General features: G+C 37.7%; 5 protein-coding genes across 29 annotated transcripts; 1 reads left to right on the plus strand and 4 right to left on the minus strand.

Annotated features, from left to right (window-relative positions):
* Positions 1–875: 875 nt before the first annotated feature.
* FGL1 (fibrinogen like 1) lies at positions 876–32,518 on the minus strand. The gene is made up of 10 exons (XM_027635676.1): positions 32,293–32,518; positions 31,311–31,362; positions 23,070–23,209; positions 18,962–19,035; positions 13,422–13,602; positions 10,823–10,982; positions 9,291–9,388; positions 8,309–8,397; positions 7,574–7,761; positions 876–3,748 (listed from the first exon to the last, which is right to left on the minus strand). Exons 4-10 carry the CDS (start codon positions 19,025–19,027, stop codon positions 3,589–3,591), a joined length of 942 nt encoding a protein of 313 aa, XP_027491477.1. The 5' UTR covers positions 19,028–19,035; positions 23,070–23,209; positions 31,311–31,362; positions 32,293–32,518; the 3' UTR covers positions 876–3,588.
* Positions 32,519–32,671: 153 nt separating this feature from the next.
* Positions 32,672–73,739, plus strand: PCM1 (pericentriolar material 1). Of its 25 annotated transcripts, none has more exons than XM_027635644.1 (42): positions 32,672–32,778; positions 35,594–35,701; positions 36,585–36,717; positions 37,305–37,550; positions 38,683–38,955; positions 39,501–39,671; positions 39,847–39,963; positions 41,211–41,399; positions 43,351–43,528; positions 45,569–45,678; positions 46,107–46,323; positions 47,546–47,744; positions 48,023–48,202; positions 48,912–49,069; positions 49,283–49,497; positions 51,061–51,212; positions 51,294–51,423; positions 52,106–52,234; positions 52,671–52,861; positions 53,399–53,596; positions 54,523–54,745; positions 54,871–55,016; positions 55,983–56,173; positions 57,280–57,463; positions 58,110–58,465; positions 59,011–59,169; positions 59,974–60,030; positions 61,209–61,381; positions 61,466–61,594; positions 62,176–62,296; positions 62,609–62,746; positions 62,997–63,130; positions 64,171–64,305; positions 64,835–65,032; positions 67,312–67,371; positions 68,551–68,689; positions 69,357–69,505; positions 70,421–70,496; positions 71,488–71,738; positions 71,917–72,009; positions 72,124–72,247; positions 73,411–73,739. In XM_027635644.1, exons 3-42 carry the CDS (start codon positions 36,622–36,624, stop codon positions 73,434–73,436), a joined length of 6,411 nt encoding a protein of 2,136 aa, XP_027491445.1. In that variant the 5' UTR covers positions 32,672–32,778; positions 35,594–35,701; positions 36,585–36,621; the 3' UTR covers positions 73,437–73,739. The 25 variants fall into 25 exon arrangements, with proteins under 25 accessions (XP_027491445.1, XP_027491439.1, XP_027491446.1 ...); XM_027635638.1 differs by having other exon boundaries at positions 32,673–32,778; positions 58,107–58,465; XM_027635645.1 differs by having other exon boundaries at positions 32,673–32,778; positions 58,107–58,465; positions 63,003–63,130.
* A 2,948-nt stretch (positions 73,740–76,687) lies between these two features.
* Positions 76,688–80,310, minus strand: LOC113943755 (general transcription factor IIE subunit 1-like). Its single transcript, XM_027635967.1, has 4 exons — positions 79,794–80,310; positions 78,280–78,481; positions 77,461–77,681; positions 76,688–77,067 (listed from the first exon to the last, which is right to left on the minus strand). Exons 1-4 carry the CDS (start codon positions 80,257–80,259, stop codon positions 76,688–76,690), a joined length of 1,269 nt encoding a protein of 422 aa, XP_027491768.1. The 5' UTR covers positions 80,260–80,310.
* A 9,052-nt stretch (positions 80,311–89,362) lies between these two features.
* Positions 89,363–107,882, minus strand: ASAH1 (N-acylsphingosine amidohydrolase 1). The gene is made up of 14 exons (XM_027635704.1): positions 107,745–107,882; positions 101,847–101,893; positions 101,564–101,654; positions 100,245–100,331; positions 99,280–99,358; positions 98,312–98,386; positions 97,426–97,471; positions 95,922–96,066; positions 94,719–94,773; positions 94,418–94,499; positions 93,647–93,778; positions 93,295–93,418; positions 92,667–92,723; positions 89,363–92,000 (listed from the first exon to the last, which is right to left on the minus strand). The coding sequence occupies exons 1-14, from the start codon at positions 107,820–107,822 to the stop codon at positions 91,911–91,913; spliced, it is 1,188 nt and encodes a 395-aa protein (XP_027491505.1). The 5' UTR covers positions 107,823–107,882; the 3' UTR covers positions 89,363–91,910.
* A 2,460-nt stretch (positions 107,883–110,342) lies between these two features.
* FRG1 (FSHD region gene 1) lies at positions 110,343–118,071 on the minus strand. The gene is made up of 9 exons (XM_027635705.1): positions 117,946–118,071; positions 117,705–117,772; positions 115,981–116,103; positions 114,954–115,011; positions 114,655–114,769; positions 114,167–114,271; positions 113,330–113,421; positions 112,159–112,269; positions 110,343–111,509 (listed from the first exon to the last, which is right to left on the minus strand). The coding sequence occupies exons 1-9, from the start codon at positions 118,005–118,007 to the stop codon at positions 111,473–111,475; spliced, it is 771 nt and encodes a 256-aa protein (XP_027491506.1). The 5' UTR covers positions 118,008–118,071; the 3' UTR covers positions 110,343–111,472.
* Between the last annotated feature and the right edge of the window lie 26,108 nt (positions 118,072–144,179).

Raw genomic sequence — 144,179 nt, forward strand, 5'->3', positions numbered from 1 at the left:
TTTCATTCTCTTGAGCTAATGAGGAGTGTACTAAAGGAACATGACAGTAATGTTCACAGACCTGGCAAGCTGTGGTTCAAATCCCCTTTCTGGGTAACCATTTCACTAATAGCAAGGAGAAGTAGCTTTGACAGAACAAAATGTTATAGCTACAAAAGGAGTTCAAGAATTGGTGTCATGAAAACAGTTTTGGGAATGGTAGGGAGGGGTAGACTCTAGCTAAACAGTGGAGCTGATGGGAAAACAGTAGGAAAACAGTAGGCCAAACTGCAGTATCTCAGCTCTGCCAATGTGTTCTAGATATTCTAGGGAAAAAAATGCTGTAGTTTATAAGGCTCTTTTATTACTTATTTAATTCACCTAGGATTGTGGTTTCCCTTCTTTTAATCTCCAATATGTTTAGCAAATGCAAGAAAACAGAAATAGAAATACAATACAAGAATATTTCCTTTGAGCAAATATTACAAAAAAATATGTTTCTGATTACATGGTGCTGGTAGCTATCATTATGTTCTTTATTAAATCATGACTGATAAAACATTTTCCTTGTTATCTTATTCTTCTGTTGGGTTATATGATTTGTATCAAATAGTATGTATAAATTTTCAGCTATTTGGGAGTTATGTTGTTCTGTCCAACACCTGAACAAATAAACTGGCCTTTATTATGCTGTCTTGTAAGAATAAAGACTAATTTAGAACATGTTTGTACCTGTTGAGGAAATAATATGAACAGGCAAGCCTGGCAGAGAAAGGAATTCTCTTCCAAGCTTGTGTCTTGTCTGGTAGCTATTAAAACTTCCCTTTTGAAAATCAATGGTTTGTTTATTTAAGAGCAATTATATGACCATTTTGAATTACAACACTTTCACATGCTTTTCATGTGGCCAGAAAGATTTATTGCACAAAGAAAGGCCATAGAAAGATGGTGGAAATTAGCTACAATATTTGTATGTTGCTAACAGTATGCTAGATGCTTCCTTGTTCTGAAGAACATTCAGTCCAAATAAACATATAAATGCATTATAAGATGTTCAGAGAAAGATTTGATTCTTTCATTTTGCGATTTCTAGTATAGAAAGGTAGTGAAATTTTACATCATCAGAATATGTTAAAAGCACCCTAACTCAGCTGAAAGATTTCATTAGTGTTCTAATAAATGAAGAGGATGGATTTATTCTGGAGTACATAAAAAAATTACTGTAGATTTTATGAGAACAATCTGTACATGTTGAGGGTCTTCTTTGTGTGTGCTAGAGATCCAAGTTTGCTGTACGTAAATCCTCCATGTCATTTATTTAGGTGGAATATGATCTGGCTTGATGCTCTCCAGATTCATGAGTTAATATTTCCATTTTGTTGTGAAAAACTAAACGGATTTTTATACATTTTCTATATAATGGCATTCCATTTTTTTCCAAATAATTAAATGTTTCTCCTCTTAGAGTAGCAAAAGAATGTGAAAATCACTACGGGATATTCTATACTTAAAACCTCTTTTTTAGCTACTCCAAAACTTCCATTACCTTATTAATAACACATACCTACAGACATACTCATAGTTACATAGGAATCAATTTTAAGTGCTATAATAAAATTGGATAAAAATACTTTACCAGATTTTCTGTTTTAATGTTGAATCTCTCTCTCCCTCTCTCTCACCATGCACACACCCACATAGGGAGGCATGCCTTCCTGTCAGATACAGGATTTAATTTGGTGTAACTAACGAAACAAAGTTCAAAATGAGCAGTTGTAGAGCTGTTCACTGGTCCTCTCATGCAGGGATAGAGGCTAGAAATCTCTAGCACATTATCTGTTGATACATAAAGAAAAAGACTGGATTATCTAGAATACCTGCTACTAACACAGAAAGCAGAGACCTCAAAAACTCTATACTGCCAAATTTTATCAGCACAATTTTTACATTATAGCGTGCTATTTAGCTGCCTGAATGCTCTTTTTTTGCTACTTAATTCCTTTTTTTTTTTGTTTAGATGTAATCTGATTTATCTTAAGTGAGATTTTTTCATACGAACCTCTCTTTTTTCTCTCCAGTTGTTCAGAACATCCTCCTTCCCTTATTCCATGCAAATCTTTCAAGGGTTCTTTACAAACTTTTGTTTTGGGAGGATGCATATGGAAGGAAAAATGGCTATGCAGAGAGTTACCATTCAGCTGACCTGTATTCTGATCAGTGTAGTTATAAACTGACTGACATATTGCCAAAAGTTAGTTTCAATTATGTTAAGCGTGACTGAAAGTGGCTGCCACATTCAAAAACTGTATTTGGACAGAGGGGGAGAGAGTGGCAGTACAACCACAAAAGCAAGATTATTTTAAGAAAGCAAGCTTAGATCCTTTTTGTTTTTTGGAAATCGTCACTTGCATCTGCCCAGCAGAATTGGATTACATTTCATCAGAGAGCTTTCCTATTTTCCTGTCTTCTCCATGGCAGCAAGCACTAATCAGCAACTCTTGTTATTGCTGGCTGTTGGAGTCTATTGTAGTACTAGGCACAAAAGCCAGGGTTAGGCAGAGTCTCTCATTATTTTTCTTGTGAAAGAAAAATGTAGATCTGCAGCTTTGAGAAGGAGAAAAGCCCAGAGAGCCTAGACAAGTACACAGGAAAAGGAGAAGCAGAACCACTTTGAGGTGACTGAACAGGACATTCAAATTTAGAGAGTTGTGGAGTCTAACAGATAAAAAAAGAAAGTAGATATTTATAGTGTCAAGCACTAAGAACCTCTAAAATGACACTTCCCTCTACATGTGCATTGTGTTCAAAGCTTAGCTCACATTAACTTTAGTTGCAGCTTTTGTTAAACTCCACATGTCAATATATTAAAGTCCTTTATTTTTTTTATTAGAAAAAAAGGCATAGGGTTACCAAGAAGACGAAAAGCATAATTACTGACCATCTAGAAATGTTAGATTGAAATAATGTGACCAGCCCTAGGAATGCTTCAGCAACAACAGACAATCCACTTCTCTATGCTGGATTCAATTGATTCTAGCCTGGTAGCATCCCTTCTCTTTCTTCAGTTTCCTGCCTCATTCCTTATACCTTTTTGTGTATGCTATGTACACAACACATGCAACAAATACACTAGAGGAATTTACAGGAAATTCACTTCTAAAGTCTTGAACCATTCCAAAGCAAGTATGTTTCATCCGCTGAGCAAACCTTTTGCTTCTAATTGAATAGGTTTATTACTGCAATAAGTACAATTAATTTTCATTTTTGGGCCAACACCGTAACAATAATGTTGGTTTTTAAAGGTGAAAGGATTTATAGTTACTGTAAAGCAAAAAATTCTCCATCTTGATGAAGATGTCCTTATTCCTTGATGAATGCTTGCCATTTTTAAAAAAAACCCTGTACACATATTAGCATCAGTATAATGTTTATATTGTATCTAAAGATTCATAGGCCAGACTGTCTTCTCACATCTCATAAAACTACTAGTTGCAGAGGAATTATTGCAAATTTATATATGCATAGATGAGAAGCAAAAATCGGCCTATCTGTTTTAATTTGGAATAATTCCCTAAAAGATTAACTAGGTGAATCGTCTTAATAAAATACTTAAACAGTATTTAGTTCAAAATCTGCTGGTCTGACCTTCATGACAACGGATTTTAGGGAGTACCACCACCCATGCCAGGAGTACCAAACAATCCCGTTGTCTGTCTTGGCAGTGTAGGGACCTCTGTAGTACAAACCGTTCAGGTTGGCAGAGTGACACCTGGTGGGAAAGTAAGGGGAAAAAGCAATGAGGCTTCTGCCAAAAAGTTTCAGGAATGTGTAATTTCTGTGCGAGTCAAAAATTTTGCCATGTTTGTCAAACAGCCTAGTTTGACAGTTGCACGAATTTGCGTTTGTGGACTTCTGTGAGTCTAAACAACAGTGGTTTAATTAAGGCACAACTGCAAGTGTTCTTTGATTCCTTAAAACAAAAGTTCTGCTTGTTCCTTTCACACGTTTTCTGACATTACTAGCTCTTGGAGTTTTTCCTGTGAATCTGCTTCAGTGGAGAATTATTCCAGAGTTGTTCAGGCCATGGATGACAGCAGAGCATACACCAAGAAAAACTCTAGGAAATAAATCCTATTCTGGTTTTTGTTGTTCCAGGTTAGCTCCCCTCAAGTTTTCCAGTTACACCACATGGTGTTTTGTATGACAAAACCTGAATACCACTATGAGTTTGTCTATTCACCTGTGGACTTCTATTTACAAATAGATGAAATCTGAACGCTAATTAAAAATATGTGTACCAACTCACTGGATCATTGGAATTGGCATTTTATTTGACTATACAAAGTACATTTTTTTCATTCTTTAACAGGCTGAGGCAGCAATGCTGTTACAGTTTATGAAATACAGTGGTTGAAACAAACAAAGAAAAAATCCTAGCAAACCCCCAAAGGCTTGAATAAGAACCGGCACAAACTTGATACTGATTTGTTTTCAACAAGAAAGAAATCTAGATCTCTATAGAGAGCAAACTGACTGTTCCTTCTGCAGCATGTTGTAATGGATGAGCTTAGTTTATCTACCAATTCAGTATTTCATTATTAGTGCTGTTAATATTTAGCTGTCAAACACCATGATGGATTCCAAAAGCAGACTTCAGATAATACACAAACAGAAAACATTCCAAATTTGCCTTATGAATATTATTACTGGCAAATCTTAGTCTTTTTGGCAATGCTTACACTTCATTAACAAAGTTTTTGAGAAATAAAAACTGTCATAAAAGCCCTATGGGAAAATTCTCATCTATATATGCTTTTTTATTGCTTAAAATTTTGAACCTCAATTTTGATAATGTGTTAGTTGAAAGCTTATAATTTTTGGACATCAAAAGTGGCTTTGTTTTTGAGAATGACAATCTTGTATCAGAGGTGACATAATCTTTCTAACCATACAGATTCTGCAATGAGCAGGCATTCTGTCTACTTTGAATCAAAACACAGAATTCATTAGAAGAATCATAAGAAAGCAAACCATAATTTGTCAACAGCAACATGAGCCAGTGAAAAGCCTTAATTAGTGCTAGGAAGCACTAATGGCCAAAATATACAGTATTCACTAACCAACTGGATGCTGCCTGAAGTAACTGGACATACTAAATTAACAATTGCCATGTGATTATTGATATGACATTGTGAAGTAACATTCATTATTCACAAGTCAATAAATACCTGAAAGTTAGCCTATGTTTCTCCTTTCTTTCCCATAGGTTAATTTTAAAGTAAGAAACTACCATAGTTTCAAAAGTACAGTCAATTCTGAACTACCCATGGACATTTTATCTGAATTATATATTAATGATATGACAGATGCAGAGAAATGGAGTTTGTTCCCTGAAGAACTTTTTGAATTCTGTCTGGGTTTACTGACTCCTCTAAGGCCCCACATGAATGTAGCTACGCTGTCTCTGGGATGATTGGTGAGCCAGGGAGCTTGAGTTAGTGAGATCTATGGCCCCAAGTTATTGCCTGACAGATCCACTATTATCATCCATGCATGGTGTAACTAAAACTGTGAGTGCTAGGGGGAGAATAAGATCATACCCAACTAGAACTGTTAGCTCTCCTTTCACTAGTTATGAACCTACTGACCTTTGCAACACCCTGGATGCAGGAAATCTTATGACCTGGGTGTAGTACCGGCTCTGTGGATTTGCATTCAAGATGAAAATCTCTCCTAGAGGTTTGCTTACAAAAGGATGCAGAGGGGCCATTTTTCTGCAGAAGTTCAGGATAACAAATTCTGAGCTGGAGCAAAACTGGTAACTTTAGATCTGAGCTATTTTCGTGAAGCCTCACTTGTGTCCTGTCCCTTGGTTTTCATATTATCTGGGCTTTTCTGTATTTCATTAGTCCAGATAGCATAGACTTGGCTATAAACAATTCCTTCATAGCTGGGAGCTCCTATATAAACCAGCCAAGAGCACTAATTCCTTCTATGTTTGCTAATCTGTGCATGACAAATACATGTTTCTGAATGCTTTCCTTTCTCTGCCAGTACGGTTCTTTTGAATAGGATTTCATGATACTTCTTCTAGTATTTTGCAGTTTTCAGTTTTATGTTAGGCTTAACATAAAAAAGTTAATAGCAAGACAGTGAAATAAAACTATTAGTAACTCATATTCATTTATCCAGATAGACTGTCACTTTAAGAGCATTAACTACACAGCCATAATAGGAACTAGCCTAGTAGGAGTCAGCTATCTTTAGTAGCTGTGTAGTACCAGCTACAAGGTATAAATAACTGTCAAGTTCTGCTGTACAGCTTCTTTTGCAAAGGGGTCATTCTTTTGTCCAAATCAATCCAATATTAAAAAAAAAAGTTTTTTAAAAATAAAAAATTGTACGCAGTGGTCTAAAAGTGGTCAGTGATTCACTCTTAATGAATTCCATGGCATGATATCAGTTTAATGCTACTTGAGGTCTAAATATTCCTTTAAATCGTCAAAAGTTCTAATTTCATGTGAAAAGAATCTCCAGCATAGTTGCCTTTCCCTTTTATATCTTAGCTTTCCTGAGAAATCGAAAAAAACCCTTGTCTACATGTGACTTTTTGCCATAGGTCTCAAACACTGCTGACACACTATCCATGCAAATATATTAAAATAAGTAGTCAGTTTTGAAACATTTAGTTAACAGCTACATCATATCAGCTAAGGTGGTCACAGAGACTACTTATGGAATCAGAATTTGGAAAATGAGGAGTTAAAAACAGAAACAAATGATGACACGACAGAAACAATGGAGCTGATCCAGCTTGGCAGTTCTTGCCAAGTGAACTGAGATCACAGAGAGAGAGTAGTATGCTTCCCTGAGCTGTATTTTAAACCTATTACACAGTGAGATTGAATAGTTTCTCTTCATGGCTATATTTATCCAATTAATTATGGGACAGAACACAGCTGATATGTACAGACTATGCTAAGGCTACCCATTTTTAATTTTTGAATTGGTATTCTGCATGTAAGTAGAGTTTTAAAATTCTTTCACTGAACCCTATTTAAAAAAATCTTTGTCTCAGTCCATCCATACTCACTGACAGAAATTGAGTGGACACATTACCATCTTCATATGGAAGGAATAACAAGAGTGAGATGCTGTGAACTGAGGTGAAAAAAATGAGTCTTGATAACCTGGCACTAGTTTAGCTCATCTGATATTTTTCAGCACTGCCACATCTGGTCTAGTGCAATGCAGGAAAAATGCAAGAATGAAGCACAACAGGGATACATCTGCAAACTCTACATGACCTACTTGTGTAAAAACTAGTTACCTTAAAGAGGCGGAATTATCTCCCCTTTACTGCCTGATAACAAAGATGACCTACTGCAAATAGCATTATCACAGAGACTTGTGCAGTAGGTGCTGTCCCTTCTACAGTGAGTCTCAGTCTTACCAGCACTGAGATCTCTGGTAGGAGACTGGGGCACATTGCAAGTAAATAAACAATGTCAATCCTATCTTCTACCATATGTTATTATTGTCTGAGTATGCATGAAGCAGAATAGTTGACAGTAACTATATAAAATCAAAGTACCTGTTAAACCACCAGCCAGCCTTTTCCTCTTCAGCACAGTTACCTTCGTAGTTGTCATTATCCCTGTCTCTAGTACTGAATTTCATTCCTCGATGATCAGCCCACCATTTTACTTCAGGATGAAATCCACCAGTAAGGGAATCACCAGCTGTACCAGAGTATTCACCACAGCTCATCTCATAAGAATGCTAATGAAAAATGTGAAGAGAGGAAAAAAATTAAATTCCAATATGTTTTTGGCCCTTTGCGTATCAGAGAGTGAAACCACAAAGAGGAAAATAATCTGATCAATTTACTACTATTTTTATGCTAAGAAATGTCATGTCACTTAAATACTGTGTACTAGATAATGAAGTGCTGTAAAGATGCTTACCAGGGGTAAAATTTGTCATTAACTTTATGTATAAATGACATAATAAAAAACAATATTAAGGTGAGTTTGCAGTATACATTACAAATCAAAACGTTATGTACCATTACTGTTGGTAGTGTCAACAAAAGTAGAAAAAGTGCTTTGATCCATGGCTGCTAAATCAAATGATACAAGTATTTTACAGAAAGTATCAGGGTAAACTACTATTATTGCATCCTTGAAAATTATAAGCATATGTAAGAAAGAAAATATAATAAGGTTCTACACAAACCTTCATGAAAATTAGGGAACGTGTATGTTTATTGTTGGTCTACAGAATCCGCATTTTTATTAAAATCTCCAGTAATTTAATATTTTATTACCTCCTCTCCTGCAACTCTGAATCTTGCATATTGTGCAAAACGCCGTTCTCCTTCAAAATCAGTTAGATCAATTCTTAAAGTATAATTCCCTTGAAAAATAACAACAAAAATTATTTTAGTTAAACTAGCTTCTCTCACTATTTTCAGAACTATTATAGTAGAAAATTAAAATATGTTTTTATCATGAACCTCTATCACCACAGTATATTTCATGGGGTTTTGTCTTCTTTCTTTATTCATTGTCTTTATTCACCTGAGTCAGCTTAGAAAAATTTTAGAATTATTCCAATACAGATTTTCAAATGTAAAAAATTAAAAATCTAATGAAAAAGGCCTTACGGACTTTATATTTCAGTAAGGTATTTGAGGTGGAAATAAAGGGATAGTGAGAAACCATCAATAAACATTCTTCTAAGAAAATTAGATTTTTATGCTCTGAAAATAAGAGTTATACTACGATCACATCATGGTGGCACTGATTTCCATATGATTTAGCTGACTAAGCCAACGGGTAAGTTTTGTATATGCATCATTCTACAACAAAGCCAAAGTTAGCTTAGACTGAGTGACTTTTAGAAAGATGGGAATAGCTTTCTACACCTGATCTGATCAACAGGACTGGCCTAGAATTACCTTCATGTAATAGCCCACACAGCCACATAAAGCCCTGACTAAATGAACAGGTACAGCATACTACCTGACTGGACTGGTAGTGATGCCAACTGCAAAACAGACAGAGAGAATTCTTTCCTGTCTAGTGTGTCCTGTTTCACGGAGGCTCTCTGCTGGCCCAATGACAGTTTTGAACCTTTTGTTAGAAAACATATATTCAGGTGTGTTTTGTTCTGAAACTTGGAGAAGTCCATGCAGACTAACAAGAGAACTCAGGATTTATGCTAACAAAACGGGTAACAAAAAATGGCTCAGAAAGAGCAAAGAAACAGAAACTATAAGAAGACTATTGTTATAATACAAATCTTACCTTGATTAGTCAAATAATGAAGATTTTTATTTCCAAGCCAATATTCACCATTTTTCAAAACAAAATTTCCAAAGCCTTCTTCATAGTCAGCCCAGACTCTGAAAAGAGTATAAATCATTAATTTATCAAAAAAGCAAGTTTGTTTGGATGTTTATTATACAGTTATAGATCACGGAATAATGCAAACTGGAAGGAACCTTTAGAGGCAATCTAGTCCAATGTCATGCTCCAGGCAGAGTCAGCCATGAGATCAGACCGGTTTGCTCAGAGTTTGTTCATTCAGATCTTGGAAACTTCCAGAGATGGAGACTGCACATTCTCTTTGGATAACCTGCTGACTGTTCTCACAGTGAAATAGTTTCTCCTTACATCCAATCTGAACCTCTCTTGTTTCAATTTAACAGCTCAGTCCAATCTCTGGTATAGCACAATTTATCTGATGTGAAGACATTTTTCCTGGTTAAATCTAAGGAATCTAAGTGAATGTGTAGGTGTCTCACAGGCATTGTTTTTTTATTATCTGTGATTTGATTAAGGTGTGAAACTCCTGCAGCTGGATATATAAATTTGTAACTTGAGGTACTAGCTAGCCATTTCTAGCTTTGAGTTATTAACAGATTCTCAACATTTTTGAACTCAATACTGGTACATAGTTTCAAGAATTAATTTCCCTGCCTACAATGGTTCTGAAACTCTTATTGGTTTTGGTTTCATGACATGTTCTAATGGGAACAGAAATATCATATATCTCCTGTATCAGAAGCAACCTACTTCAGCAATGGATGAAAGGCTGTGGACAGGCAGCCATAATGGAGAGAAGCCCCTGTGACTTTAGCAGCTGGTAGTCTCTGGCAAGGGAAAAGAATAGGTGGTGCGTGGTGGTAATAATTGCAAAATGCTACAGATTGCTTCTGTAGCTCGTCTGACCATATTTTATAAAATAGAAGTTTTCTTGGCTCACAAATGGCTTGTTTTTGTGGTTCACGGGGCCAAAGTTTTCACTTCTGGACATTTCCCAAAAAATGTGTGAGTCTTGGCAAAGGCAAGGAGGTTAGTTGTCCACAAATCAAGTTCTCAACTATTTTATTTTTCCTGGAGGCATTTTGTCATGAGCTACAAATTACTTTTGTGGTGTGTTTCTCTCATACTTGCTTGCTGATGGCATTTTGGTTCAAGTAGATTGCTTGCATTTTTACATTTTTAGATGTTTACTGTTTGCAAAAGACAAGGTAGTCCTTTACTCATCATTAAGAGTCCTTGCTCCAACAATTGTTAATGCATTTGACATTGAAGTGTCCTCATGTAAAATGCACAAGTTGTCAGAAAAAGGCTAGCAGAGATGTCTCATAGAAAACAGCCAGAGCCAGAAGTGGTATGTCATCTGGAGGCTGTCCCACAGAATAACCATTCCTCCCTTTTATCTGGGATAACAACCTATTAATATACTTCTAGAGGTCAGATTTAACTTTCCATTTTAACTTTAATGATTCTCCACTTAGTTTCCAATTTTAATGACCAAGTCTAGTACCTACCTATCAAAATTCTGGCTGCCATCAGATCGTCTCTGAAAAACAGTCCAACCACCTCCTTCAGACATGTCACAGAAGGCAAGGAACTCAGTAGGACTCTGGATAGGTTTCATCTTATAAAATCCACTTTGCTTATGGCCATCATTGTAGATTTCTGCACAATCTGTTCACAAAACATTGATTGGACACAACTTTTTTAGTTTTGTACTTAATGGCAAAATCAGAAGTCAATAGAGATAATCAAGTCATGTCATGTAGAAGTCACATATGAAGAAGACTAATAAAAAAATATATTTGCAAACACATTTCATTGACTTTTGGGCATTTTCTTGCATTTGTGTTGCTTTATGAGCATAGAGCAATATTTATTGAGTTGTAATTATTTTGACCTTTCATTAAAGGAATATTTTTTCCACCATAAAATGTTATAATTTTTGTTTTCATTTGCCTAGCAAAATAATTCCTCCATTTTAAGTGGTGTCACTTCTAATTTACAGTGTATGATCCACATTAGAGTCCTGCTACCAGCATAAAATTACGTATAAGACACATGGTAACCTTCGAAAATAAACATGTACATCTATGTCCAGAAAGTTCACAGCAGAACTGCCAAAAACAAGAGTATGAGTCTTCAGTGTTATAAAACAGAAACAATTGCTGGGCCTGATTCTCTTTTCCTTTCAACCAAATAGATGCAAAAATATATAGAATACTACTCCCAAAAAGTGCAGTGTATGGTTAAAATGATAGCACTGCAACTTGATACCAGTTACAGTCTGGCCTGCATTGCTGTTGATGAATATAATTTACAGCAATCACAAAATCCAGAGCTCATGGAAATATTGCAGCAATGTAATTGTATAATTTTATATTTTTTCCTCTAGGAATTAAGAAATGAAAGGAGTTCTTTGTTTATATGTAATCTACCGTTAAACAGTCATACAGGAAAGACGTATGATTTTCAGCATTTCTGCTTTTCCTGGCTAAGGTAGAGCTGATTAACTTTATGGCATTCTCTGAAACATTTATGAATATGTTGGCTGAACTTCCAGGCCTTGTTGGAATTTTCTGAACTATTATATTTCTTGTCAGTGAAAGTGTCAGCGAAGATTAGACATAAAAAATAAACACTTTATACTGAAAACAAATAGCTATGCCAGGATTTGAATAAATTCTAATAGAAAACATGATTTAAATAACAGTTAAGTTGTCTTTCTAGCAAATGTTTGATTGGCTTACATGAAAATAGCTTTTCTTATCCATTAGTTTCTTGTGCAAAACACAAGCATATTTTAATGTTTAGCAGTTGTATATAGTGTGGAATTTCTCCCTCACTATCTAACTCAAAATATCCAGCTCTCTTGATATTAAAATTCTACAGCAGTTTAAGTGAAATAATGCAGTATGAACAGGAAAAAGCATTTCCCAAGCTATAAGGAAAGTGAAGAACTAATGGGGAAAAAAATCATCACAAATGGGAACATGTTACATCTGTTATTGGAGTAACGTTTTCAGAAAATAAACTGAGGCATGTGCTAAGAAAATGCAAATGCCTTTCAGAGAAATGTAGGTTTAATAATCTATTCCAGTAATAAATGAGTCAGCCATAATAATATTTTTAAAAAAGTATTCCAGGATGCTGAGTACATAAATAAATACATAGCTAAAATTTAAAATCAGACTTACAACTGCTTTTAATTTAATTTTAATGGTGCTTTGTTATGTTTGATGCCTTGTTATATGTTGTGATTTCTTCCAGCAGCACAAACACTAGAAGTATATTCAAACAAGGCTTTTAAAAATAATAGCAGTTTAGGCTTTCTAGAACTGGAAAATAAGAAATGAACACCATCCAGGAATCAAATTGTAATTTCAATCCAACTGTTGTTTTGGATAGTGTTTTATTATTTTAAGAATTTGGCCTCACTGCAACTGTTACAAGCCAACACTTAGCTTTGTAGAGGGAGCAGATCACCACCACAGTGCTGGTGAGAATATAAAAACAACTTTAAACCAGTATTTTAGAAGCCGTGATGTCATGAGCTGAATCTAACTCAGTCAAAATGGGGCCACATACAGAATATTATTAAAGTGAGATTCAGGTGTCATTATGCCAGGCTTATGTGTGTAAATATGTATCTCTCAGGGACTTTACAGATTGGAAGAGCCGGTGTATGCTCGTAACCCAGGACACCATTTGAATGCGTGAATGTGAACTGACCCTGTGGGTTAGAACTTTTTGAGATTAGTCAAAGAACAGTGTTTAGCAATCTGTAACTGCTGATTAACATTTTGTAAATGTCTATTATTGACTTTTTTCCCGTTTTAAGGCTGATATTTATGCTTAATTTATTGTTCACTGATTGTTTTTTAATTATGCACTATTAATAAATCAATAAACTACTTCAATCCTGATTTGATTTATACCATCTGGCATTAACAATCTTTCCCTGCCTAGAAAGTCTAGGTAAAAGCTGAACACTGTGTTTTAAACAATTATTCTATGATTAGCTTTTAAAACAATAAGTCAATGGGCCCAATTGTGCTAAAGCTTCTGTGTATCAGTACTCATGGAAATGAAAAGAATAGTTTCATTTCTAACCTGAATACTGCCTTTTTCCTCCCAAGTCAATGACACTGTTTTCATCTCCTCTGTCACTGTACTGAATCTCTTTCTTCTCTAAAAGCTGCATAATTTTTAACTGCTGCTCTTTCACACGATGCTCCAGAAGCCTCACCTGGCCCTGAAGTTGTATCTGCTCTTGAAAACATTTCTGTAAATCCTAGAGAGGAAAACATATCTTATTGTAAAATCAACAAAATTTTGTGAAATTTAACATGTGACACAAAAAGCCAACCAAAAAACCCCCACACATAAAATTTAACTTGAATAAAACATTTTGGTCACAATTTCCTACAGACACTATGTTGACTTCCACCTCATGTGTTACCTCTGTTTAAAATTATTTCATGTATTACAGAGTGTAATATATGAAATATATATTAAGAACACATAGCTGTTTTGCAAAGAGACCTTCTCTTTAGTGCTTATAACTACCAGCTCTCACTGCAAACATGCAGAGGGGACTTTAGGGAAAAACACTATATTACAGACTCTATCATAAGGATGGCTTATTCTCTATCACCTGCCATCCACAGAGATTTGCTATCCAGTGAAGCCTGCTACTGACATTGTGATGGTTCTAGAATCTTAAAGAAATGCAACCCATACTGCTTGTGATAAAAACCTTAACATTGCAAACATAAATATTGTAAAGTTTTAAGATAATTTTTGGCATGCTAAAATAAATAGTCTCTAAGAAGCTGTGAATATGCATGAAAAAATAAAGTTAAAACTTAAAGTCAATATTGCGAGAAATGTGGCAATTCTGATAAGGTGATACCTTGCACTCATTTCACCCTGGTGCAAATGCAGATAAATGACAAGAGAGCTGGAATAGCTGTTCCAAATTCTGACATGCTGACTCTATGTAGAGCAATAAATAATTGGTTTTAGATTAAAGACTATGGCAAAATTGCCAAAGTGAGCTGAACCTGATCTGGGGAGCTTAAATTAAAACAATCGTTAGACTTTTAAACAGATATTAAATGAATTTTATTTCAAGTGCGGGGGGAAAAGTCTTTGGAAATGTGACCTAAGTAACACTGTCTGCAATTTTATATGAGCAGAATTTAGTAGCTATGGTGCTTGCACAGGAGCACAACTAGCCCTGTAAAAGCAAAATCAAAGGACAAACTTTTGGAAATCGTGGAATCACAGAATCGACTAGGTTGGAAAAGACCTCCAAGATCATCAAGTCCAATTCTTGATCCAACACCGCTGTGGTTACTAGACCATGGCACTAAGTGCCACATCCAGTCTCATCTTAAAAACCTCCAGGGACAGTGAATCCACCACCTCCCTGGGCAGCCCATCCCAATGCCTGATTGCTTTCTCTGTAAAATTTTTTTCCTAATATCCAACCTAAACTTCCCCTGGCAGAGCTTAAGATCGTGCCCTCTTGTCCTACTGCTGGTTGCCTGGGAGAAGAGACTGACACCCACCTGGCTACAACCTCCTCTCAGGTAGTTGTAGAATGTGATGAAGTCTCCCCTGAGCCTCCTCTTCTCCAGGCTAAACAACCCCACCTCCCTCAGCCTCTCCTCACAGGAGGACATGGAAGATCAAATCTGACATATAAGATCAAATCTGACATATAAGATCAAATCTGCAGTAGTTCTAAATTGGTATAACCTCATTCATAGGGAACACTATTTACATGTAGACCTGTAACATTTGGCATGCATGTGGAAGAACTGGTATCTTAGAACATTGTCCTATCACACTGAACTATAGAGAGGTCTGAACTAGCACACTGATGTGCACCTCCAGTGACATCTGCATACTTTCACTTGCATCAGGCTTCACCTATTTTTCCATAAACACTCCCAACAAAATGTTCTGTTTGTTTGAAATATCTAGTTATGCTGAAAAATTTGATCATCAGACTTTGCAGAAAAATCATAAATTTGGCCTCAAATTTAACTATTATTGAAGTGTATCAGATACTTGCTTTGATTAATTCTTAACTGCAATCTAATACACATGGGGAATGGGGAATACATATATATGTGTGGCATAACTAGGCAGTTTGTCAAAGGTTCAGCTGCCTCTCTGTGTTTGGGCTGCCCACGTCGGGCTTCCTGGACAGCAGGTGTGTCTGCAGAGCTGAGCCCTTCTGGTTGGGGTAGGCTGAGGAATCGCAACAGTGCTTGACCGCAAGGGGACACTGTAAGGCCAGTGGCATGTTTACCGAACACCTTTTAGAGGAATAAACAAAGCAGCCAATGACCTGATATCCTGAGAGTCCTATCTGGTTTAAGAATACTCCCTTGAAAATCTTTCTCAGTGGTTAATAGCTATACGAGATGCCTAGCATATCCTCCTTTTCTGCTAGCAGGAAATGAGAGAAGGAAATAAAATATAGGGACATACAAACTTGCCACAGTGGCTTGGAGGGATATTATTTGACCATATGCACTGGTTAATGTGGGACATGTAGGATATTACAAAGAAAAGATGCACTATTTATTATGCAGTCTTTTCAGGGTATCTGCAGCTACATCCAAACCTTTCACAAAAGCTGAATTTTCAATGGAAATTAATTCAATGGGAGATTTGGAAGAGGCTTCCTTGACAGGTCTCTGCAAAAATCTAGTCCTGTGTGCATACATAAAATTATAGAGAACTGGAGAGCTTTAGATGAAAGAGATGCATAGGTGAGTTGAGAGAGAGTGAATAAATAAAAAAATATATTGAAAAAATATATTCACCCTGATGAGCTAATGCTAACAATAGAAGTAAAGCTATAAAAAAATTCCCATTGTTCTCAGTCAGACCAAATATTAATTCTAATAATATTAAGAGTGATAAAGAGGCCATCATGCCACACTTACCAGCTTTAGTGCAGTGTTTGTTTATTGAGGTTAGCCTGTATCAGTCTTAACTCAGTACACACAACCTTGGAGAACACGGTAAAGTACAATAGGAAAGACCTGGAAATGGTGGCCCCAGTTTCCAAGCCCTTGCAATTTCACAGCGAGGCTTCAGGCAGGTTGCCTCTTTGACATACAGCAAGATCTGAGTCACCAAGAGCTACCTTCCCTTCTGGAGAGAGCAAGAGACTGTGAATTTAAGAGGCAGCTACAGGTAACTAAATGTGTTTCTTTTGGGTATAGTAGAAATGCATCTATCAGTTCTCCTATTCATACTGCTAAAAGCTATTCTCCAAATGTGATTAAATTATGTAGTACAAGTATAGAACTTCTCAAAAAATATTATCATACCTTAAGAAGACGTGATATCTAAATTTTGTATGACACTACTTTATATATCACTATAAAAGGCCCTTTCCTTTGAACCAAATTATACACAAGTCTGCAACAGGCTTCATCTAAATATTATTCTTAAATGTGCATTTAAAATGAATCTTTTTTATTGTTTACCTAAGAAATTGTGAATTAATATATCTACATTACACATAGCAATTTCCCGATTAAAAAGGATTTAAGCTCACAGTGCCTAGGAAGTGGCAACCCAGAAATGACTAGCCATACTGAATAACTACACCATAAGAACAAAATGATTAAGCAGAAATCAAATTTTGAAAGTAACCTTCATGTGAAAAGTACTGGTATCTGACACTTTGATTTCTCTCCCTGACTTCAGCCTCCTCATTGATGTCTGTCAACTCCAGACAAATCCCATTACACTTTGCTGCTGGACAGCAAAACCACAGGTCTCGTACTAATTTTTCCTGTGGGACGATCACAGGGTAGCTGTGTAACCTCAAGGTGGATCAATGTGGCTTTTAGATCTGCAGGTTATCAAACTGTTCTTTTAATGTTCTATTATACTTTTTTTCACAGGATAACTCTTTTAAAATCACTGGAGTTAAACCAGTGCACAGCTAGAGTTACACAAAAGCACAATGTAACTTAGGGTTATAAGTCAGCAGCTATAACACGTTGCTATTCCTTTTGTTAGATATGGACCAAACTATTACAATATTGAAATACTCAACAAAATGTGAATTTCTTTGTGACTGTCTCCAGTGGACAATGTTGCCCACAGATAGAAACGAGACTGAACACAATCTGTTCTGCCTGTTTCAGTGAAGCAACTGTTTGCACTACACATTGAGAAGCAATTATCTAACAACTGCTGACAGCTTTTGGGCACATGGTCCCATGTTTAACCAGCTGCTGTAATTAATGTGCCTTCATTTCCATTATTGTGTGGATTATTTAGCAGCTAGTGACCTTCCATTAAAATTAATGCTATAAATTAGACTCAGAATACTTTATGAAAGCTATAAAAATACAAAGGTTTTACTTGGGGTGTTATTTCCTATATTTTTAGAATATAAACTAGCTCTAAAATATCTCTCTATTGAGATTAGTGTTTTAATGAGATTAAAATGTGAAAACAGAGATAAATTTCAGAATGTTCCCAGTTTTTACTCACAAGATCAGCTAAAGCCCACAACATTCCAAATGAAAAATAATTTAAAAAAAAAGTAAATGCATTTAACAGGGAAACCTTTTTTTCTCAGTAGAGTTCTGTAAAAATTATATTTTTCTCCACTGAGCAGAAGTGATTAAAGAGGAGTTGCTTTTTATTCTGTCTCTATAAAGCTGCTTATCTGAACAAAAGTTTTCCATAAGGCAATGTAAGCTACAAACAACGATGCTTATCTAGTTGTACATTCAGCAACCACTTCCACCTAGGCAATTATGAATCAACAGTATAATCTCTTTAGGTCTCTTTAGGACCTGAATATCAGACTAGGAAGGACAGCCAAGACAGGCAGTGTAGGGTTGGTGAGGTTGGAGGAATTTTAAACAGCAGAGTAAGTGTGATTTTGTTAGGCTTTTTGTTGGAGAGGCAGAATACATAGCAGAAGGGTTTGGGAACTAGAAGTGAGTTTTGATCATTGAATCTGAGTGTGAATTATAATCTAATTACATGGGAACAAGTAAGAAAGAGTACGAAGCTATGGATCTTGTTTGAGAAAAAATTGTGTGGCAAGTGGACAAGGCAGAAAAGGACAGAAACATTTTTCCTCCCAAGTGTCAATGACCAGAAACACTACTGCTGCAGCCACTGCTTTAGGAGTTCCTGGTTTTTGCCTTTCTGTAAGTATGCTGCTCAAAACTAAAGGTGTTATTCTGAGTTAGCATTACCCCTGAATGGTAGAGTAACCACTTTGTGTGCCTTCTGTACAATGTACCTCAATGCACCATATGATACCTTTTTTAGCAAAGGTACATCACCTTCTGTTTCACATCAGATCCAGTCACAAACTGATTTGATTTCTTTCTTCACTGGCCATTGCCCAGTGATTTATCTTCCGCTGTATATTTACGCGTTTGTTTCCTCTTTCCTTATTGGAAACTTGTCCCCACTGAACATCATTTGAGGTTATTTCCCCATTCTTTCATTTTTGCAATGAATTGTAATACTTTCCATCAAAGGTTCTGCCATCCCATGTAGATGAGATGCATTGTGAGTGCTGTGGAGGACAAGGTATGCAATATTTAGAAGAAACTCTGTAGACAAATTTAGTTACTGGAACTTACAGAGCTGCCAATGGCATCCATCAAGCTAGCTGCAAGGACAAAATCAATCATTATCAAAATCTTCATTTTGGAAGCTGTGAAGTAGAGGAACAAATGAAATAGTAGTTAACTTAAACATTGAAATTAATATTTACACTTGACATTTTAAACTTTATTCAGCAGAGTCTATTTAACCTATAATTCCTTTCTTTCAAATTGTAAATACAATGTATATGTAGGCTTCATTACAAATGTCTAAAATAGTCTGATGAAATATGACTCCAAAATCCAGTAAAACTAGAATTTATCCTTTTAGGCCACTTTGTATCAGAGCTCTCCATGTATTTTAGAACAGCTATTCAAGATTCATACTCACATACTTTATTTTCCAAACAAAAGCAAAAAATGTTTTAAAATGAGCTGAAAAGCAGGTCAATATTCTTTGTTGGTCCTTTAAATTTGTGAGAAAGCTCTCTGTTATAAACTATTAATTAAAATCTGAATTCAGCTAGTTGTCCTTGAACTAACGATTTGTGCAACTTTTGTGTGCCAGAGAAGATCAAGATAATTCTACTGTTATAGAGTAATTTGGGGGGAAAATGCATAATAGTTATCAACTTTTATTCTAATCGTTGCAAGGATGATATCTGTCAACTGATAGGTATGGATATTTTGTACTATATGACTCACAGCATTTTAAACCCCCTTGTTTCATACGAAAATTATTTTAAATGCTAAAACAATCACCATTGTATCTCACTGCCTTGCAAACATTAGCTGATAGAACTTCACAATTTTTTTGTAAGGTAGATGTGTGCTTTTCTGCTCGCAGATGAGAAACCAAGGCCTCCAATTACTATAATATTTACATGGATATTCTGAATTAATTACTTATACTGATGGAAGCTATCAGCCGAGGAATGTTTCTTTTTAACTACAAATATTTTATTTTAGTATAGGTTAACACCTATTTAAATCAGAATATGTGCCCGCTCTGCTTTTTCTACTTATAAAACTGAATCAGCTAATTACATAGAATCATAGAGTCTTTAAGGAAAAGACCTCCAAGATCATTGAGTTCAAGCATTAACTTAACACTGACAGGTCCCCCTCTAAGTCATGTCCCTAAGCACCACATTTACATGTTTTTTGAATGCTTCCAGGGACAGTAACACATTAAAACATTTGTGGTTAGACAAAGTGTAAGTCCTATAACAGAGAATAATGATTCAATGTCAGCACGTGCTTATTGAAACACCAACTTTACGAAAATTTTCACTCATGTTTCTACAGGAATTAATATAAACATGGGTGGAACTTTGGCAGACTGTGCTTTTTAATGTACAAAGATAAGCAGAAGTATGGTTCTAAGTCTGTGTAAAATTGGACAAGTCCAACTTTTATTTTCACCAATCTCTGAAAACCTCATGCAAGACTACAAATTACAGCCAAATTTCAGATTTCAACATCTACCTATAAAATACTTAGGATACTTTTTAAAATTACAGTTATTTAGTAAGCAGCATTGTTTTGTTTTGTTTTAGTTTTTTTACGTATGAGATTTGCTGGTTTGAAAGCATCATATTTGAAAACATAGAGTTGTGAGGCCCAAGTGTATCTGTTTGAAACTCTTTATACCATGTCTTGCACAGAACTGGTGAAGACACAAAGTGTTTAGGGTACTGTGTAACCATTGACCCATGTTGCAAACAGCTCAGAAGTCCTTTTAAGTATTTTGGACATATAAAACATCGACCATTAAGTTGCAAAGCTCTACACTAAGCTGAATTTTTTAGGTTTCAAAGTAACCCATTAAAAATTACCTATAAAGTGTTTCTTGAGTAAAAAGTGTGAACTGAAAATCTTAGGCTGTTATTTCTAGTCCATAAAATTTCTGAATTTAAAGCTGTAAATTGTTCTTCATGCTAACCAAATAAATGTTATGCCATTTGAATTAGAAACTTTACCAGAATTCAATGCAACAAATTCTGATACTTTTTGAAGTGGTAAATCCTATGAATCACAGGATTAAAAATGGGGCCCAGTGTCTGTCTGTGTGAGGAATCTGCAAGAATTGCCTGTCAATGAATTCTGTTATTTAAATTAGAGATGTTTCTGCCATGAGTATTGATCCTGTAGCCATTCACAATATGAGCTCACTATGATGGTAAAACAATTAAGAGTCTTTTAAAGGGGGAACAGCTGAGAGCTCCATTTGGCAGATGTTTCAGTCAGAAACAGGGAAGATTGAAAGAGAAAGGACACAGGGTGAAAACATCAGAGTGGGTCTATAATAGGGTTGGGGAGACCAAAAATCTGTGTGCTGTTCTCCTCCAAAAATGGGAGAAGGTCAAAAAGACTAGGAAGAGACCTGAAATCTCAGGCTCTGAGAGGAAAAGGGTAACCTAACAGTGTTTCTCTGCTTCTGTCACTGACCATCAGGGAGACCCAGACAAGGCAGAGGACAGTCAGCAGTGCTGATCCTGGACCTTGCACCTTTGAACCAGTTTTTCAGCAGGTATAAACTCTTACAGTTTGTCTGATCTCCCAGTTGCAGTGACATGAGATTTGCTGAGTGGTCAATCCTACAGTGACAAGAAGGTGGTAAGCAGAGTCAAGCACCATACATTTTCAAAGCACTTTGCATACACTACCCAAATCAAGAGGTTCAGTCATGGAATTAATGTGGGTAACAGTTTACTTAGTTTTCCACATTTCTAAAAAAATGTTTCAGTAAATGTCGTATTAGTAACAAATCTCTGAAAGTGCATGTCCATGCTCTTTGGTAATATATAAAGCTACAGTTCTGTTCAATGGAAGCTTAACATCTTCCTCTAGGAAGAGTCCTTTGAAAGTCAGTTTCTTAAACTAATTTCTTCATTTATTTAAATATTTACCCTGGTTTACAGCTATTTGCTGACAAACATTAACACATAATGCAATAGAAAGCATTCACTGAAAAAACTTTCAAAAAAATTACAGATCTTAATCCAAGTCACAGATGAACTGAAAGAGTTAATAAGTGTTGAGAGACCTTCAAGACTTTTGTTATAACACCTGTGTTGATTTAACAAAAAGAAAAAAAAAATTTGTGCAGGGGATATCCCTTTCCACGAAAATCTTAATCTCAGACAGCAGACGTGGATTATTTATCACACATCATGATAGAATGAGAAAAATCTGGTGTAATATTTTCAAGTTGAAAACATAAGCACTTAGTGGTTAGCTGAAAAAAAAAAAATCACCTTCTGTTTTAATAAAATTAAGTTTAAGGGCAACTGTTCTGAAACTTTGAAATATTTTCCATGAGGTTACTCATTTACTATTCAGAGATTACACCTGGAATGTGCATTTGCACAGCTGTGCAGAAATTTTTATTCAAAGCTATAGAATAAAAATTCTAGAAAGATATCTTTTTACTTGTCCATGCCTGGGCTTTCTTTACAGGCTACACAGATAATCAATCCTATGTTCAAATTTCCCCTAAATTTGATGGTTTTTTCCAAGTCTTTCAATAACAATCTATTAAATAGATTTGATGATGATAAAAAAGTTCTGTGCTATAAAAATTCTGAACCGTCAGCATGTTGTTTTGTTTTTGAACTGTGGAGACGTCAAACTATATGGAATACAGATGCCTGTTTCTGTTAGCAGAGTCTCAATAAGAATCATATTACTAATAAATACAATAAGAGACAATCTGCCAAAAGGGTAGATAATGACTGGAAAGATTTTTGTTTTGCTTTCTTAAAATTCAAACTGGTTTTAATGATTAAACTCATGCACAAATTTGGGTTTTTTAAATTAAGTGGTGTTACAAAAGTTACCATGTTTTCCTCATCTGAAAAATGGACAATAATTCATGATTTGATTTACTTTTAGGTTTTAAAAGCAGCCTTGTCCATACAGCCATATACTAATATAAATTTAGAAACTACAGATTTGAATATTGGTTTTATTAACTATCTAGAAATGCAGAAAAATAGCTAGATCCCGGTAAAATATTCATATATCATTAACGACATTGCACCAGTTATATAGCCTTCAAAAACATATTATTCTTAAAGTATAACTATAGAAATAAGCCAAAATTCCTCCTTCTTCCCTCACAGGTACCTTATATGTTTACCTTTAACTTCTGGACAGAACTCAAAGTTGTTAAATCTTCTTCGGCTGATGCAAAGAATTCCAGAGCCCTTCCCAAGCTGCGATTGTTTTTGCTATTAAATTCTGTAGAGTTGAGGCTTACATCTGCTATGAGTCACTGGGCTGGAATGTTACAGAGAAGCTGCAGTTATCAAGACTAAATTGCAACATAAGAAGGAGATGATGGTAATTCTGAGCCTAACACAACACTTCCAAAATAAAACTAGACCAAAAATAACAAAGGATCATTCATTCCCTTTCACTGCTCTGATCCAGGAAATTGCTCTCTGCATCATATTCAGCCATATACTCCAGTACTTTCCACAATCAGAGCCTAAATCTCTTGGGCTTCAGATGTACATGGAAAGCATAACTGACTCAACTGATTTAGAAAAAACCCATAATCACTCAGACTAGAAATTACACATAAAAACATAAAAAGAAATCTGCTAAAAAAAAATCCAACCCAAAGTAACAAGCATAATACAGACAAAGCCAAGGGCAACAAGAAGGACAAAGAATCTTGTTTATTGTCAGTATTTTTTAGCTAAGAGACTCAGAAGCACATGATCTCAGTGACTTTGTTAAACAAAATCACTTTCTATATAAGCATTTTAGAGTCAGACAAATACATCCAAGAATGTTTTAAAATGCAGTTTGAGTTTTTGCCCTTCTTCTGTGTTGGCTCTTCCCAAAAAGTTCAATAAATGAGTATGCTTAAAGGAATGCTCTGAAAGAAAAAAAACTCTTAAGGAAATACTGAACAAAAGCAATAAAAGGAGCTTTACATTCCACAATACAAATATCATAGAATCATAGAATAGGTTGGGTTGGAAGGGATCTTAAAGATCATCTAGTTTTAACCCCTTTGCCATGGGCAGGGACACCTTCCACTAGACCAGGCTGCTCAAAGCCCTATCCAACCTGGCCTCAAACACATCCAAGGATGGGGCATCCACAACTTCCCTAGGCAACCTATTCCAGTGTCTCATCACCCTCACAGTAATCACTAATCTAAAAACCTAAGTAACCCTCTTCCTAATACCTAATCTAAACCTCCTCTCTTCCAGTTTGAAGCCATTCCCCCTTGTCCTGTCACTACATGCCGTTGTAATTAGTCTCTATCCATTTTCTTGTAGGCTCCCTTCAGATACTTCCTTTTGAAGACTAATATTTGTTGCAAACTTCCTCAGAATAATTTCTGGTGCATTATTTGTAATCTGGTTACCTAGCAGTATTTATCTTTCCTCATTACTTTATATCAATTAATTAAATTCATATTCTGAATTTCAAATATTTATTAATTGCAATAAATTACTCCTGAGTAGCCTACACTAAGAATCATTCAAAAATTCAAAATCATTCAGCAAGTCATTTTTGCTGAGAATCTTACCATCACTAATGACTTCTTCAAGGAGGAAGATACCTGTTCATAGCATGACTCTTAACCTATGGTTGCTCAGTGGGTGGGCTCTGAATTTAGAAAGTAGTAAAAAGGCATGGCATTTTAAACTTAGATTTATTAACCAATAAATAAATAAAATAAATAAAATAAGTTAAACAATTTATTGAGGGTTACGAATAGATTGTCCATCACTTGAAGTCTTTAAACAAAGACTAGATGGCTAAAACATATGGCTGTGGTTCAATTAAACAAGAACTATATAGAGTGTCAAGTCAGAGATTATTCACAAGGTCTATAGGCTACCCATTATCAAAATGATTTTGTAAGAATAAACCTACTTAGTAGAAGACTTTCAAAGAATACACAAATGGAAGTCATATAAGCACAAAAGGAAGCAAGAAAGGCCTTTCTGAGACCTGTTGGATACATCCAACACTGAACACTGGCAAATGTCATAGACCTTATTATGGCCAGTTGAGACCTGGATGTTCACACAGATCTTATTCAGATTTGCTCCTCCTGGGAGAGTTTGCACAGAAGTGAAGGAAAATATGGCAAGGGTCGTTAACTACTCTTCTATAATTTTTTTCACAGAATTATGTATAAAGGATAAAATGCTGTTTCTCACTTCTAAACTAAATCAAGACATTTAGGACTTCCAATAAGCAAGGTAAAAATATTCAGTTGTATTAGATCCTTTTGTGGATATTTAAAAGAAATATCTAGCACAAGAAATCAGTGGTTTTTCTTCCCATTATATTAGCACTTTCAGGTGAGTATCTCCCCGTGTATTTTATTCTGACAGAAGTTTAACACTTTTGGATAATCCCAGACATGGCTATTGGCTGATGATGAGTGGGTTGAGCAGAGACCTGAAGATATTGACTTAGTGGATGAAAAACTAAATATGAACCAGCAATGTGTCCTTGCAGCCCAGGAAACTAATTGTATCCTCTGCTGCTTCAAGAGACACATGGCCAGAACGCCAAGAGAGGTGATTCTGCCCCTCTACTCCACTCTCATAGTACCCCATCTGGAGTGCTGCATCCAACTCAGGGGCCCCCAGCACATGGATATGTTGAAGCAAGCCCAGAGGAGGCCACCAAGATGATCAGAGAGCTGAAGCACCTCTCCTACAAAGTCAGGATGAGAGAGCTGGGGTTGTGCAGCCTGGAGAAGAGAAGGCTCCAGGGAGATTTCATGGCAGCCTTCCAGTACCTAAAAAGAGCTTATGAGAAGGCTGGAGAGGGACTTTTCCCAAGGGCATGTACTAATAGGACAAGAGGCAATGGCTTTAAACTGCATAGTGGTCATGTTTAGATTAGCTATTAGGAAGAAATTCTTTACTGTCAGGGTGTCACTGTAACAGGTTCCCCAGAAAAGTTGGGGATGCCCTGTCCCTGGAAGTTCAAGGCCAGGTTTCATGGGGCTCTAAGCAACCTGGTCTAGTGTAAGGTGTCCCTGCCTATGGCAGGGAGGCTGGAACTGGATGATCTTTAAGGTCCTTCCCTTCCAATCCAAACCATTCTATGATTGTAAAATTGGCAAACACAAGATAATGCATTCATAATATTATTCTTTTACCATTCAGGCTCAAAAGAAGTTGTAAGCACATAAGAAGCTTTCATAGTACAAAGAACCACCAATGTTTCTCTGCTAAGTTGTAAGACAGGTTTTAAATATAAATTATAAAGCTTTACTTTTTTGTCAGGTGTATGATTTTTATTCAGGAAAGTTTTACATCACCTTCAGCTGTCATGTGGAAATATGGAAGTGTCAAAGATTGTACAACCACAACATGGTAACTGTGTGTTTGTCAAAATGTACTTTCATTCCATTTGCTACAAATTAATTTGTTTGTGCTTTTCTCTTCATTGTTTTCATTTGTTTAATACTAAGAATAAGAGAGAAAACATGTAATAGACTTCACTGTAGGACTGGTTGAAATGACATATTTGAAAATGTGCATTCAGCACTGTACATCCAACATGATAACTGAATGGTCTTTCACATATGCTAAAGTGTAACAATAATAAATTGAAAATACTTTTAAATAGAATATGATGTTTGGTCTTCTAACTTAGATGCTAGGCTTTTTTTTTTTCCTGAGGGAAAAAAGCAAGCAAGCAAACAAACCCCCAAACCCATCCTGACCAACTCCATCAAAATCATGATGTCTGAGTAAATTTAACTTTGAGGTTTTTTAACTTTTTAACATATGAAGTAGTAATAATGTGTCACTTCCATAATATTTTGTTACTGAAACAGAACAAAGCTGAAATCAAAGATAACCCAAAATCAGATTTATGATAAAAAAATTCTGCATGTCAATTGTTTAAAGGCAGCCTCCTTTCCAAAATAAGTGTATATTTTTTATAGACTGACTTAAGAATTGTTTGGTGTGTTTACAAGAAAATCTGGTTAAGTAGTTATCATCATTTACTATGTGCCATTTAGCAGAATACTATTATATCTTCCCCTTTTAATTGTATTCCACAAATAAAAACATAGCATATGAGCTTCACACACATAATGCTGTGGGTGTTTGCAGAGCTGACTGACATGTTAAATGCATTCCAACAGCAGACTACTGAGGAAAGTGTGTACAACTCTATCTGCTTAAATCGAGTTACTTTAGACTGTTCAACAGTTCAACAGTTCACTTTAACTATTTTTACGGAAGAGGTGATCCATATATTCAAGTGAAGAAAATTATCAAAAAGCTATGCTGGATTTAATCAACAGTTTGAAATGTTGTAAAAAAATGTTATCCACTAACCTTTTAAAATTTAAATATAGTTATCAGCTGTTAATATTTTATGTTTTTTTGGAGGCGGCTAACAAAATGTAGTCTGTTGTACTTCTTGGTTAGAAGATTCTCAAGGCTTCTTCTTGAATCTTCTTCTGGCATTTCAGTATTCCTTTGGAATAATCTATATCAGTTTAACATGAGTCCTACTTAGTCAAATGACAGCAACTCTTTTGCACACTGTCTCATTTATACAAGAATCTTGCACCAGAGTATTAAAGTAGCTACAAAACAAGTTCAAATTTAAAGTTACATGCTCTTGACAGTACAACTTCCTAAAGTTCATAAGATGTCGATGATGGACCTCCTTGATGCAATTCTGCTTATTCACAGGGAAGCATATTAAAAAGTTCTGCTGTATTGAACACGAGGAATCAACAAAAGGAAGTAGGATCATTGTTCACGATTCCAATTCTCCACTTACTCAGAACTACCATCTTCTGAGGGTTATTGATTTTTTTTGTCTCTAGGACATTGTTGCCTCCTTCCCGTGTCTCAGCTTTCTTCTTCTTTCATTCTACTGACATGCATAGTTCCATGAGGCTATATCCAGTGTCACTGCCATAGTCTTCTGGCTTCGGGCAAGCTACCTCAGTGTATGTGATTTACCACAGGCTCCAGTGTTTGAAGCAGACAGTGGCCATTAATGTTTCACTTCACTTAAAGTGCACTTTATTGTGCACTTGCTTATGTGTGACAGCCAGCCATCTCTCCCATATAATTTGTTAGTAATATTTTATTTTTTCAGTGTTGGATGAGTTAGAGGACTACAATCCGATACTTTGCTTAATTTTGGACAAATAAGAAGATTCAGAATATTTTAAATCTCTTGATTCTTTTAACGTGCTCTTTTCAAAATGCTTGCCATAATCCTAATGAAAGCAGTGGTAGAAATAAATTAGACCAAAAATACAGCAGTCCATCTATAACCTTATGAAGATTTAACCATATTCATATATTCACCAAACATACTGCACATAGTGACCAGGGCCTATTTCTGTAACCTTGTCCCATGCGAATAACAGATCTTTACAACTTGCATAACTGCACAATCAACTTGAAATGTTATGGCAATAAGTGTAACTCCCTGATGAGACCAAGAGATAAGCAAAAAAGAACTTCTTACATATTCTGAAATTACAGAATGAAGGCACTTTATTTTTTGGTGCATGGATAAAATATTAAAAAATAAATCCCAGTTTTTAAATAATTTACCTCATTTTTATGTAGTGTTGCAAGAAACAGGTGCATAATTTAGTAATTTCACTCATTTCATAATCAGTCATTTCAGACATACAATAAAGAAGTCAGCAACACACCTTCATTATCATAGATAATAAGATCAGTAAATTCAACATATTTAGACATTATTTTATCCCACAACAAATACGGAAGAAAAACCCAACAACTCTTATTAGAAATATAAAAGAAGCAGTCCTTCATGTAATTTTCAATAAGCAGAAGCAAGGACAGTATTACTAAATAGATGAAACACATCACAGAAGTAAAGAACTAATAAACATTCAGATCTGTACACATGTGCTTTGAAGAATATAGAAAGTGGATTTGGAGAAGGCCCAGAGTAATTTTTTTGAAAAAATCATAATAAACACCATTGCTTGTGTTTGTCCTCTATTCATTAACCCCAAGATCATAACAAACATAGATTTTAAGCTATGTTGTGAGGAAATGTACATGGCAAATTGACCTGCTCACGATCTCAGTGTGAGCACCAAGAAAAGGACACGGTTCATAATCTCCTGCCTTACTCAGAGGAGCAGCTCACATATCCTGCCTTCTCCTTCCTGCTTTCCTTACACATGAAGCTTCCTGCTGGCCCCAGTTTTCCTTTTGTTCTCTTCAAAGACATCCTTCTCCTATATTCTACTTTGTGAAAAGTATGGACTGCCTTTGGAAAGGTGCATCAACTAATCTGTCTTCCTTGGTATTTATCAATTTAGTGTTGTTATCCATCTGTACCAACCCTAATCAATATTCTACTAGAATGTAATACCTTAAGTGTATAATACAGCAAATATTATGGATTGGTGAGGTAATAGCAACATCAAGATGATTACTTTCTCCACCCCTATGTGTGTGGGGAAGGTTTACAACAGGGATCCTGTCCATTCTTCAGCTGAGACTTAGGTGCTCTTCTGGGGTCTGACCAGGTTAGATAATACCTATCTTCCAATTATTTTTCTTTTCTTTATTGCTTCTGATGACTGTTATGCTTGGGTGGATCATCAAAAATGGTTTCCTTCTTGTCCTGGTTTCTTCACTGGTACTGAATTGGTGAATCCTTCACCAACATAAAGCTTGGCTTTGGGGTCTTAAATGCCTGTGCCTCTGCCTCTACACCTACTTAACTCATTGTAAGACCCTAGAGGGTAAGTGGACACTTCATCTTCCTGTATAAATCAACTCACAACTCTTTGTTAATCTAATGTTACACAAAGAAAGGAAAAATACCTTTAGTATAGTAGCCTGATAGTCACTGTGTAGCCATATTATGATAGACTAATAATTTTTGGCCAGTTTCACTTTTGCAACCAAAACCTCTTTGTCATAAAATCAGGAAAAAATTGGACAATTATTTGAAACAAATGCTATATTAATTACTGTCTTTGTTTCAGGGCCTTTAAAAATCGCTCTTTCCAGATACTTCTTACATCTCCTCTGTCTCGGTAAAAGGTTAATCTTTCACTTCTTCTTGTCTCCAGTCCTTACATGCCTGCATTTTGTTTGCTTTCTTTCCTTTCACTTTGGAATGATAAAGTAAAATTAACAAGATAAACCAACAGATGTGCAAGGAAAAAATCATCACATCTCTGACATGGCTTTCAATCCTAATTAAATTGGGCTATCTCAATCCATTCAGTTTCTGTGAGGATGCATTCATTAGCATGTCTGCTGATGGAAGCACTTATAACAGAGATCTTTGTAGGAAGATTTAGTTACTGTCAGTCTAGAGGCTTATTAGTGCTGATATAGGACTTCCCCCAAAAGATTTTTCTTTATTTAATTAACAAGACATTCTTTAAGCCATATGAGTTTTGGCTCACAGTCATTCTCAAATCCCACATTATTTTACAACAGTAGTGGAGAACCACCTACTGGAAATAATGCTTCCTGCAGTGCAATCCATGATTCTTTCATGCCTTTTGTTTCTTTTCGAAGTCTCTGTCTCCACTGAAAAATGGCTCTGAGGAGCTGATACTGTTTCATTTCTTTGGAGCACCTTTTCTTTTTCCTAAGAAAACTAAAAAACTAAAAACTAAGAAACCCAACCAACCAAACAAGTTTGCAGGCAGTTCCAGAACAGGGACAGAAAATAAGAAGAGGAAAATCATTCTGTAAATGTCAAGCAGGAATTGGTGTCATGATGCTGTAAGCTCCTATGAGAGACAAATTACTGATATATGACATGCTGTGATAAGATACAGTTATGAGATATAAGGAACTATAGTAAAAGGCATTGATACTGAAACATACTAGTCACTGAATTTCATTTTATTCCTTAGTAGAGTATTATATTTTTTATGTAAGATATTTTTTTGCATGCAGGAAACAGTATGAATGAGGGATCTATACCTTAAGAATAAGCAACAGCAACAAAAATAATGAGTCTTTGTATCGAGGTAGTATCTTCTCTTAAATTCTGCCTCCACCTGCTGGGCCGTGGGAGGAATGCCACTGTAATAAGACAAAGCATCTTCCAAAAGCAACATTGACAACATTGTGCTGGATATCCAGACACAGTACCTGAGGTCAGGATAATAGGACATTAGTTAGAAGAATTTAAAAAATGCTGATAAATTAAATTCTTTATTAGCTTCAGAATTGCAATTTGCAATTATTATTAAATGAATAATATATATTCATCACACAGAGAGCTTCCATCAAGTTGTAGATTGTTTCCAAAGTGATTTCAGTTGTGGATATACAGTCATGTGGGTCATGGGAGAAATGGGAGAAAGATGCTGCTATGAAGGCAGTCTTATGCTCACCTTTTTCACATACTCTGTGTTGTTCAGAACTATTCCTTTGATATGGGGGCATCTGGTGGAGAGAACAATAGTACTTTTATTGAAACATCTTTATTTCACAGGTTTTCCTATCATTTAGTTCCTTTTCTAAACTATAGATAGATTAATGTGCCATTGGAAAGGAATCATCTTTTTTTTGAGCAAAATACATTAGTCTAGATCCTAATATGGGAGAGATGGGGGTCTAACTACATTTCCATGTGGTACCATTAGAATGTTTGTCTAGCAGGATGAATTGTGAGGCCAATGTAAACATTTCATGTTTCTGCTTTAGAAACTCAGTGTAACGGAAATGCTGAAAATTATGTTTTTTTCCATTCTGACCAGTGACAATCCCCTAAAATGAAAGAAATACAGATGATACCAGCTTTACTGAGACAGAAGTCCTGAGTGTGTTATGCAAGTTGCAGACCCCTGAGGGACCAGCAGCTTCCTCCTGAGGTGAAGTGCAAGATCAGGCACTGATCTCTGGGGACCAGTGACAGGACCTGAGGGAATTGCCTGAAGTTGAGTCAGGGGAGATTTAGGTTGGATATTAGAAAAAGATTCTTCACCCAGTGGGTGGCTGGGCACTGGAACAGGCTCCCCAGGGAAGTGGTCACAGCACCAAACCTGCCAGAGCTCAAGAAGGCACACAGTGTGACTCTTGGGGACGGTCCTGTGCAGGGCTAGGAGTTGGACTTGATGATCCTTGTGGGTCCCTTTAAACTCAGGATATCCCACGGTTCCATGATTCTCACCACTTCTTCCGAACACCATGCACAGCACAGCTTCTACACACAACCGGTTTTTTTGTGCTGAACTCTCTATTTTTTTCCCCAAAAGAAAGTTTAAAGAACCTAGATCTGTGAACTCAGTGCCCTAAAACAAGGCACAAAACACGCAAAATGGAACTACAGAAAAAGAAGGAAAAAAATTAGAACAAGACTACCACGACTTCCACCTCCTCACTGCCGTGTTTCTTGAAGGAGGCCAAAGACGGACAGGAACAGATTAGTCGATACTCATCCGAACGAGGGCAGGGTCTGATCCTCGGCCACGCTCAGGGTTCGATGTGATCTCACTAGTCTTCCAGTCAGGCAAAGGCACTTATAGAGTTCATTGTCATTCTCTTATTTTATTTTATGAGCAAAACGCGCCCAGCCCTCCCCATCCGACTGCAAGACAGCGGCTGCCATCCCTCATCCCTGCCGAGGGCGGGCCGATGCCCTGACGGGAAAACTACCACTCCCAGGAGGCACCGCCGTCGGCCGGGCGGCCGCGCGTTCGAGCAGTGCCCGCTGGGAGTTGAAGTTTCGGCCGCCCCTTCCCGGCCGCCCCGGCGGTTGCGCGGGGGACCCTCGGTCGGCGCGCGGGAAGGGCCGTCTCGCCGTCCGGGCCGGGCGGCGCCTGCGCAGCGTGGACGGGCCTCGGCGGGGGAGGTTACCAGGTAACAGTGCGTGTGTGTCTGTGTGTGTGTGTGTGTCTGCCTGTCTGTCTGTCTGTCTGTGTATCCCTGTATCCCTGCGCCAGGCACCACCCCCCGCGTCCTGGCGGAGCGGCGGCCAAGATGGCGGTGGTAGCTGAGGCAGGGGCGCCGTGAGCTGCTCCGCCAGCGGTGTCCTGCCGCGCCGGGCGAGGCGAGGCCGCGCCGCTCCTCCGCTGCCCGCAGGCGGAACGCCCCTCCGGGCAGCCCAGACCACGCGAGTGGCGACCGGCGGTGGAGCAGAAGCCAGGCCGGGTGACCCGCTCGGCGCGGGGTGAGCCACCCTCTCCTGCCCCCCGAGCTGCCCCTTCCCCGTCCCTTCCCCGTGTGGCAGCGGGGGCCGCGCCGGGGCGGCGGGGCAGAGCGGCCCGGCCCGGCCCGCGGGTGTGGGCGGTGGGGAGCGGGCATTGGGCCCGGGGACAGGTCCAGGGTAAGGGGAAGCCGTGCGGTGCCGGCGCGTTGTGCGGGCCGCGCCCCCCGCCAGGGCAGGGCGCGTTACCCGCTCTCCAAGGAGACGCCGCCGCGTCCGGGCCAGCGGAGGCGCCTTGGGCAGAGCCCGCCCACACACCCGCCCCGCGGCGCCGGCTTTGGCGCCGCGAGGGAGCGGGGTCTGCTCTGGCCGCCCCCGGGCCGGGAGCGCCTCGCCCGCCTCAGGCAGCGGCTCGGCCGGCACAGCCGCAGGGGCAGCGCTCGCTCCGCCGGCCCCGCTGGCGGCGACAGGACCCGTCGGGCGTGGGCTCGGGGCCCGCCGGGAGATCGGAGCAGGTCGGGACGACAGAGCCTGCTGGAAGGCTCCGGCACTGGAAATCCCGGGCACGCCGCCCCCGGTCCGGGTGTGTGAGTGTGCGGCTTGTGAGAGGTGCGACAGGGGGGGACTTGCTCTGTTGACTGCACTTGTGCGATGGTACTCTGTGGTTGGCATTTAATGAGTTAATGCCCAATGAGGAACGCACGTCTTAAAAAACTAAAATTAAAAAGAAATGTTTAGTTCCCACTTTTAGCCTTTATGGTGGTGTCATGACTTTTTGTGACTTTTTGTTTTCCGGTTAATTTCTTTATTTTCAGAAGTTTTCTCTGTGCAGGATTTGGTGCTTTAAAGAGCTCTTGCAGTTCACATAAGTGCTGTAGGAAAAAAAAATCTCAAGAACAACTCTGCTGTAGAATAAAAAGCATTTTAAAAAACCTTTGTTTTGCTAGCACATTTAGTAGTAGTTCTTCTGAGCAATATGCGCATGTACAAAATATGTTTTGCCTATAATCCTAAATGTTATCTTAAGTTATTTTTTCTGTAGAAAATCTACTTTAAAGTCCTTTTTATTTTTCCACAAGTCTGTGTAAATGTTGTAAGGCAGTATTGACATGCTCAAATAGAGCTTTTATACAGATTCTGTGATGTGCAAGAAGCTGAAATTGGCAATGGTTGCTGGATGCAGAAATAGATAATGGTAAGGTACTAAAGCTTTTAGAAGAGGATTTCTTGTGGAAATAGCTGGTAAAATGAAAACTAAACAAAAATGCAAATCGATGAAATGTATGTGTGGAGGAAGAAAATGCAGCTTCAGATGAGAGAGTTTCATTTCTAAGAAAAAAGCTGGCTGAACCTCTTTGTGTTTTTTAACTGTGTTAAAGGGATAAAATACCAGCAGAGCTCTCGGATCTTAAATTCACTTTATCTGGAAATATCAAAGCCCATAATATGAAAGTTTAAAATTTGCTCTTTGTAAGGGCCACAGTTCTGGTAGAGCACTTTAAAATCTACTGTCTGGAAATAATCAGGTTATTGTTATTTTTGACCTGTATTTATCAAGGTGTATTGATATATGCCTGGACTCCTTGTGTGAGAGTATTATTCAGAATATTCCATGTGGGGCAGTGAACTTACTTCAGAGGTAATGAGAGACTTCTACAGCAAAAATAGGTGAGGACAGCTTTTGTAAAAGTTCTAAAAGAAATAAATGTGAGTAGTTACTTGTGTTATGTAAACATGAGTACTGCCACTTCTTTTTACAGTGGAAGGTAGGGAAAAACTACTTTTGTGATGGTTTTAGTAGAATTATATAACATGATGATGAGGAACCAGCTTACTGAATTGGACTGTAAACCCAGATGGCCTCTAATCTTCCTCATTATGCTTAGTGACATAGGTCAGGATACAGTGTCTGTTGAGATGTTGGGTCTCGCAGATTTGCAAAGCTGAACAGTTTATCTGTAGCTGAGGAAAGTTCTTTAAAACATAAAAGTTTTAACCTGGTAACTATGCATTTGTTTACGGGACGAAGAAGGGAGTATGAATTAATGTGCAGGGACAGTAGGGTAAAGTTCCCAAAGTAGCAGGCACTGGGTTGTACTTGTGTTATGATTCTGCTTGTGAGATACAGAAGCTGAGTTACTCCTAACTGTTAATGTGAGTGGAGATGTGGTTATGATGTAATGAGCACACCTGGTAGATCCCATTTCCTTTATGGTTTAGTAACAGGCTGTGTTTGTGCAGAAATACTGCCTTGTGCAGGTGTGCCTGCTGAGAGGGCTGTGTTGTGTGATTTTGATTAAATCCTATGTCTAAGCAAGATAGGTGTATTAGTACAGCTTTTAGACTTAGTTCAGGATTAATCTGTTTTCCTTTCTAGAACTGATATTAAAAAACCCAACGAACTTCTTAGATACTTCTTAATCTTGAGTTACAGATGATTTCATCACCTGCACTCTGTGAAAATTAAGAGTAGATAGGCTGCAGCAAAATTTTGAGAAGTAAGTTGTCCTTTTTGATTTTTTTTTTCAGTTAAAAATAAAGCTTGGCTCATGCCCTAACACAGCAGTGAAAACTAGCTGGAAAAATTAAATCTCTGCAAGACTGTTTTTCTTCTGCATCTGTAACAGTACTTCATAGGTAAAGTTTGTAGCTTTGTGCAGTGGAATTGTACTAGCAGCACTTAGTGTATACAGTTTTGTATTCTTCACCTTTTTGAACAGGCTAATCTAATTTTATTACCATAAAGGAATACTTTTTCCTGATCTTTCAACTTTAACGACTTTTTTTATTTCTAATGTCAAAACTAGAAGCGAAAATGAAAACTTTACATTTAGGTTGCTTCATACTGCACAGAATGACACTGTTAAAGAGCAGCAAAGCTCTAGGAAATCCACATTATTTTGTTTGATTTTGGTAGAAAGCATAATGTGTCACAGCATTGACTGCTTAAAGAGCTTAGTGTGTGGTAAAGAAAGTAAAAATCCTTTTACTGATGTCTGTTTTCCTCGTATTTTATCGAATGTGCCATTCAGTACTCTGTTGTCACAGAGTACTGTCACACACTGTTAAAATGTCACACATTTTAACACATCAGTGTCAAAAGGAATGTGAAAGTTTGACGTACTAGGTCTCCAGAGTCACTCATTGTATCAAATAGACATCACCCTGGACTTGAAAGTGTAGGCCTTATGAATTACAAAGCAATCTTTCTGAGCACTGTGTTGTTTGTTTTAAGGTGAGGACAGTTGAGAGCCTCCCAAAAAAAAAAGTTTCTTTTGTAGAACAGAGATTAAAAAAACAAAGGTAAAAAAACCTCCAAACCCACAACTATTTCTTGTCTATTTTTTAATGCCAGTTTCTGTGTTCTTCTCATTGATACATTTCTAGTAACACAGTTTAGTAAACGGGGAGTTTAGTTTCCTAAAACAACCTTGTGTTTGCATTTTATAATTAATATGTAGTTATGAATCTTTAAAATATTGTATGTAAACTGATTTTAATACAGCACATTTTTTTTTAGATTGTTTCTTTTAGATTGCTTTTATTGATCACTTGCCATGGCAACAGGAGGGGGTCCCTTTGAAGAAGGCATGAATGATCAGGGCTTGCCCAGCTGGAGCAGTGAGAGCCTCGATGACCGGCTGAACAACACGGTATCATTATTCTTGTCTTGCTCTTGCCGTTTGATGCTGTACATTAGAATTACCAGGTAGATTCTGTTACTGGCAGGTAACAATGCAAACCCCTGAGCCTTGTCAGTACAGCTCTCAGGTAAATATCTGCAAAAACAGAGGTAGATGTAAGCAAACGATGAGTGTAATTCAGAGGTTGTGAAGTCTGTAGAGTATTTATGGCAAGTGTTTTGGGTAAATAACGTAGCTAGACACAAAAGTGTTGTAGGTGTCATGAAAGTGAAAACTGTAACTTAGAAAGTTCTAAGCTCCTGAAGTGAAAGTCCTCAGCAAAGAAGAAAAAAACGATTTTAGCTTCATTTGAAATTAATTTCATGCATTTTAGGATAAAATTGGTTTCAGATTTCCCGACAAGCTATTTTTAATTATGCAGTGGAGAAAATTTTATTTATAAAGTGACATTTGCTCTAGAAAACGTATTTTGATATTGGTTACTATTTTTACTTCTAAAATGGAAGTAAACTCTACGTCACTGAATGAAATAATTTACTTTTTGTCTGTGTGTATAACAAATACGACGTTTTTTCTTCTCTGTCCTTCCCCTTAAGGACTGGGGAAGTCAACAGAAGAAAGCAAACAGATCTTCAGAAAAAAACAAGAAAAAGCTTAGTGGGGAAGCTGAAACAAGGCTTACTAATGATATATCTCCAGAATCCTCACCTGGAATGGGACGACGGAAGACCAGAACTCCTCATAGTTTTCCTCATGCTCGGTACATGACCCAGATGTCTGTTCCAGAGCAGGCTGAACTAGAAAGGCTTAAACAAAGAATAAACTTCAGTGATCTGGATCAGGTTTGTGTGAATACTAGCTCTCACTCAAAATGTGACTACAGAATTTATTCAGTTATCTCTTAATAATGTGACATTTGAGGAAAACCTTTCATAAGTGATTAAGGTAAAAAAAAGGTCTTATAGGCACCGTGAGAGCCAAATCAAAATTCTGGTTTTGAACTCGAAAAAATTAGGGAAAGTCTGGGACCATGGCTTTCCTGTGCTTAAGAGCATGCTAGCTGTCTTCACTCTCTTAGTCTCAGCCATTAACAAATTCCTGTGTGCTCAGATTAGTAGTTCTTACTCATGGTACTTGTCTGCCACTTGAAAATATCTGTTACCTTATTTTGAAAGTCTGTTCTTGAAAGTGCCGGTTTGTGATTCTGAACATTGTTAGCCTTGTGGATTAAACAGAGAAGTATCATTAAAAACTGCTCCTCAGTAGAGCGTTGAGAATTTTGTGGCACAAATTCTTGAGCCATAACTTCTTTTTTGGGAATATGGCACATTCATCCTTCTCTTGTCCAAAACAATTAAAAGTACGAGGGATTAATTCTTTAGTAACAAGGCATAAATTTGTGCAAACAGTTTCAGAACAGAGGCTGGTTCATCTTTCCCAAAGGTTGTTGCTAACTTCTTTGGGTAGCGAAGATTCTTTCAAGTGTGATTCATTGTGTTGACTTAGAATATAAAAGTTGGGTATGACTTCCTCCTCAGCTGTATGTTATGGCAGCATGTTGCTATTCAGAAGGTTCTAAAGAAAGCTGAACTTATGAGGTATATCCTGCAGGGGAATATGTTGATTTTTTATTATTGTTACTTTCTCAAGTGTATCTGGAGAAGTAGGATGCCTTTCACTATGGTAAAGGTGGAGGCCACAACAAGAATGAGGAACTAAATTCTGAGGAACTGCAGAACCTTTTTGCTTTTCATCTGTTCTGGGAGGATGGGCTTGCTTTCTGAAAACTATATGGCAAAAATCACCAGCACTGCCTTTCTCTAACTTTTGGCTGGTCGGTGACTAATTAGGTAACTTTAAAATGATTCTAATAATACTGCAGAAATATTAATTTAACCAGTGAAATTAATCAGTGTTGAGAACATATTGGATGAAAATAATAAAGCAATTGTTCTTTCTTTTATTTTTATATAGAGAAGCATTGGAAGTGACTCTCAAGGCAGGGCAACGGCTGCTAACAACAAACGTCAACTTAATGAAAGCAAAAAACCATTCAACTTCCTGTCAATGCAGATTAACACTAACAAAAGCAAAGATCCTGCCTCAGGTTCCCAGAAAAAGGAAAGTGGGGTTTCAGCACAGTGTAAAGAGTTGTTTGGAGCTGCTCTGAGCAAGGATTTCTTGCAAAATTGTCAAGTCTCTACTCAAGAAGATGGAAGGGGAGAACAAATGATGGATAGTAGCCAGGTATTTACATGGCCTATAGAGTCTACAGAATATTGGTATATGTATGTCTCTCTTAATTTTCAGTGCATCTTTCTAAATTTCTTAAAACTATAAATCTTTATTGGAAATACTTCACTTCCTACTGTTCTGAAAGGCAGCTTGAAGAGAATGTGAAAGCGAACTTAATCATCTACTGTTCTTTAGAAGTCCACTTATTAGTAACAGTAGCGGTATTAATTTTCATCTTAGAGGTTGGCTCCCTTTAATAAGGTTCCAGAAAATACTCTCACAGTTCAATATTTTCCTATGCTGATGAGCTCATTTCTGTTTTGCCCTGTGTTGACTAGAAGCCCTGTGCTTCAGCCTTGCAACTTCTCGCGTGCGTAAATCTGTCCTTATAAAAGCTGTTGACTTTTAACTGCTTTCGGAAGTGTGCTTGTAGGATTGAAAGTATTAGTGTGTCTCCCCCTTTAATTACTCCTTTGCTATTGCTATCACCATGTCTTGTGTATTAAATACGTTGAAGCTGTAGCTGAATGCACTCAGTAACTTCAGTGTCTTTACAGATTGTGAGCAGACTAGTTCAAATTCGCGACTATATTGCTAAGGCCAGCTCCATGCGGGATGATCTTGTAGAGAAAAATGAAAGATCGGCCAATGTTGAGCGTTTATCACACCTTATAGATGACCTTAAAGAGCAGGAGAAATCCTATCTGAAATTTTTGCAAAAGATACTTGTAAGTTTGAGAACATAATGTATCTGTTTCTGCATTGTAAGCTTTTTTTCGGAGTTGACCATTGATGTTTTGATGGTGGCCCTGGGGGTGTTGGTTTTGGTATGCAGTACCTTCCATAACTCATTTTTACTGCCCCCTTATATAGCTTTTGATTTATGCCAATGAAATGTTTCAGGCTAGAGAAAATGAGGAGGATGATGTTCGGACTGTAGATTCAGCTGTGGGATCTGGTTCTGTAGGTGAGAGCACATCGCTAAACATTGATGTGCAGTCTGAGGCTTCAGATACCACGGTAAGCTGCCTTTTAGTAATTAAGGTGCTAGAAATGAAGGCTTTATTTTGGTTTTGTCACGGTTATGATAGTGTCATAATCTGCAGTTCAGTTAAAAAATGGTAAATCCCAAGCACTCTGTTCAGGAGGTGTTTGTGCATGTGTTGATTTAATTTTTTTTTAATATGGGAAAAAAAAGTAACGATTCTGTCACAGCAAAATTATAAGGATTTTTTTTCTTTTTAATCAAGAAATGAAGTTTTTTTAAAAATCTTTATTCTTCAAAGTACAACGAAGGGTTAAACGTGTACTTTGGCAGAGCATTCACTGGCTTGATGTAGGAAAGAATATTTTTCTGTGCAATTTTTCATCTGTAAGTTTGTTTCTGTTTCTAGGGAAAATTATCTGGGTTTGGATCAGGAGAGGGTTAGAAATGAGTCGTTAGTGGGCCATTGTCCAAGTATCTTTCTAGTGATATGACAGAAGTATTGACAGAAGTTTCTCTCATTTTTTGGCTAGATGGGCACTTTTTAAAAAATCTGTTATGAATTTAGTGCTGAGATAAACAGTCTTCCTTTCTATTTTTAAAAGCTTTTTTTTTAACGGGGTAAACATTTCTTGTAGTAGCTACAAAAGCATTTTAATAACTTAAGTTTTACTTCTTCCTTTACTATTATACTGAGAAAAAGTACTATAGAGCAGGTGCTCTCTTTGGCCAGTTAGTACAGAGAATGTTCTGTGGATGAGGAGAATTTATGTGCTTGGAATTAAAACTGTTAAAACATTAAGAAACTTTTGTAATTATTTTTGGCTTTATAAGAACTCTTTCTATCCCTTTAAAGAAATAAAATTATACACGTGGAAGATGCACTTTTAACTTAAAAAAAAAAAAAAAATAAAATTGGAAAATGCAGAAAAAGACCAGTACATTTTCTGAGAAGAAATCACGTAAACTTGTGTTTTTCTTCATATTTGCAAAATGCAGTTTGGTTTTTGTTTGGCTCTTCGTTTTGCATCTAAATTCTCTTTACATGCAGCTTGAGTATGTTACGTGCAGAGTGCATACTTCTGGTCATAGAACATTGATTGCTATATGGAGCCTTATGCAGATTCTAAGAATGACTAAAAATGTTTTCACCCTTTAGTAGATCTTATTTGATATTAGTTTTCATTATTTGACAAGATAAAGCAGTAGGTTTGTAACTAAAAAATGCATGCTAAGTTGGAGCATATTTTCAAAATCTAACATACTAAACGATTTAATAAAGGAGGTATCTTTTAGCTTGAGCATTCGGCCCCGCATTGAGGACAAACTAGGGAATTCAGCTTCACAGGAACAGGTTACAGACATTGATGTTACAACAAGCCCTAAAGGGAAAAGTGACAGAGCTGCTCTGAATGACAGGGAAATCTGGCCCTGTGGGATTAATAGCCAGGAACATGGATTGCTTTCAAAGGTATACTTCACAATGTTATTTTAACCTCAAATAGGGTTTATACAGGCTAGTCTTCCCTCTCCCCTTATCTCCTTTGTTAATTGCTTTAAATGTATTTGTTACTTACAGTAAATGTTCCCACTGGACTGCTTATGTGTATCTAGCTGTCTTTTCATTGCCTAGAGTTTTTTTATTCTAAACAGAGGTGTTTGACAACTTTTTCTTCCTAATTGTTAGCATTGACAGAAAATTGTTAACAGTGACAGTTAACATGGATGTAACTCTGTACAGCAGGTGCTGTGATTTTTATGTAGATGATCTGGTTTTGTTGTTCCTTTTTTTGGGAAAACATGTTATAAATGTGACTTTCAGACACTTTTCGTGGTTATGCGAATAGTCTGCTGATGTAAATTTAAGCTAATACCATGTAGAGAAAATAAATTAGAGAGTAGTAGCCTTAACTTGTTCCACAAATGTTTTTGTATAGCTGTTTATATAAATATTTGGTTGGAAGGGGGAAGAATTAAGGAGCATGGAGTCTAAAACGTGTTTTGTTACTTGTTACCAACATTTCTATGGCTTTTCCTTTGCTCTTATTTCATTAAAAAAAGTCTTAAGTTTATTTTTTTCCCCTAAAATAAAAGGCTTAAAAGTTTTATCAAGCTTACTAGTCCAAGGTTAGAACTAAGTCTGAAAAATTTGTTACACGATTTTAATGAACTTAAGCAAATCTGATACTTTAGATAAAACTTGGATTATTTAATAGGGGAGTGAGGCTGAGACACATACCCTTTTTCCCTTTCTTTGTCTTGTTCCTTCCTGCTGATTTCATTGTGTGATCTATTTTGTCTCTGCTTTCTGTATAAAAGATAGAAGTTTAACAGAAATGATCAGTACCAGTTGCAGTGCATCTTTTAGTGATACTTGCAGAAGTTTAGAGTTCTGGTATTTTTCTGTTTTCTCTGATGGAAAATTCAGCATTCCTTGATACCCAAAACTAGTTAATAAAATGCCTGCTCTTATTCTGCAGGAATATTCTATTTGATGCAGAATATTTGAACTGAATTTTCTACTTCAGGAATTAGCACTATGTGGGTAGAAGATTATGCTTTTAAGTTAGTAGTGTTCTTAGATACTTGTTGGCTGCTAATAAAAAGGAGGCAATTTTTTCCATGATTTCATCTGCATAGTGCAATAATCCAGCTTCAGACAGGATCAGGATCTGAACTGGATGCCTCATTATTAAAATAGTTAATTAAAATACTTCATTGGCTGGCAATCCTTGAGTAACAGTTCTGATGCAAATCTTCAGCTCTTAATTAGGATAGAATGAGGAAAATAACTTGAGTTCTAGTATATTTTAACTGCTCAGCGTGCTTCCGTTGTTTCAGATCTGTTTTCTGTGTGTTTGAAAACGTAACACAGAGGGGATTCTGGGCAAGTTTTTGTTTTGCAATTGGTTTACATAAATCTGGTCTGTTCTAGCATCAATGCTATAAATACAGCATACAAAGCTAAACACACAGGTTAGAGAAGAGTAACTGCCTAAAACATTCTGCTGAAAATTTAGAGATTTTAGGCCAGTGAATCAATTGAGATCTTTTATGTAGTTCCATGGTACAATGTCTTATCTTGCTTACCTTTACCAGTCTTAGAGGTTAACACCCTCTTATATGATTTAAAAGTCAGAGGGATGTCTTTGGGACATTAGGTCAGCTGACTGGATTTCTAAAGAAAACTTAAACCCCCAGGAGTGATAAGCATGTCTTGGTGGTACAGGCTTCTCCCTATTGGATGTCTAAAATTTTTTAAAGATAAAGGACTACTGGAAAGGTGAAGCTGTTTAATTTTCACCTTTTTACACAAACTGGCTGTTTATTCCTATGCAAGTCGTGCTTGTTTTGACACTTCTATTACTCTTACTCAACAAGTAAATTGTCATGGTTATGGTAATGTTCCTCTCTATTTGCAGGCCAGAGATCCTCAACAGGAAGCGAAAGAGGAGTTGGAGAACTTGAAAAAGCAGCATGATTTATTGAAAAGGATGCTACAACAGCAGGAGCAGTTGAAGGCTCTTCAAGGGAGACAGGCAGCTCTTCTTGCTTTGCAGCATAAAGCAGAGCAAGCCATTGCTGTCCTGGATGATTCTGGTATGTGGAATTGTGGTGTCTTTAATATCATGTTATCATGACTAAATGATTAAAGCTGGAGTTGTGGAATAAACACTAAAAAAGTCTTTTTATAATACACTTCTTAAAAATTTTACTGGGAGGCTTCTATTTCTGAAAAGAATTGACAATGTAACATTGTAAAATGATGTGTCATTTAAAAGCACACACAGCTGATTACTTTGGTTTACTGTAAAATCCTAAAATTGTGAGATTCTTCTCCCAAGAATTGACTGCTGCAATAGCAGTCAGATTAGAATCCTGCCACTTGTCTCCGTTGTTGTGCGAGGGCTTTGAAGAAAAGAATTGGAGTGGGGGGTAAAATGTGTCTCTCTACATCCTTCTGTCTATAGGCAGTTAGTAGTTTGAGGTTTAATTTGCTTTTTGTAGAATTTTAGGGGTTTTTTTGCTGACTGGTTGCTTGACAGTTTAATAGCCATTAGTAGAATAATGGTTTATTTGATAAAAGAAAGGAGAGAGTTGCTAAAGTAGTCACATAAGTAGACGTGAAAGTAGAACTCTGAAATTCTACGGCATGTAAATTGAGAGCACGATTCTGATAATAAAGCACCATCATTGTTATAACCTTTAGTTTAAAAGCATTCTGCTCATTTGTTTTCATATATTCCCAGTTTTGCAAAGTTATCTTTGGGACAGAGGTGACTTCTTGATATCTGTTTAAAGGTTGTCAACAGAGTTGTTTTTTAAAAGGCTCAGTCTTAAAAGGAAGACAGTTGTTCTTGTTTTGTGCACTGTTGATATGTGAATTTTCATTTGTTGGAAACTTGTCCTGGCCCCCCCCAACCCCTCCCAAAATCCTGTTTGTTTTTCTTTTGAAATGGGCTACAGTTATGTGTGCAGTTATAGGGAATGACAATTTTACACTGAGCAAGTTCAGATTCAGTCTGTGTTAGTGTTCTGATTCTGATTCTTCCCTGTAAGATTAGGCTTGATTAGAGGGTATATGGGATAGTAGTTCTTGCTGCAGTTAATTTTTGTATTTAAAATATCTTCATTTGTACAAATAAGGCATTGGTTTCTACACTTTTTTTGTAAAAGTCTCCTTTTAAGGTTCCTTGTTCTGATGAGCTCCTCTTCCTGTTTTGCTCTTCTTGATTTGATAGATTATAGGAAATAAGGTGTAACTAGGGTGGAGAGATTTTAGAAAGCTGCCACAAGAGCAAGAGAAGCGTCTTTGAAAGACGTTTCCTTGTTTCCTAAATGGTTTTGGGAAGTTATTGTTCTCCTGTCTGCAGTAGTAGACCTATAATGGAATCTACTTTCTGTGCTTTCCTGCAATATACAAAGCTCTATCTTGAGGAGTGGGTAGAAAAAAGGATTGCTTGTGATAAATTAGAACTTTTTTTTTTTTTTAAATTCTGTGGTGAAGGGTTTTTTTTGGTTAGTTTGTTTCACATTTCTATTACATCACTCTTAATAACAGTTTCTTACTGCTGTTTGTGTTAACTGACTTAAAAATGCATTATGTGCCAGAACTATAGGGTCAGAAATGTTAAGATTCAAAATCAACTTAGGGCAAAGTAAACGTTTTAACTTTGAAAACAGTGAAACTTTATTATGCATGTAATGAAGTCATGATCTGGGGGAAAAATAAATAATATTTGTGCTTTATTTTTCTTACAAACTGTTGGTTCATATACTGTTCTTAGTTTAGCTATGCTAAATAACTTCTAAATGTTATTACTAACAAAATGTTTCTATCAGCCCTAGAAGCTTGGTTGATTTCATTTTGCTCTGACCTTTTTTGCAAAACATGGAACAAGCTTAACAAGTCCTTTTGTACGGTCTTTCAGAAAGCAGCTCTGAGTTGTCGTGTTAGTATTTCTGTAACGGAGGTAATCTTTCAACAGTAAAGCTACTGGAAAGGACACAGCATTAAAAATACGTGCTGTATTTTTAGACTACAGTATATTAATGTTAAACCACAGATTTTAATCAAAAAGCCTTTATTTCATTGCTGTGGAAAAGTATTTACATTTCCCCCTCTTTCTGTATGCCCAGTTGTAACAGAGACTACAGGTAGTGTTTCAGGAGTAAGCCTTACATCAGAACTGAATGAAGAACTGAATGACTTAATTCAGCGCTTTCACAACCAACTTCATGATTCTCAGGTCAGTCCTTAGACTGCACTGTATCAGTTTTGCCATTATCAGTTTTTCTTAACCTTCGTAATAGTGCAGTTAAATGTGTCTTGCTCGTTTCTCTGCATTTGCTAGTGAAGAAATCAGAGTTCCCCCAAACTTGAAAAATCAGCATCTTTGTATTCTTAAGGGTTATTAGCTGACTGAGCTATGCTTTGTCTTGCAGGTTTCTGTGAAAGTCCAGAGAAGTATTTTCTATACTGCAGTAAAATTATTAACTCAGTATATAACTGATATATCATTAAAGTGTTTTCAATATATTTCCCTTTATGATGGTCTTTGTTTTGGTGTTGATTCTGGTGTTGAGTCCAGCAAGCCCATAAGAGGGCTTTTTGTTTCTTAGAGTTTATTTACCTTTTTTCATAGTACTCTGAATAAAATGAAGTTACTCTTTTTAGACACAATCTGTGCCAGATAATAGAAGGCAAGCAGAAAGTCTTTCACTTACCAGAGAGATTTCACAAAGCAGAAACTCTTCGGTGTCTGAACAGCAGTCAGATGAGAAGGCACAGCTTTTTAACAAGATGCGAATGTTGCAGGGTAAAAAGCAAAAAATGGACAAACTATTGGGAGAACTTCATACTCTGCGTGACCAACATCTAAATAACTCCTCCTGTAAGTAAATATAGGCAGAATTGTATTTTTTCAAGAATACAACCTTTTTAATGTGCGTATTTGTAACATGGTCTTTCAACTTGCAATTGGTTAATGAAGTGCAGGTGATAAAGTTGTGCTGGGGCAATATTAATGTAAATGTTTTTTAATGCTATATAAGTTTCTGTCTTAATGAAGAACTCTACAACTGATGATGAGTGTCTTCTCTACTGGCACTTTGGTTTATAACATCAAAGTTGACTAATGTGAGGATGTGATGATAGGGTTTTTTTTCTTCAAGGCTTGTCTGTAACACATCTGGCTTGTGGAGACTACCATATGAACTTGAACTTTCTGTATTTTTGTCACAGTACATCTGCATTTATTTACTCAGCATTTCATTTGTTAGTACTTCTACAGCATTATGGGGTTTGCTTATCCACTGTCAAAAGGCTTTCTCCTGTGCTAGTCACAAGGACTTCAATCATAGGCCATTCCAGAAGACCTTAACTGTCTGAATGGACAAGGGTTTGGACCTGTTCTTTAGATGGCTTTGTCCTCTCCTTAGTGTCTTGATGTGGGGCTACTTGCTGCTCTCACTTTCTGTTTCTGGAAATGCATCTGTACTGGTGAGGTTTGTCCTGTAGCTGGAAACTTCTGAGTGATGACCACAGTGTGTTGTGGTTAACATGAAGAAATGAAGCACTGGAAGCCTGCACCTGGAGGACTATGTGCTGATTTAATAGTTACACTACTATACCCCCATTTTTCTGCACGTCATTAATGCATATAATGTACTTGGGTATGATTGCATATGGCTGGGAGAAGCAAACATCATGTTTATGTTCCACAGCATATGGACAAAAGAGCTTAGTAGAGGTGAAAAAATTGCTAGGGTTTTTGTTTTTATCAACTTTGAAATGTTAATTTAAAAAAAAAAAAGAGCAATTCAGCTTTAAATAAACCCTTAAAAGAATGCCTTGGGCAGATTCACAGCATGAGAGCTTTCACTTACGACATTTGATAAAGCTAAAAGGGACTAACTGAAATCTTGTTTGCAACAGATACCTTATTACTCCCTGCCTATTGACATTGCATGCCATGAAACTTAAGAAAAAAAGCTTTAATCTTTCTAATAAAAGTTATTAACTGCTGTTTTGTATGTTGGTAATATTTTCTGTAGTTATTTTAATATAATTCAGTTAAGCAAATCGTTCATGTGAACTGTATTTCTTTCCTGTAGTTTTTCCTGCTTCAGGTTCTCCTCAAAGGAGTATTGATCAAAGAAGTACAACTTCAGCTGCTTCTGGTCCTGTAGGCATAGTAACTGTTGTCAATGGAGAACCAAATAGCCTGGCATCTGCTCCCTATCCTCCTGATTCCCTGGTTTCTCAAAATGAGAGTGAAGAGGATGACAATCTAAATCCAACAGAAAAGCTTCAGTAAAAGTTCTTTAATTTCTTTTCATAATGTGCATTAGTGATTTTGAGTAATTTGTTACTTTACCATTTCCATATTTTAATCTACTTAATTTAGTACTACAAACTCTTTACTAAGTGGTCTAAGACAAATGAGTTCAGAGCTTCAAACAGAAGGGTATTACAGCTAGGAAACTGGCAGCAAACTTTAAGAACTTTAAGTTGTATGTGCACTTTTTAACTCTACATAGATTCAGTTAATACGACAAAGCATATAAAATATTCTCTTTTTTTCCCCTCAGGAAGCTAAATGAGGTTCGTAAGAGGCTGAACGAGTTACGTGAGTTAGTTCACTACTATGAGCAAACATCTGATATGATGACAGATGCTGTAAATGAAAACACTAAGGAGGAGGAAGAAACAGAAGAATCAGAAAGTGATTCAGAACATGAGGATCCACAGCCTGTTACAAATATTAGGTCGTTGTATTTTTTGTCATCCTAAATCTTTGTAGCTGAGTTGTTGCTTCAGGAAACTTGCAGTACATTATTTCAGTCAACAAGAAATAACTTAAATCTGTGCTTACATTAAATTGCCAATTTTTAAAATGAAGTAGCTGTGTTACACAGGTGTTTAATAATCATCTTGTCCTGGGTAGCTTATTTTTGTAGATTAGAGTTAACATTTAGAAAATCACTTCAATAAGAGACTTCAAAAATCTGTAATTCCTTTGGGTTTAAGCATGGAATTATTTGTATGGATTTCCACTAGAAGGTTACAGTCCTAGACTAGGGAATTGGAGTAAAAACAAACTTCAGTTTAGAGAGCTATGGTCTAACAAGGCAACTGTGTGCATCAAGGATCTTCACTGTGCAGAAAGGAATACTCATTTAGCTATGAATCATATAAAGCTTTTATAATACAGACATGAACCTGAAGCTCTCTTGTGTTGTTGTAGTTCTATCAGGGAATAATTTTTAGCTGCTTCTAATTATTTTTGAAAAAATAATCTGTTGGAGAGATGAATATTGAAAAATTCCAAATGTCTCAACTGATTTTATATGGGGTTGTGTTTTTTTATTTTAATGGTCAGGACACATTCCTATAAAAGCTAGGTAAAAAAAGGCTGAAGTAAAATTGTATCCATATCAGTTATTAAAAAGTTAACATGAGTAATTTATTTTACCCTAGAAACCCTCAAGGAATCAGTAGTTGGAGTGAAATAAATAGCAACTCAAATGTACAGTGTGGAACTAATAACAGAGATGGAAGACATCTTAATACAGACTGTGAAATAAACAACCGATCTGCTGCTAATATAAGGACTCTAAAGATGTCTTCTGCTCTAGGTATGTTCTAAAATCTTCTGGTAATTTTACATCTTAGTGCAAATAAAGTCGATGGCTGCACAGAATCTGGGAGAACCTTGTTTGATGAGCAAAATGTTCAAGAGTCTAATCATTAAGCTGATAGTTTTCTAACATCCAGTAGTTTCAGTGGGCTTCAGAGGTTCAGTAATGTGTCTTTGGTACTGTTTTGTTTCCTCCTCTCCCTGCTTCTAGACTGTCATAATAGGGAGAATGACAAAGACCTTGATCTACCTCAAGGTGAAGATGATGAAGTGGAAGAAGACAGAGTTAGTGAAGATTCCGTGTCTAGTCACAGAAGCAGCCTGGGTGATGCTGCTGGAGATGCTGAGTTTGAGCAGAAGATCAATAGGCTTATAGCTGCAAAACAGAAACTTAGGCGGTTACAAAACCTTGCTGCTATGGTGCAGGTATTTTATAAATATAAACTTATACACAAAAATGTAGCATTCATTGTTTCATGTAATGTATAACTTCTAACAGGGAAAAATACTCTGCTTAATGCAACATTTAACATGCTTATTTTTAGGATGGGGAAAAGAGGTACTGTTTAATTCTTCTGAACTTAAGCATGGTACTTCTGAAGTTCAAATTTGGAATTTTCTTGAGGGATGCTAACCTAAGGATGGCCTTAATTTTTAACCTTAGCACTGGATTACAGAATATGAAACAAGAAATCTAAGATTTTAAAAAATAATTTTGGTCTACATTTTTAAGATGATAGTGAGTATTCAGCAGGTTTAGGTTTTTGAACTGTAGGTTTTATGGCATTGTTCAACCAGTGAAGAGAAATGTTTTTCATTAAAATCTTTGGATGTTGCAACATGTTTGAGTTGGGGTGTTTTGGCTGGGGGCAGTGTTTTTTGTTTATTTTAGAGTTTTGAGGGCCAATTATGAATTGGAAGTGTTTTTAATTCAGAATATCTCATGCTAATTTATAAGAAATAAAAGTACAGTTTCACAGATATAATATCTCTACAGAATGCTCATGTTTGAGCATCATCTAGTGTAACGTCTGCATACTGAGTACACGTAGGTGTATGAGAAATGTAAAAGCTTTATGTGAGAATTTTAAAATCAATCTCAATTAGAATGCACGTTTTACAATAGCAACAGTATAAACACCATTTTGTTATTTCAAGATTTTACTCCTATAAAAAATTTCTCAGTATCTGAGAAATTATATCATCACCATAGAGATGTTAACTGTACAGTGGTATAAACTGGAATTAGAGGTGATACAACAGGTTCCTTAATAACCTAATTAATGGCACGTGTTCAGTCTTTCCTTCATATTTATAAGATTTTTTATCTGTATGTGCTCAGCAAAGGTACTGTAGGTCTGTGAGCTGTGACATACTTGGTCACTGATGGTGATCTCTCCTGTTCAGCAGAGTCTGTATTAAGAATTATCATGTTGGAAAACAAAAGCAGCAGTGGCTACAGCTTTCATATTTTCAATTTGAGGACTAAAAGTAGAGAAATTAAAAAAAAAAAACAGAGTAGAGAACCATCTAGAAGACTTTCCCTAAAATATTTTGGATTTAATTTTCAGGAGTAGTTTTGTTATTTTAAGTTGTTAATAGTAATATTTAATTTATGACTGCAGTAATTAAGTAGATTTGTTCACCTTAGTCTCCTGCTCCTCTTTGCCTCCCTCTCTCTTTCTTGATATGCTTGTATGTTTCTGTCCACTGAGTCGCAAGCAAATGGTTTATGCATCCAGAAGGAGACAAATTATCTTGTGTTTATAGTGGAAGTTTCAGTAGTGTGAGCTTTATAGCTTTAAATTTTCTCATTAATTTAGCATAAAGTCATGATGCCATGGTGATAACTTCTCAGTTCATGATTTGTACTAAAAGTAAAGCTATTCAGACTACTTGGTTTTGAAAAAAATCAGTTTGACAAATTAAACTAGTTACATTTTGTGTCAACTTGAAAATAGTCCAGCTGCCTTTCTGACATTATTTCAGGATGATGATTCAGAAGCTCAAGGAACAATTGCAAATGCATCTAATATTGGTGACTTGTTGGGTGAGATGGAAGAGACAAAGCAACAACCAAACAATGTCCGACCTAGTACCAACAAGTTAAAAAAAGATGTACGACTAAATGAAAAAGCAAGGTAAACCTTTTTGTCAAAGGATGGTAGTCATGCTTTAGGCAATTTTTCGCTGAGTAACATGTGGATAACTTATTTATACAGAGAGAAGTTTTATGAAGCTAAACTTCAGCAGCAGCAACGGGAGCTTAAGCAGTTGCAAGAAGAAAGAAGAAAACTAATTGAAATTCAAGAAAAAATTCAAGTGTTACAGAAAGCTTGTCCTGACCTTCAAGTAAGTAAAATGTATTTCTTTGCTTTCTTAAGGTGTTGAGCAACGAAAAATAAAACATCTTACAGGTCATTTTTCTCTATAAAAATTTGAAAAAACTTAAAATTGGTAATATTTGTATACTGTAAGCAGGTGGACTTTTAAACCCAGAGAAGAGTTCTGCTTAAGTCATTCCCTGTTCTTGCTCAGTGATTGCTATATCAAGCTCTTAACTTCACTGTGGTTTGTCCTCAAAAGCCTTGGTGTAGTCTTCAACGATAGAGAACCTGTTTTATTTTTAACCTGAAATTTGTCTGTCCATACCTGCCAGTCACTGCTGCTTCACTTCTCTTAGTAATCATTTGCTGTGATTTCAGAACAGTAAGCATGATCAACACTTTCTTGCATTTAAATTTAACTGCACAGTGCTGTACTGTTTTTCATGCTCCTTGAAGATTAATTTCTGTCTCTGAAGTGAGCAGTAAATTATCAATACCTGTGCAACTAGAGCATTATATAATATTATGTAAATTAAGTTGTTTTGATTCCTAGCTAAGTTCTGAAATAAGTATTTAGACTTGATTCAAAAATCCCTCCCTTTTCCCGGAATACTGATTTTTCTTACCTCAACTGTGTTTTGTTTTATCCACAGGTAAGTTTTAGAAAGCTATTATGCTCTATTTTGCCATTTTGCTTTCTCTTCTAGTTGTCAGCTGGCCTGGGTAAGTGCCCAGCAACTAGACAGACTTCCCAAGCAACACTGACTCCAGCCATGAATGAGTTTAACACAGCTGGCAAGCCTTTATGTGATCAGTCTGTAACAGTAGGCAATGAGGTATTTCATACTTGATATTCTGTGACTTAAAAAAGTTCCAGGTGACTTGGACATGTTTTTAAGTACTTGGTGTGGGGAGTGGAGTAGTAGCCATTTTAGCAAAACTTTTATAACTTCTTTGTTTTGTTTGTGGAAAGAGGGAAATCCTGACCTGAACTGGCAAGACATTTTTCCCTAAATAGAGTGGTTATTGCCAGCTATTAATGTGTCAGCCGAATGAATTTTGAATTTTTACTGTGAACTTTTGATAGTGTATACCACAGACAAGTCATCCATAAAGAAAATGATGGAAGTATTTGAAACCTAGTTTATCTTCAATGCATCTTGCTTCCCTTTTTCCTCCAAAATTGCCTTAAATAATGATCTGGATATTACATACTCTTTCTGAAAATTATGGTACCATTATACTCTAATTCTTCCATTTTACTTCAAAAAGTTATGGTCTGAGATGAGAAGACATGAGATTTTAAGAGAAGAACTGCGACAGAGAAGAAAGCAACTTGAAGCTTTAATGGCTGAAGATCAGAGGAGGAGGGAGCTCGCAGAAACAATATCTACTGTAGCTGCGTCTGTTAAAAGTGAAGGATCAGAAGCTCAGTGTACTCCACAGCAGAATAAGACAGAAAAGTAAGAGCAAAAGTCACTCTGTGTTAAGCAGTGAGTGCTTCTGTTTAGTGAGATGTCAATGTTGGGGCTCTTTCCTGTGTTCGTCTGAGCACTGAATATGATGATATAGCAAAGCAGTAAATTAATTTCTTGACTTCTGAAAGTGACTGTTAGTTGGCAACTTGCCAGTTTTGCGGGGTTTTCTAGCATATTTAATCTCTCCTGTTCTGTAAGTGAGTAAAAGTTACCTAAGAAGAAAATGAATGGAAAATGCCAAATGATCAGAATAATTGTTCTTCATCTCTGTTCCATTTATAATAAAGTAGTATTTTTCCAAGACAGTAAGTAATTTCATTTAACTGTCCCAGTATTAGAAGAATACAAGTTTAATTTTGCATTGGTGAGATGTTTTAATGCATTTTGGTGCAGCTTGATTAATTACAGATAGACAGACTTGTAATTGTCAACAGATTGTTTTAATAATGTGTCGTAAACTTAAAAAAAAATACTCCTTTCCAAACATCCCTGTTCTCCCCTCGCCCTTGCAATGTTCACTAGGACAATGGCTACCTGGGGAGGTTCTACCCAGTGTGCACTGGAGGAAGAGAATGGAGATGAAGATGGTTATGTCTCTGATGGAGTTGGTCAGGCAGAAGAAGAGGAAGAAGATGCATCAAGTTTGAATGACAGCTTCTCTATTTATCCCAATAACAACATACCAGAAAATGCCTATTTTGTTAAAGAAAACAAGGATAGGTTTGTAGCAATACTTGTTGATCTTATGTTTGTCAGAGTATATTGGGAAGGGGGTAGAAGAAGCATTAACTACAAAGCATCCTTACACAGGAAGGGGAAACTTCTTTCTGCATGCTAGGGAGGTGTGAGTAGTGGCATTTTCTTGTCTGAGTCTTTGTAGCTGCAATGCATATGACTAATTTGGTTATTTCTTCTCTTTTCAGTCTTATTAAACGTCTGCCATTGAACTCTCCAGTTGTGTGGCAGAGGAACATCTCCTGATGTTCCTGTGTATTTTTAATCAGCTTAAAAGATAATTGATCTGAAATTTTTACTGTCATAGAGATCAGTCTCTTTGTAAATAGTAGTTCAGAGAATTAAACTAACTCTGAAATTTTTCCTTTTAAATTGTTGGCTTTTGTAGCTTTGGAAACTGTTTTTCAAGTCTTGTGAATATTTTTAACTCTTGCTTACCTGATTGACTTCCTTAATAAGTTTTGTGTGGCTAAATGAAAATGCCATGTTAAAAGTAATCTAAATATCTTCAGATATTCTTTCTGGTTTTGATACCAAAATAATTTCAGTAGGTAGTGACCTTCTAGTCAGGGGCTGGACTTGTTAATGTGCTGTGTTAGTGTCTTCTGTTCTTACCTGAATTCATATTATATAGCAGTAAGGGACAATACTAAAAAAAAATCCAGAAACATCATAAGCGCTTTTTGTTTTTGACAGCGATAGTCAGTTGGGGAGCTCTTGTTTTCTGTTTGTTTAGGGTCATGTGGGATTGACAAAATGGCAGGGGTGATTAGCTGTCACACTCAAATGGCTTGTGCCAAGTGACTTGTTGACCTACAACTGAAACATAATTTGAATAATGGACGTATCATTAGAAGTTGTTTGAAATGTTGGATTTTTTTTCCTCATTCTTCATTTTATTCCCAACCCAGGTGGAAAAACTGCCGTCCTCTTTCAGCAGATGGGAATTACCGTCCAGTGTCTAAGACCAGGCAACACCAAAACATAAGTATGCGGCGTCAGGAGAACCTTCGTTGGATATCTGAACTTTCTTATGTGGAAGAAAAGGAACAATGGCAAGAGCAGATCAATCAGTTGAAGAAACAGCATGAATTTAGTGTCAGCATTTGTCAAACTTTGATGCAGGATCAGCAGGTAGATAGGAAGAGCAGTTGATTTGCTGTTCTTACTTTGTCTTTTTTTTTTTTTCCCCTAAATCTTTCCTAGCAGTGACTTCTAGTTTGGTACTGTGGTCACTGTTATGTATTTTCTTTCCACAGACCCTCTCTTGCCTCCTACAGACATTGCTTACAGGCCCGTACAGTATGATGCCAAATAATGTTGCATCTTCACAAGTACATCTTATTATGCATCAATTAAACCAGTGTTACACTCAACTGACTTGGCAGCAGAATAATGTCCAAAGGTTTGTTGACTGTATTAGTGCTTAACTATGGATTTTGAAATGCTTCAGTAACAGGGAACATGGTTATGTGAATAAAAGATTACAAATAATGGTTAAATATGAGACTTTTGAACTTCTAAGTTGATTTCAAACTTTTGAAATTCCATGCAACATATCTGGTGTTTTTGGGGTTTTTTTTTCAAAACTGCTTTAACACATTTGAGCAGGTTCTTTTTGAGTAATCCTCCTTCAAGAGAACCAAAAGTTGGCAGCTCTTCCAAAAATCTTTTATGATAGCTTTATTTGGCTTTTTTGATTTAGGCTTGCTTTCCTTGAATACACTTAGTGTCTGTAGTTTTTGCTGGACTACCTGGCAAGATTCTGGATTCTAATGGTAATAAACAGCAAAAAAGCTTTTTGTCCTTTCTTGGTGTTGTCAGTTAGAATTTATGCTTCTTATGTTTCATTTGGATGTCCTGTTTTTGCCTTCTGAACAAATGATCTTTTTTGAAAAAAGTTGTAATAGTCATTTTAATTGTTGCATGGAAGTTCAAGCTCTATATCTCTGCTTTGTATTTGGTAAGTGGTATAAAACTGTCCTCTCATACAGTTTTTTAAAGTAATATTAACTTCAGTTCTGCAAATATTTTGTGTATTTGGTTGTTTCTATTGAAATTTCCTTTTCAGCATGCTTATTTCTTTAGAATGTAGTCAGTTTTTTGTTGTTCTTGCAACGATGTTTAACCTGTAAACATGACCACTCCTACAGAGCAGTTGGTTTTAATCCTGTGCCTCTGTCACTTGGGCTTAAAGATAAGTTATTTTTTTCTTGAAGTTTTTTTAATTAGCTGAATGGAGCAGTTCTGTACATACATTACATAGTGCAGGTGAAATAATAGGAAGCTCAAATTACTTTACTGTAAATTGGCAGTGTTTCCTTAGCATTCTTATTTTTTTCCCAAGTCGTCGTTTTTTCTTGTTTTCAAGGCTGAAACAAATGTTAAATGATCTTATGCGCCAACAAGAACAACAGTGTCAAGAGAAGCCATCAAGAAAGGAGAGAGGCAGTAGTGCACCACCACCTCCATCTCCTGTTTTCTGTCCATTCAGCTTTCCTCCCCAACCTGTGAACCTCATCAATGTTCCAGGATTTACTAATTTTTCTTCCTTTGCTCCAGGTGGGTATTACTATAGGGTTGAAAGGTAATATGCATTTCAAAAACTTCTATTCCCTCATTTAATTGAAATCTTAGTGTGAACTTGCTGAAACTCAGTAAATTTTACTTTATATTGAGATGATCTTAAGCTGAAATTTAACATTTATTTCTGAAGAATTGTATGTTTTTAATTCAGTATGAAAAGCAAGACCTTCTCAATATGAATTTGGTTACAATTGAAAATACCAGCTCCATAAAGTTAAGGTTTCAAATGTTTGAAGCATTTACATACCTTCAGCAGTCATTTAAAAGTGTTCTGACTAAGTGAACCCTCTAATTTCAAAGTGGCACCTGGTAATTATTTCTGTTTTTCTTAGAACTTCCAACACTCATTTTTGTTCTATATACCTGTAAATGGAATATGTGAACTAATTTTTGTTCCTATCAGAGCTGCAAAGTAACTGTTGATTTGGATACAGTATTCCTAATCTCATTATCAAATCTACTTTTGCTGTTGAATTTGAAATGGAAAAAAAAAAAGTAGGTATTTTACTGTATAATCCAAAGTTACCAAAACTGTCTTAATATATTTCAGTCTTTTCAAGAAGCCGGGAAATAGGCATAGACCTAGACTGTAGATTGCAGATTCTAAAGTCTGTTTTCTACTTTGAGAACAAATGTTAAATTATATGGGACTTGCACAGAAGAATAGGATTTCGAGATTAAAATTTAAGTATTTTGAATCTGTAACTTTTTTGGCCCTATAAATACTTGAACCATTGGAGTTTTCTTGTAAATTTGACAGTGTTTGAAGTATTCAGGCAGACAGAACTTTGACTTTTTTTGGAACTCTTATTTTTACTTTCACTTATAGGAGCTCATTACTGGGGTTTCTTGAAGGTTTCTGTATCTCCACTGGTGGGATTGTAGTATTCAGTAGTGTTTGAAACCTGCATTTAAGATAACTTCTGATTCTTATGGAGCTTTCAGGATGAAAACAGTTCTTGCTTATTTCCCCACTGTGTTTTTGCTTCATAATTTTATGTTTCCACACAGTATGTCTTGAATTGGACTTTTATAACAAATAAATGAGGTAGGATCTTCTGACTCTCTTGTTTACTTTGTAGGTATTAACTATAATCCAGTGTTCCCTTCTGGTTTTGGAGATTTTGCACACAATATTTCCCCACACAGCAGTGATCAGCAGGAGCAACAACATCCTCTAGATAATAATGCTTCTGGTAAAACTGAGTATATGGCATTCCCCAAACCTTTTGAAAGCAGTTCTTCTAATGGAGCAGAAAACCAAAGGTATTTAATGTCAAAGTGCAGTTCTCCTTTAATAATTTCTCCTCCCTTTCTTCTCCCTCTTCTGGGGCTTGTGGGAATTCATCATTTGTTGAGGGAATTTATTGTAATAGAATTAAAATACGAACTTTACTTTTGCAGCTCCCAGTTTAATTTTTCTCTTTTTTTAAGTAGTGTTCTGCTTTTCTATATATTAGTGTATCACTTCATGAATGTTTTAAAATCAAATATTATGTTGGAGTGGTTTTGTGATGTTTTATGTAAGTACAGAAAGATTTTGTTTCCATGGGTTTTTTTGAAATTGAGCACTTTGAATAGCTAGAGAATATAATGTCAGTGAATGCCTGTTTTTTCCTGCTACTGTTGTTTTAAGAAATATTTTGTCCTGTAGTACTATTTGAGCACAGCAATAGCTGCATAAGTATATTCAGGTTGAAATAAGTGATAGTTGTGAATTTCTATAATTTTCCACTTCAAAGGGTTCTCTAGTTTTTTTTTTCCCAATGTTCAGTCGGTACCTAATTAACAAGGGCAGATAACTTGCATTATGGATAAACTATTTGCCTGGTAATACATGCTGTTTCTATCTGAGAGACTAGGTTATGATATATTGAGCTCTGTCTGTCCTTCTTTTTCTTTCTGACAGAAGGAGTCATAGACAACCTGAAGAGGAAATGGAAAAAAGATCAACTTGGTTTAATGATAGCCAGGAAATGAAAAAAGATGATCAGTTTCAGCTGAGAGCAGGTTTTGCAGTTTCAGTACAAAATGTTGCTTCTGGTCACAAAAATCAGTCTGATATGAGCCAGAGAAGAGAGTTTGATGAAGAGTCTTTGGAGAGTTTTAGTAGCATGCCTGATCCAGTAGACCCAACGACTGTGACAAAAACGTTTAGGTCTAGAAAAGCATCAGCACAAGCAAGCTTGGCATCAAAAGATAAAACACCCAAATCAAAGAATAAGAGGAAGAGTTCTTCTCAACTAAAAGGCAGAATTAAAAATACTGGTAGGTTGTAAAGTAATCTTAAATACTGTTGCAAACTCAGCTTGGATTGTAATCATTACATCCCAGAAAGTTTGCTCTCCATAAATAGTACCTATAATGATGAAAATAAGTTACTGAAATATGAGTTCATTTTACATAATGTAACTACACAAGGTTTTTTAGTATTTCAGTAAATAGAAAGCATACCTGATTAGAATATCATGATCGTGAAAGGATCATGGATGCAGGTACATGAAGATCTGGAGTAACCAGGAACTGGTTACATCTTCATTGTCTTCATGTTCAAACTGAATGATTTGGTGAAAGATATGCTTCAGTAAAACACTGAATGAGAACAGGAGGACAGTACAAGATGTATAGCAGTATTGTTGCAATCACTAAGCATTTAGTACTACTGTATGGCTTCAGTGTACAGAGGAAAATTTTTGGCTAGGAAACATCATTGGTATTTTGCATTTTTAAGAATGCCCACGAACAAATTTTTAAGAGTAACAAAACATTTGTAAGCCTTTTTTTTTATTATTTTTTCCTTTTCCTCCCATTAGGTTATGAAAGTGCAAGTGCTTCTAGTGTGTGTGAACCCTGCAAGAGCACTAAAAGCAGGCAATCTGATGAGGTGGTTCATGCAAAGGTGTTCAGCAAAAGGAATCGGGAGCAGCTGGAAAAAATAATTAAATACAGTAGATCTACAGAAATGTCTTCAGGTACTCTTTTCTAAATGTCTAATTGTTTTCTGAACTCTGAGTAAAGGACTTCCATAGTGTTATTTAATACCTCCATACTTAGTTGCTAGTGTTATTTAATAAGTGGTGTATTTTGACAAGAAAACAGTACTGTATATTTAGCATGTGGATTTTCCATTTCAATTTCTAAGGATGCTTCAAACACAGAAGTGAGTAAAAAGTTTGATACTGATTGCTTTTGTGTGTTTTATGTAGATTAAGTACTTGATAAAAGTAATTTAGAAACAAACCTGATACTGTAAGACAAGCAAAAATGTAGCCAATCTTGCCCAGTTGTTGGTGATTTTATGGAAGGTAACTGCACAACTGATGAAACTTTGTTGAGTGTTTAAACTACATCCTGTACTGCATACATGTCTTTTTTCTACTCATGCTTAAATGAGCTCCATCAAATATAATTCAAATTCAACCATGTAACATCACATAAACCCTTACATTTTTGCCATCTGCTTTTCTTATATCTAGATCATAAAAATGCTCTCCTGTGTCTTTTTAGGTTCTGCCAGTGTGTTTGTTTCGTTTGAAAGATGTAGAAATTTTAGTCGTCACAGAACAATATCCAGCTTTGCCAGTGTACCTGTGTCCACACTAAGAGCTGTTTATTAGTATGTGTGATAGCTTTTACTGGTCAAGTTCTCACAATAAGCAGCTCTGATGTGGTTTGGATAACTAAGCAGTCTTCCTTCTGCTGTTTTGTATAGACCCTGTCTTTATTTCTGGTGCGCATTTTTGTGTTTATCACTGTCTATCCCCACTTTCCTACAGCGCATGCTAGGAGAATTCTGCAGCAGTCTAACAGAAATGCATGCATTGAAGTGCCAGGTAATGCATTCACTGCTTAGCTTCAACAATATCCTATTACTTTTTTTTTCTTCTCTTTGCTTTGGTCCTTTAACTCACTGTGTAGCAGATGTTCAAGATTAGTGCTATTGCGGCACCTTCCCTATAAACGAGACGAGAAGTTTCTTGTAATTTGCATGAAATGCACTGTTACAAACTACTTCGAATTACATTGTGGACAATGTGTTTACCACTTTGTTGATAGTAACAATTACAAATAGAAAATATGCAGGTAGATACTACAACAAAAAACTAATTTTAGTAGGCATTTTTAGTATGTTTAAAAGCTGCTATTATGTTTTATTAGTGGGGGAGGGAAGCAATTTATGGTGACTTCTATCAAAGGTGGAAAATCTTGCCTTTGCTTAAAAATACTGGTAAAGTATTTGCAGATAATCATATTGCACAGTAATGTTTGCTGTGTTGCTAATAACTTCATTAACTTGAATACTAACAAATACACATCTGTTAAACTAAGCTGAGTTTTCCAAATTTAACTTTGCGTCCATTCAGCACTTTCCAAATTATGTATGTAATAACTGTTGTGATGCAAGGATAATCCTTAATTTTCAAAGGAATGGGAATACTTCGGAATACATTGTCTTCTGATACCTATGTAATAGGGTTTAAGGGTAGGAGGTTTTATGTGAACTCAGGAGTGATACTAGATACATATGAGAATGTAGCATTTATGCTTGTGTGGGAAGGAGTGGCTTTCTTGAATTCAGTCTTAAACTTTCTCAGTGCTGTGTCGCAAAAGCGTGGACTACTTGTATAAACTTGAGACCTTTGGTTATCTTGTGTGAAATATCTTAAAACTCGATTTTCAGTGTTGAATACCTATTCTGAAAGCAACATTGTGGTGTGTGCAGTATTCTCTTTTATAAAGAGTACTTTCTAAAGGTATTGTTGAGAAGTATAAAGAAAATTTTTCCTATGAATGCCTTATATTATATTTTGTACGTAAAAGATTGCATAATTTCAGAGTGTTTAAATATTTGCTCTTCAGGACATGAGTAAGCTTTACGAAAGCAGCTATATAATGGAATCTACAATGATTAGATATAATTTGTGTACCTGTAACTTGCATACCTGATAGGCAGTTGTCTTTCAAATGGATGCCTGTCACAGACTTAACAAGTTCCTTTCTTTTTCTGCAGAAACTGGCAGTGATCTTTCTATGTTTGAAGCTTTGCGAGACACAATTTATTCTGAAGTGGCAACTCTTATTTCACAAAATGAGTCTCGTCCCCACTTTCTTATTGAACTTTTCCATGAGCTTCAGCTGCTAAACACAGATTATCTGAGGCAAAGGGCTCTGTATGCTTTACAGGTATGCACAAAATTGTTGATCTTGTGTATGAATCAAACAAACCTTAGATCCCTTTTTACAGCATAGATTTATTACCTTTTCCAGGATATAGTAACCAGACATTTATCGGAGAACAATGAAAAAGGGAAGTGTGCAAAATCACTGAATTCTGCAACGTGGATGGCATCAAATTCTGAACTCACTCCCAGTGAAAGCCTTGCCTCTACAGATGATGTAAGTTTTCAAATTCAGAAGCTGGGTTACTGGCAGCTTTTTCTGTATTTCAGTTTTCATGCATGCTTGTCTACTGAAATATTCATACTAGTAATTAAATTTTGCTGAAATTAGTATGGACTTTTCTAAACAAATAGTTGCAAGAGAATCTTTATGCAAAAGTGATAAAATATGGTAGGATTCTTGATGCTGCAAATGAATGATGTGTCAGGAATGAATGGAACGTGGAGAGGGATGTGAATCGTGAACTGATATTTGGAAAGAGCCCAAATCCTTTTCTGAGTAGGATCAGGGCAAGTACTTATCACAAGATTTTCCAAAAATTTGTGCTTTTTTTAATTTAAGAAATCACTGATGCCTTCTTATAGTTTCTTAAGAGTTTTACAGTTAAGTCTTTGAAAGAGATATGGTAGAATCACCTGATAGATATATATCCTGAAAGCAAGGTTCTTCTCTAGTCAGACCACCTGGTGACGTCTTGATACCACAGCATGTGACTGAAAAGAATTGCTGGCTTGTTGACAAATCTGTGAGAGTATGGTGCATTCTTTCTTTGTATTCAGTTGTTTGGTGTTTTTTAGGAAACTTTCGGCAAGAACTTTCCTACAGAAGCATGTCAAGATTGTGAACAAAATGATGCAGACAATGGGAGTACTATGTCTACATCTTCAAATTTTGAACCCTTTGCCACTGATGACCTTGGTAAGAATGATGTGATTTAGTGTTGTGTTACTCCTTCCCTCCCAGAATGCCTGCAATTCTCCATGCTTTAGTAGTACACTGTTATTTGATTTTTAGTGTGTAAACGTATTTTCTAAAACAAAATATAGATAAATTAGCCTCTTGAGAAACACTTTGAGTTGATCACAGTGTGTAATAAGATGTTATAACTCAACTACAGTTATATGTAGGTTTCAAAACTTATGGCCTTGAATTAATTTTTATAATTGTTTACTTGTCTATCAATTGAAAACTTTTTATATAGATTAAAAAATGTTTTTATTCTAAATATAGGGAACACAGTGATTCACTTAGATAAAGCTTTGTCTTGGATGAGGGAATATGAGCGTATGAAAATTGAAGCTGAAAGTACCCTTGACTCTGAGGGCTGCTCTAGTAATTTTCAGGGTGCTTCTACTGCTAAATTAGAAGGTATGCACATATACACATATTTTGCTTAAGTTTTAGAAAATAATTATTCTGACTATGAAGAATCATTTAATTGGCTGAATTGCTTTCCTCTGTAGTTATATTGAAAACCTCGCTAAGTTTCAAAGGATATTTGCCTACTTAAGGAAATACAATTTATTTTTTATAAAGGGAAATATGTTTTTGAAATTAATATTTCTTTAATAGTAATATTGAATGTCTTAACTGTGCCTATTTTTTAAATTAAAACGAGGTCCAGGTACCAGTGAATGTCAGCCTGTGCCACAGTCAAGTGAAGTTTCTGCTATTCCATGTCCTCGTATAGATACTCAACAGCTTGACCGGCAGATTAAAGCAATTATGAAAGAGGTTATTCCTTTTCTGAAGGTAAGAACTCTTTGTAATATAGTGTGAATTAGAAGAATAGGAAAAGGATCTGCATAACTACACAGAAGAATGTAATTTAAAATTGATCACTTGCATCTTAGAAACAACTATCAATAAGTATGTGTTAAGTTGCAGACCTTGCTGATGATGAAGTAAATCTTCCGGAGAAAGGTTTTGTGGAGCTTCTAGTAGGAGAAAGAAATGGTGAGGTTTCTAGATTTCACAGGGCTGGTGGACTTGGCATCAAAAAGAATAGAGTTTGCTTGCTTTGGAGCTGACCAAATCAAATAGAAATGTTTTAGAATGTAGTTCTGAAATATTTGCTACCTTTCAGCAAAGAGAACTGAGATAACTGATTAAAACTGTTACATATAAGGTAACAAGATATTTTTAAAGAATAGCTCTGAGTTGTTGATTTTTAGCATTATTTTCTTAAGTTTACAAATGTCTTTAAAGTTGTTGAGAGCTTGTCAACTTTTGCAAATACAGAGCAGAAATGTACTGCTTTAAAGAGGGAGAAATAGTCACAGTTCCTTCTTTGGGAGGTGAAGAGCAGAGAAGATTGAGTTGTAAGATGCTTAAGTCGCCTCCCTGTTCCCTTTTATAGTAGGCACAGTGTATAAGCTTAGGTTTGTGTAATAAGGTTCTCGGTTGATACTAGGTTTAAAAACTGAATACTGTTGCCATGCCAGAGTTGCACTGCCTGAAGACTTCTGTTTTGCTTGCAATTTTAAAGCTGCATGTAACAGTAGATATCTTAGCATACACTTGAATACACGGCCACAGTATATGAAGATTCTTAGTTTGTCTAAACATTATAAGATGGCATGTACTTATGTATTGGAAAAGTGAGATAAAGCTTTGTGTCATGACCAGTCAGTCATTAGAGAAGTATGGTGTTTGTGAGATGGATTAGGACCTGTTTGTGAAGTGCTGTTCCTTCACTGGACAGGTGATTTTTTTTTTTTTATAAATTAGTGTCAGTATTTGAGTTGATGGCTAACTTTTCTTTTGAAGCTCATTCTGTGATACTTGTTTAGGAACACATGGATGAAGTATGTTCTTCTCAATTACTGACATCAGTAAGACGTATGGTCTTGACTCTTACACAACAAAACGATGAAAGTAAAGAATTTGTGAAGTTCTTTCATAAGCAGCTTGGCAGTATACTTCAGGTTAGTAGTTTTTCAGTGCTGTTTTGCAAGTTGGCTAATGAGCAACAGATGAACCAGCTTCCCTAAAGTTGTATTTTACAGCTTCAATAGCATAGCTGCAGTTCTCCTTCACCTTTGATACAGTGATGAGGTGTTATCTTCTTTCCCAAAATTTAAGATTTGCTATGCACAGAGCTTCTTTTTCATCATTACCATATGATGAGAGGTGTATCCCTGGCCTGTGGCTGTCTTCAAGGAGAGCTCTGGTGATACTTTTCATGGATATTTTATGTAAATTCCTGAAAATCAGTAGTTTGCTCCTTTTTTTTTTTTTTTCTACAAGCATGCAGTTTAAAACATGAGCTTACTAAACCCAGTGTTATATGACTAGAGATTCCACTTAAAATCTGTTTAAGACACTAAAACATTTGAAAAAAATACAAGCTATTATATACATAACCAATTTTGAGTTACTGGGAATATGAACAATACTTAGTCTTTGAAGTTTGAAAGCCTGTTTCAAAAACTGAAGAATTATTTCTTTTCACAGGATTCACTGGCGAAATTTGCTGGTAGAAAATTAAAAGACTGTGGCGAGGATCTTCTTGTGGAGATCTCTGAAGTGTTATTTAATGAATTAGCCTTTTTTAAACTTATGCAAGACTTGGACAACAACAGTATTTCTGTAAAGCAGAGGTGTAAACGAAAAATAGAAAGTACTGAAGCGATACAGTCTTATGCTAAAGAGGTTTGTTTTATTATATTTTTGAAAAATGTAGCTTTTCTGAGATTGTTATATATGTGTATTTCCTAAACTAGTTTGATTACCTTATTTCATATGTTGTATTTATTTATTTACTTACTTATTTTACTAATTAGTACTGTGTAATCACAGTATTGCATGAACTGGTTTTCATCAGTAAGGACAAGTCCTGCATTATAGATTACATCTGTTACAGATAACTAATTGTGTAGACTTGGTACATAAATCAGAGGAAATATTTTAATGGTTAAATGTGCAGATAGGAAGGAGTAGACAAGTGTTGAAATAGTATTAACATCTGGGGCCATTGAGTAATTGGTTTAACCCCAATAAGCAGCTCAGCCCCACACAGCCTCTTAATCACTGCCCCCTGGTGGGATGAGGAGAGAATGAGAGTGGTAAATGGAGAAAGCTTATGGGTTGAGATAAAGACAGTTTATTAAGCAAAGCAAAAGCCATGACCACAAGCAGAGCAAAACAAGGAATTCATTCACCACTTCCCATGGGCAGGCAGGTGTTCAGCCACTTCTGGGAGAGCAGGGCTCCATCATGTGTAATGGTGACTTGGGAAGGGAAATGCCATCACTTTTAACGTCCTCCCCTTTGGCTCGCTCCTTCCCCAGCTTTACATGCTAAGCATGATGCCATATGGTGTGGAATATCCCTTGGCTCAGTTGTGATCAGCTGTCCTGGCTGTGTCCGCTTCCAGCTTCCTGTTCACCTTCAGCCCCCTTGCTGGTGGGGTGGAGTGAGGAGCAGAAAAGGCCTTGACTCTGTGCAAGTGCTGTTTGGCAGTAAGAAAACATATCAACTGTTTTCAGCACAAATTCCAAATGTAGCCTTGTACTACCTACTCTGAAGAAGTTTGACTGTCCCAGCTAAATATTTTGACACATTGGGGGTTCTAGTTCATCATCTCTTCAGTTATGCCTGCAGGTTTCCTTGCAGTAGCTTAGTTTGACACCATCTTTACCAAATTCGAGTAAGTTCTATGAAGTCATCATGTAGTTAGTTTGTTGGCATATGCAGAAAGAATCACTTTCTAGACTTGCAGTGTAAAATATACATAAACTTTTCAGAAATATTCAGGACTTTATACATATTCTTGCTCTAAAAAAGCAAGTTTGGATTGGTTTTCACACCATTTACATTTTTAATTTTGGTATTGCTTTTATTAGGAGCATAGCTGCTTTTTTTTAAAGTTATATAAACTGTTTTCAGAACAAACAATAAACTAGTTTATGGTCATGTATTTATGATTTCAGTGTTCTTTCAGGTTTCTTCTAGAAACACTAATACCAAAGCAAACCCTTAACTCATTCTTATTTTAAAATGTCAACAGAAGATACTTTTTGAACCTGTCATAAAGTCCTACAAGTATTTTTAGGAGTGCCATCAGCTATATTTCAAGATAATTCAACTTAGATGTACCAACAGCATGGCTAGTAGGAGGGAGACTGTGGAATGCCCTGGAGAGAGGCCAGACGAACACTCTGAATCAAAAAAGATTTGGACATGACTTCTTGTTTTATCTGAAGTTACTCATTGGGCCTGTGTTACGTAAAGATTTGGTTTATACACTGCTTTGAGAAAACATGGAACTAGCTTAGGCTCAAGGTTTCCTCTCCTCTCCTGGAAGACAGGGAATTGGGTTTAAGGTCAGTGTTTACTTTGTTGCTGCGGCAGCACTTCAGGCAGAGCCAGAGATGAGCCAGAAGTGGTAGGTTCTGGTTACTTTGCACAGACCTGCACAATTATCTCTGTATGGTCTTCTCACTGCCCTCAACTCTGGAATCCCGATGCAGGCACATTTTATCTTGCGCGATTTTTGTGGCTCTCTTGATTCCAGTAAAGTAACCAGTATTAGATTGCTTGCTGAAAAGCACAGCGCTTTGTCTTGATCAGAATTAGAATCGTAGAATGGTTTGGTTGGAAAGGACCTTAAAGATCATCTAGTTCCAACCCCCTGCCATGATGTATCTAATTGTATATGTTAAATATGATTCAACCACAGACTGTAGAATTAGCCCAATATAAACATAATTGTTTAAATAAAAAGGGCTAGCATAGTTTTTTAATGCTTTGCAACTGTGAAATTTTGAAGACATCTGTGTATACAGAACTCCCCGTGGCTTACTGCCATTTTAAGATAGCAGTTTTTGGTAAGATTGGCATTTCAGCCTGGCTTTCATGAAGCCCTGGTTTGGTTCACTATTTCCAAGTTATTTCAGTTTGGAATTGAAGATAATTTGTGTTTCTTCTAGGCAAAAAAAGGTCTCCAGGTGGATGTTTGTTCATCTGCTGAAGATGTCGATGAGGACAAAGTATGTGTATGCTCTCAACTGTCTTTATTCTTCAGATAGTTTCACAGATCACTAAGTCTTACTGTTCTGTTATAGGAATCAAGTATTTGTAAGGGTCCCATTTCCCAGTATTCAGAAATTTATTAATCTCTTTCCTGTTATTTTCGGTGGTTTACTTCATCAAACAAACAGAGAAACTTGCAGATTCCCTTCTTAAGGAGAGCTTAAATATTTTAACAATTAACATTTTCTTTTTTAATGGTATGGAATAAGTTTTTTTTACTTTCCACGTTAGGGAGAAGGTAGATGTTCTGAGTTGTGACATATGGTATTTGAGGTTTCAGAGCCCAAGTCTGCCTGTGCTCTGAGTATTAAATATCAGTGCTCAGAATTTCTCCTTTTTAAGTTTGCTTTGAAAACCAATAATAAAATTGTTTGGGGAGATGGGTTGTGTATGAAGTTTTGTATTTTCTGCTGGAATGTTCAGCTTTCTCCAGTCAAGGGAATGATATAGGTAAAGCACTAAATAGAATGTTGATTGCATTCCTAAATGGGCATAGGTGTGTGAATAGGCATATATGTTCATGGAGTCAGTGCTTTCTCTTAGGGCTTAGAGCTTCTGTCACACTGGAAGTAGAAGGGGGAAGCTGTATATCACTTGTCATGGTTGCTATAGAAGAGTCCTTTCAAGATTTGGAGCCAAACTCAGGGCTTCGTTCATATAGGAGGAGCAGAATTTTCTCACTCAGTGTATTTAGCAAATCATTCAGCAGGGAGACTGCTGAGTAGCTATTGCTGAAGAAATGAGAAGCTGCCATTAGGAATATTTTTACTTCTCATTTAGAAGGAGCAGGAAAGTTGCTAGAAGGTAATAATGCAGGTGTGTCTTTCTTCTTGCTAACAGCAAATCTAAAGAGCCTTTTTTCAACCTTTTCAGATAATGAAATACCCAGTAGTTACGAAGTCCTTGACAGCTATGTCTGAACAGTGCATGATCTCTCATAGGAAGTTCTGATGGTCCGTTTTAAGGAGTAGCTCTGCAGTATTCATTTCGAGGCCTTAAGGACTACTTAAACAGATTTTTAGTCTGTAGATACTTCTTTATTTTTGAGAATTAAAGGTGACTCCTTGATGCAGAAACCATAATTTAGTCTTCAGATAAACAAACATGAAATTGCATAGTATTCCTTGTTTCCCTAGGACAAGGATGAGACCGAAATGGTTAAACAAGTACAGGACTCAGAAATATGTGCTGGTAATGGAGTTCCCGAAAGCAATAGGTCTGATGTGTCTGATCAAGAGGAAGATGAGGAAAGTGATAGTGGTCCAGTGGCAATAAGTAAGTCATGTTTCTACAGCTCATTATTCTGTGCTTTCACTGTAGTTTTGAGCAACTTAATTTTACAACAACATTTGCATGAAGTACTGCTGTGTAACATCTTCTCTCACAAATTTTCTAGTCAGTCTTTTTTCAGTGAAAGCTTTGCAGTACTGTATTTACTAATGTCATGTGAAGGGTTAACCATTCCAATTAGAGGAGCTTTTGTTCTTCGTAATCAGATCTGTAAAAATACATTAGAATCAAATTCATTGTTATGTATCTTGTCTCAGCTAAACCTTTAACCTGAATGATGTGAAAGCTGCTGAAATTTTATGCAGTTTTTAATTTAAATAATGCAGGTTTTTAAATATGCTTCTTCTTAAGCTTGCCTGGTTTTATTAATTTTTTATCCTGTTTGTCATCTAATACCAACTACTCCTGGCTTGGATTCCTTTACCATTTATATTCTTTACACCAACTTGTTTAATAACTTAGATCACACCAACACAGTGGTGTTTGTTCATAATATAGCTGGTGTAAAGCATATGGATATTTGAAAGTTAAGTCATTACTGTATCTTAATTTTAAAGAATGTTTTGGAACAAGAGTTATAACTGATCATTGCAGTAAATTCCCCAGTGGGATTTGGCAATATGAAGGTGGTTTTACATTGATTTGCCTTTAGGTTTATCAAAAGCAGAAACCCAAGCTCTGACTAACTATGGCAGTGGAGAAGATGAGAATGAAGATGAAGAAATTGAATTTGAGGAAGGACCTGTTGATGTGCAGACATCACTACAAGCCAGCAGTGAAACTACAACTGAAAATGAACAGGTATCACCAAAACTGTAAATGCAGAACAAAGCTATGCTAGTGCACAGCTTTTCAGTACATAGTTGTATGTAACTCAGTTTTTCTTGTTGCACTGTTTTCTTACTATAGAAAGTAGAAGAATGATACAAGAAATTGCATTATACCAATAGCTGCTACATAAAAAATGTAGCATTCCTCACCTGAATTTATTATTGGTATAGCTGATGCCAAAATGGATGCATGGACACAGACAAAATTAATGTTTACATCTGCTGTCAGAGAGAAAAAAGGTTAAACAGCAAATGAAAAGTTAAACTTTCAAAAAAGGATCATGTTTTAAACCTTTAAATGGTTCTTTCTCTGCTTACAGACATCAAGTTATAGTTGTGAGCCACTGGCTGCTGTATTCTAGCATGTCTTTGATTTGTCTTTCCTCTTTATCATGTGATGATTTTTTCTAAAACAATGGTGAAATGTTATCGTCATTTCACTGTTAGTTGTCTTTAAAACATTTGGATGTGTGTGACCTGGTTTTGGAGACTTGTCATGTCTTTATATTTCAGTAAATAAGATTGACTTCTGAATCTCTTGAAACTTTGGTTTCCTCAACATTAGAAAAGGACATAACTGGAACATTTTACTTTAAAGGCTAAAACAGTAGATCTTTTCTGTGGAACCAAAGAGTTTACCTGGCAACTACTATAGTGAAAAGAAAATGTTCAAATAATACATGTGTGTCAGTGTTAATGGTTTTGTAAACTATTGTTGACCAGCTGATGAATAGGGAGAGTGAGACTTGCTGTCTTTATTTCAAACTAGTGAAAAGAAAAAATCGTGGAGCAGGTATGCAGTGTGTTTCTAGTTAGTAAATTAGCCAATAAGATACGAAGCTGATCAGTAGAATTTGTTGTAACTTGTTTTTACCTTCCCCAATAGAATTCAAACCAAGAATTGAGTAAGGCAAAAAGCAGTGAGATTTTGTCATCAGAACAAGAATCTGTTAATATTAAAGGTAAGCCCTGTATACAGTAACTGAGGGACTAACACTTCTGTAAAAATTTGCATACTGTGAGAATTATCTTGGACATTGCCTGTGATATGTGTAATTAAGAGAAAGATGATCAAATTTGCAAGAGCTTACTGGACTTTTTCATGGAACTGTATCAGTTGCCTAGATATGTCTGTGTTGATATTGACACAGCAAATCTTTTAAAGAGGAAATCTGGAATAATCTGAGGTAGGTAGGTGTGGTTTTGATGCTTGATGTGAGCATGAATTTTAGTTGATTGTTGCAGCCCTTGACATAAAAGTGTAGCAGAGTATATTTGTTACAGTATTTTGGTGTTTAGATTTGTCTAGTATTTGCTTTTTCTGCTACTACCCTTTTACTAGCAATTGAAATCACTTTGTATTTTAAAGATTTAAATTTCTGTGAGTAATGCTGTGTTGTGACTGATTAAGAACTGAGAAATCATTTTCTGTCAAAAGATGGAAGCTGACTGGGTGGTATGCACGTTGCTTCTGATGTAACTGTTTTTACCATCACCCTTCCTGTGTTTTTCTGTTGCAAATACTTGGTTTGTTCTTGGCCTATTTTTGTAGACTAAAAGCAATATTTGAGTAGATCCTGTGTGGCAGAGTGTTAAGGAATTTATTGTTCTGTATTACATCTCCTGATACTTAGAATGGATATTTTATAGTAGGTCATTTAGTTCTGGGAATTGTTTTTTCTGGAGTTTGTTTTTGGTTTTTTTAACTGTTTTTAGTCAGAAATCAGGTCATGTACTCTCATGTGATAATTGCTTATACTTAATTGTATGAGAATACAAATAACTCATGTTTTATTTCAGTCCGCTTTGTGTTGATCTGAGAGACTAATTCACTTTCATTGCTCATTTATGACTTTGGATCATAATTTGTAAAAAAATAATAATTTAGCATTTTTGTACACTCAAAATCTTTTACTATCTTTGCCAAGATAAAATGTAATTTTGTGTTTTTAGGTGAACAAGATGTGGCTACAATTGTGCCTCATTACCTCTATGTCAAGGAGAATACACCACCTTTAACAATCAATACCCCAGAATCCTTTATAGCAGCCACTGTGAAAACAGAAGAATCAAGCTCATCTTTACCAGTAAATGAAACACAAACATTAGATACCACATGTGCAGGAAACAAATCCGGTGCAAGTTCTGAAAGCTCCATGGCTGGCAGCCCTGATACGGAGTCCCCTGTGCTAGTGAATGAATATGTGCGTATATTTCGATTAAGATACATCCAAGAGACATGAGAAACTTTTTTCTATTTCAGTGTTATTTCTAGTTTGCAGTCTTGTTGGGCATTGTTTTTTTGATATACTTTAATTGTCAAAAAGTGAAAATAAAACAAAATAGCACTATTCTCTTAAATATCACTATTTTTATTAACAGGAAGCTGGTTCTGGAAATGTAAGTCAAAAATCTGATGAAGATGACTTTGTGAAGGTTGAAGACTTGCCCCTCAAACTTGCTGTATATTCAGAGGTATTTGGCTACTATTTGTGGGGTGTTTAGGAGTGCACACCCTAAATGTCTTTATTATCTAGACAGCACAAAGAATTATCCAGAATTTTGAGATTTGCTTTCTCTGTTATGAAGGCAGATTTAATGAAGAAAATGGAAACAGAGGCACAAACCAACAGTTTGTCTGATGAATTACTGGATGGAGGTGGAGCTCGAGATCAAGAATTAGTAGGAGATGCCCAAACTTTGAAAGAACCTGGTAAATATTATTTTCTAAATCTTACACGCAAATTGGGAATACACTCTGGAATGCTAGAATTCAAATATCACTGAAGTAAGGAATTATTGTGGTGCTGAAAGAATATCGGGTTTTGTTACCATGCATTTGAAAATACTTTATTGATATGATGGGATTTTGCCTTCCATGTCTGTTTGATATACTTCTGTTAGATTCTGTCACTGATAAAGTCATAAGAATTAACATATGTAAAGTGCATGCCACAATGTAATGGTTTTGAAACTTAGTCAAGTGGAGTAGTATTTTTGTTTCATGTTATGCAAGCTTGGGTTTAATTGTTATTATCTGATTTAATAATGCTCAATATAATTTTCTGACAGACTGCTCAGTGTTTTTGTGATAGAAAAGTTCGAGAGACTTTTCAGAATAGTAAAATATCTCTTCCGGAAAAGGAAATTATTTTTCGTATGAAGCATAACATGAGGTAGAAAAAAGTTTCAGTGTGTATGATAGCAATAAAAATTTGTCACTTTCATTAAACAGTATTTATGCAGCTACAAAAACTTAATGGTAATGCAGGTCAGAGAATTTTTTTTTTTAATATAATGTTGATATTGTGACAAAATTGCAGTATTAGAGACTTCTATTCTATTGTTAGACTTGTAATTCTCCAGTGGAGAATACAGTAAGGGTGTATATAAAGACATGAAATGGTTATTGTCATAGTAGCAGTTTTCTACTAGTGTAGCTAGTTCCAATTCCTCAAATATGCATATTTTTAATGCATTTGCAGTCACAGCATAGATTTTTCCAGAACAAAGTGTGAAGAAAGGTGCATCTTTCCTTCCATTTCATTCACTGTCTGTCAGCATTCTGCTTGTCACAGCCATGCCAGCATAAGTCTTGCATGCCCATTTGATGGATACTGATGCATATGCCTGCTGTAGGAGCAGTCTGGCTGGGAATGCCATGCCACACCAGATTTGTAGGTAGCACTAAGCCATTCTGATCCGTGTATGTGGGGATGGCTGTAGCTGTTCAAGTAATCCATGGCTCAAAATGCTTGTGAGGATGAAATATTTCATCAAGATACTTCAAGGGATCTAGGAGTTGAAATGTGGTCATGAGCTGTTTTTGATGCCTTGTAGCTATTAGATAATGATGAGTGTACTCTTACTTTACAGAAACTTTTGGAACTCAAAATGCATGAGAATAACCTGAAGATATCTGCATTTATAAACTCCATGTATACAAATGCATACAGAAGATCAGCACTAATTTCCCATAATTCTGGAAGTGTATAAAAATGTAAAATTTTTGACACACTGCCTCTTAGGATAGGTATGTGAACTTCTGCCTGTGGCAGTTTAAACAGCTGGAACTGAATTCACTTCAGTTTTGCTGCACTGTTCTTTTTCTGTCTTTAATTTTTTATTTTTTATTGTGACTTGTTTAGTAATTTTAAAATTGTTCAAAATAGTAGTTTTAAATAAAGTTTGGACTTGTCTGTAAATTTTGTCTTTTGAAAAATTTTCCTTTGGTTTGCAAACTGGTTTGCTGAGTTTGTTGCTGGAAGTTAACTGACTTTAAGTGTTGGCATACTTGTAGCAGTTTGTTACTTCTCTTACAAGAAACACCACTCATTTTCCTGGGACAAGAAATTCTTGTCCGACTAAGTTTCTTCATCTTCTGCAAATACAAGGTGTAGACACAGTACATACCTACATGTTGCCTTTATAGCCTAGAGTATAGCTGGTTTGTAACAAAAAAGTTCCTGTTCATGGCCTGTGGAATTCCTTTGTATCAGCACATTTATCTGAGGTGAATTTAAAATACCTTAGGTGTGTAGTTAATTGCAGAAACCAGTGGTATTTTCCTGCATTTTCTATTTTGCACTTTCAATGTTCAAAGAGATAAGCCTGTTTGAAAATGCCAGTATCCTTTCACAGGTAACAGTTAAAAGTGATGTAGAATCTGTTCCTAAAGTATTTGACTTTAATTAGAATTTCCTAAATTTCCTTACAAAGTTAATGGTTTAAAAAACAGCAGCTGATGGAGTCTAATGGTAAAGGTGGAATTAGAATTGTAGAAAAGTAGATTGGAAAACTTTCTTCACTTTTTCAGACCAGAGTTGCTAATAACACTGAATCGAAAAATTGAGCTAGAAGCAGCTTATTCAGCAGATCTGCTGCATTATAGACATCCTGTTTACCTTAAACACAAGGCTTTTCTCACAGTAGTTAAAAAGCACTGGTCATCTTTAATTCAGGTTTGTGGTGCTTGTGAGGTTAATGTGATAATATGGCTTTATACCATGGGTGACAGTCTAGTGACTGCGAAGCCTAAATATGCGTGAAGTTTAAATAAAAAGAGAATGTAATTCTTTTGTGATTTCATTTTTTACTTTGTTTGGAGTGTCTCTAGATATTATGAGTGAATTTTGAAATGGCAGCTTATGGTCACATGCCTCTCATGTCCAAAAAAGTTACTAGCAAAAGGTTTGAAGACAGTTTAGTTATGTGCAGACTTTAAACTTGAGGACATGAAATATATTGTGGCAAAGGTAAACCTGTGAACGTGAAACAATCAAAGTTATTAATGACTAGTTTAGCCCAAGAATCACTCAGTAAACCTAAAAGAGGACATTTTTTATGAAGTAGAACAAGATTATGTATGCAGGTTTGAAACAAGTCTAGTTTATATGGTGAATCATTAAATTCTAAGCTCAAGAAGAGCATGAGCACACACCAGTCCTGAATTCTTGCCCTGGCAGGGTGCAAGTTTAATCTCAGCTAGTGCCTAAGCACCAAGCAGCTGCTTGCTTACTCCCCCACCAGTGGGATCAGAGAGAGAATTGGAAGAGTGAAAGCAAAAAGCCTCATAGGTTGAAATAAAGACAGTTTAAGAGCTAAAGCAAAAGGTGTGCCTGCAAGCAAAGCAAAATGGCAGGCAGGTGTTCTGCCATCTTCAGGAGAGCAGGGCTCCATGAGGCATAATGATGACTTGGGAAGACAAATACCATCCTTCCAAATGCCAGTCACCCCATCCTTCTTCTCTGAGATTTATATGCTGAGCATGATGCCATATGGGTCTGGAATATCCCTTTGGTCAGTGGCAGTCAGTTGTCCAAGCTGTGTCCCCTCCCACCTCCTTGTGCACTCCCAGCCTCCTTGGTGGAGGGGTGGGTAATCCCCACTCAGCAATAATGAAAACATCCCTGTGTTATCTACACTGTTTTCGGCACAAATCCAAAACACAGCCCAACACCAGTTATTGTGAAGAAAATTACCTCAGCCAAAACCAACATAGTGTGTATAGGAAAAATGCACTGAAATTGTATTTCTTTGGTCATACTTCCTCTCCACTGTTTCATCACAGAATGGTTGAGGTCAGCAGAGACCCCTGGAGGTCAGCTTGTCCAGCTCCCCTCCTCTGGTAGGGCCACTCAGAGACGTTTGCCCAGGTGGCTTTTGAATATCTTCGTGAGAGACTACAACCTCCCTGAGCAACCTGTGCAAGTGCTCAGTCATCATTACAGTACAGTGTTTCCTAATATTCAGAGGGAACCTCCTGTGTTTGTTTGTGCTCTTCTAGTCTACTTTCATTATCTCTTACTGACGTAGCAGAAGTGTTGAAAAGTTAAGCTCTCTCTTACATTCTAATGCCAGTCCTTCTGGCATACTACATATGTAGCTCAGTTCAAGTAGAATTTGTTTCATGCTTAAAAAGAGCATAGGAGAGTGTGAGGTAGGAGAAGCGGAGTCTTGTGCTTAAAACATTGCTTGCTCCTGTACCGATCTGGACCAAAGTGAATGTGACATCTTACTGTTCAATGCCCATTGCATAGTTCATCACTTGAGACAGTTCTGTAGAGCAACAAGTACAAAGAAGCATGATGATTACTTTTAGGATGAAAGTTCAAGAGGCCAGAGCTGGTTCTCATCTAATGCTAATGCAATTCAGTAACAGCTCTTCCCTTGGAAGGAGATTGCTGTGTGGCATCTATCCCTTACTGTTGTGGAGTGAGTGACTTAACAAAGTAATGCAAGACTGGTATAGAGCAAAACCAAATCATACTGGACTTGGACTCATCTTCACTACTGGAAGTAACTGCTACTTTTGAGAGGAAGGTGGAATAACTGATTTCTTACAATAGATTGCATCACTGCTTTTGAAATGTTATTTTAATCAGATCCCAACGTGTCCTAAAATGATTCATGCTCCAAAACTAATTACATCACTTACAAAGTTTAACCATTAAGACAACAGAAAACACATAGTAATTTTGGGTTGCTGTGGCTGCAATGTTAGTATTTTGAACTGTAGTACCTACTACAGGATTACTATCTTGCATAGCCAAGAGTTCAAACAAAACTTAACCCTTCAGTGGTAAACTTTAAAGAGCATGAGTTAGAAGCCTTCACCCGTTCTACACAAGTGTGCATATTCACAGAGTAGCATTTACTCAAAGACAGACCAAAACATTTCTTGTCCTACTTTTATATAAGCTTCTCTCTCTTCTTTTGTCATAAGAGAGACAAGCTCTGGATTTTCACTGACTTCACCATATGCACGCGGTTGTCCAGCTACCATTAAAATAGGACCTAGAGTTTCCTGTTCCTCTTGTTCAGAGTTGCTGCTTGCTGCTTTCATTCCTGCTCCTCTTGAGCACTTGGCATCCTCTTCAAACTCGCTACTATCACTGCCTGATTCATGTAGTTTGCTTTGAACAACAGGAGCCTGATGTGTGCTAGACGATGACTTAAGTTCATGGGTCAGAAGAGTCTTGAGGATTTCATTGTTGTCAACAGTTTCTTCAATTTCTTTAGAAGCATTTACTCCTAATACACAATACTAAGTATTAGAGGGGTCAATAGCTTACAGTTACCACAGACATCCTACATAGATGACTTTTTCTACTCTGGATGTTTTCTACCCACACTAGAATTCTACTGAAAGTACAGACATTTCCAAGAGCTTCCCACTGTAAAGATTACTGCTAACGTTATTGCATGGTTAGAGCCAGAAGCTTCAGGACCTGGTACCTGACCTCTGGCTTTAGGAATACTACCCCAGTCAGTCTAAAGGCTAGTTTTTAGAAACTATGATAACCACTAGTGCAGAATTGAAGCATTATTCTATCTTCTAAACCAAGCTCACTACATTTTCAATAGGAAGACTATATTTAAATGCACTAAGGCTGATGAATTTATTTGCTAATGCTTAAAACTTACCACTGTTGTTGGTGGCTATTGTTGCTCCTTCCATAGTGCTCTGTGACAACCAGATAGGTTGTTCTGTAGTTGCTTTTTCTCTTTTCTTTTTGCGCTTTGAGTCTTGGACATCAATAACTACATTTTGGGTGTACGTAATGCTGAAAGAGGAACTTCTGTATGCCCATTTTTCAGGGCAGCTGCAGGATTTCAGCGCACTTGAGCCCAACTTCTGATCAAAGCTAAATGGAGGGTCACATTTTGAACGAGTAAAATTCAGGGAAGAACACCTTCAGTTCCCATAAAAAAACCCCACAAACAAAACCACACAAAAAAACCCCCCCAAAAACAAAAAAACCACCCCAAACCAACAAACAACAACCTCAAACAAACAAAAAGAACCCCAAAAACATGTTTTGTCAGCAGACTAACAAGTGCTCTGGATTAAAACTATTTGCATTTCCTGTTACCTCATCTCAGAGGCAAGTAGTTCTGAACTGTTGATTTTTGCAAGGGTTTTTCAGTAGTGCATCTCAAGATGAAGCACACTGATAGAGAAATGTTACTTTCTCACAGAAAGAGCTATAAGCACTAGCTGAAGGAGAAATCTGGAAAATAAATCACTTAAAATAAAAAAGGTAGCAAAAATAAAATTATAAATGCATAGCAATAATTTAGAATGCCTTAGATATTACAGACTTCTTCGTTAAACAGCAGACTGTACAGAACAGAGCAGAATGGAGTACAAAGTAGGCTGCAAGTTGAGTATTTCAAAGATTTTACATTAGAAAGTTGTTGGGGTTTGCAGTGATCAGAAGTTCTAGAGGGTTATGTTTATACCTTTCTGATAATTCTGGTATTTCTGTTGGCTGAGGCTCCAGCAAGTCATATGGTAGAACAATATCTTCAGTCTCACGCAGCAGGACAAAGACAGGTTCCATCTGCTCATTGAACTTCGCTAACAAGGTTTGAGCATCATGCTTTGGAAACGCTGAGGCATTTTCCTCTACTTCAGTGTTGCAGTAAGTGCAGTGGAAAGTCTCTGCAACATTTTGCAAATTGGAAATTCTCATGTTCATAGGATGCAAAAAGATCAGCAGTACTTTGCTAAGCAGTCCACAGCCTGGACAAGTACCAAAACATTGCAGCTTTAATCGTTTGTTCACATTAACTAGGTAAACTCAATTTTACAGGCAAACTTGAGACAAACTGATATTCAGATGCTTTCTATGCAAGAGGAAATGTCTCAAGAGAGAAATTTAAGTTTACTGGACATGTACTATCATCAGATAGTAAGGTTTATTTTTTTATTCTTGGATCTCGTCTCAGTTCTTAATGTAAGAAAAAAAAAGACATTTTCAAGCAGAAATAGCATCTGGTTTTAGTTCAAAAAGAGTAATTTAGAGTCAAGGCATATACTAAAACCCTATATTTATGTCTTCAAAAAAAAAAATCTTTAAGCTTATTCTATTAAAATTTATCACCAGCTTCAATGTTTGCATTTCAGTAACTCGACAGAGTCCCTCCATTTAGAAGAAAGGGATGCTAACTGGCAGTACACTAATTTCACCAGTGACATTTCAGTTTAGTCGTATAAAGTTCATTCTCCCTGGCTCTGACACCCTTTGCAGATACCACTACCCAAATGTCAGCACAGTAGCTGCACTTAATGTATTGTGCTATGATGCCATTTTAACTCATTTTCAAAACATACTCTCTGTTTAGTTATTTTCATTTTAAAGAAGAAAAACCGACAAGCTCTGACACCATTTCTATTGTGGATGTGTCGGGTTGACCCGGGAGGAGCCTAAACTTCCCAGCCCAGGAGTGACAGAACTCCTACTGCTGAGCTGCAAGACACTTATTACAGTAGGTGACTGCAAACAGTCTTATCCATCTTGTCCAACTCTTCCATCAGAAGAACTGAACACACCAGTCCATTATCTAACACACTCAAACTAGACTACTGAACACACAAATGGATTAATTAACACACACCAGGGTAAAGCCAGTACTGTGTTCTCATTCCCATATGAGGGAGTGGGACTCACAAGACTTGGATAAGTAATCTTAAACTGGGTTAAGAGTCTTATTAAAAGCAAAGCCGAGGCCTGAAATCTGATTCCCAACCCCAGCTCATATATTCAAGATTATTCTTCCTTTTACTTGGCCTGTACAGCACTTTCTCTGCCACTGACATCCCAGCTTCTCAGGTCCCAGACCCTTGTCCACCAGCAAACAAGAAGCATATCCTAACAAACATGCTTTTATTGCAAAGTTTGCCTAGGAGACATTTTTGTGTTATCAAAGTTATTCTCTAAGATAACAGCAAATAAACAATATAAGTGATATACCTGTAAATGCATCAAAGAGCTGATTGACTTCAAGGTCTGTGTAAGTGCTAGAGCAAGATGGACATGTAAAAGAGGACCTGGTAGTTGAATCCCGCTCATCCGCTTCTATTTTCCGGCGCACATGATCTAGTTTGTATTTTACCACATCCACCAGCACCTTGTAATTGATGTAATAGTAATTGTGCCTTGTGCTCTTCCCACTAGGCCCCGTTTCAACTCTCATACGCATTTTCACCAGCTTGTCTGCCTTGAGCATGTTGAGGACAGTACGCAGCTGTTTACGTTCATACTTGAGCAGCTGTAACAAGTCATCCTCTTTCACACAGGAGTAGTGGATCAGTATATCGAGGGCCAGGGCGTACTCTACACCATAGAAACCACGCACCACATACTTGGCCAGACGCTTTAGGGCTGGTGGGACCTCTGTGATAACGTTTTGCTCCTCCATCAGGAACTGAACCACCATCAGAATGAGAAGTGCTGTATAACAAACAGAAGGGAGGGGAGCTGCAGTGAACCTTTCTTAGTCCTCACAGGCAGGAATAAAGCATGTCATTTGCTGTGCTATGCTTTTGCAACAATCTTCACTGAATAGATTAATGTAAAATCCTTAACCTGCACCTGGGGATTGGGAAGGTATCAATAGATATCAAAGACTGCCTAAACTTGAAGTACAGTGACGACACCTGAAATAATCATGTCCTCTTGTGGAAAAATTCACAGAAGATATCTAAGAAAATAGGTTACAGAAAGCTCATAATAATCCTCCCTACAGAATACAGCACAGTTAACTGGCATGTCTAGGTCTGCCTGAAGTATCTGTTTGCACTCACATCCAGACAGTAAAAGTAAAAGTAAAGCCTTCAAAAATAAAGCTCAGGACAAGAAATCTTTAGCTTAGTTCATAACAACATGTGAAATAGACAAAACTGTATCTGCCTTTGTGGTAAAGCCACAAGAAGTGTTTGAGCACCTGTTCAGGGATTTTTCTGCTGGCTGCTGTGGTCAGACAAAGGCCTTGCAAAGCTGGGGCACAGGATGCTCCAACTTATCTGGCCCTCACTCAGCACAGGGTGTTTGGGGTACTGTATTTTCCTCTTTAGTGTTCTTCTGCCCTGTAGAAGAAGGGCTTCTGTCCATAACCAATTCCTAATCCCATTAACTGGAATGTAACTAATTTGCATCAATCCAGCTGTCATAACTGTTTCTTATTTGTAAGGAGTGGAGGGGGAATAAAAAACGAACTGAGGTATGTTTCAATAAAGCTACATCCCAATTCCCTTCTTTGAGGCAAAGGAATACATTAGTATTTGATGCTGCAGCCTCTAGCCAGACTGCTTTGCAGAGAGCCATGCAACGTGCAGCCAAATAGTGCTGGTCAGAAGGTGTGCTGGTAGCAGGATGGCGTGTTATGGCATGGTACATTGCCAGGCCTGGCACCCACTGCAGGTGGTGGTAAAGCAATTGCTCGAGCCCAGGTGATTGCATGTTGCTACACAGATCTTCCAGGAAACCAGTGGCTTATACTTGCAGTAAGGAAGGATAGACAGTGTCCTCAGCCAGCTCCAGCAGCAGAGATGAGGAGCATGGCTTTGAGCCTCCTCAGGGAAGTGCTCTGGAGAGCACTGAGCCTTGTCCTACCACACCGTGGGCAAAGAGCCCTGTGGCCTCCAGTACAGGCCCAAAGGAAAGCAGCCATCACATAATGCTGTAACTCAGCCCAGCCCCACTGAGGAGTGTCAAGTGCAGCCCCAGCACCTCTGTTGGAAGCGGTGCCACTCATGTACACTGGTCTGGGCTAACATCTCAGATGTTAGTGCCAGGGTGCCCTCTGTCTGGGTCAGTGTCACATGAACTCCAGTTGGATTGTGGCACTGTTAAACAAAAGAACAAAACCATTTCTTCATCTAGTCCTTGGCTAATATGGGCAGAATGCTGACTCTTAAAGGACTTGTATTAGGCACAGGTCTCATGACTGTTTCTTCTTACCCTAAGTCAAATACAGAATTAAATTATTTCAAAGGGAGTGTGATAAGTAGATAATATCATTAAGGTAGAAGTAGGACCTGAACTGTAAGCATGAGGTTTGCTGACCTATCAATTCTCTGGATGACTCCTTATCTCAACTTGTACTGCCTACTTTTACTTGCGTCTCTAAAGCAAGCACTACTCTGAAGTGCTTCCCAGCACCTTGATGTTAAAAGCTTGTTAGGTCCAGTCTTATAACCATGTCATGGAAATAAAAAAAACCAAACTCACAGAATTCCCACAAAACCCAGAAAAACACAAAACCCCCCATTACAGTCACACAACAGAACCTCACCTTCCCCCCGCCATGCATAAACACCTACTTTAAATATCACAAACACATCCTGGGAGACAAGGGAGAAGCCTTTTTCAAGAACAAATCCGTAGAAGCCACTGCTCATTTGCAGGGGAATTTTAGATATGCAAGCCTCTGATTCAATGGAAAAGGAGATGTCTTTCTTTTACAAAAATGACTGAATTCAACCTGAATAACAGACATGCATGGAAAACACAAACCCCTCAAGAAATTTTCCTTTAAGCTACAAAAGAATCAAAATTGTATGTATTTTATAAAAAAACCTACATAAAATCAAAGCAGGGGGGAGCTTTCTCTACTGTGCTCTGCTATATTTGAGGTTTTATTTCTCCACTCCACTTTGAAAAACCTCTCCTGTCTTACAAACACCAAATCTGAAGTCTTGCAGTTCAGGAAAACTATGGATTTTAAAAGTTGTTGTGTAGTTTTCAGTTGACAGACAGCATTTCTTTTTTAAGAGAAGGTGGAGACCACCATTACTAAAGAAAGAAGGAGGAAGTGTAGTAGCTGTTTGCAGAGGGAAGGTCTTTAAACAGAAATCTGCTCTGCATTCAGCTACATTCTATGTTAAGGAGACAGGTATTTTACTACTCATGTAGATTTTTTTCCCTTTTTTTTCCCCCAGCTGATGGCATGTATGGACAAGATATTCTAGAAGTCACAGTCTAACTTCATCTGCTTTTAAAGTACTTATTTTTTATGAGGATAGGAGCTACCTTTTTATTACATTGATTATTTTTAAAATTATTCAGTAATTTAGATGTTTGAGTGGCCCTTCTGCTTATAGTTAATATGGAGCCATTATAGCCTTTATCAAAGAGATAAAGGCTATATAAAATGCAATACCTTGTTTGCCCCACAAGCAGAAACTGCCTTTAGGATCCCCTTTCTTGCTTTGGGAAACCTACACAGAGTTGCTGCTTGTGCCAGCAGGAGACTATTAAAAGCAGAATTTCAAGTTAGGAGGCATCACAATGAGCAAGTTCTGCAAGGTTTCTCTGAAGCCACATGCTTAATTAACATTTTCTTTGAGCTGAGTGAGAAGACAAAGTACCCATCTCACAATTTAAAAGGCACTAAACCAGAAAGATTTAGTAGCATTTTATCAGATTTCATATAACCATATCACTTGCAAATCAGTTAAAAGCCTTATCATTACCTCTCTTGTATGGGCAGAAAACTTCAGGCTGATATTGCAGAAAAATTGCTCCTTTCTTAAGAGCCCAAAGCAACTGCAAAACAAGCTTAAGTATTTCCCAGCCTTTTCCTAGACCTATCTGTGATAAGCCCTAATCATTACCCAGCTGGTGCAAGAGTCCCCAGATCACATTTCATTAGCAACTAAATGAGTTCAGCCTTACATAGGTTGCGTCATGATAAAGTTATAAATCTTATTGCTCAATGAAATCCACCTACAACAGGCAAGGACTCAAAATGTGGTGACTGCAACCTTTGATTAGTGTTTTCATTAGCATAACTTTAGAAGACTAAAAGTAACATCGTAATTAATTCTATTTGTTTTTGTTGCAAACCAAGTATTTAGTATAGATAATTTACACATTTTGCTTAGAAGCTTTCAGAACCAAACCAAACTGGAAACTAATATCTTAAAAGGAAAAAGATGGAATTTATATGTTTAATAGTTTCTGTATTTTTACTTATTAATTATTTTAGGTCATTTATGTCTTCAAAAGGAAACAAAGATGATTTTTTCACTATACTTCTCTGGAAGATAAAGTTATGGATACTAATATTTTATGGGTTAGACATCTGTGTTTAAAAACAATGTTGAAATAAAGTTGCCAAACACTGTACAGTCCAGGGTTAAAATACTAAATTCTATTAGGACTTCAGTCATCACATTCCCTCTCAAATCTCTGCCTCTTTCAGATTTTTTTATATATATGGGCCGCGGAGGCTGGTGTTTTGCAGTGATGTGACTTACGTCTCCTTGGTACATGTTGCAGCATGCATTGTGCTTTTGTTACAGCTCTGTATTGCTGGAACAACTCTGACTCTCTGGCTTACCTGGTACATGGGTCCATGGAGAGATCCCAGGTATGGGTGTTTCTCTGCACAGGACAGGTTGTGGGACTGGCATTTATAATGTCACTACAGAAGTCAGTACCTCAGAAATAGTGAATGCCAGAAAAAAATCCCTCATATTTTAGCAGCTGTATCAGGAATTTAGGTTTGAAAACATTTGTAAGGTTTGAGACTGCTGCTTAGAACGTGCAAGAAGTGACTGTAAAAAAAATTCATGAGATTAGCTCTGCTCTTGCTTATGATTTACAGTAGCAGGGATTGGTTTCATGCCTTATTGTGGGAAAACCCTGCTGCTGCTCTTTTTTTGTTCCATTGATAAGAAACCATTTGGCAGATACTTACAGCTGAGAAGTATAATTGGCATGAACCTTCAACTATAAATTTAAAATGTCCACACAGGTAAAATTAAACAGACATACTTCATTCCATATTGTGGTTCTCAAGCATGCTCCTTTGTTGTCATGTTACACTGGAAAACACAGAGGAGCAAGACTACTTGCTGGTACCTGTTGGGTTTAGTCTGTGGGAAGTGTTTACAACAAATAATACCCGTGGGTTTCCTCACCGACTGTTTTGAACAGGGAAAGTGTCGCGTAACCTCAGTGCTGTTATTCCTGTTACAGCCCTCAGCCTGTGTGTGGAAGTGTGGAACCAAAACACGAGACACGAAACAGCTTTCTAAATTAAGAAGAGTGATGGTGTGGCTGGTAACAGTGCTTTCAGAAACAGGAAATGGCAGTCCACCTGTGCAGGCTGTGGCTGACAATTCCAGGGTTGTTCAGCAGGCACAGCTAACCCCCACGTAGCAGAGGTGCTGGCTCAGCTCTGCACACTCAAAGCCGGAGTGAAAACTGTCAAGCCAACAAAAAGAAAAAAGTAAAATGTGGTCTGAGAAGGTATTTCAGACTGCAGGTAGTCCTGGCACCAAGGGCCGTGGGAAGCAGGATTTGTGCCAGTATGTTGTTGTGATGTTGTGTAATAGAGACATTATTGAAAGTGGGAGCTTGAGACGGGGATAGGCAAAGTCACCTGGCTCAGTTCCAAACCCATTTGGGTGGCTGGGATGTTTATCTGGAATGGTCTGGGCATGCACTGCACTTGTAGGCTACCTGATAAAAAGAAAGCAGGTAATCAAATGAGCAGTCTCGGGAGAAATAAATATAGAGTCTGATCAGAGGTTGAAGGCAAAAATTAGTGGGTTGCTGTTTTGGGGGGCAAAGGTATTATAAAGATCCTCACAGAGCAAATAGAGTGTGCTTGGCCCACTGGCAGAGCAGGAGCTGGTGTAGAAGGCCTGGTGGGAGGTTGTGATGCACACCTTGAGTAAATGGGATCTGTGTTAAGTTTCTTTATTGTCCTCTCTGGGCTCAGCATCTGCTGCCCCTTCTCAGACAGACAGGTGGAAGCTACGTTCTGCTGTATATTATGTTCATCTCATCAACTGATACCCAGCCTTCAGTTTAAAAAATAAAATCTCTAGCTTGTAAATTCAAGCACTAAAAAATAAAAAGCCATCAGGATTATATTAAGAACCTGTATGTAACCTGCTGCCCTGTGCACACAGGGCTCTTAATCACAGTCACCTCTCTTCTTCCCCGTGCTGGCCCTTTAAAGAAGTCTCTGCCTCAGCTAACATGGGAGGTGTCCATGTTCAGCACTCAACATGTGACCCTGAGCCCTGCTTATTTTATGAACCATCCAAACCTTGCATTGAAATGACTCATTTTCTTATCAGTTTCCCTATGGTGCTCTCCCTGCATTACTTACTTCCATGATCCTTGAAGGCCTGCTGGGTTCAAACTAAATCAACTTTGTTTGAGGGCTTTAGACTTTTTGCATTAGTTTATGTTTTTGTCTTCCTGATATTGAGAAAGATCAGAGAATACTGTGCCTGTGTTACATATGGAGCTCTGAGGTAGAGAGTTCAAAATGAAGATTTCTGAATAATTTTGAGAGCCTGAACTGAGAGGTAAAATATTAGGATTCACTTTACAGTACTTTATATGATTGCAGCATAGCTCCCTCTGTCTTGATTACCTTTGTGATCAGTACTTCCAAAATACAACCCCTGGTATCACAGACTGGGCACCAGCCAGACACCACAATCTACTGGTTTGCCTGGGCAGCATGTGGCAGAACTGGAGTGAGAATTTAGTTGTCCCAGTAGGTACTGAGACCTGCCTGGTCTGTAACACCACCCTTTCTTTTGCAAGGCATTATCTTATTTACTGTCTTGAAAACTGGAACAAAGCAGAAGCCTTTCGCCTTTGTTATGCCATCCTCATTCATCACAGGAACACAGCCTGCCTGTCCTATGCAGTGAGTGAAACAAGGGATCTCTGTAAAAGGAATTTTGGGATCATACAAAGAGACTGTATCTGATTCAAAAAGGAAGGGGAATGAGTGGCTCCTATGCTTCTTGGCTTCTGGCTACTTCACAGCCTTAGTATATTTCTAATGCAACTTATCTTGCTTGTAAATCTGAAGAACAGTTGCTTGAGATAACATGTATTTTTAATTTCAATATTCTTTTCTTAGAGGATCAGTTTAGAGCTGCTGTCTCTCAGCATAATTTGAAAAAAAAATCTTGCTGCAGATGGGGAGGCACATTTTGGCTCAGGCTTCAGCTGACAGGAAAGGAAGGGTCAGCAGAGGAGCATACTGCAGTTCATAGTCTGCCACTACCGTGTCTTCCTGTTCTGTTTTACTTCTCTTTCCTCTGACATTTTCTGACACTTTGGCTCTTGCTTCTCTCTCTCTTTTTTTTCCTTCTCTGTTTTCTCCTCTCCATCCCGTCACTTCTACTTTTTTCCCACCTGGTTCACGCAGAAGGTTCATGGAGCCGGACACAGCTGTCTTAACAGGGGATGCTGCATGTACACCTCTTGCAGGAATGCAGATATAACATTTGGGGGACTAAGTTGATGCAAATTCTATGTAACTACCCAAAGGTTTAAATACTGGTGTAATTCAGATAGTGAGTGTAGCCTTGGAAAATATGTCTAATCCAAACTCCTCTAGGTACCTGAATTAAAGTTCTGCTTTGAAAACATGATGGCAATGCAGCACTTTGTGATCTAATTTGCTTTACTACAGAAAAAAAAATATTGTTCTTACTGAAATACAAAGAGGGAAAAGCCTAGGGATCAATTTTTTTCTACATTGTGTATCTGATGAATAGAGACAGTTTATCAAAATTAAAAGAAAGACAAAGACTAACAGTGGAAAACCTTAAAGCAAGCCTTATGACTGGAGTTACCTTCAGTGCAGAATCCCCAACAGAGGCAGTCTTACTACTGAGATCCTTCTATTGCTCATGCATAACCCTTGAGCTAGGAGAACAAACTTTGCAAAACAAATTAGACTGAGATTGTCCCATATGCAATTAATGTAATTCAGAGCTGATTCACCATAGATCAGAAAATGTCCTGAGTACAGTGCTTCTTGGTATGTAAACAGGCTAAGTCCTTTATAATTATTGTCCTCTCTTCTAAGACAGCGTGTGGGAGCAGACATAGTTACAAAAGACCTTTGATTCCACAAATTATGATCCTCTGAAAAACTTGTAAGCAGATCTAGAGGGAACAACTGCATGGTCTGCTTGCTTCTTGATCACAGCTTTTGGTCAATGGGTATGTTGTGTTTCCAGATTCTCATAACAGTCAAGGCAGCTTCTTATAAAATGCATAAGTATCTGGAGTTTTCTTCCCAAGGCAGACTGTGGCTTCTGCCACTGCTTTGATTGAGCATTACTCCTGGCTCATCTTGTTCTTCTGGTGCAAAGGATGAGAGGTTTTACTGCTCAGAGAGCTTGGGTGTGCCTTTCTCACCAATTCTGGTCCTCCAAAAAGAGAAGAGTGCATCTGATGATCCATGCCATAAGCAGGTAATTTGCCTGCTGTTGCCACTAAGATGAAATCCAAGCTTTTGAGCTTCTTCTTTGCATTTCTTTCTCCTTACACCTGTAACCTAAAGAGCTGGCTGTGTGAAAGTGTTTGTGCTGGGGGGAAAAAGTATTTCACTGATAGCTGTGGAGCCTGCCTAAAGCTCTCAACTGCTCCCTCCTTGTCCACTCTCCATCGTACCTGCTCAGTCCAATGAAAGTCTTTTATTTACTCTTGCTGCTTTCCTTGCAGGTACTTGCCAGGACATCCATGAGCACTGCTCTGGAGTTTTGCTTCTAAGCAAAGCCTTAACATGCAACTGACTCTAATGCAAACTCATTTGCTTGGGTGTCCCAGAACTACTGCTTGATTTTGATAAGATTCAAATTTTTGGATTCTCCTGTCCTCATTAGCTGCAAAAATTTTGTTTTTTAGCATAGGAGATGCCATTCTTTCTTCCTTTTAAATGATATGGGGCTTCACTGCATGGATTCCTGAAACTGTAGAGGTGTAAAATTTTCTTGGCAAACTGACATATTTTTTTGCATTTAAATGCCAATGCCCAAACAATAATTTATCTTTCCTGTTATACCTTAATCGAGTTTACAGTAAACTGGATTAACTCTTTCTATTTACATCTGCTAGAAGCTAAAACACTGGCTGCTTTTCCTAGAACTACACTATGCAGCAGTAATGAAAAAAAAGTATGTTTGTCTTCTTGCTTACATATACAGTTGTTTTTTTTTTGAAACCATTTGATAAATATCTGGAGTTTTTCACAACAGAACTAGGAAAACTGCATAAATCTCTTATGTAAACTTAAAGAGAAAAATATATATGGCTGCTTACTTGACCTGGGAAAAAAAACCTAAAAAGAAGTAATCAGACCATCCTCCTGGTGTTTGTGAGGTACCTCAACGCTGTGTACAGCAATTTAATATGAGGAAACACACCCATTTTCATTATTTGTGTCTTTCTCTTAAAAAAAAAGGCAATTAAATGAAATTCCAACGTTGCAAGTAGCTGCAAACATTTCTTCAGTGAAATAGTCTTAGCTTCCATCACAGTGCCTAGGGCAGCAGAAGCAGGGGGAAGGCAGTAAACTGACATTAAAAATGGTTGTAACAAGAGCAAAGAAATCTGTAACAAGAGCAAATTAAGCTTTTTGTCTGGTTTTAGAAAACCTTCAGAACAAGGGCTTTCAGAGTTGACAGATGAAGGTTAAATCAATAAGCAATCACATTAATCACTTTTTGTATATTAAGGCAGACACAGTAATACATAGTTGTTGGGGGTTTTGTTTTTAAACAGCTTTGTTTATTTTAGTCAATAGCAGGCATAGGCATTCAAGCTCTGGACAGACATTCATGGGATTCAGCTGTGCTCTTGCAATTATAAAGCCATTTCCAGTGTGGAAATGTAGATTTGTCTTGCACAAGGGACATACCAAAAGATTATTAGTTAATGACTGTAAATAGTCTACAGTGCCTTGCTCTACATATGCTAAAGTGGGACAGGACTAATTAAGCACGTAAACTTATTTTTAAATTACGAAGTAATTTGATTATGGCTGTTACACAACTTCATTCCAAATAAATCTGAACAACCCCCTACCAGGTTAAGGTCCGCACTCAGAAGCACATGATGTGTTCTCCACAGTACAGACTATAACATCTGACTTGGTTTAACTGTTTTATATGAATCAGGTGTCCCAGGAGCTGTGTTTCACACATGCATTTTTCCCTAATTAAATCATGCTGTTATGTTGATTTTGTTTTACATAGGTTCAATATTCAAAATTGAGATTAAAAATGGACTCTGGTAGTACAATCATGCTAACATACTTCTGCTTGCATACTTCAGTTAAAAAAAATTAGATGTACAACTAGACTGGCCCTTTTTAACATCAGTTTACATAGGGGGATGTTGATTTCTGTGTGTTTTCAATGTGTTATTGTTTTACATCCCTCTGAATTGCTTCTTGCTGTGCTACTACAAGCATTGTTCTAAGGCCTAGAATATCAGTGCTTCATTTTCTTCAACCAGAAGCCATGTTTCTTTATCAGCAGCTACTTGCCAAATAGTATTCCTGTTGTCCCTGCTTCTTCCAATGCTGATGGAAGGAGAACCTCTAATGAGAACAGAGTTTGCAGTAAGATGTAACCTGGCTACTGAAACAAGGGATGATGAAAGGTTGTCTTTTAACCATAAAATACCAGGCCAGAAGGGACCTCAATGATAATCTGGTCCAACCTTTTTGTCGAAAGCAACAGTCTAGACAAGATGCCCCAGCACCCTGTCCAGCAGACTCTTGAAAGTACCTGGGGAATCCACCATTTCCCTGGGGAGATTATTATGGACAATCACTTGTTTTCCCTTCTCTAGATTTCTTAAATTTGTAATTATGGGGGAAAAAAAAGTTGTAATTTGCTTTAGTGTTTGGAACAGGAAGCTGTAGTATCCTGTGTTCTCAGCTTCTGCACTACACTAATACTGTTCTGCATATCCCATTGTGACTGGATGTCATGAACTTGCAGGTTTTAATCGGAGTGCCTTATGCAATACTGTCTGCAGACACCAAAGAGAGAGCTAACACTTTCCTTACACCAACAGCAACTTAAAATTCCTGGATCAGTGGGACTATGAATATCAGCTCTTTCCTAGGGTGGTTTAGGAAAGATTACAAGGGAACTACCATATATACCAGCCCCTAAGCCTACTCTCCAGTGTCTTCTCTTTGCGTGTTACAAAACATAAGAGCTGGCACTGGAAACTAGTGCCAGCAATGTAGCCAGTGACACAGATGAAAATACTGCTTCCTTATCTGCTTCCTAGGGTATTAGGGTGCTACTACTTCTATTTCCAAATGACCTTTACTTTCTTAATTTGTATTCTGGCCAATGGTGCAGCCTGACCTGGCTTCCCTTCCCCACTTTCCAAAAAAACAATCAAACAAACGAAATCCTTCCAAAGCAACCCAATTACCCTATTATGGTAATAACTTTAACTATCAGTTTAAGGAACAAATCAGTTTTTCAGACACTGTTAAAATCAGTCTATTAAGAAGTAAAAGCCCTTTATGCCACGTGATATGTAACGTGTACAGTGACTTACACCGAAGTATGAAATCAGTGCATGTGTATTTTTGGTCAAAGAAAGTAGTTCTTCTTTATTGTATTAGTATTTATTTTTTTTGAGAACAGAAAATTCTGTATTAAAAAAAAATAATTTGTTAACAGGTCAAAAAAGAGCTTCAGCAAAAGAGCTTTAAATCAGTGGCAAGACATTTTTGGCTCAGATCTAATTTTAGATATTTCCCCAAGACCTTGTTTCTGTGACTAAACATGATACTTGCTAGGTTATTTTATAACAGGGCATATCAGACATATTCATCTTAAGTGCTTACAAAAGAATAACAGAACTGTATTGACCCAGATGGTCTTCTTGTACCCAATTCTTTTTCATACTTGGTAGGTGCCATTTTAACTTGTGTGCTTTAGAAGTATTTTAATCTAAATAAACCAAACCAAACAACAAAAATTAAAAAACCCACAACCAACAACAAAACAAGAATACTGTCAAGACTGAAGAGATCTAGAGCTAACTGCTGAACTCATTTGGCAGAAACGGCTGAAATCACACCAGACACTCAGAATACATTTCTTGTCAGCAGTACTGCTGTTAGAAAGCAAGGAAGTCCGCTGTGAGAAAGGGTCCTTCATTGTTAGAAGCTCATTGACATTTCTATATAGCCATTAGATTTCTGAAGAATGGAGTTAGACTGACGAATCTCTTTCCAGAAATATTCAGACAAGCAGCTTCCAACATAGGAAAGGTACAGGACTACCAGGGACTACAGGGATCTGGGCATTCCCGCAGGTAAGTCTCTGTATGACCATTATACACCTCCATCAGCGTTGTGCACACAGTCAGCTAACAGGCAGTGGGAGGAAGAAAAAAGAAAAAAATTCTCATTACAGCAACTAGTGAAAACCTGTCTCTGATATCAGCTGAACAGTTCAACTAAAATGAGCATTTACCTTCTTTAGTCAACAACATGCAAGTATAAATTGCTTGTGTTCTTAGTCAAGAATGCTGCCCCCACTAAACATAATAACTAAACTTTATAATCCAAAACCTCCTTTCACTCCTTCCTTCAGTCTTTTTTTATTCTAAACATCAAAACTGCAAGTTCAGACTAAAACATCTTCTGTTACAAGATGAATGTGCCTGTAGTATGCCCAAACCATGAGGTATATTAACTTGTTTCATGCTAATTACAAAGGAATATATCACAGATTAATTCAGATTAGAAGGGTGCTCACGATGTCTGTAGAGTAACTGCTGCCTCAAGCCAGAGCCAGCTATGAGGAAAGGGCTCAGGCTACTCGGAGTTTTAAAGCTGTAGGGCCTTCGGAAAATTGCTATTCCAGCAATTACATTTTGCATTTACAAAGTAATGTGAAATTTGTTTTGTTTTTACATCCATGTTTTCCCCTAAAAAAACCCTGAATGTATTGCTGTGACCTGCTCCTTAAATGTACAGTAATTAGTGGTCTGCCCCGTATTCTAAACTTTCTGCAAAAATAGAAGCATTACCTTATTGAGGACAGGCTTTGTGGAGAGAACATCATAAATTGCTGGTAAGGAGAGGTTCTGAAAGAAAATTATACACTGATGTTAAGGAATGTTATCCTATTAGTGTAAATGCTGAAAACAGTAACTTTTTTATGGCTCAATTACATAACAAGATATAGCTATAAGAGCACATGATACCCATACACCTTGAGATCAGAAGAATGTAGGCTGCAAAAACTTGAGCAGACCAGATCTCAGTAGAGCATGGGACACTGGACTATGTTTGCTGCCTGACAGTGTGTGTTTGAATTTCACTGATGTAAAACTACCCAGGAAACACTGAAAGTCTTTCTCAAAGTATCTCAAAGTTTATCCCCTGCATATGCAGCTGCTGAAAATACGTGCAGGAAACCTGCCTAGGCAAAGAGAAAGCCCAAAACCAGGGGAAAAAAAAAGAAAAAGAAGCATGTAAAGGGCCAGCTGGCACTTTTTACCAAGAAGCAGAGACACATTACCATAAAAACGCCAACCACTTCTATCATTACAGCTGTGCTTGAAAATAACCTGAATGCTCCTGGCTGTGTCAGGTCAGTACTGTAACGTGGGAGTTTCAAAACAGCAGGATAGGACATATCTGGAGGATTTTTACCTCTTGTGTTGTGTGGTTCAGGCATTTCATTGCAGGTCCTCTACGATTATCCAATACTAGTGGAGGCTTCCAGCGATCGTAGTTTGTTTCTAACACATACCATGTGCCTTTCTTGATATCAAGGCTGAAAAAGACATCTGTGTTTATGTTTTCTTCTCTAAGTATATCGTAAGTACATATATACAGTATATACTATATACTGGTTTTTTTAGGCTTGCTGCGGTATTTTTCAGTAATGGTAAAGAAGTAAGTTTTTGTACAACAGAAGTCACAAGAAATAGCAGACACTATTATTGGTGGAACCTGTACTCTTCTGGAAGGCTGAGTTGGGTGTCAGGTCAAGCATACTCACTCCCAGATATCCAGAGCAGCTGTCCTGGAACGAGTTATCACACATCCTTCTCCAGAATTTTTTCCACCCAGTATAAAGTAAGCTGGAGCCAGCAGTCTTGTTTTGGCCAGTTTGTCTTTTGCATCCTGGTAACTGTGGATAAAGTAGTGTTGGACTATTAAATGCTATAAATGGTTCAAGTACTGAAGGACAAGTTACACAGATGCAGGAAAAGTTTGGGTTGTTACTAGTTTGGTCTTTCCTCCCCCTTCATGTACATATGAGGAGACAGGACCACAATGAAGGAACACATTTAAGCAAAGTATCTCTACTCATTTTGAATCTAAAGTATGGTTGTTTAGAGGTGCTCTTTGTACTTTTTCTATATGAAAACATGAATAAAATGATGATGACATACTGTGTCATATTCCACTGAATTAATTAATTGCATGACAGCTTTGTTTCTGCTTACTTCCTATATATACTATATACTTCCTTTAATATAATATCCAACTACCTGTTGGATGTGTTTTGATGCAGAATGCTGTTATGCTTTTAGATACCTGTGTACCAGGTTCATTAGAAAAAAAAAATCTGAGAAAAAAATTTGAGGGATCATGTGTGACATCTTGGCCCCCGCTCTAGAGTACCAGCAATACCAGAACAATTTAATGTTAGGGCCACTAGGAAGGTATCTGTATCACTGGATACGAAGCATAGATCCACAGTATTCATGCTAGTTGAAAGCAAAGCAAGTTAAAGCAGTAGAATATTTAGAGGGAGGGGAAATACCTTGTAGCATTCTCTAATACTGTTCTTGTAAGAAAGCCCATCCACATACCGTCTCTTCTACCAAGAAACCATTCAAAGATTCCTGCAAAATATCACTGGTTACACTAATTTGTTTTCAGACAGTTCACTCATGCAATTACAACTTTCACAGCCTTTAAAACAAGCTGTGTGTTATCTTACTCATCTGGAATCTATTCATCATTTTTATTAAGGTCAATATTTACTATTTATTAAGGTAATTGGTATGCCCAAGTTCTGGAAGACTTGTACAGAAATAATAGAAGAAATGAGCGTTACTCACCCACATAACCACCATCAAGACTGAAACGCTCATTCATTGTCAGTGTGAACAAGTTCTGAAAAGCATTAAACAAGCCTTCATCCATTGCCAGCTCACTAGTACCAGTAATAAACAAGAGGTAGCACTGCAATTTAGATGTCAACTGAGCTTCTTGTTTGTTAGACTCTTCCTCTTCGAGTAACAGACTGCAAGATCAATCCCATGTAGAGAAGAACCTAATTTATCACTGCCTGAATAAGCAGAAATGATAATTCATAGTTTTCTGACCTGGCCGAGCAATCAGCAAAGCATGTTTTTATGCTAAGCAAGTCAAGTCAAGCCTGTGGCCATTTTTTCTTTTGGTCTGTGTTGCATTACTGAGTTACCAGTTTTCCTTTCCCTGCTGTATGTCACCTTCTTCTCAGACCTGTGTGTACTATTCCAGTTTAAGTCCCAGTGCTAAGTACACCCTGATACGTTACTGGTATTCACAGGGGCGTGCAGCTGCACTTGATTCAATCCATGCTACTTGCAACATGCAATTCAAACTCAAATTCTTCTAATTGTTTCTTTCAGAGAAAAATGGAATTCAGCTACACTGGATCATATTCAGAACGGACTCTTCCCAATTTATTTGAGCCGAAGACAAAAATAAATTGATACAATGGAGGGGTTTATATAAGGAATGCTCTACTACAGGAAGGGCTACCTATAATAGAGAATAAAGGGAGAGCATGTAGAAAAGGAGAAGTTGTGGAAAGCTGCAGACCCTGGTATAGTTCTGTACAGCTGGTTTTTAAGATGTAGATAACCCTCAGATTTCAGGTACCTATTAAACAAAAACTCAACCAAAAAATCTTAAAATTTAGGAGTTCTTTTTCTACAAAGGTTTGGAGAAAGAGTTAAAATAGCACAAGTACACCATTTCACCTCTGAGATTACAGTAGTACCTATTAGCTAGCAAGAAACTCTAACTACTTGAGCACTTTGTAATCACTCCTGTTCGTATTCAGAATTCAATGCTGTTTTTAAGAATTGCCAAAGTGAAATATTTCATTTAGGCAATCTCCTTTCACATGGAAGACTGCAGCACTGCTTTCTTTTATCTTTTTTCAAGTAGCTATGCTGTGTACCAGAACAATTAAGAGATCATTTATTAAAAAACATCCCAAGAATGCCTGAAGCATTCTTAACAAACTGTCAATGCCCCTTCCCCATACTTACTGGTTTGACTCCAGACACCATGCCTATGTATCCTGCAAAATTTGTAGACCTGAATACTGTTTTGTTGTTCCTCTGGAAGTCCAAGAGTACCACTAAAGGCTTCAGTTCCCGAGTTAAAGTCCAGGAGTTATTTTTAACATCCCACCTGCAGAACATAGTACATAATTTGAAACTTCCCTCTCTCAGTAGATTTTAAAATCTCCCTTCACAGCATGCAGGCGTGCTGCGTGTGATGCCTATCCTCTGATCTTACTCATGTCAAGCAACACCACTGCTCCATAGCTACCTGAGTGGCACCAGCAAGAAACAACTAAGAAGTCTAAACAGATAGGCAGGCAGTGAAAATAGCCAAGTGCTTAGGATTAAACAGCACCACCACGACAGCTGGTTTGTTGTGAACACACATAACTTCTTTCTGTTCCTGATAGCAAAGGGAGGCTACAGGTACTGCCTATGACACCAAACCACGAATTCTTACTTTTCAAAGAAGAGAAACCACATACTACTGGATTTTCTCTACATGAAGGGAAGTCCCAAGTTGACTTTGTAAGATAAGCCAGACCAGTTTGTAGGCAAGAGAGTGATAAAGATCACTTAGCAGATCCTTACATTTTCTGAAAACAACCCAGGCTCTGGGAACAGCTTTGAAGTTTCTTTAATTTTCAAGGAACATGTTCACATGTATTTCTGACAAGCGAGAGAAATTCAACACATGCAAAACCAACGGTCTGGTGGAGTTACAGTGGACAACAAGTGAGTTTTTGATAGGCAGGTGAGAATTTTAATGAAGATGAACATTTAAATTCCAATTGGGCATTGAGCGTCGTCTGGATGAGTGATGTTAAAAAATATACTGGGGTAATAAAAGCAAATGCTGAACTACCTGATCATGGGGTGTGAAATGAGAGCTAAAAGAGAATGCAGTGCTGGGCAACAAACTACAGTGTTTGTATCCAAATGAATGACGGTGTTAGATCAGTGGAATATAAATCACTGACTCCTGAGTGGAAATGATGAGTCACGGGAAGTGCCAGTAAAGTACAGTACAGTAACGGGGGGAATAATCCGAGAAAAGAAAAAAGAAAAACACATAAAAAAACCAAGCCTCAATCTAATCCCCATTTCACTGCATACATTAAAATTGATGCTTCATCCCATCATGTAAAGAACAAGACATACTGTGCCTCAGAGATAAGGCACATACTGTGCCACAGAGATAAATCACTCTGTGGTTCGAGACAGTTTAAACTGGAGCTGAGAAAAAACTTAGTGACACAACTGTTCTTGATGCACTTGGGGCAGTTTGACATAACATCAGCAGAATAATCCTTTTCATTTTAGCCTTTTTGCACAACACACAATGCAGAATTACTTGTCACTGTCTTAACAACATCCAGTTCATCAGTTAGACTCAAAAAATGCATGTAGAAATTTCAAGTTCAGCTAGCTTTTTCTTTGGGTTAAAAAAAAAAAAAAAAAAAAAGTCACAAGTTTAGGTACTTACCCTAGAAAGAGTCCAAAATCCAAGTTTCTGGCATGGTACAGTTTCCCTATACAATAAACAAACAAATAAGATTTTTTAAAGAAAGAGACAAATTTCAGTTTAGAAATGCAAGAAATGACTAAGCAAGCAAATACCTGGGAAAGTAAGCAAGGAAAATACCATTTCTAGTTGCCTTTTTCATAAGCACAGAATAATGGTTGGGGTTTTTTTGAGCAGAGAAATGTTTTGCCATAACTGAGATCAATTAATCTTGCAGACTGCTGTCCATCTGGGCCTCAGATGCTTTCCACATTATCTTAATGCAATGACAACACATTGAGCTTCCTCTAAAAATGAGACATTTGTAAGCTGTCTGAGAATCCCTTAGAAACTTCCTAAGCTGCAACAGATGCAGACAAGGGCTGCAGAACTGAGAAGGAGAATGAAAGAGTCTATCTTCTTAAAAGAGAGAACTATTTTGTCAGTCTCTAGTGCCATACATATGCAATAGCTGGAAACTAGATGCAAAATCCCACATGGCACTGAGAAAGTTTCAGGTGTCTAGCTGGTGTTTCTTTCCCCTAGAAAAACAAACACCACCTACTAAGAAAACCCCAACCAATCAACCATAAAAAAAACCCCAAAAGACTTCCTAAACCGACAAACAAAAAATTCAACAAAACCAAACCCAAACCATCTTTGAAAGTATTTCTGTCCTTTTTTTTTTTAACCTAAAACACCTGTGATCTCTTATTCCCCTCTCAAGGAATACCTTTTTATTATCCTTGCTTTTAGTCTCTTTACTAGACCTTTTTGCCTGCAGCTGAGGAGGACTGTATTTGTATAATTGAGGTGGAACCTCTTCTACATAAAAGAAAACTATTAAAATTATTCTGGGTTACATTACCTGTTTTATCTTCCGCCACTATTGATGTACATACAGTAAAAATTTCATAAAAGATGTTAAAAATAACAATTTCCCCTAGAACAAAAAGAAACAAAGTTCAATAGTTTTGAAACTTTTGCCATGAACAGGAAAAAAAATGGTTAGAAACAAGCATACTGCAAAGTTCATTATCCTGTCGTATTTCTATTAAGAATTCCTGTTTAAATCTTATTTGATCTTTGAAATAACTGGTTCAACAAAATCAAGAGCTTTCTGAAAGGCAAACAGAAGGATCAGAATCTCCTGGCCTTCTGCCTTACCACAAAGAAAGATGACAATCATTGCTATTTCCTCGTCTGGAAACTTCACAAGAAGCTATAAAATTCACTTAAAAGAAGAAAGTTGCTATATGTACCCCTACTCCCATATAGGAGCAGCTGCCTGGCACCAGGTGTACTGCTCCTGTATGAGGGAAGCAGTGGGAACAGGTCAACAGTCCTTCTCTGTCTCAATTCTGGAAGAATTCAGTGCCTACTTCTCACCTGGAATGGCATTCTTCTGCAGGAGGTGTAAAGGGAAGGCAGAAGGAAGTAGCAAGGATCACAAGGGAAAGAAATCACAGCATGAGACTGAGCTTGCCCTTTGTATGTCAACAGCAGACACACAGCTGAACGATGAGAATAAAGGATTCCCCCAAATTTTGGTGCACAGGAGCTGAGACCTGCTCCAGTTCCCAAAACTTAGGAATGAGAAACCACAACTCTACAGAGAAGTCCCAGCCAGATGAAAGGCGTATGTGATTTTATTTAGTTCTCTAAAATATTGTTTTTATTTAGTGTGAGATGCAATTTATTGCTTTACCTACTTAATTAATAATTTGTTAAGATCTCAGATGACTACAACTAACTGCAGACTGGTAAATGTACTAATTTTAAACAAGTCTGGATTCCTAGTTTTCCACTATGTTAATGAGTGTTGAAAACTATTACCCAAAGGAATCCCAGAGGAATTTGCAATCCCTTGGAGTTCTTCATTGAAAGGATAAGGAAGTGTGGCGGTCAGATGAGCCTGAAAAGAAAAGTTTTGTATGACGTATGTTTAAATTAACACTATTTTGTTACTCTCCAACAGGTACACCCTTCTCACAACTACTGAGTATGTAATTTCTCTGCAGCCAGTAGAACTTGAAGATGTTTGCAGAGTCCTTTGAAGACAAGCACATACTTAGGAAAAGTAAAAACTATTACTTATCAAAATACTGACGTGAGCAATGGAGACTAGTACAGTATCTTAGCAGCAATAGATGGAACATAGTGAAGTAGGACTTGTATATATTAAAAGCTCAACTGGAATTTAGCTTAATGTCAGCGTTTGTTGGCATCCCTAACTTTCCCACATTGGTATGACTACCTGTATGTGCTGCCTTTATGTCAACGCCACTCAGGCACACAGGGATATGCTGCAAATAAAAATGGGGAAGAAATCTGACTTTATGATGTGTCTACCGCTACACTGCTTTCCCCTGTCCTGATTCCATGCCAAAGCTTATTTTAATCTGAATCAAATTATTTTTTAAGATGAGGCCTGGTCAAAGTTGTCCCTGTAATCAGACCCTTATTACAGTTTACAAAACCTGATTTTATGCTACTGTTATATTAACTAAGTCATATTTGCCTAGCGTGACTAATCCAAACTTGAAAAGATCTTGGGAAAAATCAGAGGAGGAAGAGGCACATGCATTTTTTTGTTTGATGGTTTCAGAGTAATTCAGAGTTGACAAGACGGCAAAACTTCAGAGTGACTCTTTAAATAGCATTTCTGTTCTTTTCTGGAAGTGGAATTAAGAACTTGTAAATTAGGAACTTTTAAAGTTCTTATCTGTCAAATTTAGTAGCATTTTAATTCTGGTAGTCAGAGCCTACAGTAATAAAATAATTAAGCTGAAAATACTTACTATTTTGTTATCCACTATGTCAACAACTTTGCCGCTGGGGAAGAAGGTATTTGCTATATCTTTAATATTCTGGACCACAGTCTTCAGCTAAAAAGAACAAGAGATTTTACTGAATAGAAACTCTTAATCATAAGAATTGCTAGAATATTAACAGAACCCCTTCACAGACCTTTCAGAAAAACATTTTGTTGAGAAAATATGTATTTAAATAAAGTGCTAAATGTGGTGTTCTTGGTGAGAAAAACACCTCCAACCCCTGACACTCCTGAAGAGAATCACTCTTCAAGCTTTGTTCAAGTAACTTTCTAGATTAGTTCCAACATGTCCTTCTACCAGAGAAAATGGATTACAGGAAACCCATCCTCCTCTTGTGTTCCTTTGATCATATTTTAATACTCTGCCCTGTTCTATCTTTAAAAATGCTAATTACAAGCTCTTTGCTTAAGCACTGGTACTTTTGAAGACAAAAATACTTGACGAAGTTCTTATAAAAGTACATGCTTTCCATTTGTGCCATGTGAATGGCCACAAATAACAGTTCCTTTCCATCTAACTCCAAAGTACACAAGAGATAAAACCTTTCAGAATTTAAGGTGCAACCTGAAGCTTCCAACACCCACTGGTTTAAATGAGACTTTAAAACTAAATATTAGCATGTAAGTAGAATTTGTCTGGCTTTCAGAGTTGAAAGCTCAAGGTCAGCAGGGGTACAGCAAAAAGCCCTGGCCTTGTTTGAGAAAGTAATTATTACTGAATTGAATTTTTAGCAATCTTCAGAAGAACAGCTGTTTTAAGTAGCTTGAAATAGGCTCAAGTATTTTAAAAAATATTTTTGCTGTGTAAACACCAGTGCTACAACCAACATCCCTGAAAAGGGCAGGAATTTCTTAATTTCCCCCTTGCCATTTCACCATCTCATGCAGTGTTTTAAGAGAAGCAGGGAGGTGCAGAGGAGAAGGGATGCTGCCTCAGTTACACTTTGGTGTACTCCTCCCCCTTCATCCTGCACTGCTTCATCACTAAAGAGATTTGATAAATCAAATGGCACACACTTGCTCTATGGCACACTGTATTTTATCCCTTACATCCCAAACATCAGCGCCTCTATATTTGATACTGCTAGGTCAAGTGTTGAACAGAAAAAAAAATTTACTCAAGCATTATTTTAGGTTAGAATCATATTAAAAAAGTCAACTCAAAATATTATCCCTTTCATATAACTTTAGCAGCTGTATTCCTTTCCAAAACCTTTCTGAAAATAAAAGGCCATGTGCTAGCTTTATACCTGCGAAACTTCAAACAAGCTCTGCATATCCTACCTCTGTCTTTTTGTCCTGCATCAAGTTATCCCATCTTTTGCTGGGAGGTAAATCAAGATTTATGACATATGTGGGTATATTCCCTTTGAACCTGAAAGATAAACACCAGAGATCAAATTCAAAGAAGGCTCTGAAAAAACATTTGACAAAATAGGTGCTTCCCACCTGTAATGAGCATTTTCTAGATCTGCAACAGGAACGAGATTCAAGAAAAAACCCTGTTCAGACTTGCAAATCACAACTTCTCTGTAATTTGCTAGACAAGTTGAATCAGATTACTTACGTTGGTCCAGAAGGAGGGTACATTTTACTCCTGCACTCTTCTCCATACTGTAAAGACAGTGACACATTACTATTTAGCTTCTTTGTTAAAACAGTATTATTCTAGCAGACTTAGTTTTGAATTAAACCTTTAGGACTAGTCAGTTAATTCAAAATCTTGGGAAGGGTGCAGAGGAGAACAGAAGAGGTAGAGACAAGCAGCAACTTCCCCATGCTGTCTGACAGACCTTCAGACAACGTGCCTAATGTAGTCCAGGGCAAGCACAAGTTCATGATAAAGATACAAACCCACTTTTACTCAGTGTGATTTAATGAAGAGCACTTTATTTACTTACTTTATTTACTTACTTTATTTATTTACTTTATTTACTTACTTTATTTACTTATTACTTTATTTACTTCTTTATACAAGTTCAGAAACCTTAAATCTCAGGATGGACCAGTTTGTTCCGTTTGTCCAATTCATAATCCCATTTTACAGCACCATTCATCATTATGTTTAGTGTTCAGTTTCACTGTGTAGCTGGGGTAGGGAAAGCACACTAAACTTTGGGCATATTACTCAGCTGGCATAATGAGCTAAAAGGCAGGACTTTTGATTTAGTGTGGAAAAATGCTGCTGAAGTGGTGCTAAACATTACGAGAGGTGCATTTCAGGAATATAACTAAAAATAGTTATCTTCATTACTGCAAGCATGGCCAGTTACAAATGAAAGTCTGAGAACTATTTTAGGTGTACTCAAAGTGAATGCAAGGGTGTTTTCCCATCAATTGCATAAAGCATGCATATAAATACATAAACATAAGCATATATATGCCACTGATAATTGCACATTCTACCCAGTGAAATACAATCAATTGCCTACTAGGTACCTGTACTTCTGCTTCAAGTCAGTTGAGAATAGACCAGATTTGGTCCCTTAGCTACCTGAGAAGTTCAGTAAGCTCCTTAAAGCACAATATGTCCCACTAGGAAAAAAACAAAGGTACATGTGCTGTTCTGGGAGTCCATACAAAGGCTGCCAAAGCACAAGTGTTTGAGAGACAGAACAGAAACAAAAATATGTAGGAATCCTTCCACCACTTCCCTTCCTCACCACCCTTGATTTTGAATATTTATTTGGTTGTATTAATTAGATTACTTTACAAGTGTGCCCTTATAATGCATTCTGGTTCCAATGAAAACTGGGACAAGATCTCCAGCAGTGACCTAACTGAACAAACTAAACTGGAACAAGCTAAATAATGTCCATGTTCTCTTTGGTCTAATCCCATTATCTGGTTTTAATGTATTATTATAGAAAACACAATGTCTTACACAATGCCACGGACTTTAAACACTGGCCTAATTTGTTACAACCGGAAACAGCAATTCTGAATTGGGATTGCTTTCTGTGTGTTATCATGTGCTTCTCTTTGTATTGTTTCAAATTGCTGGGAGAAAGCACAATATGAATTTTGGCTTTCCAACATGTGAGACGAAGGTATAGGACCAGCAGCGAAGTGTTTCCTAGATTTCACTGCAGTGCTGTTATAGCCTTTGCATAGCTGGAACAAAAGATCAAATGCAAAAGGCCATTTAATTTTCAAAATGAAGAAGTGTCAAAACAAGGAGGGCAGGGAAGGATATCAGATGACTAATTAGGCAACAAAAGTCACAGGCTTTGTGCAAAGTCAGACAAATGCTTAACAGTATTAATGCAATTGTCTTGTGAAATTTTCCATCCTGCAATACTATAATCAATTCGAAAAAGTGACATTACTCATGCATCCTACTGCAATGGGTGCACAGATTTGGACCTTCAGGAGAAACCTGCTCTCAAAAATATGCTTCTTGACAGATAAAGCCTGTAACAAAAAATTATCTCAAAGAGATGAAAGTTCAGTTAATCTGTCAGTATAGCCCATGAGCACATGGAGGAAACAGTGGCAATCATGCAAACTGATTTCAGAGGACTGTAGGTGATGTTCCTGGTGCTAAATGTCACCTGTGCTAACACTCTTAAATGTGACAGAATGTCACTCCTGACACTTCATCCTGAGACTTTAATCCTGTATTTGGAGCTATTTTTATCTTCCCAGACCTTTGCAACCTAAGTCACAAAAGAGGTGAAGAAAGCAACAGTAAAAGGGGGAAGTAACAGAGAAAATGTTTCCTCCTTACATGCAGTAATTTTAGATTCCTCATCTGTCTATGGATAAAGCAAGCTAAAGGAACCAATAATTCCTGAAACAACACATACATCTTTCAAAACTGCTTGATTGAGGTATCTGAAGAAAGTCAAGATTATTAGTAGTTTCTTTAGGTAAACTATTATATCATAGAATCACAGAATATCTTGAGTTGGAAGGACTCACAAGAATTATTGAGTCCAACTCCTAATTCTGTGCAAGACACTCCAAGAATTCCACCACGTGCCTGAGAGCATTGTCCTGATGCTTCTTGAACTCCATCAGGCTTGGTGCTGAGATTACTTCCCTGAGAAGCCTGTTCCAGTGCCCAACCACCCTCTGGGTCAAGAACACCTTTCTAATATCCAACCTAAACCTCCCCTGACACAACTTCAGGCCATTCCCTCAGGTCCTGTCACTGGTCACCAGAGAGAAGAGATCAGTGTCTGCCCCTCCTCTTCCCCTTGTGAGGAAGCTGTGGACTGTGATGAAGTCTGCCCTCAGTCTCCTCCAGACTTAACAAGCCAAGTGACCTCAGCCACTCCTCACATGGCTTCCCCTGGAACATAAGCAATAACTTAAAAAGACAACTAGAAAATTAAAAGTGTTTTGGCTTCTGTTTTTTACATGAAGTTTTAACAATGAACAAAAAGTTGTTCCCTTTTGCAATCAGCTAAAGAGTAACAGTAAATCTTTCTGACAAGGTAAAAAGAAAAAAAAGACACCTAAAGGATTTTCTTGCAGCAACATAAAAAACCATCAAGAACTTTTTCAAAGTAGAATGAAACAAGAAGCTATGAAGTTACTGCTGTGGTCAGCAAGATTCTCCTCTCTTCTGAGGCCTGACAGTAGAGGAGGAACAATAAATACTGTGCAATAGAAGAAGAAACATTCTTCCAGCACAACAGAATTGCTGTCACTTTCCAATGTGACAAGCCAGAGGTGGTCCCCTAGAAAATGTCAGCAGAAGCTGGCTCCAAACAGGAGTTTATCACTATAAATTTGCTTTTCAAACATGTATTGAACCCCCTAGGAGGAATACAGCTATTCGTGAATGGTGATTTAATGCTTTTTTTTGTTTAGTTTGGGTTTGTTTGCTTTTTCAAAAAAACCAAACAACCTACTGTTGCCGGTAGGTTGCATATTTTCATTATCTGATGTACTACTGACTTTCAAACTTGGATGTACATAATGAGGCAAAACCAGATGTGCGGCAGCATAGGATTAAAACACTAAAAGGAAGATAACAGAGTGGAGGAGAAAGAGAACATGATATGGGGAAAGACAGAAATAAAAAGAAAAAAATGGAAGTGGCACAGAAGATTAATATTATGAAAAAAGTAGAGTGGAACAGGAACCAAATAGCTAGAAAATTGTTGAGATGAACTCCTAACTAGGAAGAAAAAAATCAAGTAATAACAGTTATTAAACACTGCAGTAAAGCAAATTAATGCAAGGTTTAATGACTGCTGAGCAAATATTTTGACACCTAGCCTAATTTCATTAATATGAAATAGACTGAATGTCGCTTTTCCAGTCTAAGGAATGCCAGTACTTTTTAAATTACCCTCAAATATATTTTTGAAGTGGATCATCTGTGGCATCCTTCCTTAATAGTCAGTGTTTCTGATCTTCATATGTAAGAATAAATATAAAATTACCTCTTTGAGTTATTAAATACAATTCCATAGTTTAAGGACACTGCATTCAGTCTCCTTCAGTCAATCTGTTATATTCAGCATCTTTTGGTCTATGAACTCTGTGGTCTAACATGGTTTTCTCTCTGCTCCCCTTCCCTCACAGGACAATGCCAAAGCAGCACTCTGTTGTGCTGCAGCAGTCCCAATGCTGTTCAGACAGTTTAAGAGTACTCTTGCAGCTCTGAAGGAATGGTGACCAAGACAATTTAAATTGCAGTTTGGACAAAAAGTTCAGTATGGTTGAGGGGGCCTAACTGAAAGCTAAAGGGACTGATAGTCTGCTCCACTGAGGTGTAATTCAAGACATTTAGCTGCCATGTTCTCTGTTAATGAAAAGAAACCAAACAGCTGTATGTAGGAAGACAAAAATTGTTTATTCTCCAGCAAATGATGCAATCCAGTACATCAAACAAAACCAAAATATCCAAGCCTGATATCTGGCTGCACAGTAGCACAACTTGCAGTCTGGACACAGACTGGACTAGATGCAAGTGCAAAGATGTACCAAGAACAATCCAATGCAAAAATCAATGACTAGACTTTGCTGATAGCTGGCATTTTCTTATCATAGTATCATAGTATCATAGTATAGATTGGGTTGGAAAAGACCTCCAAGATCATCAAGTCCAACCCCTGATCCAACTCCAATTACTATATCATGGCACTAAGGGCCACGTCCAATCTCTTTTTAAAAACCTCCAGGGATGGTGAATCCACCACCTCTCTGGGTAGGCCGTTCCAATGCCTGATAACCCTCTCTGTAAAGAATTTCTTCCTAACATCCAACCTAAACCTCCCCTGGCAGAGCTTGAGCCCATGTCCCCTTGTCCTATTGTTGGTTGCCTGGGAGAAGAGACCAACCCCCACCTGGCTATAACCTCCCTTCAGGTAGTTGAAGAGAGTGATGAGGTCGCCTCTAAGCCTTCTCTTCTCCAGACTGAACAACCCCAGCTCTCTCAGCCTCTCCTCATAGGACTTGTGCTCCAGTCCCTACCACTCCATACCCCAGGATACTTTTGGCTAAAATTCTGAAGGTGTTTTAAGCTAGAGCTGGCTTATAGTATTGGGAAACTTCTCTGAGATGGGTGGGATGGGACTGGAAGGAGAGAGGGAAGAAGAGAGAGGCGAGAAGAGAGCCCAGTTCTGTGTAATCAGGAAGCTAAGGGAACATGGGTCATCCAGATATCTACAGTCCTTTCCTGTAGTTCTCCCCTCTCACAAATTCCATACTCATTTTCCCGAAATCAATAACATTTGCTAGGAAAAGTCTTAGAGTGAAGGAAGTAGATGTTCCCAAAATATTTAAAAACAGATTGTAAAATATTATTTTGAAATCCAGAGATATTTAAAACCTGTCCTCTTTACAGAGGAGGAGGAGATTCAGGAACTGCTGAGATTAGAGTGCTTCACTACTTCAGGAATAAAAAATACACCAGGAAGCAAGAGCAGCTGTTTACATATGCAGAAGATGGAAGCCAGCCCGTTCCAAGTAACTACCTCTGCCCCATTCCAACTTCACAGCTCCACCAAAAGTTAAATATTTCACTTATTCAGCTTAAAAAAACCCCAAACAACAAAACAGCCGAAAGAACAAGAAACGACATCCCAAGCCCACCTACTCTAACACTTCTCCTTGGGTGAGCTACAGCAAATACCCTCAGCAGATTCCGAGGTGTCCCTACTTTTAGCAAGCCCGTCCTAACTTTCCTTTGGGAAATCGCCGCTTTGGCGTAAGAGGGCAACACTGACCTTACAGACGCACATGAAACCGAGTGCAGGAGCGAACAAGGACTTGTACAACATACCCGTGGCACAGCCCGTCCCGGCCGCGCCACAGGAGCCATTTGGAAGCCGCCGAGCCCGTGGGGCAGCGGGACACCCCGCACATCCACACGCGCGGGTTTGAGCACTCGCTCGGCCTCCGGCGTGGGGAAGAGCGGCCGTATCCCCCCCGCCATCCCCCGGTGAGGGCTGGGGGCGATCCCACCCACCGCGCCGTCCCGGCTCCCCTCCCGCCCCAGGCTCACCGGGTCCGGCGCCCAGGAGAGCTGCGCCAGGACGAGCAGCGCGGCGAGCACCAGCAGCGCCCTGCCCCAGCTCGCCATCCTCCTTCCTTCCTTCCCGGCCCCGCTCCCTCGGCGCTTCCCGGAGCCGCGGCCACATGACACGGCCCCGCCCGGCAGGGACAGAACCCTCCCACCGCCCACACGGCCCGCCTCTCCATCTATAATACAGCAGCGGAACCCATTTTCAGCTGCACTTTCACGAGAGGGAAGCTCCGCACAGGGAAATCCGAAATAAAATCGCGTCTCTTTGGAAACACTGAGACAAACCCGTGGCACCAGTTTTCACTTCGTAAACGCTGGGACTTTTAATTACTCTGTGTCCTTGGGAAGATTTTAGGCAGGCTTCGTGCTAAGGAGATGCCAGGCAGGCGCCTTCTTTAGGAAGACTTCTCTCTATCTTGCCTGCTTAGAAGTGCAGGAAACAGGCAACGGGGCAGACTGATGAGAAATACAGGACATGAGATGTATCCAGCCATAAGCACCTTGTGTGCTATTTGTTCATTACTATACATAAATGGTATCTATTTCATAGAATCGTAGAAGGGTTTGGGTTGGAAGGGACCTTAAAAATCATCTAGTTACAACTTCCCTGCCCTGGGCAAGGATACCACCCATTAGATCAGGTTATTGTAATATTTGTTGTAATATCAAGTACAAGTCAGCAGCCAAATAAAGTGCATACTCCAAATAACTTACAATAAAAGGTATCATTTTAGTGTGAGCAAATAAACATTTAATGATCATATACGTTAGCAACAGTTGTGGGAAGCACTATGACAAAATACTCAAAACCTTCTGGGATTGCCTGTGTTTTACCTTGTGTCATGTGCTTTATGTAGTGACCAAGATGTGTCATGTGTTCTTAGGCAAGCAGAAGAAAAGTGATACAGTCTTTAATATCATGACTTAATTGACTGTGCAATTAACTGTCTTACAAAACAAACCAGGGGTGTCAAGAAAAAAAAGGGAAGTCCTTGGCAGAAGGTTGATTGGAAAGCTGCAAGGAACTGCAGAAATTAAGAAACAGGAAGGATAAAAGAAATGTATTGTAATGTGGGAAAGCCTTGGGTGAAGGGAGGGAATGCAAGTATGTAGGAAGGAGCCAGCTCAGAGCATAAGATGGGAAATTGCACAGAGCTTTAGAGACCAAAGCAGAAAAGCATTAAGCACTGGTGAAAGAAGATAGAGAACGAATCTGTGGATTTAGAAAACAAGGAAAATTACAGCATAACAGGATAAACCTTGAGATTTTCACGGGAGTGTTCTTTCAAAAACAGGAAATCAGGCAGTTTCTATAGGACCTGGAAAATATTTTCAGTTGAAAACAAGTACATATAAGACAAAAATCCTGTATTTACTTGCAGATATCTGAATATACTATTATGGACTATGGTAAGAAAGAGTGTGATTAAGTTGGTCCTGTTATTTTCTAAACATCTGCAGCCCCTTTTGCTCATCTTTTATTTCTGGAGTAGACAGCTTTTAGGGATTTTACTATCTTTGTCTAGATGCTTTATCATCTTTAGTACATTTTGAAGCCTCTTTGTGCTTCTGGTTTAGTTCTTCCACTGCTAAAGAAACTCTCAGTTTAAGAAATAGTTAGCATCTTCCAGTAGCCATGTTTCTCTGACTATGGATGTTCTGCTGTATTCCTATCAGAATGTCTTGTCTCCAGGGTCCACTCCAATACTTTAGGCCCTCGATTTTGTTGTCTAGGTTTCTTCTGGCTGTTTTCAAAAGTCTAACTCAGAAGAAAAAAGCTTCTTAAGATGTGCAGTTAACTCGCTAACTGTACTAAGACAGCTGGTGTCACTCATACCTAGAACTTATGTCCACCTTCTGCTTTCTCATACTCACCTATCCAGTACTGTATTACCACTCTCCAGATCTCTTCCTTCCTCCAGAAGCAGAGGCTGCACAAATTACGTCTCCTTTTCTGTTTTAGTTAAATTAAAGCTCCTTATGCTAACAGTACTGCCAGGACACATCTCCAAGATGACTCCATGAATATCTCCAACGGGAAAATATCCCAATGGGCTATACCGTCGGTTAAATATACGGATCTTCACTGTTGTGTCATACCTTTGATTTCATTTTCCTGGGATCAGATTTCCAGTGAATTTCCCAGATCACTGTTTCTGTGTATCTCAGAACATGTTTTAGCTAGAATCTAGTATATCATTAGTCCCGACACAGAAGACAACCCCATTGCTACTATAATATCCTTATTCCCTGCAAGGCTGCCAGTCCCTCACCAATTCTAGTACTTCCTCCTCTACTTGAAGCAGTCTCACTTCATTTGCTCTGCCATTTCTTTTTGCTTCACTTATTCCTAGCCCTATAACAAAGATGCCTCTCAGTTCTGTTTCTTCTTTACTAGCACTTAGAGCACCTGCACCTTGCATCTCCTATTTGCACTAAAATGAAGGGAACTTTCCATTTACAGGGGTAATTCTCAGGCTCTTATTCAGCTGCTGAGTACTCCTTTCAGCACTCTTCTCACCAGCATAGATTTCTGCTTCCAGATGCATCCACATTTGAAGTAATCATCTTTTTGAGTTCTACCAGACAAGTTTTTATTCAAACAGTAGATTCTTGAAAGAAAAACAGATGCTGTAATATCAATCTACTTCAACCATCAACATTCACTTCAGATGTATTTAAGATTCACAGTGACTGTGGATCAATGACACCTGCAATGAACTGTCCAATAAAGTCATTTTGGCCTGCAGCCTGCTCCTTGCAGTGCTGCCTCTTGCTCAGTGTTTCTGGGAGTAGTTTTGGCACTTGCCCACTTCCAGGTCCATGATGTTGTAATAGTTGTACATCAGATTACTTACATTTCTGGGGAGGGACATGTAGCATGGTACCTACAACAAGAACTAGTTAATGAGCCCTAATCCCCAGTCCTAAGCCAAACTGAGGAGCTCTGGAGAAAAATTAATTATGTTTTTTTTTTTTTTTGCTCTGATAGAACAGCTCACAGCTATGCTGCATTTTCATCCAAGAATTCCTCAGACTGGCCAGGAACATTTGCCAACAATCATCTATTTATTTCTAGCTCTTAGCTTTCTCCCCATAAATTCAGCACTCACACCTCTGTCAGACCTGAGCACGTGCAGTGCAGTGTATTTTTACCAACAGTACAGGAACTCAAAATACGGCCTTTACACAGTGTGGAAAAGACAACATAGCCCTCTTCTTTACATTAAGTCACAGAGCATGCGGACACACACAGTAACTGAAAAGCCCCTAAGCTACATATACAATCCGTTCATGTACTTGACACTTTCTGCTGTTGGTAAAAAGCTATGCCTACATGGCTCACCCATTAATGAGGTGTTGATTTTTATTTGAGGGCAAGATCACTAAAAGCCAGGGAACTTTCTCTCTGAACTAAATCAGTGTACAGTCTGTCTCACAGGGCTTAAGGTATATGGCAAACACTTTGCCATTGGTAATTGATATACCTTTAATTTTTCTTGAAGCCATTCCCTTAATACAAGTCAACTATGCACAAGTGATACAGTTAATAAGATTTTATAACTGGGTTATCAATATGTGAGAAAATTTTAATACAATTCTGAAGATACTTAACAATTACTTAAATAAAAAAATTATAAAATATTTTACTCTTGTTTTCAATTTGACCCTGTCAAAGATGCAGAAGAAAATGGACCAGCTGGATGTCACTTGCAGTATCTATCCGCTTTCACTTTTGCTCTCCTATATGAAAAGAGTGAATGAAAGAAGATTTACATTAGGACCAAATACAATTATACCTGAGTGTTTTAGCTGTCTCAAAACATTAATAATAGCCCAGGAGTGTTCTCACATCACCTGCAATTATCAGAAATAGTTTTCTGCATTCTGCCCACTGAATTAATGCAAATATTTATACCATATACTGGTACAAAAGGCTTTAAAAATTCAAGACAGTTTCTAAAGCCTCAGCTCAGGGAGAAAGAAAAATATTCCCACTAGATAACACAAAGATAGTCCTAATAAATGCTATTTCTCTTTAAAATGCAACTTCTGTCTCCCCAAAATTTTCTGGGGTATTGAAAAATGTTAAAAATTAGCTTAATTTTTAGGATTAAAAAGAGTAATCCCTCAATAACTCTTCAGTAAACACACTGAGCAACCTGAATTAATTTACAGTCCAAACCTGCTAACTTCAGCTAAAGAAGTGAAAATTCAGATTAGAAAAAAAAAAAAAAAAGGCAACCCCAGAACTCAGGCACAACACTCACCACAGAAGAAATGCTCAACAACCTGCCTGGAATCTACCCCTCTTTTGTACCCCAGGTTTACTGTAATTCCACCTCCCAGCAGTTTTTTTAATCAGTACAATATTTCTTGTATTTTGAAGTACCTGTCAAGCAGCATTTCATGAAAAGTGCCTTCTTTCCTGGCTTTTCTAAGAGCTTTTGTGTCTTCTTTGCTTATTTTAAGTTTTTTGTCTTGAAAACTTTGGAATTTCTTTCTGTAAGGGGGAGAAAAAAAATAAAAAGGAAAATGTCTTTAAAATTTTGTGTTTCAATAAAACAGTGATAAGAGTCTTAGTTTCTATTATGCAGCAGACAACTGGCCTAATAAAATTCAGCAAACCATCCCAGTACTACGGTTGCACTAAGGCTCCTGTAGGTGAAAACTATTGGGTTTTTTTTTTTTTTTTTTTTGGCAGTCTAAATAGGAGTGAGCCCCTATGTGGTCAGGAATTCTAAAGAGCCCCTTCTTCAACTACTAGCATAAGAAATCAGGGAACGAAAGTGTATTGGATGTAGGTTGCAAGGTGCTGACAGTGGGGGAGCTGCAGGGAGTTTTCTCTGTGAGAAAAGGCCAGGAGCTGCCCTGCGCTGTACAGAGCTGGCTCTACAACACACCCACTACAGGACACAGCCAAGTCCCATCAGCAAAGCTGGTGGCACCTCTATGAAAATGTATTTAAGAAAGGGCAAAATGCCACACAGGCAGAGGAGAACAGAAAAAAACCCAAAAGTGCAAAATGGCAGTGTGAACATCAAGGACAGAGAAAAAGAGGGAGGAGATGCTTCAGGCACTGGTGCAGATATTACCTTTCAACTCATGGATAAGACCATGAAAGAACAGGGGAAAAGTGGGAGGAAAGGAGTGGCTGAAAGAAACCACTGTATATTGACTCAAAGAAACCACTGTGTATTGACTCATATCCCATCCTGCTTCAGGGAGCAGGTAGAGGAATCTGGAGAGAGGGTAAGCTTGGGAGATGGGGAAGAAAAGGTGGTATTTTTAAATTTTGTCTTTCTTAGTACCAAAATCCATTTAGCAGGCACAAATTTAAGTAATTTTCCACTGTTGAGTCTGTTGCCTGTGACAACATCTGCTACACGATCTGCCTGTCTTTATCTCAACCCATGAGCTTTGTCCTCCTATTTTCTTCCCTTGTCCTGCTGAGGGAAGAGCAAGTGAAAGGCTGGGTGGGACTTTGGTCCTTTCACCAAACATAGCCCCAAAGAGAAGTGAAAAAAGGTACATGAGCCTGTTACCAGCTCTAAAGTACATACACATAATTGATTTCACACTGTTTAACGTTTCCTTTGTCTTCTTGTGGAACTTCATCTTTCTTCTTAGCTTCTCTTTCAGCACAAGTACGAATCTAGTAATTGAGAAAAAAACCCAAAACAACCCAAACAGAAAACACCTATATTATAAAATAGTAAGCTACAGGTTAAAGATGACAACATATCCTTCATGACAGAATGAGCCACAGTGACTTTTCAAGTTCACAGCTTTCTAACTGGTTAACTAGAGACTACTGCAATCAAAGCAAGTGCTGCTTGAAATATGGGGAATATTAAGTGTAATCCTTAATACTACTGTAAGACATAATTGCCTTCATCTCAAAGGAGCACCATTACAGTTCTTAGTTTTGGCAGAGACAATTCAGAGATTGATCTAAAAATATTATTGCTCTGACTAGTAGACACCTACCTCTGTGTGGAGAGACATATATTTTCCATGTTCAGATAAAGTCAAGATAGTCTTTTTACATTTTCCTAAAAGATCTCCCCTTCTGCATCACTCTGATAAACACTTCTCTGTCCCTGATTCAGTCATAATTCATCTCTTCCATACCAAGCTAATTAGAACTACATGGAATATCACATAGACTGTCTTGCCCTTTAACATCTTGTCCTTCTGGAGTGGTAAAATATCTTCCTATCTCCACTGGAAGTACTGAGAATTTATGCAGCCTTGGTGCTCATTTATCTTTCTTGTGGCCAAATCACTTGACAGCTTACAGAAAGCAATTATAACTGTATTAATAGTAAATTGTTCAAACACCTGCTTGTTTGAATATCCCTCCCAATCCTGTATTAATTGTAGAAGTTAGTGATTACCTTTATCATTTCTTCTTCCCCTGCAGTTTTGCTTTTGGCTTCTATATCTCCCTCTTCATTACATCTAATAAAACGGCTATTTGCTGCTAGTAATGCCATTTTCTTCTGCAGAAATAACATCCCACATTGTTAGAATAATGAGATTGTATATAATCCTTGATTCATAACATTTATCCTCTACAATACATCAAAAATCTCTGTAAATGTGTTTTATTCTTTTATGTATGGATACTTCAATAGCTAGCCAGCAGACTTGCTGGCTCCTCCATTCTTAAGATGCTTATAGCTGCCAAAAAGCAGTAACTTGAAATATTTTAAGAACTTCCCATTATAGCAAATGCATTGCAGTTGGGAAAACATATTAAAAGTTACAATATGAAAGAGACTGCCAAACGGTTTTACTTCACAGACAAAAAATATCAGCATAGATTAACTCAAAATACAGTCAAACACTGGGAATGTCAAATGAACTTTTCCAAATAGCTTACATCTTGGAAGACAGGTTCCCATTGCTCTCTTGATCCTATTGCATCGGAACGTCCAACAACGAGTCCATCTGAATTTATACCAAGATATTTGCCATAACCAGATTTCAGAGCAATCCTCAAAAAGAAAGTGCAGGAAAAAAACACAGAATGTTTTTAATTTATGCAATTCCCAACATCCAAGTTACCACAAACACATTTATTATTAGACAATGTATTTAAAGAGAGTATTAAAACATGTATTAACACAGAAAACAAAGACAGTTATCAAACAAAACTTGAAACACTGTTAAAGGAATTACCTTGTATCAGACAACTTTACTGCTGTAAACTGCTCAGGAGGACTAGGGCCTTCGTCATCTGAGGAATGCATTTTCCATTAGTTAAGTATGAAGTATTAAACATAAAATATTTTAGCCTATTAATACTGCAGTTTCAAAAGGAATTAAACATTGACCACTGCTAAATACTATGGAATTAAACATTGACCATTGCTAAATACTATTCTTTAAAATTCTCCTTTTTTGAGAATTCACAGTTAAAAAAGCAATGCAGGTGCTCATTTATGTTCATGTATTTAGAGTGCTTAAAACAAGATATAAAATAAAGATGATCCTTGCATAAAGAAATTTGAAGTTGAGAATGTTTTGTAATTCTCTTGGTGGCTTTGAAAACCTTAACTTCCTTATAATGTTACTTTTTTCTTAACAAAATGCATTATGGTTCAAGCTATTGTAACTCAGCTCAGTATCCTAAAAGCTACTAGCCTCTCCATCCCTCAAAACCAAAATGAGAGAATATTGCCATCACTGGTTTAATCTCATCCTGGAGGTGAAACATACAAACTATCAGGGTTCTGGAATAGTCCGTGCCTGAGTGATGGCTCTCAAATTCAAAGAACAAGCTAATTATCCCAGCACATTAGTAGTTCTCTTGTGCAGTGACAAAACAAGCATATTGAGAGAAGATGCAGCAATAAGCCTTAAAACTCATCTGCCTTGAATTTCACTCTTCAAATGATGCCATAAAGATTTTATAGGATTTAAGAAAAATTATACTGCTTTTTATCCAGCAAGTGGTATGGCCTTTAACAGGTAATCATCTCCAATGCAGTTCAATTTATTATACACATAAACCATGGAGAAACTAGATGAGTGAAACTGATTGGTAGTCATTAGGTTTAAGTCATCTGCATGCTTCATCTGCAACTACTGCATTGTAGTAAACTGCTTTTAGCTGTAAAACTGCTTGCCTTTAAGTGATGTTAGTTTTATGCTTTTAGGCATTTCATTGTTCAAACTGCTTATTTTCAAATTTTCTGGAACAAACCTTTATGTGGTGCTCCAAGTGTAAACAAGCCATTGTCAAGGGCGTGAATGTAAGCTCCTTTATCCATTTCTATAGCTATAGTTCCTGTAATTTCACCAAAATTACTGACAGCCCACCAATTTCCTGTAATACAAAATCATGACAGTTTATTAACCAAGTAATCCCAACTTCTGATTACAACAGTTCAAGAGATGATATATATGTGTCTTCTCTGAAGAATTTGAAATTCTAAAGTTAAAATTTCTATTTGCTATCTTGAGATCTGTGTGCACTATTTTATAGTCCAGAGCCAATTTAATGGTGAATGGTGTTGCTGCTGCATCAGAAAGTCCTGCTCTTATCCCCACCCTGTCATCCCTAGTTACAAGCTCCTGTGCTGTATCACTTTTTTCTGTTACTCTATAGAGCAAGTTGATTTATTCAGATGACACAGCAAAGAAACACCTTGCAAGGAAAGTGGTTTTATTTTTTCCCCCCTCTTGATCAGTCTCCTGCAGTTTTGGGGTCATATCCAATCATTATTAAGTACTCCAGCAAAACAGAAGCAAATACACTATTTCATCTTGCTCTTAAATTACTTCATGTGAGCTGTAATCCTGAGACTTCAGTTGTTCAAGCCAATCTGTGTTTGAACATTTGAGTCCCACAGAATCCTACCAAAGTTAAAGGTAATCCTAGCCACGTGCATGACTCAGAATTATGACTTTTATATTTTTTTGAACAGTAAAATTTTCTCCTTGTATATTGTCTTACAAATATTTCCTACCTGATTAAGATAATAAGTACTTTCAATTATTCAATGTGAATATGGTGTCTTTTTTCCACATGATAAATTTGGCAAGTCAATCTGCCATGAGAAGAAATAACCTTTTCCTGTATTTATACACTACACAGAACTATTTGTCTTGTCCTACATAGTCAGGGATCACAGATCAATGTATGAATTTTCCAAATTTCTCCCACTTTTTTGAAATCTGGCTAAACTAAAGAATACAGAATATCTGTATCATTCTTCTAATGTAAGGCACAAGAGCCCATTTTCTCATAATTTTTTTTAACACAGGAACAAGGATGACTTCCTCTTGCCCTATTTTATCTTATGCTTATATACACATAATAAAAAATTATCTTTATCCTGCAATGTGCACTGTGCTACAAAACACATCTGTATCTCTCACGATTTTGTGATTCTTTCTAGCTGTTTTTGTTTGTGAAGTGAACTGTCATCAATCAAGAACATGATAGTGCCAAGGGGCAACACTGTAAAGTTACTGTTCATGACTATACACACTTTGATCATTCTATTTTATGAAAAAGTAGTTATGAGTAGTTATATTTTATTACTGGTTAATGTTTGTGTCTCCAGTTTCAATTTAACTCAATAAGTAACTGCATTACAGTGCTTAAAAGTCTCTCCTCCTGCAGCAAATACCACTGGGGGTGCTGGTACTGGAGGAGATATTCAAGCTGATAAGCAGTTTTGGATTATCTAAGAATATATTTAGCTAAAAAAAAAAAAAAGTGGAAAATCCATCCCATTGGCATCAGAAGTTCCATTTCGAGTCTAGGAAGATCCCAATATACAAATAATATGTTGTGAGAAATAGTTATAAATCTCTATAGGAACTATACTTAGTTTACAAAGTCCTATAAGAATCTCTTTAGCTTCTGCTATATCCCCTACAGCTTCTATTCTGTCACGTAACTCCCAGAATATTGCTCACCAACAATATCAAGCTGCTCTGCTGCATCCTCCTCCCTTTTCCTTTTCTTCTCCTTGTGCTTTTTCTTGCTGCAAGGAGAGATGCAAAGAAATGAGAACGAGCCTCCAGCCCGGCACTTTCGCCCCTCTCTCTCACGGCCTCCCGCCCAGGCCCTGACCGCAGCCGAGAGCCCAGGGCCCGACCCCCTGTCCAGGCCGGGAGCCCCGGGGAAGGGCGGCGCGGCAGGCAGCCCGCTCCTCACCTCTTCTCTTTCGACCCTTTAAGAACGAGCTTAGTGGACTTAACGCAGGAATACTCCGCCATGTCGGGAAATGCCTGCCGACAGCGCCGGCTCCGCCCTGCGCCCGGGCGGAAGCCTTCGGGCCGCAGCGCTGCTTCCGCCGGGCGGTGAGCAGGGACCGGCGGGGTTGCTGTTCTCTCGGAGCGTGTTCGGGGTGCCGGACACGGAATTTGGGAGGCGGGGGGTGGTGGCAATAAAACAAGAAGAGTTTAAAATTACGTTTAAGAGCCTGTACCTCAGCACCTTCCCCTTCTGAGTCTGGCTTGGCTCTCTGAGTTGCTGCAACGCTCTGCAGGACTGCAGGCAAAGAGCGCTGAGGAACTTAGCTTTCAGAGCTTCCTCTGCAACCTGTGCGTGTGTGTATTATAAAGCACGTGTAATGGGCATCAGCAGAGCCCTGGCATGTGATCCCTCTGCCGAGGGCACCAGACCTTGCCTCAGTGGCGGTGTTACACGAGGTGGGGTGCCTGGCAGTGCTGGTGCCGGAGCAAAAGCTTAAAGGGAAGCACATGAAGACAAGCTGGGGAAATGAAGCTTGTAAATCAACAAAGTGCACCAAGCTAGGGGCAAAATGAGGTTTAAGACTATTTTTTCCCCATCCTGTTAACTACTTGGTATTCCACAGAATAAAATCTACCTCAGCCTTTCCCCTGGGGATATAACCACATAACCATTTTTCTCACATTTTTAAGTACCAATAATCCTTCTTTGGGGAGCAGCCTTACTAGCACATGTGTGATTAGAATCCCTGTTACAAGAGTAATTTGTGTTTAGTCCTCTGCTGTTCCTACTTCACACTAGTGAAGTGGGGTTTGTACCCAAAAGGCTGTCTGCTGACTACCATAGCTGGTCAAATGAAAAATACCATCCCTATCAAATCTTGTCTTACAGGTACGCATACAGAGATTGTATTTGATTGCTTCCTTCTGGTTTCTGAGTTAATTTCCTATCTACTCTTGCAAGTTCTCAGTACCTAAAATGTGTCTTCTACAAGTAAGAAATGAGAGTCTTATACATGGCTCTGTAAAGGCTTTCAAAATCACTGAAAGCATGACCTGGTGATAAAGCTTGGCATGTATGAAGTCCCAATGAAACTGACCCTGCAGTTGGTGAACGACTGCAAGTCATTCCACAAATACTTTAATTGGATCCAATAATCTGCCTTTTCTCACCAAAATCCTTTGAATTTCTCTCTGCATGCCTAAGATGATGAACCCCATATTTTTGTCTGTGAAGCTGGAGTGGTTACACCTGCCATATTAAAATGAAAACAACGGTAATGGACTTCTGGGAGTTTTTGGCAATTCCCTCATTTTGGAGCTTTGGGGAGAAGGTGGTTGGGAGCAAGCATTGGGCTTGTCAGCAAAAGCAGTACCTGAATCAAGCTGCTGGTGCATGTGAATTCAGGATACTTTTTTTGTGTATGTCTCAGGCATGCTACTTCCCTACTAGTGTCTTCATCCCTTGCGGTTTTTCACTGGAAGACAGTCATCTCCTTGATCAGTGTTTCGGAAGTGGATAACTTGAAGCAGTGTGTTGCTGTGGTAGACAGTATGTTACTTGACTGATTTATGGACTTTCCAGTCCCAGGAACTTGCATCTTGCAATTGTTTATTCGAGGAAAAGCTGAAAAAATAGGTAGAATTGAAAGTTGCAGACAGTGATGGACAGCTTGCTGGTCTCTGCATGGAGCTGTAATGAGGGAAGTATTGCATTAGCAAAGTCTTGAATCAAATCAGGTTGTGAAGGTCCTATATATATTTATCTATGTGAAGGATCAGAGAAGATCCAGATTTCCAGCACAGGATTGAATATATAGCTGGACTATTAGCAATCTATTCTTTTATTTCAAACTCACCCTCAAGTACATTCTATTTTCTATTCTCATGTTTGTAGAGATTATTGCCTGAATTCTTGAAAACTTTTGATAGTGTCTTGGAATTTTGTAACCAGTAATAGAGTGGTTGTTGGTTAGTTTGTTTCCTTGTTTTTGTTGGTAGATACAATGGCTTGTTCGCTGATGAAACATTTTATAATCATAAAATCATAATCACATGGTTTGGGTTGGACAGGACATTAAAGATCATCTAGTTCCAACCCACCTACCATGGGATCAGGTTGCTCAAAGCCTTATTTGACCTGACCTTGAACATTTCCAGGGCATCCACAACTTTTCTTGGCAACCTGTTCCAGTGTCTCACCATCCTCACAGTAAAGAATTTCTTCCTAATTTCTAATGTAAACCTATTGTCTCTCAATTTAAAACCATTACCCCTTGTCCTATCACTTCATGACCCTATCCATGTCTCTTGTAAAAAGTCCCTCTCCAGCTCTCTTTAGGTACTGGAAGTTGCTCTAAGGTCTCTCTGGAGCCAGCTCTCTTAGCTTTTCCTCATAGGAGAAGTGCTCCTGCCCTTTGATTGTCTTCATGGCTCTCCTCTGGACTTGCTCTAGCAGGTCCATGTCCTTCTTATAATGGGGGCCCTGGAGTTGGTCGCAGTACTCCAGTGGGGTCTCATGAGATCAGAATGAGAGGGGGAGAGGTACCCTCCGTGACTTGGGCTGTGTAGCTAGAGCACTTGCTGGTGAAGACCAAGGCAAAAAAGTTGTTGAATACCTCAGCCTTCTCCATATTTTGGGTAACCAGGTCTTCCATTTCCTTCTGGAGAGGGTCCACATTTTCCTTAGTCTTTGTTTTATCACTGATGCACCTATAGAAGCTTTTCTTGGTGCCCTTGACATCAGTGGCCAGATTTCATTCTATCAGGGTTTAGATTTCCTGGCCTGATCCCTGACTACTTGGTCAATTTCTCTGTTCCTCTCAGGCTACCTGTTGCTTCTTCTACCCTCTATAGGCTTCTTCTTTGTGTTTGAGTTTGTCCAGGAGCTCTTTGTTCATCCATGCAGGCCTCCTGGCATTTTTACCCAGCTTCCTCTTTGTTGGAATGCATCGCTCCTGAACTTAGAGGAGGCGATCCTTGAATATTAACCAGCTTTCTTGGGTGCCTCTTCCCGCCAGGGCTTTATCTCATGGCACTCTACAAAGCAGATCTCTGAAGAGGTGAAAATCCTCTCTCCTGAAGTCCGGGATAACGAGCTTACTATGCTCGTTCCTTCTGGCTGCCCTGAGGAACTCGAACTCCACCATTTCATGGTCACTGCAGCCAAAGCTGCCCTTGGGCTTCACATTCCTTACCAGCTCCTCCTTGTTGGTGAGAACAAGGTCCAAGCACAACACCTCCCCTTGTTGGCTCCTCTGTCACTTGGAGGAGGCAGTTCTCCTTTTAGCCAATATATTTGTGTCTCTTCAAGCTAGTTGCTCAACACTGAGCAATTTTAGCAAATATGATTGTATATGACTCTTATCACTAAATACCTGTTTTGCTGGTTCTAAACAGATATGCCTATCAGGCAAATATTTTAGTAAAGGGAATAAGAAAATGGAGAAAGCAATTACATCAGAATTAGAAAAAAGCACAGAGGAGATGAGTGAAGCAAAAAAGAATGTCTGTCAGCATACTGATCACTCAGCAATCCTAGCATACTGACTTGCCATTCAGTGCTTATTTTGTGGTTTATTTTGAATTCTTTTTAGGCTTTGATTCTGTGGAGAGCAAACCTGCAGGAATTCTTTATTGTTTTCTTAACTGTACTGTAACTTTACAACTTTATTTATGATAGATTATTATTTTTTGACTGCTCAACTGTGCAACCTTATTATTTGCAGAGTATTTGTACACTTTTGTCAAAGTGGGCCAGTGTCCACTGATACACCATGACTAGCACTTCATAGTACACAAGTGGTTGCCTGAGAGGTCATATGAGAGAGGAAAAGGTAAGAATATAAAGCACTTATAAGAGATTTAATAACTTAAAAGTTATTAGGAATTATCTAAGTTAGATATTTAGGTTTTTATTGTTAACTTTAAAAAAAGCAAGAACAATTAAAGCAGTTTAATGTTTATTGTATGATGGAACTACATTTTGCTATTTGTCCACCAGATGCTGCTATAGCCCCAAAATAAATGCAGAGTAAGAAATCTGAAAAAAATAAGAAGTAGTTTTTATTTTCATTACAAGTCACCCTTACATATTGTGATGCTGGAAAGAATTACACACGTGCTTATATTTTGTATAAGGAATAGTCCCAGTGAGTTCAATTAATCAGCTCATTCTGTGTACAGTCAGTTGTGGTTGTAAGCTTTCTTAGGATGGGGATGTATCAGTTATGTTTGCTATTTTCTTAATTTGCTGTTTCCCCCCTTGTGAAGATAAAGAGGGAAAGACAGAAGGACAGAGACAATACATTTCTTATTTTAATAGAAATATGGGGTTTTTTTCAGGCTTTCATAATGTAAAATATATTTTCTTGTTGATGAGTATAATTTTATTTAAAATTCTTAAATTTAGTGACTACAGCAAGAAATAGGCAGCAGTGAAGTATATGCAGATGGTGGTAAGACCTTTCCCTGCATGGCAAAGCAGTGGCATCAATCAGAAAACTGTATCTAAAATGGTACCACTTTAGAAAACTACTTAAACTCTAATTTGCTAGTTATATTTTTGAAATTAAAACATTTCCAATATGTCCTGGCTGTGATTGTTTAAAAAAAAATAACAGTTGTTTCTCTTTATGGCAATAGAAATAAATGGAGCCTTTGTGTTTGCAGTTGTAGAAAACAAATCACTTTTTTAATGACTAGATTTGCCTGCCAGCTTGGAATTTGCCGCATGTGCATTTTGTTTTGAATGCCTAAAGAGTGAAATCATTTGCCATCTCTCATGCAGATGGGGCAGATTGGCTGAGGTGTCATTTGCAAAATGTGCACTTGCATCATTCGCGTTTGAAGGGGATCATTACAAGCAATGTTTTCCATAGACACTCAGGATTGATGGAAGTGGAGGGCTGAGACTCGGCGTCCATGGATATAGTCTAGTATCATAAAAGCCTGGACCAAAACTGGGGTACTTTGGAGTTTTCTTTCATCTTGTTTATTTATGCTAGGAAATATTAAAATACCTCCCCAAACCAGAGAAACTTGAATTAGCTCTCTTGATAGCCAAGTTGGCAGATTATATGTTTTTTCTCTCTTTTGTTTATAAGCGTGGGCCCCGTGTGAAATATTGAAGCTCCTGACTAATGTAGCAGCCAAGATCGATATAGTTTTGTTTACTCATTTACATAAGGAGTGAAATCTGATGTGAGTTAGAACCAGAGCAACTATATTTTAATTTTTCCCCAGTGGGACAAAGTACATACGCTAGAATGTTGTGGTGGTTTCTCATAATGTTCAGTAACAGTTGTGTGAGAATGTTGAAGCATCTCCAGGACATGATGGTGCATACCACACTGGCATAACAGATGTAAATAAAAAGCTAATTTGATTCTTAGCATTTTTAATACTGCATGCTGAAAATGCTTTTATTATAACTTCCGAATTTTAAGTGTGACCAGAAATTACCTTTTTTAGAACAACTAAAGATGTTAATGTTAGAGTTTTAGCACAAGTAAATAGTTATTCTCAAAATTTCATTTTTCTTACTCATCGTGCAGTACTTAGATTATTTGGAAAATAGGAAGGGTTTCTCAGCCTGTCAGGAACAGAGTGGAGCCCCAGCTTCTTAGGTGCTTCTGCTTTGCCTGATCACTCCCTCACTTTCCTCTCCTGTCACTCTGTAAAGTTTTGTAGTGACGTTTTTGTAGATGACCAGATCTTCTCAATATCTCTTGATACTGAGAAATATCTCAGACATTGAGACCCTGCTCTGCAATTTGGCAGTGAGGGACAGAGAAGTCACCAAAATCCCTTTCTGCTGGACACTGAGGGAATGCAAAAGAGAAATGAAAAGGCAACTCCAAATGTACAGTGGTCTCATGCAGATGCCAACTCTGTGTGGTGTTTACTTGGGCTCAGACCTTCTGGTTTCTGCTTGTCATCCCAAATGCCTTAGCATGTGTACCTCTTCAAATTCTGCTATTCTTTTCTACTAATTGCTCTGATTTTTATCCTGATGTTCTAGGGAAAATTTTTGTGTGTGAACACCTTTGTCTCTTTGCCTTTTAGTCTATGTTTCTGTATCAATTTTTTTTAACTGGCCAGTTTTGTTCCAATTTAACAGACACAATCACAACAATGATTGAAATCTGTTGAGTTCTGAAACTATTGTTAGGTAAGTAGGAAAAAGACCTGTAACTTCCCTGACGGAGGAAAAGGTTGCAATAAGAATTTCCATCTCAGTAGACCTTCATGCAGAAAGGAGTCTATGAAGAAAAATTCCTAATAAATCATCAGACACTAATGAGTGACAAATCAAACTACATTACTTCCAGTGCTTAAAAAAACTATTGCTATGTACTGTAATTTCGATTTTTATGGTATGGAAATTTGATTCTGTAAGTTGAGTGTATGATTTTTGACATTTCCTGAGAAATAGCTATCACGTTCAATGCAAATGTGGTTGAAAATCCCTTTCCTTATTCACGATACTGTATGGCAAATGCAGTCTCAACTATAAATTAAAGATGATGAATTTTTGTGGCAAGTTACCTGCTTTGTGCTATGTGTTCATATGCAGACTTTTCCCTCTCTGGGACATGCTTTTTTTTTTGTCTCCAGTGAGCCTTGTTTCCCTTGTTATATGTGGCTGAGTTTGTTTATCTCATTAGGAAAACCACAGGATCCATGGGGGAAAGATTTTCTGTTTCATGTATATGTAGCACTGTTGTGATTGTTCTTTGTTAGCCTATAACAAAGTTTAATTTAAACACGGTTTTTAACTGGTGCTTTTATTTTTTTTTAATTGAGTATTTCAAAACCAGTTTCTTTCTTTTTGTATTTCTTCTGTGATTTAGTAAGAAATAAACAGGTGGTTTTGCCTAGTTTTGAAGGGTGTACTCACATTCACAGCATTCCTTCTGAGAAGGGACTTATGAAGGGTAACCCTCCCACCCCTCCCAATAATCTGTTGCTCCCTTTGGGCTGTATATTTTTCTTACTCTGTTTCCTCTGAGACTACATGGGTGTCCTTTATAATTTCAATGGAGATATGAGTTGGCAAGACTTAAAAGAAGAATGAATCTGTGGCAGGGTATTTCTTTTCAGTGCTGCTGTCCTCCTGGCTGTAAAACTGTACCCTTTTCCTTTGTAAATTATGTAAAATTCTTGTAAAATTTCTTTCTGCATTTTTTTTTCTATCAGGACTGGAGCATTTACCTGCTATGATTGTTTGCATTGCCCATTTGAATTTGAAGAGCTGTTGTGATTTTCTTCTCTTATCCTCTTCTCCAATTCTCCTGATTCTGTGTAATTTGTCCTGAATGCAGATACTCTTCCATAAAAATACAATTTTTACTAATGCAGTGGCAGGGGATGTCTTGTAAAAAATGCTTTTGTGCGGACAGCAATTGTGGAGGTGGAAGGGAGACCTGTAGACTATTGCATATAGAAAAGGTATAATCTAGGCAAAGATAGAAAAAGCTTTTTGCTCTGGAGGGATTTCTGAGCTATTCATTATCCTTGTCCACTCACTTCCTTGTAAATGTGTAACATTTAAGTTACAATGGATCTACTTGTGGTTTTTTTTCCCTCCTTGGGCCAAATATAAAAGAGAAATAAGTACATGTAACTCTTGCTCGTTTGTGAGGGCCTGACTCAGACTGTCCTACTTGTTTTTTCATCCAGAGAGCCTCCAAATGTTGACAATATTTATTAGATTATGAGGAAGTTAGAGATGAAAGGCAAGTGTAGAACTTCCTGATCTTTGCCCTTATCAGGACTATCATCAGTATCTTGTTGTGCTTTTGTTTTTAATTTTGCCCGTCGCATATCTAGTAAGTCTGATTTGCCTAGACTTTTGTGTCATACTTTCTAAAAGCAGCACAAGCAGAACAAAACAGGTTTACAATCATCCCCTTTTTCTTGACATTAGGAAAATAAAGTTTCTAACCCATAGCACAGTACATACGGGAGCTGTTTTGAAATATGGCGGCTGGAGATGGCAGCATTCACCATCCTAATGCAGCTTGCCCTTTCTTTAAAGCTTCAGTAACTTGAAGGAATGAATGATGTCAAATTTTTAGCTTCCGCTGAAAAAATACAATGCAAACTAGAATTCCGGTCCCTCGTGGATATGACAAAGAGACACAAAACCTGATTGTAAGAGTTTAAAATTTTGAAAGGCAGAACAAAAGCAGAGCACATTATATTTCTTTTATATACTGCATTTAAAGCCATTGTTGTGAGTTTTGTAGCCTGACTAATGATTGTTGAGTGTTTTGGGTTGGCAGCATCTGTTCACTTGTGTCCTGTCACATTAAGTAAGTGGGAGTTGAAACTGCTGATCTTCCCAAGTTCTGATCCTGAGAGAAAAGGAGAGGAAACATTTCAGTATGCATTACCTGCTTTCAGACTGTTTTCCCCATAGCATACCCTTGGTGTACATCAGTGTTTTTCTTACAGTCTAGATGCAGCACAAAATATTTTTTTCCCAATTAAGCTTTATTTTGCTGCAGGGGTCTCTCCTGCTCCTGAAATCCCAACTCTAATTTGCCAAAGATAAAAATAGCCTTTTTGCTGTCACAGCTTCATGAAACTATGTTGTGACAAGGCATGATCTGGTTTAGATCTTAAAAGGTGGGATCTGTGAGACTGGCTAAGGTGTTTTAGTGCATCCCAGAGTACTGGCTGGAGTGGAGTCCTAGAAAATAATCCACGAAGGATTTCTGGCATGTGCAGTAGATGGGGTGTAATTTATACAATTAACTTCTTAATGGAGCATTGAGCTGTATCCATAGTGTTCTTTGGCCTTTTAGGGTGCTCGAATCCCTACGGGGTGTGTTTGAGGATTTGCTGTAACCAGTCAGCACTAGACCTGAAATTCTCCCAGATCTGCTTCAGGTGTTTAGCCCTGTGGCAGTTAGGAGTTGGTCTCAGTTCTGGTTACATAAGTCTCCAGGGGAATAATTCAGCATTGGCAAAGTACATTGATGCCATTGTCTTTGTTTGCAGATGGCCAAGATCTAGCTCAGATTTCATCACTGCCTGAGGTGTCCAGAATTGTCCAGAGACAAAATGTCTAGCTCTGCCAGATGCATGAATGCGATGTATTTTTTTCCAGTATCTAGTGGAAAGCAACAAGTAGTCTAGTTAAAAAAAACAAACCATACTTCCCAGAGCCTCAGCAATACCAACAGGCAATCTGTGGATCTATGGTCAGAAATGTAGGCTGTGCACACCATAGCATTCCACCTCACTTTCCCCTGGAGACAGGGGAAAGACACATTCCCTCTGTTCTGAGCAAGGGAAACAATCTGCCCCAGCACGTGCAGAGGCCCCCTCACCTAGGGACAGGATGCAAGAGGATGGCAATTGCATCTGGCTGAAGTTAGAGTGAAAAAAGAAAAGAACAACAGTTCATTCTCCTCCCCTCCCTCTCCCCCCCCAGTGTCATGAAATTCAAGGAACATGGTCATGTTGTTTAAGTAGAGCAAGTTTTTTAGTGTAAAAATAATGTTGGTAATCCTATGATGTGAAGCAAGGAGGGAGCCCTGCAAGGCAGACCACTTAATAATCCTTCAGTGCTCCTTTGCTGTGCTGGGACATTAGAAAGAAGAGAGGATGTTTATGAACAGATCAGTCTACTCAGGGGTTGACAGAGTGTGTAAAGGACTGTCCTTCTTGGTAGCAGTGTGTAATAGTCAAGATTCACATCTTGACATAATATTTTTAAATATTATTTGAAACACTGTTCACAGTAGTTTACTGCAACAGTCTGGAAAACTTCAGCATCAGTTCAGACTTACTGTACTTCTATGTTGTGCTTGGGTTATGGGCAGAGACAGATTACTGACGGGAAGACAACAAACACTCATCACACTGTGACATGAAATGCTAAAGGCAATGAGAAACAAAAGTAACCTGTGGGATCAAAATGAGTCCAAGACATTACATTTATTAAAAAGCAAGGGTTTGTAGGAGTGTAAGACCCAGCTCACCCCTACCCACACCTTCAAAAAGAACCTTTGTCCACCAAATGACAGTGATAACTCTAAGAAGATAAAAATAGAAAAAATCTTCTGGATGCTATGTGAAACCCCCTTCCTTGCTTTACCTAGGAACTATTTTGCCCCTCTGACCTGATGGTGCCAGGTCTTTTCTCCCTCTGCTTCTCAGAGTGGTGATTAGAGATGCTAAGAAGATTTGCAGGCATCATCTTTTGTTTCCTCTCCTAATGTGGAAATGTGTGACAGAACTCCTCAGACTTGGTGCCAGTGATGTGTACGTTTGAAAGAGCACCTAAAAAGCAGTTGTGGCTTCAAATGTGATGCTGGATTGAGCAGCAGTGATCCATTTGATTAGTTCTACTCTCTCCAGCAGGTAGATACATGTTAAGACAGGATACCGAATTTTACACTGTCTGTGTTGATGCTGGTTTGTCTGTATCACTTACTGCCATGACTACAACTTCTAACAGGTTGACTGCCTGAGTATTTGCCTGCTCTTGTGCCTTACTCTGCTCTTCTCTGAAGTTGATGAACTTGAGAGTAAATTATGTTTAAACCTTGGTAGCAGTGATACCTTCACACAGGGGCATGTCAGTGTGCAATTCAAATGAAAGGAACCTGGATGTGGTGGGGTTTCCTAAAGGTTACTCGTGAATCCCTTGCTAGCGGAAAGAGGAAGAGCAGTTGAAGACAGTTGTTTTTTTCAAATGCCTCCTTGGATGTTGGTGACAGAGCGCTGATTTTATCTGGATGCATAGTGGTGTCTTATGCCTCCACAAAGTGTCTCCCTACAGAAAGCCTAGGGAATAATCCTGGCTGGACTGATGTCATGGGTTTGCCTACTGCTGGAATTGTAGTCTACTCTTGGCATGAGAAAGGCGATGTAGCCATCCTCTTGGCTGACCTCTGAAAGGTCAGATCCTTGGGGTTTCCTGTTTCTTCCTCCTCTTGAAGTGCAGTAAGATTCCCTATGCAGGCTGCATGCCTTCATTCATTCCTGAAACATAGTCAGCTCATAGAAATTTTGCCTTCTATGGCTTCCCATATCCCATAAAGAGCTGTAGACATCTCTCTTTTATTTTATTTTTTAACATTAATTTGGCATGGATTTTAAATCTGTTACAAACCTGAGAATGGAATCAGGCAATTTCCTCAATTGTGTGCCAGTTTCTGGAGACTGTGATGTGTCCATCTGGCTTGGAGACAGTTCCCTGGTGCTGGGATCATACAGTACCTCAGGCTATTGTCTCAGAACAGTTAAATGGTATTGTGAGTTTGTTTCTGAGAGGTTTTGTACTTTGTATGTAGCACAGGATGTGATGGACAGATGGGAATGGAACCAGTGTCAAAGTGAATCCACAGCAAGCTCTATCTTGAGCAGAAGATATTGGCAGACTTTGAATTCTGAAGTTGGGAAGCAGGTAGAGAACGGAGTTATGAGAATACTAATGAAGGTATATTTATGGAGCTGTTTAGGTTCCAGTGAAATATCAGTGATCTAACTAGAACATTACATGGAGAGGATTTAGCCCTTTAGTCATACCAGTAAAAATGATGTGGATCTTGAGGCAAAATCTTTCAACCTAAAATAGAAGCAAGGAAAAGGACAGTGTGTGATTGGGTTCATATTGTTCATATTTATGAGTTTCATCTAGCAGCAGAGAAAGCTCATATGGATGTATTTTCTCTTAAAGAGAAGTTGTAAAGGCAAAGAAGTATTTTCTGAAATGTTTTGAAAATTTGTGTAGAAGACTTGTTCACCTACTGTGTAGCTAACTTTCTAGCTCTAATTTTATGTATCACATTGTGACTAAACAAGATAATGCAGACCTATGGATCAGCCCTATCTGTCTTTTCCTTTATTTCATTGACTGCACAGAGGGGATGTATATGCTGGAAAGTTCAGATCGAAAAGCTATTCTGTAGCCTGGTTGGAACCCAGCCCTCTAGTAAGCACTCAGTATTTTGCCACAGTAGTGCATGCGACTGATAGTTTGCTGATTGGTTTGTAGTTCATATCATCTTCCATTACCTCCTTTAGAAGGCCACTAAGGGCATTATTCTGCTTTTTTCCAGCGTTGTACAAAACAAAACAATGAATGCTGAATCAATAAAATAATCCACGGTTTAGCTGCTCTAAGGCAAAGAAAAAGCAATTTAAAACTATAAATTATTTATTTTTATTAAGGCATTTTATTGACACCATCTTTTTGTGTTTTACTTGAAATATTATTTGGATCCCATTTATGTGAAAGTCTTTATTTGAAACTTTTTTTCAGACTTAAATTAATAGATTAGTTTTGGTAGTGAACCAGTTGGAGTTCATCAATTGAGAACAACTGTACAGAGTCTCTAAACTAGGCTGGATTTGAAGGGTTTAATTTTAATCATAGTCTGAGAGCTACAGCTGCTTCATGTTTGTTTAGTAATAGAATTGATGAGCAGCTAATTTGAAAGGAAAGCTCAAGCACAGGTGTGAAATTCCTCATGGGTATAAGAGAACTGGCCCTGAAAGTAGGAAGATGGCGCTGAACATATTACTCTACAGTAAGGCAAAGAGGTTTTTGTTTAAATATTTCTAACCTAGCACACGTGGCATAAATCCCTTGACCCAAATATCCTTCACCTTTTTATCAGAGCACTTAAGTGATTATCCAGTATGTCAGAAACCAGGATTTGATAACCTGCTCTGTCGAGTTTTGAATATGTATCTTCAGCTTCCAGGATTTGTGTCCTAGTGATAGCAGAGTTCTGAGCAGGTCTTTAATTTTTTTCCATATGATGCTATTACAGATTGCCTAGAAAAACTAATAGCAATTTGATTTGAGTTACTACTATCCATTCTATGTACACACAGAGGATGCAGAGGTGTGAATCCTCACCTGGACTAGTTGCCTCCTTGAACTTTGGGGGAGAGAGGATTTAACTTCTGAAAAAAGTCCTAATTGAAAACACCTTCTCTAGCATTTCCTACTAACCAGGTCATAGCTCTGTAGGCTGTTGTGTTTAGTCCTAGCAAATTCTGCTTTTAGTAAAGGTTCTGATTTGTGATCCCTGTCATACTTGCTGTGATTAGCCCAGTGCCCCTGTAGCAGTTACTGTGAGTCAGAGCTCACAGATGAGAATATTGACTTTGACAACCGTCTCCTTAACATCGTGCGAACGTACAGGCTACTGAGTTATGAGAGCTGAGGAGACAACATGTCATTTGCTCTGTTCCCTGTGCTACAAGATTGGTCATCCCTGTGGCAGGTGAATGGGCTGCTGCTCACAGATATTGCTGTCAGTGTTGAACATTTCTGCTATTAGGCCATGGGTGATTTCCATGGGGCAGGATTCCGTAGGAAGGCAGGATGCGTGAGACAGGTGTTGCAGTACAGTTGCTATTGCAGTGTTGGAATTCCTTCATGCATCCAGTCCTAAAGCTCCACTTTACAGCAGGCTAGCATGGAGGAGAGAGGTGTGTGAGATTCAAGAAAATTTCAGGAGACATTTAAATAGTCCTAAAAGATTTTGAGCAGAGTATATGTATAAAAATCCGAGCTGGTTCTCTAGTTCTGCAACCTAGGGACGAACTCATGCCAGTGAAAGCATTCTCCAAATTCACATGAAAAGCAGTAAAATACCTTAAAACCTTAATGACATTAATCACCTCTGCATTTTCTTGATAAGATCATAAGCAGAAATACCAAGCATTGCTATTATAGTAAAAAATTTCCATGTGCTCCAAAACAATGGGCCCAGTCTTGGAGGTTCAATGCAATCACCGGGCTGTAGGGATAAAAAATTGGTTCTCTGGCTTTTTTGAATAAATTAAAAATTAAGTTCATAAAATAGTTTATTATTAGTGAGGAATGTTACCAGAATTCCTGTTAGGTAATTAGATGTTAGTATCCATCTTATTGCAGATGGTAGTGAAATGAAGGTATACAGAGATATACAGATATTTTGAGACTATGCAAGTCAGTGACAAGGGGAGAAAGTAATGCAAAAAATCTTGAATTTAGTCTTCTGTGAAATAATCAGATTTGCTGTATTTCCAAGTGCAAAGTCACGCAAATCCTTTTGGAGTTAATTGAACATTATTATTAACTATATTTGAGATGAAGATCAGTGAGGAGAGAGACATACTTTTTCAATTATAGGAACCTGAGTTGCTGCTGCTAATTGATTTTTTCTGCTCTGTAAGAGGAGCTTCTATGATTTGAAACATGTTTAGATACTTTTATAACTGTGGGTTAATAAGGCAAATCATAGATTCCACAGTGCCTTAATATTGTCCAATTCTGATAGGATTTCCTGTTGTTATGGTTATTGTGCTAATATTGTGCTTATTGATTTAATTTCACAAAAATGGAGTAACTGTTTTTTCTGACATTTTAGTTTCACAATACCTGTCTTAGAGAAAACCACTGTGTTGTGAAGGGCATTGGATGCTGTAGTAAGAATAACATCCTGTGCCTGGACGGCATTGTGAGCCACTGGCATCAATCCAAGAACCTTATCAAGTACAAGTAAACAATAAAATGAAACCCACTTATCTGAATTGGCAGTAGAAATGGACAATATGAGGAGTGCTCACTTAACCCTGTCAGTGCCAGCACAGCAGCAGGAGAAAGTTTTGGATTCCTTTCCTCCCAGTTTCTCTTGTATTCTGTTGGATTCTAGGCTTGCAGGGAGGGAGGAAATGTGTGCATGTGTGTATCTCTATGCACAGATATGCATGTTGGTGAGCTTACAAACCATCTTCTGTTTCAAATAGAAAAATCAAAACTTTGTTTTTGACTAAGATTTAGAGAACTAATACACCAACATGAAAAGATTGTTTTTCACGTGATTTCTGACTACTAATATAAAAATAAAAAACCAGTCTTTGACACAGTCTTAAATAACCCTGTCTGTATGACTTGCTTTACAATAAGAAAGACTAGACACAGCCTGTGTAACTGTAAAAAGCAGTTATGCTTTGAATGTGATGCAGAACAGAGTAGCAGTCATAATTTATCAAGGGTTGGACTTGATGATCTCAAGGGTCTTTTCCAACCTGATCAATTCTATGATTGGATCAGTTCTGCTCTCTCCAGCAGGTAGATCCATATTAAGACTGGATGTGGAGTTTACACTGTCTGTGTTGATGCTGGTTTGTCTGTGTCAGGCTTACTGCCATGACTATGACTTCTAACAGGTTGATTGCCTGAGTATTTGACTGCTTTTGTGCCTTACTCTGCTTTTCTCTGAAGCTGATGAACTTCAGAGTAGATTGTTTAAGTTAGTTTGGATATGATTTACAGTAACTCTGCTTTTATAAAGCCCCAACACACACAGATAGGTTTTTAAACACAGCACAGAGTAGTTGTTTGGCTAGAGGCTTCAGAGTCTGAAAAATTTTTTAGCTATTACTAATACTAGTAAACATAATTAACAAAAGTGAGTTTTATAGTATCTTTTATTAGTACTTGCATTCTAGGATCTTTTTTCTGCCTGATGGCACTGCAGCAATAAGACGTGTGATTTTAACTGAGGGCATTGTGATCCCGGCAATGTTCTCTAGCTGACCCTGGTTGAGCATGTGGGTTGGGCTCAAGGGGCTGGATCTCAGGAGATCCCTTTTGACCTTAGTGATTCTTTGACTGTAAAACAGGAGGTGAGAGAAGGTAACTATGCATTAAGTCATCATTAGTAAATTTAGTTTAAATTCAATCATAGAATAATAATGGGTTAATAAATTCCAACAGAAAATACATAGTATATTCAGCTGTAGAATCATAGAATCATTTAGGTTGGAAAAGACCCTTAAGATCATCAAGTCCAACCATAAACCTAACTCTGTCAGGTCCATCACTAAACCCCAAGTGCCACATCCACACCTCTTTTAAACACCTCTAGGGATGGTGGCACAACCACTTCCCTGGGCAGCTTGTTCCAACACTTGATAACGCTTTCAGTGAAATTTTTCCTAATATCCAGTTTAAACCTCTCCTGGCACAACTTGAGACTTCTTCCTGTTGCCCTCTAACCCGTTACTTGGGAAAAGAGACTGACACCCACCGTGCTACAACCTCCTTTCAGGTAGTTGTAGAGGGTGATAAGGTCTCCCCGAGCCTCCTTTTCTCCAGGCTAAACAACCCCAGAGCTCAGGAACTTGAATGAGAACACTTGTAAATTGCTAACTGTATGAGGAAAATTTGTAGATATTTAGCTGGATGAAGCACATTGTAGAGAAATTATAAATTAAGAAATTAGAAATTTCTCCTTAGAAATTAGGGAGAAGAATTTTGTATGTGTGAAGATAAAGGATACTGTAGGTCTAGCACCTCAGAACTATCTGCATGCTTTCTCACTAAAAGTAGTGAAATTGAGGTAAGAGGGATGATGGAAGATAGGCGTGTAAATCGCAGTGCCTGTAAACAGTCTAGGAACTCGATAACGATAACGCACTCAAGTGGGGTTGATGAGGTAATTTCCATCTCGGAATTCTCAGAATTGTTGTAGCTTCAGTTGCAAATATTTTAAACAAAGCAAAGAGATGTTCCAGAAGCCAGGAGAGGTAAAAATGAGGAAGGATTTGAGAAGCAGGCAAAAGTCATCATGAAAGCTGCAAGTTAATAAAACTGTCCACTATTACCTTCAGGCCTAGAGACAGAAATGCAACTTTAAGATGTGGATTAAAAAGTCATTAAAATACTACAGGTTTTTTTTGAAAGGTAGATTGCACAAAATTAATTTACTACTTTCTTTGATTTGGTACCAGATTTTCTAAACAAAGGTATATATCAAATTTCATCTATTTGGATTTCATTACAGAATTTGATATAGTGACACATAATAAATGATGGCTTAAATTAGAGAAGGAAGTGGAGAACTTGAGAAGTGTTGCTAATGTAAAAAAAAAAAAAAAAAATCCCCAAATATTTCCAGGAAAAATAGGGAAGGATGGTTATCACTGTGGGGGTCCTGAAGAGGTCTTACCTGAAACACTATGTGTAGTTATGGTCACTTGTATTCAATACAGAGGAAATGAAAACTGAAGAAATGCAAAGAATTCCTATTAGAATAAAGAGAAAAATGGAGGACATATAAAAAAAGAGTGAAAGAGCTTGACTTGTTTGGCTTAACAAAGGAAGGCTGAATGGGAGATTTTATAGTTTCTTATGAATATATCAGATAACAAGCAGAAAAGAATTGTATAAGGTAAAGTTATGATGAGAATAGGTGGTGATAAGGTGGATAGTAATAAATGTAAGTGGAATTCAGAAGAAAAACTAGCTTCTTTTAGGATGGAGTTTGACAAGTTTCTAGGAGAATTCCTGGGTGGGACACCCATGGTATCAAGGGAATGAACTTAATGACCCTGAGTAAGTCTTTACCCATTTGTGTTCACATATCTGGTTGTGATGGAATACTGACAGAGAAATATCTCATTTTGTTTTCCAAATCAGTACCAGGAGACAAGTAGGCTGTTAGGCATTGCAGTTTTGTTCTGTAATTTTCACAGTTTGATCAACAATATAATTTTGATCTGGTAACATCTACATGTATGATTTTAAATATTTTATAACATGACTTCTTCAGAAAGCAAAATAGCTATAGCACAAATTTAGTTGTCCCAGCTCTAGTAGTTATTGTTTAAAATGACATATCTCACTATGTAATAAATTTTGAGTAGACAGTGGTAAGATGAGAAGAGATTTTCTAGTTTTGTTTCTGGGTTATAACCAAGTCATAAACACTTGGAATGGGGATTTGGAACAAATAAAACACCTTCTAAAATTTTTGATGCAGATGAGAAAAATGCTATATATCCAGAGATCACCTGTATCTAGTTACAGAAATTACTTAAAAATTTGGATGAAATTTCAGATCTTCACTATTTTATCTCCTCAAAGTAAGCAATAAATGTAAAAAACATGTTTGATGATGCAGCCATGTTTAGCATGTGTGTAGGTAAAGCTACATGGGAAATAATGTTTGTCAAATGATGTAAATCAAGGTAAATACCGAATATGTTCCAAACAGAAGTATCTAGTGAATGAAATAATATGGTATGTGTAAGGAACATGCAGTAATTGCCATTTCTGGGGTTATTCTCTCCTGCTAATAGGAATAGAAGGATCCATGAGGGTGACGTGTCCCAAAAAACCTGGCCTGTAAAAGTACTTAAAGACCGGTGACAAAGTGACCTTGGGTGACTGCCAGATGCCCTCCCAGGTGCTCCTTCATTCCACCTTCTCAACAGAACAGAGGATGAAAAAAAGATGGAAAACCTTGTGGGTTGAGGTAAAAACAGGATCACTTACCCATTACCATCACAGGCGAAACAGCTTGGAGAAAGACAAAACTAACACCACCTTCCCTTGCCCCCTCTCCTTGCCAGGCTGAACTTCATTCTCCTACCTCCTCCCAGCCCCAAGCTATGCAGGGTAATGGGGAATTGGAGGGTTACTATCCCTCTGACACAGTTTGTCCCTGCCATTTCTTCCTCCTCACACTTTCCCCTCCTGTGTGCTAAAGTCCTTCGGTAAGAGTGTGCTACAGCCTGGGACCCTCATGGGCCGCAGTTCCTGCAGTAGCTTGCTCCAGTATGGGTTCTCCATGGGCTGCAGTTTTGTTCAGAGCACATCCACTCACTGCAGTGTGGTCCTTTTGTGTGCTACAAGGGCTTTTTGCTTCACTGTGGTGCTCTTCACGGGCTGCAGGGAATTTCTGCCTTACCATGGTCTTCTGCACAGGTTATGGGGGAATTTCTGCTTCAGCACCTGGAGCACCTTTCCTTCCTTCTCCACTGTCTTCGTTGTCTGTGGGATTTTCTTCTCACTTCCCTGTCTGACAAGTAATTTCTTGTCCTTTCTTAAATTATCACAGAGGCGCCCGCAGCTTGGCTGTCCTGGGATGGGTTTGGAGCTGGCATTGGTTTCTCCTCATAGAAGCCACCTGTTGCCATGTAAAGCCAATACTGGACACCTCCTCAGGCCTCTGACATCTGCAATAAAACCAAAGCAACTTGAAATAATAACTGGAAAAAATTGTTAAAAGGCAATACACTGAATTACTGAAATTTATTAGAAAAATGAGGAAATTAAATACTTTCCCTGGTCTTTATTACTAACAATTTTTGATGTTAGTCAGTTTCCATTCTTTTCTTGCCTGGCAAAATTAATAGGTGATTTTTTAATTTCGTACACAGAAGTAGTTTTGATGACGTGTTTTATGTAACACTCTCAGAAATTACTTCACAATTTGCAGTCTCTTCAAGTCTGGACTATTCTCTCTCTCTCTAGTGCTGTTAGTTTGTGGCACTTGAACATGTAGGAATAGTAATAAGATGAAGGATTTGAGTTTTCTTCATTTGAAAGCTATTACTTTGCAAATGAAGTTCCATTCTCCTCCTGGTAACTTGTTTTGTAAACGGGAAACAGCTGAGACCACTGCAAGTATGGCCACAAACACAGTATGTAGTATCTGTTTTCCCAAACATACTGCATATTGAAAAAAATGCATTTTCATCCTTTTGGTAATGTGTGTTTCGATGACAGTTGGTGTTAGAAGGCACTTAAAACTAGTACAGGCAAACAGTGAGGATTTCACATTTGGATAAGCTCTGTTTGTGAAGGCAGTTATCATACTTATGTGTCCTAACAGTTTGAAACATGGCTTTGGTCTCTTATCTACTTAAAGTAAACTCTAGTTTAAAAATTGCTTTTCATGCAGCAGTACTAAGTATACAAATTCTGAGTTAAAAGGGAATAGTTGGTATTCTCAGGAGGATTACCCCCGAAAGTTCTCCAAGCTCTCTGCTATCTTATGACACATCTGTTTTTTTCAGTCATGGGAATAAACTGAAATGTTTGGGCAACAGTTTATTTTTCAGAATGATTTGTGAACCTGAACTGTAGAGTTCAAGTATCATTTTTATCTTTCAGGCTTTTCTTGTGCAAAAAAAAAATTACTAGTTAACTTTTTTTTCTGACCTTCAGGTGAAAATACTGAAGACATACACAAGTATATTAAGAGGCTTTTAAAAGATGTTTTAAAACGTTATTTTGTAGAATTTTCACCTCTAACAAGTTCATTTCTCCAAATTGAGTGGTTGAGACAGAGGTATTTCCTTTGCTCTTTATCAAGATAGGTGGAGGTGATTAGAGCAAAATCAGTCATAAGTTCCTAGTATATTTTTATCTTTAGTCCCTAATAGGTTGGTTGTGTCAGCACACACTCTAGGTCAGCCCTTGATCTTTGCAGGAAGCTGTAGGCCACCCAGGTGCTCAGAGAGATGAGGTGAGATAGAAAGGTTTTTTGAGACTGACACAGCATTTCTAGCTCCCACCATGTCTGGAATTTTTCCTAAATTTCCATCTTTAGAAGTCTTTGCAATCAGAGCTTTAATTTTAAGTGAAACTTATAGACTTCTAGTCTCAGGAAGAAAACCTGATTACAAGTAAATTCCATGTGTTGATAATTACTGCTGACCATATCAGAGGACCACAGTCCTCCTTTGAGAGCTGGGTCACACCTTTTCAAAGGTAGAGAATTTTTCATGTCTTCTGTTTAAAACTGTAGCTCTCTAGAGAAGAATGGGTTTCTGTGGCACTCAAGAGGATTCCTGGAAAGGGAAAAGGTGCTTTGGTCCCATGCAAGATCAATTAGAAATACATATATGCCTTACAGCTATACATACTGGCACAAGATTATGCCTGAGCAGGAGTCCTGGCCTGGACCAGGTATTATTATCTGCATTTATTGCAATTTTTTTTCTTCAGTGGGCACTAAATCTTGAATATAAATTGAGGAAACCTCATTATGGTGCAATATTGCTGAAAGCAATTCAAGACAAGAAAAGTAAATGTTAGAAAAGAATGAAAAGAGAGCTTTTGCGAAAGACTTGTCTTTGACATTGCATTTACAGTAGAATTTCTGCAGCTCAGTATTCTACAGCTGACTACTCCAGCTTTACTTTTCTATTAACCTACAGGTAACTTCTGTCAGAAAATCAAATGGGGAAGAATGAGTGTTTAGAAAGAAATCAATTTTAAAGATTGAATGTTTGTACTCATCAGAAGTTAAGTAAATAGACCATCCATTTCCAAGTCAGTCTTTTGAGGACTTGCATTTAGGTATACATTAGTTACAGGTTATTGATATTAGTAGTTGAAAGCCAACACTGTACAAAGTGCTTTGGCAACAAGGACAAAAAGTTTCTTGAAATGCTTACAGTTTTGTTAGACAGTTTAGCTGAGAGGATGAAGGAGTTATATTGAGAAGCATTGTAAATGAAATTGAGCAAATATTGCTTTAGAATTTTATTATTTATTTTAGATTTTTATGTGTTTTTTAGTGTTGAAGGCTTTCACTTGTCTGCTGGTTCCATCTTAACTTTCTTCTGTTCTAGAGTGTTGTAAGGTATAGAAAAAAGGGCAGGTGTTTATGTGAGCTTGTGAAAGATAAATGATAATTTTGTTCATCACTTTCATCTAGTTGCAGCCCACTTTGTCAAATATACACGTATTTGCTGAACTTCAACATTCCTGGACCAATTTCAGCAGATCTGTGATAGGAGGCAACTTAATTTAAACAAATATAGACAAGCAAGCCACAGTAAACATGGTATAGATTCAGCTTCTCTTCCTGAGTTCTAATTTACAGCCAGTACCAGCAGATACTTGGGTGATAAAGTGAGGAAAGTTCACTCTTTAATAAAAGTGATCCAGGATTGTGTATGTAAGGAGATTTCCTTCAAAGACTAAAAATTTCAGTTCAGAGCTAATTCTTGCAAGAAATATGAGAAATTGTCTCTTGCTTTTTTCATAAAGGCTTTTTCTTTTGGCAGTGGATCATCCTTAGAACAACTTTCTTCTAGTGCTGTAGCTATCCTTGGGAGTACAGTTAAGGCTTCTAAAATAATAAAAAAAGTGGATTTCCTAAATATTTGGTTACTTAAACACTGGCATTTTATTTTTTGCCAGAGAATTGTACAGTCCCATGGCATATTTAACAGGCCATCCCTGTCAAAGTTAAACGTTGCCATTTGCTTATGCTGGCAATCCCAGCTGTGTGCTTTCAAAATGGAGCACACTGTGGGCCAAATCCTACTTGCTTTGCTTGATGATCAGCTTTGGGCCAACAGACAGAAGTTGATAAAAGGTTTTTCAGAGTTAAATGCATGAACTGCTGCATCTTGATCACCAAGGCATAATTCTGTTAGTTCAACTCATCTTTGGATGTGATTGATGTGAATCAGGCACAAAAGAGCCTGGAAAATACACCCTCACCACTCATCCAGTAACAAGTATTTTTTAACTGTTTGAGTAATACAAACAGGGTTTTGTCCATTGTTTACTTTTGTAGGATAATTTGAGTTAATTGATGTTAAAATCTCCCAAGGGTACCCAATTAAGGCATTTGAGGAAGCTGCATAGGCATTGCAATAGGCCACAGGAGGGCTGTGGACTCTGTGCTTCCACAGCTGAGTGTGTCTGAAAACAAACAAGAAAAGGGGCAATATTTTGTAAGTGTAGGAACACAGACAAGCTGTTAATATTGTACCTTGAAACTCATGTAAGACAATTTTATTTTGTCATTAGGAGATCACCTCTATAGCATAGATCTTGGGGTACAACTGTGTTATGAGTAGATACTGTGTAGCTGCTGTTGCCCACTTTTAAGTTTGCACACAAATTTATTCCGTGGTAATTAGAGAATGAACAGTACCTGTATAAAGGATAATGGTATGGATCACAGCCTAATAACAGCTAGCTCTGTGAAGACCTTCTCTTTATCCTAAGCCCTCCACATTTCCTTTTGCTATATCGAAGACATTCTGCTACTTAAGCTTTGTGCAAAATAGATTGAGCTTCATCCCCTGTGATCAGAAAAAGGCTATTCAGCCTATCCAAGTCTTCCAAATATCACTTAAAAAGCAGTGCTTGAGAAACTGAGCTAAAGCAGTGATTGCTTCCAATTTATTAGTTTTCACAGCAGCCTGCTGCTGCTCCCTGTTATTTTTTTCTTAGGCATAATTTGCTATTTGACTCTGCAAGATGAATAGATCATGGGCAGCCCTGCTGAGAAGGACTTGGGAGTGCTGGTGGATAAGAGGCTGAACATGAACCTGCAATGTGCGCCTGCAGTCCAGAAGGCCAACCATGTCCTCGGCTGCATCCAAAAAAGTGTGGCCAGCAGCTTGAGGGAGGTGATTCTGTACCTCTGCTCTGCTTGTGTGATACCCCACCTGGAGTATTAAGTCTAGCTGTGAAGTCCTCAGCAAAGGAAGGACATGGACCTGTTGGATTGAGTCAAGAGGAGTGCCATAAAGATGATCAGAGAAATGAAGCACCTCTCCTAGGAAGTCACTCTGAAAGAGCTGGCGTTGTTCAGCATGGAGAAGAGAAGGCTTTGGAATAATCTAATTGGAGCCTTTCCGTGCTTGAAGGAGACTTATAAAAAAGGAAGGGGCAAACTTTTTAGCAGGGCCTCTTGCAGTAGGAAAAAGGGTAATAGTTTCAAACTGAAGAAGGGTTGATTTAGATAAGATATAAGAAAGAAAGCTTTTACGATGAGGATGGCACAGGTTGCCCAGAGAGGTGGTGGATGCCTTATTCCTGGTAGCATTCAAGGTCAGGTTGGACGCGGCTCTGAGCAATCTGATCTAGTGAAAGATGTCTCTACTCAGTCCAGGGGGGTTGGAGTAGATGACTTTTAAAAGTCCCTTCCAACCCAAACCCATTGTATGATTCTATGACTCAGGAAGCAAAAGGTAAGTTCTCTAATTTAGCTTAATACACTGCATTTAGATGCACATTTACAGCAATGTGCATGTGCCTGTAAGTGTGTGCATATATCCACAACCTGTAAATTTGTGCAGGGCACGATTTCATGCGAACTCTTTACCAATTTAAGATTACACATGAGAAACATGGAGAGGGAGACAGTTTTCTGTATTTATTTATTTATTTATTTAGCTGGAGCATAAGGGTTCTTTGTCTATGGTAACTGTGCTTGACTTACAGAAGAAAAAGCTGCAGAGGGGGAAGCTGGAAAAGGGGAAAAAGCAGGATGACATCTTCTCCTTGAAATATGAATAGAATAGAATAGTTGAGCTGGAAGGGTCAGCAATCATCTAGTCCAACTGCCTGACCATGGGGATGAACAAAAGTTAAAGCATATTGTTAAAGGTGTTGTCCAACTACAACTTAAATACTAACAGTTTTGGGGCATCAACTACCTCTCTAGGAAGCCTGTTCCAGTGTTTGACTATCCTTGGGAAAGAAATGTTTCCTAACATATGAAGATTTTCCTTCCTAACATATGAAGATATGTTTCCTATATGAAGATAGAAATAATAACTGGATACCCAGTGCTTTCAAGGTCTGGGTTTTTATAGAGTTGAAAATTGTCAGGGAAGCTTCCAATGGAGTCCTTAGAGAGCTTTGTATTCTGTGAACACATGAATAATTGCTCTAGGTTCCATAAGCATAAGTGTGGTGGTTTGGGCTAGGCCTTCCTTGGTGACCAGTTTGTAACCAAGGAAGGGTCCAGATTTACCCAGTATTCCCTACGATTTTTACGTAAGCCAGATTATAAGAAGAAAGGAGGAGAGGTCTTTGCTCTTTTTCCTTCCGGCGGCTTGGAGGTGCAGGTTCCCTGCTGTTGAGTCTGCCGTGTTGGGGAGCGAGGCCTGGTGAGGCCTTGTCGACCTTGGGAGGCGGAGGTTGCCGGCGATCGTCCCGGAGCAACTCTCGGTTGTCCCAAGGAGAGTGGTGGGATATTTTCTTTGCTAACCCTTTAGTTACTAGATCTCGGGCTACTGATTGGGATATATATATATATATATTTTATTTTGGTTTTGTTCCCTTTCCCTTCCCCCTTCCCCTTCCCTTGTGAAAATTGTATATATTTTAAATTGTATATATAAGTGTAAATATATTTATATATATCACTTTAACTGTCTCTCTCGTTTCGGGTTTTTCTTAGTTGGTTGTTTTTCTCCCTCTTCTCCCTGAGGTTTGGGGGGGGGGGGGGGGCGACTTCTGGTGGTAAGGTTTGGAGACTTGGCAGGGAGCCAGCTTCAAACCATATCAATAAGCTATTGTGCGGAAAGGAGGTGAGGCAGTCAGTATAATGGTATTTTTCTCACTGAAAACATGTCCAAGTACTTTTGCAAGAAACAAGAAATATTAAGAACAATCTGCAGCATCAAAATCCTGTGTTTGTGTTCGCATGAACAACTTTGGTTTTATTTTTTTTCCTGTGAAACAAAGATTCTTAGTTTAAAAAACTATTGGAAAGGAGATCTGCTCTTATAATCCCCAAACATCTTTTTTGGAAGACTTCTGGGAGGAAAGTGTGTTGAGGTTACAGTTGAAATAAGAGGGGATAGATGACCTAGTGCTCCAATTTGACAGAACAAGATGGAGAAAATTCTGAGTAATTGTGTGTAGGAGTATTACACATACTCTATATGCAATGTGAGGGAAAACTGCTTAAATGTTGCAGTGGCTTTGTGACTTTGGCCATAACTTAAAGCTTCATCGTTTGTGATGTTGAGAAAGTGGTTCAGTTCCAAAGGGGCCTTATATGTAGCTGTGTTGTTGGGAAACTGACTTACATAATAGTTTTTGAGATACTTTTTTCTGATAAAGTGATGATAGATAATGAAATCCATTTTAGTTTGCTTTATAGGTGGCACATACTAGAAGGATAATGGGAATCTACTCAGTGAAAAATGCATGTTGAGTAGAGAAATCTGATGGTAAAAGTGTGGTAATGTAGTAGATAAAAATATAACACAGGATCTGCTTTCAAACAGAGGGTAATGGGATATTGTAGAAGAAGAAATTGAAGAAGAACTTCTATTTCCCCACAGTATTCCCAGTTTTCCAAGCACTTGGTTTGTTAGTTCCTCCCTGACTGACTTGTACTGTGTCCCGTGTTTTGTTACTCTTCTCACCTGTTTCCCCTGCTTTATGAGTGTATAACGATTAATAATGTATGAGAAGGTGAAAAACAGAGCACTAGCAGCATGTAGGGAAAAAATAAATCAGGTATGAATGACAAGGAATCTCAGCTTTTTATTGTTCACTTCCCCATTCTGAGTCTTCAGTCCAGTATTCCTGTTACACTCAGCAAATCAGTGTTCATTTTTATTTTTGCTTTATAGTCAGTTTTCTTATATGGTGAATATGCCAACAATCACACA

Source organism: Corapipo altera, unplaced genomic scaffold, assembly GCF_003945725.1.
Source record: "Corapipo altera isolate COAL_440 unplaced genomic scaffold, ASM394572v1 22b, whole genome shotgun sequence".
Classification (NCBI taxonomy): Eukaryota; Metazoa; Chordata; class Aves; order Passeriformes; family Pipridae; genus Corapipo; species Corapipo altera.

Coding starts and splice junctions, on each gene's coding strand:
- FGL1 (XM_027635676.1), bottom strand. CDS start 19,027: ATGAAGATTTTGATAATGATTGATTTTGTCCTTGCAGCTAGCTTGATG. Junction 13,603..18,961: donor TGGATGCCATTGGCAGCTCT/GTAAGTTCCAGT, acceptor TTTCCTCTCTAG/GATTTACAGAAATGTTTTCA. Junction 10,983..13,421: donor AGGAAAAAGGCAGTATTCAG/GTTAGAAATGAA, acceptor TTTTGTGAACAG/ATTGTGCAGAAATCTACAAT.
- PCM1 (XM_027635638.1), top strand. CDS start 36,622: ATGGCAACAGGAGGGGGTCCCTTTGAAGAAGGCATGAATGATCAGGGC. Junction 49,498..51,060: donor ACCTTGCTGCTATGGTGCAG/GTATTTTATAAA, acceptor ACATTATTTCAG/GATGATGATTCAGAAGCTCA. Junction 62,297..62,608: donor CTTTGCCACTGATGACCTTG/GTAAGAATGATG, acceptor TTCTAAATATAG/GGAACACAGTGATTCACTTA.
- LOC113943755 (XM_027635967.1), bottom strand. CDS start 80,259: ATGGTGGTTCAGTTCCTGATGGAGGAGCAAAACGTTATCACAGAGGTC. Junction 78,482..79,793: donor GCTCTTTGATGCATTTACAG/GTATATCACTTA, acceptor AAAATGTTGCAG/AGACTTTCCACTGCACTTAC. Junction 77,068..77,460: donor AATAGCCACCAACAACAGTG/GTAAGTTTTAAG, acceptor ATTGTGTATTAG/GAGTAAATGCTTCTAAAGAA.
- ASAH1 (XM_027635704.1), bottom strand. CDS start 107,822: ATGGCGAGCTGGGGCAGGGCGCTGCTGGTGCTCGCCGCGCTGCTCGTC. Junction 99,359..100,244: donor ACATAGTGGATAACAAAATA/GTAAGTATTTTC, acceptor TTTTCTTTTCAG/GCTCATCTGACCGCCACACT. Junction 94,500..94,718: donor TCTTGATGGTGGTTATGTGG/GTGAGTAACGCT, acceptor GATATTTTGCAG/GAATCTTTGAATGGTTTCTT.
- FRG1 (XM_027635705.1), bottom strand. CDS start 118,007: ATGGCGGAGTATTCCTGCGTTAAGTCCACTAAGCTCGTTCTTAAAGGG. Junction 114,272..114,654: donor GGGAACCTGTCTTCCAAGAT/GTAAGCTATTTG, acceptor TTATTTCTGCAG/AAGAAAATGGCATTACTAGC. Junction 112,270..113,329: donor CAGTGTGAAATCAATTATGT/GTATGTACTTTA, acceptor TCCCCCTTACAG/AAAGAAATTCCAAAGTTTTC.